The sequence below is a fragment of the Atractosteus spatula genome, chromosome 15 (genome assembly GCF_055471065.1).
Source record: "Atractosteus spatula isolate fAtrSpa1 chromosome 15, fAtrSpa1.hap1, whole genome shotgun sequence".
Lineage (NCBI taxonomy): Eukaryota > Metazoa > Chordata > Actinopteri > Semionotiformes > Lepisosteidae > Atractosteus > Atractosteus spatula.
The window spans coordinates 23,046,677-23,172,480 of record NC_142720.1 but is presented as its reverse complement, the minus strand read 5'-3'; the positions used below and the strand labels follow the sequence as shown (position 1 = coordinate 23,172,480).

At 38.3% G+C, this 125,804-nt stretch overlaps 2 protein-coding genes across 2 annotated transcripts; both read left to right on the top strand.

Moving 5' to 3' along the window:
- The first annotated feature begins 14,495 nt into the window (after positions 1 to 14,495).
- col21a1 (collagen, type XXI, alpha 1) lies at positions 14,496 to 69,649 on the top strand. The gene is made up of 28 exons (XM_088934349.1): positions 14,496 to 14,603; positions 14,984 to 15,544; positions 22,348 to 22,513; positions 22,662 to 22,887; positions 27,351 to 27,524; positions 32,115 to 32,192; positions 33,724 to 33,813; positions 36,665 to 36,727; positions 43,275 to 43,328; positions 43,951 to 44,004; positions 45,048 to 45,101; positions 46,403 to 46,456; positions 46,661 to 46,714; positions 46,798 to 46,851; positions 47,621 to 47,674; positions 59,529 to 59,573; positions 60,215 to 60,268; positions 60,730 to 60,783; positions 61,157 to 61,210; positions 61,324 to 61,395; positions 64,165 to 64,200; positions 66,089 to 66,133; positions 66,799 to 66,831; positions 67,183 to 67,329; positions 67,811 to 67,865; positions 68,611 to 68,802; positions 68,907 to 68,984; positions 69,389 to 69,649. Exons 1-28 carry the CDS (start codon positions 14,504 to 14,506, stop codon positions 69,574 to 69,576), a joined length of 2,889 nt encoding a protein of 962 aa, XP_088790475.1. The 5' UTR covers positions 14,496 to 14,503; the 3' UTR covers positions 69,577 to 69,649.
- Positions 69,650 to 82,208: 12,559 nt separating this feature from the next.
- bmp5 (bone morphogenetic protein 5) lies at positions 82,209 to 104,990 on the top strand. The gene is made up of 7 exons (XM_088934173.1): positions 82,209 to 83,492; positions 91,115 to 91,307; positions 95,678 to 95,826; positions 98,906 to 99,100; positions 101,276 to 101,352; positions 101,851 to 101,961; positions 102,689 to 104,990. Exons 1-7 carry the CDS (start codon positions 83,003 to 83,005, stop codon positions 102,836 to 102,838), a joined length of 1,365 nt encoding a protein of 454 aa, XP_088790299.1. The 5' UTR covers positions 82,209 to 83,002; the 3' UTR covers positions 102,839 to 104,990.
- The last annotated feature ends 20,814 nt before the right edge of the window (positions 104,991 to 125,804 follow it).

Below are 125,804 nucleotides of genomic sequence, written 5' to 3'. Positions count from 1 at the left end.
TGATATACACACAAAAATGTTGGTGATGTTTTCTACATTTATAATTAGGATCCTTGCCAGACCAAATACTGCCTCTTTGATTGCCTTTCATTTTGGTGTTCAATTTCAGAATGCATACAGTAGAGTATTTATTCAACCTAATGGTGAGTTCTAAAGTTTGAGTTTTTATGTAGAAAATATACCGTACTTCTTTATATATCAACTGGAAAATATGGATTGTAAATAGGTTCAAGGTTGAGGACTGAGAACATATAGTCCTCTGATTTGAGAGCTCTTTTTTTGACATTCAGACCTGATATACTCCACAAAGTGCAAAGAAGCAATTCTATTTGGATTCTGCAATTGCTTTTTAATAATTCTGTTTATAGTATGGGAAACTCACTAGAGCTACTAGACATACTGCCCTAATAATACACAGTGTTCTGCTTTTTAAGGATAGTAGGCAAAGGTAATCTTAAAAGCTTTGAATGAAGAGTTGAAAGAGCAGGGTTTAAACAGTCCACATGAGGATTGGGTGGCTGGATACTCCAGCCCTTGATTAAACAATTCAGCACTTCCGTACTCCTTGAAGGATTAGACAACGTGGAGTGAGTCAGGTGAATACCCCCAATGAACAGTGATTAGTAAAGATCTGAGCAATGAAACGGGACTTCCTTGAGAGGAGAACAACAGATTAAGGCCAGCAGCCATATCACCCTGCAACTCACAGCCTGGCCAGTACCTGGATGGGAGACCTCCAGGGGGGCGAGTAGGGGGGGCTCATCCTGGGGTCTGTGTGGGTCCTAATGCCCCAGTATAGTGACGGGGACACTGTACTGTAAAAAGGCGTCATCCTTTGGATAAGACATAAAACCAAGGTCCTGACACTCTTTGGTTATTAAAAATCCCAGGGCGTTTCTTAAAAAGAGTAGAAGTGTTACCTTGGTGTCCTGGCCAAATTTCCCATCGGCCTTTACCAATCATGGCCTCCTAATAATCCCCCTCTCTGAACTGGCTCTGCTCTCCTCCCCACTGAGAGCTGGTGTGTGGGGAGAGGACTGGCACACTATGGCTGCCATCGCATCATCCAGGATGATCCATGGTGGAGGGGAGGTCCCAGAAAGTGTAAAGTGCTTTCAGTGGAGTGTCCATAAAAGCACCATATGAGTGTAAGGAATTATTATTGAGGACGAGGCTCCTGGAAGGGGGTCTGAGAAAAAGAATGACAGACCAATAAAAACATGAAAAAGATAAGGTGATGTTGGGGAAGAAACTCTCATTTTGAATGCAGGCCTGCAGGTATCAAGCAGAAAATCAGATCAGGCACAAATTGCAGAGAACCATCTGTTTTTCAGAGTGAGAGAACAATCAGATTACTTTACTGATGGCACAGCTGTAACAGGGAGAGAGAGAGTACAGTGCCGTCAGCAGGAACAGGTGAAACCATATGCCAGTGGGCAACGGAAAAAAACACATTTGAAAAATTACTTCTGAACAGGAAGAAAGACAAAGGTTTGTTCAATAAGATGTTTCCTTATGCACTATCATATAGAAGTACAGCTTTTTAAAACAAAACGGGAACTTGGCTCCAGTGATTCTGAAAAATATTATAGTATTTTGTATTTTAATAAAACTGGTATAATAATATTCTGGTAAGTAGCTGGAGTCATGGGCTACTTACTCAAAATTATGCTTCACTATGTACAGTATTATTAAAAACATTTTCTTCAAGCACCAGTGCAGTGTTTTGACCAGCTGAGAGCGCACTTGTGGCAAAACTGATGCCACTGAGCAGGCTGTAGCTCCTATATGAACTTCAGCTAGATGATGATGTTAATTTTGCACTGACTCTTCCGGGGACTGAAGCATGTGAAGAAGTCCGTGTTGCCACGCAGAACCATTGGTTTTTCACATGGTTCAACTTAAGCAATAAGCTGGGACCCAAGGGAGGCTGCAGACGACCACACAGGCTATGAAGTGTCGTGAAAAAGACATTTTCCCATGCTGCTTAATGATCTGCAATCATTTGGTCGGGCTATACCCACGCATAGGTAATTATTAAAATCAAATCCAAATTCTAGAGTAATAAAGAATACCAGCTGTTTGCCCAGCTGACTTATCTTGGTAAGTGTAGTCTCCCCTGAAACAAAAGAATAAAAATTTCCTTTTTGTTCTTTCAGGACTATTATTAGTCACAATGAACCAATGTGTTATTTTTTCTGATTGTGGTGCCATACGCCAAGACAAATGATACTGATACAAACTGTTACTAATGTAGCTGGTATAGAACACAATGCTTGGTACATAAACAGCACATCAATCTTTTGGATAAAGGACGCTGCAGAGTCACCTCTTTATGCAGTAATACAGTATGTACTGTATATCTTTAGTGTGGCTTATACGGTTTCCCAGGTAACTCTACGAAGACTGCTAATTGGGAAACATGAAGAGCTGCATTAATTTAAACATTTACAGGGGCCAAGTGTTTTACCTCATCATTCCCCCAAGCTATGTTTTCAGGCGATAGCAATCACTGGTCCCAGCATGCCGTTCGCTCACGTCTCAGTGCTGCAGGTTACTGACCGTCGCCAGTTGTGTGTATGAGAAGATGTGCAGAAAGGTGCCAAATGGAGACTGAGTGAAGAGTTAGTGAGAAGGCCTAGAGACTAGTGAGTACAGCCAAGTGAAGAGCTACTGAGAAGTAAGAGGACTGTGCAGACGTCCCCACAAGGGGAACACTGTGAAAGAGATGGGATCCCGGAGGGAGCCTGAAAGAAGAAAAATCACTTATAATGTCAAAATTTAAGACATGATGACATGATGGACTTAGGGTGGTGTGTATGCTGGAGGTTGTCACAGTTTTATAAAGCTTCTGGACCTAGTGGGCACTGTTTAAAAATATGTGCCTGCAGGAATGTTGAAGCGATTCATTACAAATTGAAATCAACTGGGTCATTGACTTGTCCCATACCAGAGTCTAATCCTAAACTAAACTGACACCATAAAAACCTTCCTGTACCTAACCTAAATGCAATGCTAATAGACTGTAGTTCAACAAGACACTATTGGTCAAATTCTGATCTGTCAGAAAACTGACTAAAGTAAATTTCAACATGCAAGAATAAAACACCAGTATCAACATAATACATTAAAGTAAAGCTACTTAAGCTACTCTTCCTATTATAATTACTGTAGGTTAGGGACTGGCTACCAGATGAAATATTTTAAACTCAAGGTAAATGTGATTTTTTTAAAACAAAAAGAAATGAATTTCAAATCATGATGCAGCTGTTTTAACATAGATTCAGCTAGGTGTTTGGAGACCTTGAATTTAATTAACACTGTTGCTCCAGTCCTAACAAAACTACTGTGGTAGAACCTTCATTGATGGCCTGCATAACTTCAAGATTTCTGAAGCTTTATTTACAAAGATCACGAGCTGTTATAGTTGTCCTGATTATTTGGCATGAAAAGCAGTGATATTTATGCAGCATGTTTATATAAAACAGATTTACACAAGTGATACCAGAGTCGTTAAATCAAAAGTATAACAGTGCTGTTCAGCAGTTCCCTTTCTCCCCAAACACATCCTCCATCGGTTGTTCCATGGAAAGTCTTGTTATGGATTCAAGCTCTGTCAACCAGCTTCAACAATTTATCACACTGATCTCTTCTGCAAACCTCTAACGAATGAAATTAGCTTTAGTTTCCTAAAATAACTACTGTAATAAACCAGGACTATTTTGACTGAAGTCAATTCCAAAATAAACATAAAGATCCGGCATGTCAGCTCATGACTGAACATTGTGAGCTGTTAACGTATGTGATAATGTGAAGATTGGGAATTCGGTCAACGGAGATGTAGTCTCTGTTGTGGAAGTACGATGTAGTTTGTAAAGTCTGCAAAAGAATCAGCCTGTTTTCATTAAAAACAGCAGGGATTCAATATTTACAAATAGCTTACCAAAAGACTGTTTATGTAATGAAGTAGAATGGAACACCTTCAGGCACTAATGACGTATGTACGCAATTACATTTGGAAATAAAACAATTATTTTGCTTTAAAAACACATTTCCAAAGCTCTGACTGAAATCAGCACTACTGCAGAGAGTGAAGATGGAGAAACTGTGTAACACGAATTGTTAATTCAGGGCATTGTAAAATGGAAATTCTTAACTTGCGTTCAGGAAAGATAATGACAACCAAGCCACATTTGCCCAGCTGTTTTAAATCATAATTACTCGCGAGGTCATTTCTCAGAGCTATTTATATCACAAGAAAACCCCTCTCTTTCACATTTCATGCTCTCATGCTCTCCTCCTCCCAGCTCCACCTGCAGGGTCACCCCAGTCTGCAGGGAAGTCTCTGCCTCCTCACCCCAAGTGCACTCAATGAACATCCTCACATGCTTGGAATTCTTGTGTGTCATTATTCCTTGATGTTACAGATTTCAGTCAGGGATGCTTTGAGACAGAGTATAACATACTTTAAAAAAGAAGAAGATTTTTGTAAGATTTTTGACTGATGTTTTTCCTGTTTACATCAGTAAGGAAATCAGCATGAAAGGCTATATCAGAACATGACAAACGTCTACAATAAAATCCAACCTGACTCATCCTCCAGGCTTTCAAGTTCTACTGATACAGTACATGCAATGGTTATGACTCCCGTCACACAAAGGTTAAGCTTGTTTTGCAAGCAAAAAAGTTTTATAATGAAACAAAATGCAAAAGTCACTTTACTTCTCAATTATAGACATTCCCCAGTCATTTGTGGATAAAGCCTATGAACCACTAATGTAATTTTGTTTTAATTAAACTTTGGACCATACACTAGACAAATAGTATACGTATAAGAAAGATATACTGTAATATAGAATGTTACAATTACAATGGCTTATATTTTCCCCAATCTTATTTTCAATACATTAACCAACCATTCAATATTACTCTGCAAGCCCACAGCCTTTAATCTAAGAATTAGTTTTTTGACTGGAACTCTATTTAGAGATTTGTGGAAAATCCAAATACACTCACCTCTTAGTTTATGAAGGCAATTTATTTCTTGAAAAACTGTTCATAAGGGAAAAATTAAATTCTCATTTCACGTAAAATCTCCTGCCTCATTCCTGAGGTCTACAAAACACACACAATAGTTTTAACTATAGAAACAAAGTAACAAAAAATATTTGTGTTTATGATAATCAGCTTATTTGTGTTAGGGCAGTAGTTAGATACAAATGTGAAAGAATAAAACTCTAGAGAGAACAGCCTCTCAACAGGGTTGTACAAAGAGAAATGGAATGCTCTAGAACATGTTTAATTTGCCAAATGCCATCATGGATCAAGGCAGCTTCATCAGCATTACAACTATTGTCATTCATAGTAGTGTCTCTTCCTGGCTTACTAACACAACTTACAGAACTAGCCTGGTTTTCCTTTCCTATCATCCCAGTACTTATCATACCTAACGTCTAGGACCTGATGAGAGCAAGCTAGAGAGTGGTACTGGTGCATGTTCCTTAAGACACCTCGAGAGAAGGAATGTAGCCTCTACAAGTCTGACTGCTTTCATAAGTAAGAATGCTGGCCAAGTTACAAATGGCTCTTCCAGTCACAAAACTGCTGACAAGAACTGTTCTGTAAGGATGTTGCTGGATGGAATGACACCCCAGAGCAACATTTGATCTTTTATGGTCGAGGATGCCTCTTTGACATTTTTCCTTGAGTGTCAATAACTGTTAAGAACTGGAAAATGCCCTGTCAAAGGCTGCTTTTATTAATCTGAGAACCCTTTTTGAAGTGGCATAGAAAAAGCAATAAAAAAAAAATAAAGATGTACAGTAAGTGGTGTATGAAATGTTTTGCCAGTTTTGAAGGTATACTGTATATGTATCACCAATTATAGACAAATAAGAAAAAAAGTCACATTCTTATTATATGAATATATTCTTCATATTCATATTCTTTCAGCACATCATGGCATGACCTAAGCAAGTAAATTCATTTTACAAGTGAAGAAAGCTGTATCTGAATGTATTGCAGTCTGAACATTGGAACATACAAGATGGAAAGTCACGAACTTGAAATTGAACTTGCAATCTGACAAATAGGATTACTTCATGTGAAAAGGGTATTTATTTTATACTCCAATCTCCTTGTTTCCACTTTTTATTTGGTTTTTGGCATAAAATAATTTTTTTTATCTATGTGAATTCAGGTATTACTCTAGATGTGGAGTTTGGAAAGCCTGGTAATGTTCATTTTTCAAGATACTATTTCTATTAAGCTGTGCTAGTGACTGTAATGCAGCCTTGAGATCAAGAGTTTGTCAAATTCAGGTTCAGTGCCAGACACTCAACAGCAGGTGGTCTTACCATAAGAGCTCATAGAGATGTGTATTACAGAAGCAACTTGACAGGATTCTGGCTGAATACCTCAATACTGCAGGAGGGAAAATTAAAAGGAAATCAAATAAGAAAGCGATTTATTTGTATTTTTAAAGTTCTCACAAAAAAATATAGAATCACTGAAGCCTTTTTTGGAAAGGATCTCTTTTCTGATTTATTTTACAAGTAAGATATGTTAGGTATTGAGTATATTTTGGATGTAAAGGCTAGTTGTTTTATGTCCCTTCCTCAAGTGAAAGAGCTGTTCTAACACTACCAGTGTTATCTTAATGGCTAGATGAGGTGTGTTAGTAGAGTGGAGAATGAGAGAATGAGTGGAGACCCCTGATCTCTGACGATTTGTTGAGGCTGGAATTTTCCAATTCTGACCAGCAGAGCTCATGTGACCAAAACTGTACTTAAAGGGACAGATTGCAACAAAGAAGAGATGTAGCAGGGCCAAGACTAGTCCAATATACAGTAGGTTAGAGAGGTTTAAATTTGGAGAAAATCATCAACACTTAGATTCCTCAACAACAAACCAATTTTGTTGCAGGTGTTGAGCACTAGGCACAAAAGGGACTCAGATTTAAGGTAAGGATTTATGTTTTTCAAATTTTTAATCTTCCTTTTAAATGTGCCTTGTGATTTATGTTGTATGTGGATGTATTTTATTGGGACTGATGACTGGCTCCTTTTACCAGCAGTTTAGGGTGTGGACTTAACGATGGAGGATTTTTACGTTATAAAAATAGTCCTAGTTCCAGATAAAGATCTGTGTCAATTTCTGAGGGTATCAGAGTTCGTCGCTATGAGTGACTGTGTGGAAGGTTGGATTTGGTGTTGTGGACTCTGGAGCTCATTTCATAGTTTGTTCACATGTAATGACAACTCCAAGAATTAAACACATTTGGGAATGTTCACTGAGCGTTAGGTAGGGGAACATTTTTCTTAACTCTCTCGGCTGGGACACCAAACTACAGTACCAATGCAGTTTAAGGAAAAGAAAAATAGCTGAAGGAGGTGGTAGCAAATCGTGTATTTGAAAAGAAAGGAAACTGTTAATTCTTAATTTCTCCACTATTAATGAAATAAAGATGGAACAATTGGCAGCACTTCCAAGCAGTTGGGTAGAAAGTTGAGGCTGTATGGTACAGTTCCTGATAAAATATTCTTGGGCAAGATGGAGATATTGTTGTTGAGGGTCGTTCAAAGGAATACTAGAATAAGGAAGCATTAGGCAAGGAATCAGACCTGCAGGGAGCAAAGCTCATGAACTTCCGAAATTGGAAATGAGAAATAGAGTCAGCATTGCTGTTGAGATAGCCTGGAATGTGATCTGCAGTGACTAGAATTTGATTGGTTAGAGGCAGTCATTTGAGGCGACGGAGGAATCGCATAATGTGGGAGAATGATCTTTAATGATAAGATAGACCCCTGCAAATCAGATGATACTGCTCAGGACAGAATAGTTATGAGATGACAGGTGGAGAATGCTTTTCTGGAATGTCTGAGAGTAGCAACCCCAGTGGGGCTTATGAGCAGAAACTGAAAAGGGAGACAAGGGGGAAGATCAAGAAGCCACATTGACTCCAAGCACGAGTCTTTTCTTACAGATGATTGGAGAGGAACCGAGAGTGAATACACATGTGTAAAAAAAACAAAACAAAGGAAAAGCAATCTGGTAAACGAGGCTCACCGTGGGGGTGGGGGGGGGGGGGGGGGAGGGTTCAGGGATAATTCAGGTATAGGGTCAATATTTGAGGCAGTTAGCTTTGTAGCTTACTAAGCTACCTAGCAATTTTAAGGGTGCTAGGACCCTTTCTACCCTGCAACAGATTCTTTATATCTCCCACAACCACCAGCGCACTCACAGACCCCCCTTACCCTGTTTTTCTCCGAGTCCAGCTGGAGTGGAGGTGGAGCACAAAGACCTTCCTCTATTACCCTCTGTTGAGTCCATGGGGTCCGAGTCCTCAGTCCAACACTTAAAGCTGTGCCCCCTTAAATACTGCCCTCTCAAAATTCTCTGCCAGGGCTCAGGACTCGTTGTCGGAAGGGAAGTTGGGGGTGAAAGTGTCCCTTTGATGCTGTGGCAGTGGGCAGAGCTAACTGCTCGGGGTTCATTGATGTGCTGGTTGTATGCAGATTTCCCCTGAGAGGCCCAGTTAGATGTGTCTTGCAGTCCCACATGTCACCTCTGAACTGTGTGGTAACTAACAAATGTCTTCACAAGGAGGGCCTTTGATCAATGGGAAGCTCAAGAACATGGAAAGACAAATGCACCATGCTTATGGAGACACTGGCAATTCTACGCAAACTTAAAGCCAACATAGTGCTTGACACCTGTTGTCCAAACCACTATTTTTTTCACTCTCATTAGCAAACAACTGCTTGAGATATTCAAGGAATAATGAGTCCCCAAAATGAACAGATAAACCCAGATTGATATGCATGTAGTCAGGAGTTCTTGAGAAAAAGAAAGAGAGAAGGGGTGGAAGGAGTCAGGGGCTGAAACCATGGCAGGTGAAAACACAAGGCATTTGTGGGGGTTCAGGGTGCGGTGGGTAGGATGCCCGATGTTTAGCAAGGGACAGAAAAGAGGAATGAGTGGGAGAGCCCAACTCCATGCCAGGTGGGACACCCACAGGGAAGGAAGGAAAGCCTATGTTGCAAATCTGATTCAATAAGATTAGTTACGAGCTAAGGAATTCCAACCCTTATCTACATGGCACTCATGTCTGTCCCAGCCAAAACCGGTTGGTCTGGTGTCTGATCACAAGACTTCAACTTGAACTGGTGATGTCTGCATCACAAACCTCATTTCCAGTGAATGTCTTTGCTGGTAGGGAGCTCCTAGGTTTTTACGATTTATTTTTGACGCATCCGTATTCAGAAGTACCCGACAAAGATTTAACAGCCTCTTTGAATGCTTCTTTAAATATTTTATTCAGGAAGACCATATTAAAACAATCCTGAGGTGTAATAAAGCCTAGTGAAGTCATGATTAAGTACAGTTAAGCCCAGAGAGGTATGGAAAAGGGGAATATAAAATTTGTATAGCTATGCCAAAGCAAAAATACCACACAAATAAACTGTTATATTTTCATTAAAGTTTTATGTGATTTTCTTCAGAAGCAGCAGAATGAACAAAGGTTAATATAAATTATAATTGCAACTTAATATGATATAAAAGGGAATCCAACCAACAAAAACAAAAAATCTCTGCTGAGTCTGTCATGCCAAAGACAACCTTGGAACAAATGTTCTGCAATACTACTGAGAACAGAACATGCCACCAACACTGTGTTACATTCGGCAGAGAAACAACACTGGTCGGATACTTTGTAATATTGTGCAGGAAAACTGCTTAAGAATGCCAAAACCAAAAAGCTTGTATGAACCGGAAAGAGCTGGTATTTTGGGGAATTGTGTTACAGTCTTCAAAATAAGCACTGCATTGATCACTGCATGATTATTACAACAGGTAGGTTGTGTCCCAATGATAGCAATCAGACCCACACAAGTTGTCTTTTTGAAACTGTTGGCCTTATGAGCAGCACTCATTTTTGTCTAAATGATCATTTATAATGACTAGCATGGTGGCACAGCAGTCAGCATTGCTTCCTTGCAGTGCTGTGACACTGGGTTCAATTCCGAGCCTGGAGCGCTACCTGTGAGGAGCATGCTCCCTTGGGTGTCCTCTGGGTGCCTTCAGGGGAAACCAGCCCTGGTGTGAGTGCTTTTCTGTCTGTTGTCCCGTGATGCATTGGTGATGGACCCCCCAGAATGTGAACTGGAAGAGGCAGCTAGAAAGCAGATATATACTGTATCAAGTTTACTGTTTCATTACCAGTATCCTGCAGGTTTGCATAATTAGACATAATTTATGTTTAATAATCTACTGTTCCAGTATAATTGTTTTTTACTTTTAAGTTATTATACTAATATATGAAAAAAATGCATGAGTGCACTTACAGTAGAAATCAGTGCAACTGAGCATGTCTCAGCCAGAGTGAGTGAAGTGTGTATTTTTATTTAGTATATTCCAGCTATCACCCAGACCCAGCTCTGTAAGTACAACTCATTCATGCAGTCCATGTTCTAATCATGTGTTATCATTGACAAAACAGAAACAATACCATGAGAACATAAACTCATGTAAAGGCTCTGCAAAGTTTAGAGGAAACACGTGGGTCAGAATCTGAAATTTAAATACAATTATGTTGTGTATAATTAGTATACATTGAACATCTGGTCTGATGTTTGCTTCATCATGGTCTCTATCTTATCTTCACTCTGTTTCCCCTGAACACAACTGCTGTTTTGTACTTGAATTCCTAAGCTGCAATGAATGTTATTTTTGTTTAAAAAATTAAACCTTTTTTTATGCTACTAGGCTTAAAGTCTGAGTCTGCTGGTGTTAAACCTCTCCTTATCTGAGTCGTTTCCCCCATGGTAATTGAAAATGGCAGAACGCCAGTAAGAGTTACAGAGAACTAAGATTCAGAAAGAAAGGGCAGGCATTATTCAACGAGGAACATCTGTAGCAGCGCAGTTCTCATACAGCAGTATTTCAGATCACATTTGCACAACAATGTTCACAACAGATCAATGAGAAGTGAAAACCATCCTGCAAGAGGCTCCTGATCCATTTATTCAAATTCTGGTAGGTGTACAGTTTTATGCTCTGCATAAGACAGAACTGTGCTAAGACTAACTATAACTTCCAAGTTTGTGTCAGGTTTAATTGTATTGCATATCTCAATATAATATTTCAGAATATGAGCTTTGGTAAATAAAAGTAAATAAAGAAAAGCAAAATGTATTATAGATTTACAAAGCTCTGTTTATGACTTACCATTTTATGTTATGCAGTTACAGTAAAAAAGATTGTAGAATTGTGAAGAGCTGTAGATTCGTTGTGCATGATACTAATTTGATATGTACTGCAGTTATTTACAATATTTTAAAATGCAGTTATAACATTTTTATATGACTAAAATGAAGTGTATTGCATATATTTGTGTTCCTCCTGCCTCTGTTCATAAGACTCATACTTTAAAAGTGGAAAGGATTTCTCTGGTACATTATTTTATTTTTTTACAAATCATAGAGGAAATGTAAAATGGGAATTCCTGCAGAATCCAAAGCATATTGAAGAAATTAGGAACGGTTTTCAGATCCTTGTTTGTGTGAATGCTGCTTCCATGAAATGAATGGAAATACTGTTGTGTGTCAGTGCACTGGCATTGAGAATGAAGAAGACTTTTCTTTCCTTGTCCATTTTTGATATAGAAATCAAAATGTTTATAAACTTCATAATGTATTTTAAGTCAGCATGAATATTTTCAAATGCCTTCTTGTTTTAAAGCTGAAAGCAATGTTCATATTTTACTGAACTGGGTTGCTGAAAATTATCTTCTGCTGCAATTCTGAAATAATTAACTGTGAAGTGATTTGCCAGTATATGTTCAGCTGGATGCTGTAGTCTTGTGTCTTTTGTTCCAGTTCTCTGAATACACATTGCATTCCCCCTTTTCAAGAAAAGTATATGCGCTGCTATATCATCCATTTGTGGTTTTGATTATTTAAATACAATTCAATGGGGGACTGATATAATGTTTTGGCCTTCTTTCTGGTGCCTCAGGAACTTGGCTGTAATTAATTTTCCCATCATCTTGGCAAACTAATTGAACATGCCTAAACAGCAGTTGTTGATTTAAGGATGGAATAACTTCTTTTTCAGTGCACAAGAAAATTTAAAGCAGCAATATCAAATGTACTGGGCTTTGCCTTGGGACGGCTGACACAGTCTGAAGTGAAGCAAAGTGTCAGATATCTCCCCCTTAGAAGCCCAGGTCCCCAATTTGGTGCACTAACGAAAAAGCCAGAACCTCCAACAAAATCTGCAACATGCTCAAGGCTTCGTTTCTGCACCAGATAGATATTGGACAGTCCTCTTGTTGCAGTGGCTGAATTTAATTTCTTGTGCAGAGATTCAAGAAAAGCTACAGCATGCTCATTACCAATTCAAATACCACTCTCAGTTATGGATTGTATTCATCCCAATATTGACATTGACTTCCCTGAAGTCGAGGGCAAGGATGTAACCTTTTGGAAAATCAAGAATTAAAGTGAATCGACAATACTAACAGAGTACCTGGTGTCTACTCAATAAATTTGAAATCTTCAAGGCTGTGCATAGAGCCTATCTGCTGTAACCTTTGTCACAGAAGCAACTTATTGACTCAATACTTTTAATTACATGAAAGTAGTTGGAAAACCCCTCTGATCACAACATTCCAAAATTGAAAATTGACACTGCAATGATAAATAACTGTCATTAATCAAGGCTTCTAATGCCTAATAGTAGTATATTAGCTGAATTTCAGGAATTTTGCTTTCATGTTCAAGGTAGGACTGAAGTGATAGATTATGTTGAATTTTAAGACCTATGGGTCTTCTGGAAAATGTGCAAAGCAGTGCATACCACTCACAGGAAAAGAATTCTTATTCTCTTCATCTTGACATACAGAGACCTATAAAGAGGCTGCAGTGACCTCATAACTTCAGAGGTCAATGTGTAGGTCTCAGTGAGGGCGCATGCCATATGGAAAGAAAGAGACATGATGTGAAATGCCCTTTTGCTATGAAGGCTTGATTTGCAACCTAGCTGTCTTTGAACACAGCTACACGCTTTAACTGGCTATACTTAAGAGGTAATGGGATTGTGTACCGCTTTAATGCAAACAATACCAAATACTGAGTCTGAATCTGCTATTATAGGCTTTGAGGGTAATGCTACAGCACTGTCATATGTGCATGTGTTTGATAGAGTTCCAGCTTGACATTTCACTGTCTGCCTGTGCAAATGGATTCCATGTGGAATCAAGTAGGGCAGGAATATCCAGCTAGGGAAGACTGAAGGAGAGCCACAGTGGGTGCCTTTGCAGATGTGGTGTTTTCCAGTTACCTCCCAGCCTCAGTCCAAGAAACTGTTAGAGCAGAGCCAGCTTTGTAACGGCAGTCAAGCATCGCATAACTCTTCACATACAGTACAACCTGAGGTCACAGTGTGGAAAAACACAATCACCGCATGGCAAAGGCACCAGACTACAAGGAGAACTGAATTTACATCTTTGCACAAACGTACCCTTGGCCATTGTGGAAACTTCACTTAATGCTAGTGCAGAATCTACTCATCCCAGCAGAGAAGCTGAAAGGAGTAACACAATTCTTTCTTGCACAGACTTTAGTTAAACTTTGTGTTTCCCTTTTCTTTTTCATTGTTATTAAGTTTGCAGTTTCTTGGTTTCACTCTTTAGAAATATATAATATGAATATGTACTGATTTCTAAATCTGCCAAAGATTGAGAAAGTATACAAATGTTAATGATGGAAAAAATGTCTGGAAATGATTAAAGGCAGTTTCATGATAGCAGACACTCACCAGACAATAGGCAAAGTGATTATGTCTGCATGGATCCTTCTCCAATTAAAACAACAAGAAAATATTGAAACACATTCTTTTTTTAAAGTATGCATTAAAGCATTATTTTTCAATTTAAAATGATTCAATGCAGTTTTTTCAGCATGCTTTAAATGAAAAAAAAGGCAGAAAGTCAGAAATCAGACATTTAAAACCTAATAAGACATTAAGTCACAACAACTGATTATTTGTGAAATAAATGAATGTCTACTGTGACATTGGTTTAATGTTCAGAGTCATGTTGATGTAATTACAATGAAAAATGCTGCACAAATTCATCTGCACTGCTCTTTGCATGTCATAGTGTGTCTTGGAACTCAGTCCTATTATTAAATTTCCTGCTTATATGAAATCTTATTAATCTAAAATTAATCTAAAATTAGATGGTGATAGCAAAGATGTTATACATGAATATACTGTAACTTGCCCTCACATATTTCATTTCAGATTGCAACATGTGCACATTGTTGTATAATAATGTTACAAACCAAATGACTCAAATGTAAAGATCTGCACTGGTTAAACTATGAGCAAGTGGGCTTTGTCTTGGGATGGATTTATTTTGCAATGTTTGAATTTTTTGTGTTTTATTTTTTTGTTTTTCTTCAGGTAAAGGAGTGCAGAACTGTTGAACATGTGCAGTATGGCTCACAAAACAAAGCTCTTGAAATTCATCTTACAGTCATTGCCAGTTATGCTACTTCACAGCTTTTGCACAGCACAAGATGAAGATCGGAGATATAGTAAGAAGTTTATTTATTAAGATTATGTGCTTCTACAGCATACTTGGCATGTTTTGGGCTGTACAGTCAAAAAGATGCATGTGGCTTATTGATTTGTTTTGTACACTGAGCTTTACATCATTTTTAAACAAAAATGTTCTTTAAATCTTCATTTCAGTGATATACAGTACTGTACATTTGTTAGGTGAGTGAAGAACCTGTAGCTCAGTCCATAAAGTTGCCTTTTTCTGACCTTAAGAAAAGCAAAATATTTGGTGTGGATACTTACATAGTGTTACATTAAACTGTAACAAGCATTGAAATGAAAAAAAAATATGTTGAGTAAAGTCCATTTTCATTGTACGCAGTATGACTCCACTTTGTTTTCTTCTTGCTTTCAGGTTGCAGAACAGCTCCTAGTGATCTAGTGTTTATTTTAGATGGCTCCTGGAGTGTGGAAGACAAAAACTTTGCCATAGTCAAAAAATGGCTTGTGAACATCACGACCAACTTCAACATCGGCCAGAGGTTCACCCAGGTGGGGGTAATCCAGTACAGTGACGACCCTGTATTGCAGATTCCTCTGGGAACATATTTGTCAAGCACAGAACTAATTGAGGCCATGGAGTCAATAGAGTACATGGGAGGAAACACCAGGACAGGAATCGCCATCAAGTTTGCCGTTGATAATTTGTTTGCTCACTCTGAACGAGGGCCCAACGGCGTAGCAAAGATAGCTGTGGTCCTCACTGATGGAAAATCCCAGGATGAAGTGAAACTGGCGGCAGAGGAAGCAAGGAAAAAGGGAATCATCTTGTTTGCCATTGGTGTCGGATCCGAAACGGAGGAAGAGGAGCTAAGGGCTATTGCCAACAAGCCTTCTTCCACTTATGTGTTTTATGTTGAAGACTACATAGCAATTACTAAAATCCGTGAAGTGATAAGACAGAAGCTCTGTGAAGGTACTTCAGCTTTAAATATACATACAAATTCCATGCTTTCTTTCCATACTCATTTTCTGGAAAATTCTAGGAGTTTCTTTGGAAACCATCATCTTTATACGCCTATACACAGCTTTATCATAATGAGTGCCAGATGCTGACAATTGCAGTGTGGAGTAGGGTTAGGGCTCTGGGCTGCAGATCGCAGGTGAGAAGCTTTGCCCAGGTTGCTCCAGTTAATGGGGCTCCAGGTTGCCATTGCAAATGAAAATGTATTCTCAGTTGATTTATCTGATTCAATAATACTCTTTTATATTGTGCCTTTCAAGATATCATACAAGGTGCTTTAAAATAAAACAAAGCAAAAGCATACTCATTTTCAAATGCATGAATACACAATAATTTAATACACTGCGTTAAACCAAATTAACAGCTTCTTCATAATTGTAAAGTTTAAGAGAATTTTAAAATGTTGACTGACTTGCAAGATCTAACTTGGGCTGGGAAGTGATACCACCGGTTTGGAGAAACAGGACAGAAAGCAATCTCCTTAGTTTGGGGATCTGAAGAAAGACCACAGTCCCAAAAGGTGAAACAATGTTCAGGAGCATAGCAAGTTAACAGTTTACTGATACAGTCAGGAGCCAAACCTTTCAAGGCCTTAAAAGTAAGCAGCAGTGATTTATTTTGAATTTGATTCAGGCTTCGAGCTAGGAGTAGGTGCTATTTATGTTTTTGGATTCCCTATTGGTCCCAGGCTGGACACGTATAATCCCTGTGTTCACTAATTTTATTTGCAGTTGAGTTTGTGGCCACTTAATTGGACCCTCAGCAAACTAACAATGTGATAAGCCTGACCTTTTACACTGTTCTCAAACTATGGAATATTTTAGTAAAATCAGCAATGCCATTAAACTAAATATTCACAACTCAAAAAACACATGAACCATTAAAATGTTTGCCTCAATTAAGGATCCTATTAAGTAATTGAGATCTCAAATGAATGACAACTGGAGTCACAGAGTCCAGCACTGGAATGACCTGATCTATCTGCTTAGTGAGGATGGCTTTTGTAGTTCTTGCACCATGGCATTCAGGTGTTTGGCATTACCACGTTAATTCCTTACGGTTGCCATCACTGCTATCTTGTGATGCAGTAAAATGTCAAATATCCGTCTGGCTGAAGATCAGGTAGAGGTAGTTACATAAAATGATGAGTTATGGCTATTTTCACCAGCGTAAGTAAATGACACACTATTCACTGATTTAAATATAAATTTTATATTTGATAAAATATCTAAAATCCATGGGCAGCATGGTGGTGCAGTAGTTAGTACTGCTGTATTGCAGGGCTCGGGCCCAGGGTTGAATTATTGTTATCCGTGTTCTCCCCACGTTCACTTGGGTTTCCTCTGGAGGTCTGTTTTTCCCCCACAGTCCAAAGCTCTGGGAAAACTGGGCCACATGTGAGTGAGTGCGTCTGTGTGTGTCCTGCAGTGGACTGGTGTCCTGACCAGAATGTACCCTGCCTTGTGCCCACTGCTTGCCGGGAAAGGCTCTGGCTCCCCCACAACCCTGAATTAGGTGAAGCAGTTAGAAAATGGATGGATGGATATACAGTTCTTATATATTTAAATACTAAATATATAGGACTGTCTTTTAAATTTCAAATGTCTCGCATAGAAGTACTTGAGTCTCCTCTGATCTTTTCCTTTCCTGCTAGGTTAGTCCATGATTTCATTGGTCCACAGCAGAATTTTTTTTCTCACCACTGTAGTCACATTTGGAAATGTTTTTTTGGAGTGAGGAGGAAAGATACTAGATAGGGTGAGAAGCAAGAATCCCCATATTATAATTCTGCAGTTTCTGATTCACTTTCTGTTGCTAGATTAATAAAATCATCAGACTATTGTCACCTCATCATCTGTACCTGCTCGTTCTGTGATGTTAAGACATACAGACAGTATTTGTTTCAACTCATATCCTTCTGAGTTCCTGTTAAAGAACTCAGAATCTATTTAAAATAGATATGCATTTTTTGAGTACAAAATATGTTTCAAAATTCTGCACTACAAAGCTTGTACACACCATAACGATGTCTCCTTAGCAAGATTTCAAAGAACCTAACAATTCCTCACAAAGTTTTAAAAAATTTACAGTGAACAAAACAGCATGTTTTAATTAGTTTTCCTATCATGGGCATCATTTATAATTCCTGCAGTCATTTCTGTGTTTAGTGGAATAACATTCAAAAAACAATATTATTCCAAAACAGCAATAAAATGATCAACTCTGGTAAAACATAATTGGTTAATTTAACCACAACCCTAACAATCAGTCAAGTGACATCCATGCTTCACATGGGTGAAGATGAGTTTGTACATACATTGTATTGGTCTTGGTATTCTTTTAATATGATAAGATTCAGTATGGACACATAAATCAAAGCAACGAGCACAATGCTAAACAGCACTAGAGAACAATAAAGGGAATATCTCCTACAGCATTTTCCCGATGGTTAGAATAGTCCTAAAATTCTAGGGATTCAGAAAAAAGATGTTTGTGTAACTAGTCTGAAATGATACAGATATTTAACCACGGCCATCTTGCCCATTTAACAGTAAATGAAAATTAGGTCCACCACCTGTCGTAAACTCTAAAAGTTGTCCACAGTTAGACACTATAGAGAAATGAGATGATGCAATGCAAAGGAATAAGAATTTATTCATTTTTTGGAACGTCAATCTGAAGAAGAAAAAGTTTCTGGGGCAAAGGTCATTTTATGTCTGGTTTTTACAATGGGAGGGATGTTCTTAGAGACTGACTGCATAGTTGCAACAAGTCCAGTTTTCTGCGCCAGGCTTTTTTACTACAGATTCTTTACTTCAGAATGAAGGCCAAAACCAAATGAGCTGATGGCTCTTTTCCATTATTTTAACTCCAACTGATCCTAACAACTGACCATATAATATACACCACCTTGAAACTTCACAGCTATTTCTATGAGAAACATATTTTAACAATTCATGAAAAGGGCATGATCTTTTGTGCAAAGTGTTCGGTACTAGTGTGATTTTGTAATTTCACAAGTGTTGATTTCAATCGATCTCTCTCTACAACAGTAATTTTGCCAGATGGGTTCAACATTCACCTTTCCAGCCTCAAACATTCATCTAAGTTAATTATTTTTTGCTCTCCTTCAGCCTCTCTCTCCATTACCCCCTTTTCACAAAGCTGTCTGTAGGCTGGATCTGAACTTTTCCAGGAAACGCTCTCCCTCCATCCTCCGTGTCCCCCTTCTTGTCTGCTCTAGTTACTACTTCATCTCCTTCCCCCACCTACTCCCACTGATGTCTCCCTCTACCACTGCATCCTCTGCACTCCCACCTTCCACCTATTGACCGATTCTCTAAACTTCAAGCCGACTCCTCCACTCTCTTCTATGCCCTTATCCCACATCTGTGCTTGTAGCTCCTCTACTTGTCAGCTCCACTCTACCAGAACTAAGGTGCGCGTAGTTAGGGGGAAAAAAATGGAAGAAATCCAAATCACTCCCTTCTTTCATCCTCCTCTTCACCACTTGCCTCTGTCAACTGTTACATTTATGAATTTATTGTTCCTTTTATTTAATCTGTCATTCAGGCTTCTACCAACAAATCCTGTTAGCTCTTCTCCGCCTTGTCCGTCTTCCTCATCCCTCATCCTCCCCCTTCCTCTATTTTGACAGCTTTGCATCCTTTTTTCTTCCATTTTTTCTGACATCTGAAAGTTCTTCAACACTTCGTATCCTCCCTCACCCACATTCTCCCACCCCTGCAACTCATTTTTGTTTTCCCTCCTTCACCTTCTGCTCTGACATCTCCTTCTTGCCTCAGGGCCACAGGTTTATGACTAGTATTCAGAATCCTCCTACAAGCTGCTGCCTATCGCCTACTTCTTCTTAAAAACACCCTTGATCCATTAATGCTGCAGAACTATCATCCTGCCTCTCTTCTTCACTTCACCTCTAAAATCCTGGAGCAGCCAGAGCTTTACCAGCTTCTTGCGTTCCTCTTTCAGCACTCACTCATCGACCCTATTCCAGTCTGGTCCTCAAACCGAGACTCCCTGCTCTCTGTTACCAATTCTCTTCACTCCTCCCTCTCCTTAGACCTGTTCCTTTGTGATCTCATTGCTGCCCTTGACACAGTGGATGAATGTGTTATGTGAACATCCTCAACACCTTAGTGACCTCAAGATTTTTAGTACTGCTCTCACCTAGTTTTAACAGATTTGGTTGTTTGGTGGGACTTATTCTCTGCTTCTTCCTTTCTCTCCACTGGCGTCCCTCAGGGCTCTGGCCTGGGCTCTCTACTGTTCTATCTATATAGCTTTTCCCTGGGACTTCTTACTTCTTCCCACAGCTTTGTATATCACTATTATGCTGATGAATCTCAAGTCTTCCCTTCTCTTCCCACATCTCAGCCCGTGTTACAACTTTTTCCTCTTAGATGCGGTTTCACTGTCTGAGCCCCTTTTCGTCCCTTGCCTTACTTTTCTGTCTGTACGCCTCTCTGCTTCTACTCTCTTTGACTCCACCACCCTCTCCCCTTCTTCCTTTGCCAAGAGCCTCAGCAAATCTCCTCACCCCACCTCTCACATTCCCAGCATTTCTCTGGCACACTCTGGATGCTTCCTTCAGAGCAAAGCTGGCAGAATCCAACCCTACCTTACCGATTGTTCCACCAAACTGCTAGTATCAAGTCCTGGTAGTATCCTGCCAAAAGTATTGTAACTCTCTCTTGGCTGGCTTCACTGCTATACTTATATACCTGCCACAATACTTTTGCAGGATACTACCAGGGCTTGATACTAGCAGTTTGGTGGAACAATCGGTAAGGTAGGGTTGGATTCTGCCAGCTTTGCTCTGAAGGAAGCATCCAGAGTGTGCCAGAGAAATGCTGGGAATGTGAGAGGTGGGGTGAGGAGATTTGCTGAAGCTCTTGGCAAAGGAAGAAGGGGAGAGGGTGGTGGAGTCAAAGAGAGTAGAAGCAGAGAGGCATACAGACAGGAAAAACTGTCAGTGAGCCTGTAGTGTCGTCTCCAACCTATCATTCCTCACGGTGCCGACACAACCAGGAGCGTTTGTTACAATGCTAAAACAAGACCATGTTGAAATGACCGATGCTGCGTTTGTGGGAGCTTGGGCAAGGGGCAGGGAGAGGCTCACTCACTAGCTGGATTTGTCTCATGATACTGGTATCTTGTGTGGCTAATCTGAAAGTTGAGCTATACAGCTTCCAGCTTGGTTTTCTCCCAGTCTGCGCCTCTTTGATTCCAGACTGAGGGGTCTCTGTGTGGAGTTCACATGTTCTCCCTACGTCTACCAGGGTTTTCTTTAGGTGCTCTGGTTTCCTCCCTCAAAGACATACTAGCTTGGATAACTGGCACCTCTAAACTGTTCTTGTGTGTTTGTGTGCCCTGCAAAGGACTGGGTCTCATCCATGTGTTGCGTCCTAAGCATCTGGGAAAGCTTCCAGATTGCCACATCTCCTACTAGGAATTAGCGGCTCTGTGATAATGGGTGCACGAATGGAAAAAAGATGTTCAATCACAGCAATGGTAATTTATTATACTGCCAAAGTGGCACCAGTACAAAGTTTAATACAACCAACTGCAACCAATCAAGCCAACTTACAAAAATTTCTTTAGACATGCTTTGGTTATAGCTTCTGAGAATGTAAAAGACTTGCAAAAGAATTCATCCCCTGCTAAACTTATCACATTTGGATGAATTACAAGTAATGTGTACAATTTCGTTTTCAAAATGATTTTCTGAACACTTTTATATGTGAAGGAGGTTGAATGTCAGCAAAAGCTGCAAAGAAAATATATGGAGTGTAATTTACTGATTGCGTAAGTATTCAGCCCCCTAAGTCAGTATTTGGTGGAAGCACCTTTGGCAGCAATTACTGTCAGTATTTCTGGATACGTCTTCACAGGGGGGTGATGTAATTTTGTTCATTCTTTTTGGCAAAATTACTCGGCCATAAATGTTCTATTGGATTCAAGTCAGGACTGATTGGGCCAGTCAAGGACGTTCACTCTCTTGTCAGTGTAGCTTGGACTTTTTGCTTCAGGCTATTGTCCTACTGCAAACTGAATTTCTGAGCCACTTCCAGACTGCTTGGTGACTCAAAGAGGTCTTTCTCCAGGATTCCTTTGTACTTTGTGTCAGCTACTGTACCCTCAATCCTGGGAAGTTTATTAGTCCCTGCTAAGGAGAAGGATCCCCAGGACATGATGCTGCTACCAGCATGCTTGGTACAGTGCACATAAAAAGTATTCAACCCCCAAGGACTTTGACACATTTTATTGCGTTACAATATGAAGCTACTGTATAAATACTGTGGATATAGTCTGGATTTTTCTACATTGACCGGCACAAAACATGGTATAAAGTCAAAGTGAAAACAAAATTCTACATGTTCTTCTAAATTAATAAATCATCTAACGTTTTTTAAAGATTAAATTTATGTGCTTACCATCAATCATTTTTAGATGTATCAGTTTTGTATAGATTCAATATAGTCTTTTTTGAAAAATGTAAACAATATTTTCGCAGGGAATAGTAAACATATACAGTATAAGCAAATGTTATAAATGTCTGAAATAAAGAAATAGAAAATTAGTCTGATTCAACAGATCAAGTAGAAGACGTTTACTAGGAGATATTTTTCATTGTTTTTTTAATATAAGCGTCTGAAAATAATTTATTCAAAGTGCTTCCGTTTTGTTCCTGGGGTGACTACGTTTCACATTTCTCTCTCTCTTTCACGCTTTAGAAACGGTTTGTCCAACGAGAATCCCAGTAGCAGCCCGTGATGAAAAGGGCTTTGATATACTGATTGGCTTAGACTTCGCCAAGAAAGCTAAAAGAACCAAAGGATCTTATTCTGGTAGCAGAGCCTATCTGGTGACATCACGACTTGACTTAACTGAAAGCACAAGGTACCGCCTGTCCAAAATCTGTTTCTGATTATCTTGTTCTTCTATGATTCATTAACATGGGTCTTTTTTTTTTTAAATGTGGCTCATGTTAAGGATCACATGTGTTTTACTGGGGATTCCACCAACTAAGCCCTTTTTTGAATTTCAGAGCCATATTTCCTGATGGCCTACCTCCTTCTTATGTCTTTGTTGCCACACTGAAATATAAAGGATCCGTGACGAAGGAGACATGGGATCTCTGGAGGATACAAGCTCTGGACGGGACACCGCAGATGGCAGTCACATTAAATGGCAAAGACAAGACAGTAATGTTCACCACCACCAGCATGGGAAACGACACACAAACCGTGACGTTTTCAACACCAGAAACAGAGGTACTGAACTGAATTTCACATTGCTGATGCGAAATCATGGTAAAGTCATTCTATAACTCTTTGTCATCTGGTGCTGTGAACCAAAATTTAATTGTCTCAATTTTATCCCCTGAAAAGCTTAAAATATGCTGGCTAGACAATCTGTCCTCGTTTATTTAACCCTGGATGAATTTCAAGCTCATAGGAATCTTTTTTTCATTAGAATCTAGAATTTCCAGGAATAGGAACACTAGAAAGAGGCAAGGACCAACAATCTGTGCACTAATTGAATTGAAATGTAGAGTTTTACTTTTTTTAGCAAAAGCAATCAAATATATGAGTTGTCAATCCAGCTTTGAATGAAAATAGGATAAATATAAAACACTGCAGTTACTATAGTGAATAGCTACAACTAATTTTCTTGAAACAAGCTACAAAATGTTTTTCTCTCCAGGAAGATTATTTTTGGTTAAACACAGATCACCTGTGAATATGAGGGTGACAAGGGACACATTCAAATTACTGCTGTCAGGACGGTCTGTTTAGAATTGCAGCCAGCAGCAGTTTAAATACACTAATACAGTGTTTTTAATGTACAGTAAATAAATAACTAGATTATAAAATAACTTTACAGTTTATACAACAAAAGCACTTTATGTTATTCTAATTGCTGAAGACCATATTTGTAGTTTCTGCTTTCAAATATTGTTTCCACTGAATGTTAAATGTTTTTTTCTTCACAACTGCTTATGTGTATGACAAACCTTTGAAACTCCTATAATGTAAAACTATTAATTTTGTAAATGTACATTTAGATACAACCTATCCAGAAATACTCCATATCTAAATTCTAGCACTTACATTAAGAACTGCTAATGAGTGTGTTAGAATCTGGAAGAAAAAACATTTGGACATAAAGTAAGTGCTCCAACACCAAAAGTACTATATTCCCTCCTTTCAATGAAGCTCCATTTTGCTGAATTACAAATAATGTTGATACGTGTTTCTTAAATTGAATATTTTAACCAAAACTTGAATGCTCAAACTGAACATTTTAAGGGTGAAGTTAAATGTTAGCAAAAAATGACAAAGAAAAACAAAAAACTGAAATATGCTGATTACATACGTACGTATTCACCCTCTCTAAGCACTTAAGTTGCTTGATCTATTTTCCCCTTTTACCCATAAACCATAATCCTGGACAGCAGAGATAGTTTTGACTAGATAAGTGTTGAGTTTGCCCCAGACATAATGTAACACTTTGCATTTAAACCAAAACTTTGCATACTTGTCTCATCTGACCACAAAACCTTTTGCAACATGTTTTCACTATAACTAAAATGCATGGTTGCAAACTCCATGCAGGATTGGAGTTGGGTTTGCCACTTATGCCTGCATCCTAGAGTGACAGGGATACCTCTCTAGCTCTTTCAAAGATGCCACTGTTTTTACAGCGGGTGCTACTGTGAAGCCAACTGCAACTTTGACAGAAACAGAGAGGTCAACAGCTGAGACCCGTTTTCTGCTGGTCCAGCTCCTCAGTTTGGAGGGACAGCCTGATGTAGGCAGTGTCTGAGTGATTGGATACACCTTCCACTTCGTAATGACTCCTCGGCCATTCATGGTTTTTCAACTTTGTCTTTAGTTTACATTTTATGGTTAGATTTTTGCTAGAAATTCACTACCTCTTTGAGGGACTTTATAGAGACAGGTGCATTCATTCTAAAGCCATGTGTACTATTTTATTGCCCACAGTAACCATTCAAATAATTTTGTGAAAGTAATTTTGTGCACCTGCACTAATTGACAGGAGGTTTGCCATAGCAAAGGGGGTGAATACTTATGCAATCAGAAAATTGTGGTTTTGATGGTCCTGGGTTCAATTCTGCACCTGGGGTGTGATCTGCAAGTTTATATGTTCGCCCTGTGTTCACGTGGGAATCCTCCAGGTGCTCCAGTTTCCTCCCGCAGTCTAAAGAAATACTGGCAGGTTAATTTGCTCCTGGGAAAACTGGCCCCTATACTGCCTTACTGGGATAGGCTCTGACTCCCCCACCACTGGTTAAAAAATGGATGGGTGGATTTCCTTTCGCAGTTCCTGCTAAAATGTAATTTCTTTCACCCATAAAAGCAATCGGTTTAAACATTCAAGTTTTGATTTAATATTCACTGTGCCTCTAGCTAAAACTGTATCTATTTAGCAGCATTAGAACCACGAAAAGTAAAAGGTACAGTATTACACAAAATGTTTAAAATGTCAAAAGTAGACAATAGCCAATTTAACAATGCCTATGCCATTATTTTTATAAACTTATTATTTTGAGGACCAGGAAATACTTTATTCCAAACTGAAAAGGGAGCATATAAAATTGCACTTTTATATATAAAACGTCTGAATTTATATTTTTCAGATAGGATCTTGTAAAGTAAACTTTTACCTGGTGAAAACATTAGATTTGTAAGATGCTTCCTGAAAGATAAAAAAACAGAACCCCCACACAAGCTCTTAAAATCATACATTTTAAAACACTGCATTAATATCTTAGTTATATTAAGACCGTACTTCCAAAACTCACACAATTAGAGAAGCAACTTCTTTTCAGAAACCTTTTGCTATCTATTCTTAATGTCCCTGTTTCCAAATGCAGATTAACAGAAAAGATTGAAAGGATAGGCATGGCTCAGTAATTAACTCTGTTTCGTGTCCAGAAAAAATATTACTCTGAACTTCTGTAGTATATATCTGCTACTCTCTCTATAATGTGAAAAAAGAATGGTAAAAAATCAGGCACAAGTGGATGATACCTTATTGGAAAATGACATTGGATCAAATTATTTTTCCTTTGTTTGCTCACTTTCTGGATGGAAATTTCCATGGTGATGAAATCGGGGCCCCAGCACATTAAGCATATTGATTGTGCACTCAGATCTCTGTTTACTCAGTAGAGAGATTATCTGGCAAGAAGAGCAGCAGTGAAAGATGCACAGCAAACTGTCTGAGACCTCCTACAGGAGCTCTTTTTCTTCATCTACTGACCCCTGCCTGAGCATCAGCATCTGTTAGCCTGGCTTTGCAATGACTTCCTGCCACTCCCCAGCCAGCAAAAGCCCTGGATTTTTAGCATTCTAACCACCATATGGGTTGGAAATCATTTCTAGATGTGCTCCTCTTTAATTTTTTACCCCAGCATCGGATTATGAAGACCTATTCAATTTCTCATAAATTCATAGAAATTTACAACACGGGTGGCTCTCTACTGAAAATACTGAATCAACGGGTTAACAATCTCTGGCTTGGCACTCTTTGGTGACAACAAATACTGTGTTTTTTTCATTGTTCTGTGTAGTAAAAAAGAGGCTGCCTCTCTTCATCAGCATTAACGAATCTAAAATTTTAAAATCTTGACACTCACAAAGCTTAGCTTTACACATCACGTATTAAGGGGAAAATTTCCTGGAACAATAGGCCAACCTGAAAAAGAGTGGGACACAGGAGACACACCTGCAGCCCTGCTATTCTATTGTAATAAAATGCAGTGCAGCCATCCAAACAGTGGCTGTCCAGGATAAGATTCCATTTCAAAAAGTGTTGCCAAGTGTTAGGCAACAACACAGAATGCACAGCCACAGAGGGCCTGGTTGCTGACTGTCTCAATGTACATTTCTCACCTGCAGCCTCTGAAGTTTTAGGAGGGAAACAACACATCAAGATAAACAACTGAACAAAAGTTTCCAAGTTATAAATCCCCTAAATGACTGCCTTAGAATATCTCAAATGTAAAAATAAAATCAAAAAGATAAAGCAGTGACTGACTGCTTAAAAAATTAAATAAGGAAAGAAAGTGATACAAAAAATATTAAAAGTTAGCAACAACAAGACAGCCAGTTGCTAGAGCCTGTCAGTACAAGGATACATCTTCAGAGTGCGAAAGAGTTAGCTTATCAATATAGATAAGAATAAAACACAAATCACAGAGAAATAAAGTGAAGTCCTTTCTAGCGGGTACATTTCTATAACCACAGTAAAAGATGTGTAAAAAGTTTCAGTTCCAACAGGGAGAAAAAGATGTGTGTAATTCCATAGAACAAGCAAAGACAAGGAATGTTTTTAGAAAGGAGACACTGCGTTCAAGAGTTTATAAGATACAATAACTGAAGTGTTGGAATTACACAGGCACATTCTAGGCATGGCATAAATGATAATGGCGATTGAGGTGTTTTAGGAATACTTCGTCAGTTCTGTATTTATCTTATCTCAACAATTGACCACTTTGTTATTCTGCATCTCTCTTTTGGGGATATATTAATAATACACATACGTATATTTGGATACACATTTACAAAAATTAAATCCAGAATTAAAGCTATGATGTATTATGTTCATGTTGATCAGCTCAGGTTTTAAGGCTGGAGATCATAAATTGTTTTTCCCATTTATTATTTCATTTCACTAATTCTTATTTCACTCTTTTTCATTGAAACAGAAACTCTTTGATGAACACTGGCACCAGATTCGCCTTCTGGTATCAGAGCAAAGCGTCACTTTGTATGTTGATGGCCAGCAGACCGAGTCGTTGGAACTGGGTCCTGCCCCTGGTATCTTTGTTAATGGAAAGACGCAAGTTGGAAAGTATTTCAGGAAAGAAGAAACCATACCTGTAAGTTTTTCACAAATCCCATGAGGATTGATTTTTCTGGGAATTTAAAGGACAGAAATACTTAAAATTGGAGACTTCATTTATTAAACTAAAAAGACCCTTCTAATGGTTTCCTCGTAAAACAGGTCAGAGACAAATCACAACAAAGGTTCACAAACACTGAAAAGTCAGACATTGATTCAGACATTGATAAGTGAAGATGTTGTTAGAAAGGAGGCCGTCTCCTATGAATCATACTGACAGTATGGAGCACCAGATCCCAGTGTTTTGCGCCCACACTCCTTATTGCAGGTTTTGATGAGAAAGCCATTCTGTCCTCTTGCTTTATTCGCAATGGTCTGTCTCTGCGATTGTGCTCCTCATCTTGCCGATTCACTGTTCCAATCACATCCAGGGGAAGGAAATATCCTGCCAGCTTTGATTCTAGAGCAGATCTCCTTATTCAACATCTTGAACGCTCAAAATAAGAAATATATTGGTGAAATTATTTTGGTCTGGCCTGTCACAAAATAATTAATTGTATTTTGGTGTTAAAGAAAGATTAAAGCAAGGGACTGAAACAGCTGAAATGGTTAACAGCTGTTTTCTTACTGGGTTTGTTCATGCTTCGACAATTGGAAGTAACTCATCCTTCAGTGCTGGCAAATGACAAAGATTGTGTTAGCAAGAAATACATGTAAGTAAGAGAACTTCTATCATGGCATTGTTCCGGTAGATTCAAGTTAAGTTCAAATGTCCACATGTATAGTCTGGAGTAATAGTTAACCATTTTAAAAATTCATAATTGAAAAAATAAGACAAAAGTAAAATAGATATGGAAGCAGGGGTAGTCAAATTGTAAAACTGTCCTGTTTGAAGTTTGGTGAGAAAATAACTGATAACTTAACTCAGGTTGAAAGAGGAAAATGCCGTTTTGAACAAATTCAGTACAGCAAAGGCTTAAGTGCTCCAGGGGTTGAAGACACAAATAAAACACCAGGATCAGACAGTCCCTCGGTCTGTCATTTCTGTCAAAGAAATGAAGGATGTTACCCATATCCCATCAGCGCAGATCTTTCAGGAGTCACTGCAAATAGTAACAGTCCAATGAAGGCAAGCAATGGAGTTCCAGATATTCATGATGTACTGTACCATGAATTCTGAAGATTAAAGAAACATGTTGCTGCTGACGCAGTAGAAAATGTCTAAACTTATTTGGTGGTACATCACATGCAGCATTACAATGACCCAAAAACATGGGTAATGCAATCAAGGAGTTTGTCAGGAGATAAATAGGGAAAATTTTAGATTGGCCAAGCATTTTTATCCAAACTGAGAATACATTGTATGCTCATTTTACATGCTGAAAACTGAATCCAAACACCCCAAAATAATTTAGTAATAATAACTCAGTAAGGGTGCAGTAAGGTCTTGTCAAATCACCTCAAATGGTTAGTCAAAGAATTGAGTGAGCTCAATGGGATGCAGACTTCATACAGTTATTTCCTCACAAGTGATATGAAACCTAATGCTGACTTTAAAAAAAACCCCACAAATCTCACAGAAGAAATTATAAGGGAATCTGATGCATTCAAAAGTTCTACAACTCAACCCAAAGGGTTATTTTCTGCCCAGCAGCAAAACTAAAACTTGAGGGCATTACTGTATATATTAGACCAAAGCAGCAGGCAGTTGTTTATTACACAGGATTGTGGATGTCTGAAACAAGATGCCAACCCATGTTACTGTCACTGATTCAGAGGCAACCTCGAAGAAGCGGATGAATACAGTAAAATGGCTGAATCAGTTAGCTGCAAGCAACCATGATGCGTTGAGTGGTCACCTCTCAGTTTCAGACTGACTTTCATAACCGAATGAAAAGAGGTGGCAAATCAGGGATGCAATTTTCAGAGACCTTTTTCTAATTTACCAGGGAAATTTTAAGAAGTTTTCCAGCTCGAGTATATTTTAAAACATAATGTCGCCACTATTTTTCTAAGTAAATTCACCACGCTCAGCCCATCTGTCCTTCAAACGAGCACTTCCCTGATAACAGAGCTCTTCCGATTGCCCCTCTGCTTGTCAACAGCAGACCTGAGGTAATCAGTCTCTAGAAATGCTGCGCAGACTTCAAATGTTGGAGTCTACTGCCACACAGCTGTGCATTGCAATACATTTCTTCAAAACATTGAAGACCATGTTTCAGAAATCCATAATCTAGGAATAACCATAGGAAGAACAGAACAGCATTAGTCATACATAATAGGTGATATTGCTGAAATTAGACGTTAATTCTAATTATACTGTATATGTACAGCTTAAAATAATTAAAAGACTGAAGAACGTGAGCTGTGAAACAATTTTAAATGCTGCTCACACATGAAGTGCAAATATGTAGATTTCCCCCAAGTATGCAAAAGCCTGTAACAGCATTTGATTTCCTCCTACTACAACTCAGATCCCTAAAAAAAGAATGGCTGTCATTTGAAAATTGTATCCACATAGCCATATATTATTACATATTGTTTTATTCTTATGACTCAAATCATAAAGATTTATTTGGCATTAATGTTTGAAAAAACAATACAAATATCGGACACATTTCCAAGTGAAGGAGTTATTTACTCTGGGGAGCTCCATCAGAATGAAATAATTTTAGAATAGTTCACATGAGGACTGAGATAGAATAAATCACTGAGTCATGATGGTATGTTTCCCCGTTAGACTTAAGGAAATGACAAATATTACTGATAGACCCTTAACCAGGTTAGTTCCACTTTCACTCTGGAAGGGAGTTTTACTCACAGATTGGAAAACTGCAAATACTGTATAAAGCTAATTCATAAAAAGGGGAGCAAAACTTAAAAAGGAGACTATAGAGTGATTTGTCTTACTTCTGTTACTGGTAATATTATAGAAATATTAATTAGGGCTAAACTAGAAGGATGGTGTTTTAGGAGACAGCCATATATATTTAGGAAAAAATACTTATTTTTAAAAGGTTTTGGATCTTGATTAATAAACTTTTTTAAATTAATTTTTAATTGTTTAATAAACCTGATAAAATTCTTTGAGCATGCAACGGGGACAATATGACATTATATAGTTTAGCTTCATGATAAATTCTGTCACAGTAGGTTCATTCTGAACTACAGCACAAACAAAAAAAGGTAATGGACTGATTTCAGTTGTTCTGTTAGAGGATTCTTACAAATTCTTAAGAGCTGTTGCTATTTGGAATAGGGACTTTAATGTTACAAAGGAAGAAAAATCCTGGGGGCAACATTTAGGACAATATGCCAAAAGCCCTGGCCACGCAGGCATTCTCAGAGCATGCTTGACTGCTCATACAGAATGCATGGAGCTACTCTCTTGTCCCATGTGTATGCTTCGTCCAGGGGACAGGTGGGCACCTGATGCACGTGTGGAACACATGAGTGCCCAGATGTGAAATTTACTGGGCTAACATGCTTCTTCTTCTTCGTTCACTATTCCAAACAAGGATATCCCTTGCTCTCCCTGAGCACTTTTGCATATTGATCATTTGGGTCTTGCCCACTCACAGAGACAGCAGAGGACCTGGCTGGTTGGCTATTTTGGGTGTCTCTGCATTCCCCTCTGGCATCATCAGATCCTGGCCTGTCTTGCTCTTGACATGAAGCTCCGATCCATGGTGCCAGAGGAGTAGGGGAAGGCTGGATTGCTGCAGCTGATACAGTTCAGCCCTTTTTCCACAGTGTTTCCCTCATACGTGTCTAATTTTGCTTAGGGGTCCTTTGGGTGGAAACTTGGAAGGATTAAAATGATGGCAGGGGAAGAGTGGGGTGGGGTAGGGTGGTGGTGTTGTGCTGTACTGTGTTGTATCTATTTTGGTCTATTTTTAGAAAATCCTAATATAATAAAAAGCAGTTAATAAGAACTTCATAAACAGGACTTTCAATACCTGTAGACAGTTTTTACAAATGTTATATGTTTTCTACATATTATGCCTTTATATCAGACATTTAGAAATCAAGGTTGCAAAAGGGATTTTGCTTTAATCCCTAGCATTACTCCTGGCATTGATGGTAACCAAAAACATTTCCATAACAGAACTGGTATCACAGGAAAAAGCACAAACATATACAAGGTGACACCATGGACTTCTCGATTCCAAACCATTTAGAACAAAACATTAATCAAGAGGACTTTTCATCTTTAGAGCCATCAAAGAAAGCCACTACAAAACGTATGCTGATTATAATGACCTATAAAGAGTTTTAAAACTGGAAAATGTAGTAGAAAGAAATGATGGAAAATATAAAAGGAAAGACGCGGATGATATAAAGTATTATTTAAATGCATGTCTAATCACAATTCCATAAAACATTTAAAGATTGTTCTGTGGTACCCTGTTCTGAAACATCTGTAGAACAGAAATATCTAAGGGAAAGAACAAAGTTTATAGCAAAACTTGCATGAAACCCCTTCTTGATCTTGGGAGAACAGGAAGCCAAAGTCTTATAAGAGACTTGTAGGCTGAGTGTAGAGGGATACAGAAAATTGCAGTGCAGCTGAAGAATTAAGCTTGCCATTTTCATTGTTAACTAATCAGTAATATGTAATTCACAGTTTGAGATACAGAAACTCAGAATCTACTGTGACCCTGAGCACAACAATCGTGAAACATCCTGTGAAATACCTGGAACTGTAAGTATGAAAATATATTTTACACCAGTACACACACCTGATTCAATCATATTTTAAAATGCACATTGTTACTAAGCATGTTATTTTTTATAACAAACAGCAGAGGTAACCATGTTCCAGTACCATGTCTGTATATTTGTAAGATGTAAGACCATTGCCATTAAACTGAACTCCAGGCATTGCTCTTATAAGTGTAACCACTTTTTAACAAGAGAGATCATACGAGATATCAGAGGGACAGAATGTGTGGGGTATAGCAGAGTAGTTTTTGACATCTGCTGAAGTTCCATGTTCTTTCTTTAGAAAAGTCTCTAGTTTCCACATGGGTAACCTATTTATCACTATGTTGTATCCTTTCCTGGCTAGTAGCCTTTATTTTTAGACCATAGTTCCAGATTTTGCTTCAAGTGTTGGAAATGTGTTTTGTTTGGTTTACATCCCTGGGGCCCAGATGGGTAGTTCCTTCCACACGAAGGCGATGGGAGTGGGTGGGAAGGGGGAGGAAATGGCTTGAACCCCAGAGCAGGAAATGAACTGAGTAACAGAGTGAGATGTATCTGCAGATACTTGTTTTAATGTTAAAAGCACAATCAGGTCCTCCTGCCTATTTCTGGGGAGGCGATTTTCTCAGTGACAGTCATAACTCCCATCTCCCTCACCAGCATAATATTTTAAACCTCTTTATTTTAATTTCACTATTTATTAATTGGTTTGACTCTGCTAACTAACTGCCTGGCCCTGTGTTATTTTCCGGTGATCTCTCTCCTGATCTTTTTTCCCTGCAGTCCATGATTATTATTGTAAAGGCTTTTCCACAATGATGCTTACAGCTTTATGACAGCCTGTCAAAATGTTTGCATCCTGTGCTCTATAGTCATTCCTTTGTATCTTTTCTGGGATTTTGAGACCAGTGACATGCTTGGCTGGTTTCCTTCCACTACAGATGTGAAACAAAGCCAGAATGAGTTTATACAGTACTTTCAGGATTCGCACTCTGTCTAGGAATGGTTTAAAGTCTTATCCCACCAAGTCAAAACAAACGATCAGCGTGCAAAACACACAAATCCTTTAATTGCTCGTAGCCCAGTTTCTGTCGATTTAATTCCCTGGGTGGTAAGGTCTGTAAAATGCTGGGGTGTGACATGATTTCACTTTTTTTTATAGGATGGAGAGGTACGTATTTTGGCAGGTGGTAATACTATTATTGAAAAAAAAATGTTTTGAAAATTCATGGACAGTTTCCCAGCTCATGAGGTAAGTTTATCCTTTATTTTACATGTATTTCATCAGCTCAGTCACATGTTTGACTGTGCAGTTAAACAATCAGGCCTGCTGTAATCCAGTAGGGTCCTATTTAACTCACTTGCTCAATTGCATACTTGGAGTCAATTAAAAGAAAAAAAAACTAATAAATACTAGTGGTCTCCTGGCTCTGGCAAACAGACTTTGCTGCCACTTACATGATCTTGGAGGAAGATTAATAGATCAGACTGAGTTTAACTCCTAAGTGACTCTTGTATCTCTGTTGCAGTGTGCAATCAATCCTGGAGATATTGATATTGAGTCAACTCCAGCTCCTTGCATATGCCCTCCCGGACAACCTGGGCCGCCTGGCTTGAAGGTCAGTTAACCAAGATGATAACAGCAAATAGGAGGAAGAGTAATAAAATCATGTGTAAACATTGTGTGATGCTCTCTAACCAAGTGCAAAGCACTGTCCTCATCACAATTAAAACTGAGCTGTACCAGCCAGGAAGTGGCAAAGCCAACTACAGCTAAAAAGGTTGAATACTAAAATAGATTTTCATGCAAATTCTCATTTACAAATGATTTTAGATTAATTTTTAACTGTGTTAAAGGCTACATTTGGTGTAGTTTTAAAGCAAGAACTATATATTACTTCAGTATTTAAACTTTCATGTCAGTTTCATTATGCAGAACCAATAACTACACAGCAGTCAGTAATTGCATCTTAACAGGGCTCTTTTATAGGCAGAACACCTGGAGTTGCATGAAAGCATTCGAATAGGAAGTATGGAGTAGCTGAAAGTCCAATAAGATATTTAAAGTACATGGAATACATGACATGGATCACCCATAGGATCACCCATACAGTAGATCATGGGATCAAGTCCCTCAGCGTTGAACCCTGAGTGAGGTACTTTGCCCCAGTTGCTCTGGTCCAGTCAGCTGTACAGGTGGAGCCTGCATTGCTCTCTGGTTCATTTAACAACACAGAAACCAGAGGAGCACTGGCCCATCATGACACTGCAGCTCCTGCATGGACTTTGGTGACCTATGCAAGTGCATTGGATTAATGGCCATGCCTTGAAAGTGTTTATCAAATTTTTAATGTTTCATTTTGTGCCGCCTGTGAGAAGTCTTGTCACAGTACCAGTTTTGGCTCCTGCTCCAAGATCCCTTTCCATTTCCCTTCCTATTAGCAAGACAACAGGGCAAAACACGTGACGCGACACCAGAGGCACCGCAACATCTGCGGAGTGTGGAGAGGCAATGGTCTTCCACTGGAGATGCACTGTAACTTGCAGACCAAAATACACTAGTACACTGGTGAAGAAGAGGAAAAGAAAACGGAATGAATCTTGTTCACAGCAACTGAAGAAATTTAGATTGCAAAGGAAATGAGCTAGAGATCCAGCTTTTAAATGCATGTTCAGTCCCTCCTTTCCATTAATTGAATTTTCATTAAATAATGTATTTAAATGATATTTGCATCCTTGCTATTTACTCTTCAGAAACAATTGTAGTGCTGGGCAGCATCAATCCTCCTGTACAAAAGGGTCTTCCCAGACTCCTGAATACCACCTGGCATGCCCACTGTGCCCACTGTGTTGGCAACGGGTCTGACCTTACGGCAGGGTGAAATGAATTTTTAAACTGTTCAGTAGTATTAACCGTGGAGTTCTTTTTGATTGCAGACAACAGAAATGAAACTAGAATTTAAAGATCCACCCTTTTGGAAAATAGGTTACCAAGTCTGATTCCTGTTACAACTTGGCTACATCCAGTGTCTATTTCTGTCTCTTGGACCTGTCCCCCTCTGGAGTGGACATCACAGCTGGACACTTTTCCAGATATGCTTCTAAGAATCCAAGCAAGCAGAGTGCCTCAAAACTCACAAGATGGTCCCTCTGCCTCCCACATTTAATGTTAAAAAGTAGACATGCGAAGCTTTAAAACTCCCATTAAATAAAAATGATATCATAGGTTCTTAGGAAAAAGACTAATTTTCCTCATTTCATTCTGCTTTTTGAATCCAACTGCATATTTTTAATGTCAAGTCAATGCAGTGACAAAAATGGTTGTTCTGTAACTGTCTATTGCTGTTCATAATTTTATCAACACATCAAAAACAAAGTATGGCTGCTTCCCAGATGTCATTTTTGGTCGGATATATTTCTGGAAAACTTTAGAATGTTTTATATTAAGTGCAGACTTTTAACTTTCTTAGCACGGACTGAAGAAAAGCCTTTATTTAACTCTTCAAAATGATGCCTAGGATCATTTTTAACAATTAAAAATACATTTCTCCTTTAAAATGGCTTCCATGTCAGTTTTTTTTGTAAATTGGATATACAGTAGCACTATTGTACAGAAGAGGATTTTGTGGGGGAGACCTTGTGCAAAGACACTTAGCTGTGATTGAAACGGATGTCTGTATTCCCATCCAGAAACACCACCTCATCCTCACATTAAATGCTTACTATTAGATTATTAATGCATGTACAGTATGTGTCTTGTCAGGGTAAACCTTCTTTAAAAGGCTGACAAGAGTTCTGTGGAAAGAATATCTGTAATAACTGGTGTGCTTAGGTCAATAAAAATAGAAATAATAAATAATCTATGATCTATAATTTCCACTAAAGAAGTGCCCATGTACTGAATGTTTTCAAAACAATAATGTTTAATTCAGAATATGAAGATGTACTACTGTATGTAGCAAAACAAGTTATAATAAACCATAGAACATGCAAATGTCCTTAAGAAGCAGGCAGTAGCAAGTTACAGTATGTGTCTGAAACATGATGCATGCAGAGATCTGTCTAAGGACTACCTAATTTGGCCTCTTAAAAACCTTTTTCTCTCTTGATTTTTAAGAACTGGCAACGTGGACAACAAGACAGATTTTTCCCAATAACAATGCTTGTTATAAGTTAATATTTTTGTCATATTATTCTTTTAAAATGCTTCAGTAATTAAATCAAATATGAAAACCTGAAAATCCCAAAAAGAACCAGAGTTACAGGTTGTTAGCACTTTTACATAACAGTGCAGTTTGAATGCACTGGAATATTCTCATATTTTAGCGAGAATAATGTAACCTGTTTTATATTGCCCTCTTCCAGCTGGGCTTGCAGCCATATTTCTATGGAAAAGTTCATCTTAATCAGCTCAGCCTGTGAGGTTGTAAAGGTTAAGATTTGTCAACAAGTAACTTGTTTTTTAACCAGGGAGAACAAGGAAGAGCTGGAGAAGCAGGGCAGCCTGGTCAGCCTGGAGCTGATGGTAAGCCTGTGAGTACTACACACTTTCATATCCCAACATTGTATCATGAATGTATGGCACAGAAACGAGATCATATGCTTTTTCAACGTGCATCAAATTTCAAGCAAATGCAAGCAAAATACAAAAAACCCTTCCCGAAAAGCATAAGGAGGACCTGGAAGGGCATCCTGTCATCAGAGTAGTCTCACTGGTTACATTTAGTTCAACCGCAGTGAGACTAGACAGAATAGACAGTTTTGCATAATTTCCTGTTTTTAATAGAACAATATGTGAGTATATATGACATGAATTATTTTTAGCTCTATATTTTCCTCTGAAGCTGATAAGTCAGGGGAGGAAAGGGTTCTGAAAGGGCTCAAGGCAGCAAGTTAACCTCGTACTGCAGTGTATGCCTTCCTCATTCCCCCCCAAACCTGAAGAGCTGCTGGGAGGGACGGGAAAGGGGGAAAATCACCCTGACACTTTCATTCAAGTCAACACGGATGGTGTAATGTTCACCTGGGACGTCCCAAATCGCGATGTGTCCCTGAAGGCTGCCAACTGAGCAAAACCTTTATCTAAACTGACTTGGAGGGAGGAGGAGACTTCACCCTCGCTGAGGGACGGAGGAGAGCGGATCTGGGGGAAAGTAACCCAGTGACCCCACATTTAAATTTGATGACTGGTACCGTCTTCCCAACTTTGGTAAGAATGCGTCAGTGGGAAGATTAGTTTACAGGTTGAAAAAGTAAGTGATATAAAAGGAACAGCTCACTTTCTACAAACAAGAGTATGGTCCAGACTATGGTCAGGATTCGTTTTCTTACCAACATGCATTTATATGGCTGTATGAATAATGTATTAATATATTTAATTGATAACAGATTTATAAATGGGATTAGCATCCCATAATCTAAAGTGTACCAGAACTAATAAGTAATATAATGTGAGCACCACCATCTTTTTTTCTCAAAATATCTATTAACAAAGCTCAATAAACTGGCTTCTTCATTTCTATGGCTAAGTGGGTTTCATAATGAATGCCTTCTTTTAATCCAAATCAAGGCAAATCAATATGAAAGAGCTCTTTTGCACAAAGTTACACAAAGACAGGATGATGACATTGGAACAGCAGGATTCCCATCCTGCAATGGGGGTGAACAGACTCCATGTGCTCTTCTCTTTGTAAATCAGCAGATCAAAAAATGAAGTTCAAATTGAAGAATAGCATGTAATTCCAGCACACCGATATGCTTCAGAAAAAGCAATTAAACTGCGGTGGAATTTTACCAGAAATCTTTCTGTACCATACCAAGAAGATTTTGAAAAGTTAAAGTACCTAAGACTGAAATGCAAACAGTTTTATCCTGCAAATACAGCATTTTGCAATGAACAATGGAACCAATCTTGTATTAGTTAAAACGGGGCCTTAATGTCTAAAACTGAATGCGACAGTATTCAGTAATTCAGTCATCAAGCAATCTTTATAGAGCTTTGAGAATAGATGGAAATTGGCAAAAAACTGCCTTTACAAAGTTCTAAATATGACGGAAATGAAAACACCTCCTGCTGTCAGACACTAGTTCATGAAGATGTCCCAGAAGGACCTATTAGGTTAGTGGCAAGGCAGGCATACTAAACTATTTCTGTGATGCATGCTATACAGTATATGAGGAGATCTGTGCCACATTTTAGAGTATGCAATGAAAAATCCAGTGTAATCCTTGTTATAAAGAGCTCAAGTTTCTCAGAACTATTTACATACCATCGACATCTCGTGCTAAACAGCTTGAGAGTATGCTTCTTAAAGATAGTGTAATACTTAAATAATCTGAGCTCAGTTAAATATAATACAATGCTCCTAACAATGAAATAGAACCCCTGGCTTGGTGTAGGGTTATTAAAGCTAAAGTCATTTGATTTGCACTTGAATAATTCAATTTATAATTGCTAATACAGTATATACTGAATTATATTTAGTATATACTAAAATAATTATTAATGGGATGTGAAAAAGATGCAGATGTTTCTTATTCCACAAAGATAAAACAAAACTATAGAGAAGGAAATTTTGACTCTTTAAGCCTAGAATTCATGCCATAAAATTCACATTATATTGAAATGTCTTACATTTGGTAGGGGGCGGATGGTCATTGTTTCCATTAAAGCTGCTATACATCTGTCCTTGGGGATCATAACTGGATGAATCATGAAGGAAAAATAAATCATTTCTGTGGACATTTGCAGGCTTTCAATTTGGCTTTCTTTATATAGTACTTTTCTGGAGAATGAGTCACATTTTACAGTGATAGGCTGTGGAACACAAATGTGGAAAAGGACTTTTTGTAAATATTCACAAAGGAGCACTGAAATACTGTAAATACATCAATGGAAAAACACCTGGTTCTCGTGCACTAAAAGTGCTAACTGCTTTAGCTGCTGTACAGTATGTTGCACTATAGAATATGCAATGCAGCTGGGAAGAGTTCTTCTCTGAAAACAGTAGCATTTATTGAACATTCAATAATGTAGTTACATTGTAAATTGTAGTTGCATTATGATATTTATATTACTGTGAAGTGCTTTAAACACTAATATTTTGGTTACTGTTAAAGAATTGATATTCTTATCATCTGCCTCCCTCAAAACTCTTCTGTTTTTCTTCACTGTATTTAATTCATTATAACTGTGAGCTTCAGAACACATAACTCAGGCCATCCTGTCCATTAGGTTTCTAGGAGGTTCTCAACTTTACAAACTCAAGGAGTAACTTTGTAAAGATCTGCAGAGAAACTGTACCTATATCATGTTCCTTTGCTGTATTTGTTGCACTCTAAAACCTTCATAAAGCAAAGTGTTTTGTGATGTACTTCTGTATTGACCTGATGCTCACATTTGAACTTTCTGTCTTAGGTTTTGTTTCCCACGTTTCCATTTTAGGACTCGAGAATCCTATTGTGAGTCATGTATGTGGGCTTTTAGCTCCAAATGTTTCAAGCAGTTTGTTATAATCTTTAAGGTCAAGTGTTTCTAAAGGAGTCTTTGTATGTGCACAAGCTGTGAGGCATTATGCATCGGTAGACAGTAACAGGAACAATGCATCTTATGGTACTAAACAGAAGGATTTTCTTTTTAAAAAAAGGTTATCAAGTATACTTTTGCATTAAAATAAGCAGGGGGAGTACAATGGACAGCTAAATATAGTTAAATGTTGAAATTTGACTCTTAAAATATACTGTAAGTCACACTCAAGAGCAAGGAAGTAATATTCATACTGTTTCTCATTTGTCTGAAATTCTAAACACCTCAACCTTTTCATACTGGACTATCATCTCAAAAATAAAAAATAAGATTTCTGTGCACCTTCACTTCATCATAGACATTTAAAGGACTCTAACAACACTGGTCATTATGAACAGAATACTCCTAAGTATGCCTAAATAAAGTGAGAACTGTAAGTGAACTTTTGTTGATGACAAAGCAAAAAGGAAAAAACATGAAATAAATCATATCTTTTGGACTGTATTCCTAATCATAAAAAGGTTCTTATTTGGTCTGTTGTCATAATCTAGTTTTCCAGCTTTTAAAGAACAGCCTCAGTTTCCAAAAAGATACAGTGTAATAATAACGCTGAGTAGACGATTCTATTAATAGTAGGCATAAGAAACTGGTTTGATTTATAATTAAGTCCTTCTTGTTTTCCATTCAACATCTCATCCTAATGTATTTGATGGAACAGCAATGTTTCAGAACAGGCTGAGTACAGTAGCTTCTTCCAAACACTCACAGCCCTTTGAGTGAAGATGCAGCACATATTTCCAGACAGGTCAACTAGCAGTGTACACTACAAACATCGTGCACCGGACACTGAGAGGCACTTTATAAGCAAGCTGAACAAATTAAAAGGGAGTTAATGTAATTAAACAATGTTTATTCCTTACTGAAGAACATTATTTAAACATTGCTCAGCTATGTTTATGAAATTTACTGTTTTATAAAAAATGAACAAGAATCACGGCACATACAGAAATCATCACATTATATATATTATTACAGTATAAATATTAAACCTATTGTTTTGGAAATGTTCCCATACTAACGTGCATTAAAAGAAGTACCACTAAATGACAATGTCACTATGTCAGTTTTAATTTTAGTGCAAAAGGCCTCAACAATACAGTTAATAAATTCACATCAAAGATAACTTTTGTGTGCGATTTACGCTTCTAATTTGGGAAGCATACTTCCATACGTCCAGAACAGAATATTTTACAACAGAAAGTACTTCAGAAGCATGCAAGATTTATTTTAAAAGTTACAACAGTGTTGTTTTACACACAAAGTATATGTGTAAAACAGCATAGCCTGTGGAAAATGTGGAATTATCTGCTAGTGTTGCTTTCTGTTTCTATTTTCATTCTTTTGCAGCCAGAAATCAATCAACAATGATTACATGGTTATTAAAGTTTCTCTGTTCTATTTCTTCATGCATAACTGTGATAAAGAGTCTGAGCTCTCTGCTATAGTGTTCTGCATAGAGTCTGAATCATTGGACTTGGCCTAACAAGGTCATTGGTCAGGTTATTGATTACTTTGGTGTAGCCTCCCCAGAGACGCTTAAGAGATTCAGTTCTTCTCACCTGTCCACAAAGCAGAAACCTTACCAATACCAGTTTTATTTTACGTCTTAACAGGGGAGCAGTAGGGTAACAATCTAATACAGTTTCCTAGCCTGTTTCAAAACACGAGAAGAGTCCAGAATGAAAAGTCGTTTTTCAGCTCCGCGCCAGTGCTGCCACAGTCCTGTAAACCGCAGAGGACCTAGCGCAGCACTGGGCTGATCCTGAGAGGATCCAAGTGGACTGGAACCAACAGAATGGTTTGGGAATTTCTTCCCAACATTAACCACTGTCTGCATGAAGTAAAAAAAAAAGGAGTACTCCTTAATCAGTTTTGATTCTCCTTTGATATTTTTGCTTCCTCTTCACTGCTGGAGTCAATTTACTTTTTTTTTCCAATGTGGCACTCGAAACATTTTGCAAAGAATCATCTCACAATAGGCCACAGCAATAATGACGCACAAAAAAAGTAAGCCAACCTAGCAACATTTAAAATTTAAATGTACATTCTATATAAACACCCTTCAGTTTACAAGGTTATATTCAAAATCTAAGCTGATGATAAACAACAACAACAGCTTCAATTCTGTTTGCAGGACAAATTTGACAGTTCTGGGATTGTTTTGGTTGATCTTCTTTGAATCTGCAGTGTTCTTATTGCAGTGTGGTTACCTAAACTAAAGACAGTGTAACCACAGAAGCAATATGCAGAAATTGAATTACTGATCTGGATCTGATCAAAAAGTGGCTTTTGTAATATTATTTTTTTAAATAAATTATTTTCCCAAATATATTCTGTATTTTCTCATATGTTGCATTATGACAGATCCCACACAAGCACTGATGAAAAACCCAACTTCCCCATGATCAGAGCTGCAGTAAAAAACACATTTGGAAGAACAGCCAAGATTAAAAAAAACCATCATATCTGGAAGTGTGCTGGCAAAATACAGCTGATGAAACATTACTGTATAACCCTAATAAAAACAAACAGACAGTCTGTGTTCTGAATTTTGCACATGTAATAATAAATCAGTAAAGTAACTTATCATATGGTAACAAAGCATGATGAGTGCATGATAATCCCTGATAGATGTGAAAACCACACATGATAAAAGGAAGGAGATGGAGTTAAACCACAGTGTTTCCTTGAATTACAAAGACACTGTACCGTGGCACCTAACGTGCAGGTCAGAGAAGGAGAAGAATTCAGTAGTAAAACACTATTGGTAAACAAAAAAACATTTTTACTTGTGTAACCCCTCTGTTCTTCCATTCTTCCATATTTCAATACATAAACGTTATATACTATACAGTATGAGGGTGTAGTTGAGGATTTCACTGATTCACAGAAACGATACTGTATACACTCTGTGATACAAACTCCATTATGCTTCATTTGATTTGTTATTTTTTTGGCAATATCCTTTTGGAAGCAGCATTTTAACCATTGCCTCTTCATCACTATGCTTTCCTTTTTGCTTTCATCGCCACAGTCTACAGAATTCTTTTTATTTCATGTCTTAACACTTCCTAAAGTGAGCTCTGCCCTCTTACTCTTGCTTAGGAGTCTTCACAATTCTGCCATTATGAAAGATTCTCATATCAGTATGTATCTTTTCACATACTTGTTTTTTTATTTGGCTATCCGATGTTGTGGAAATTGTTTGATTTGATATTTCCGATTTTTTTTTATTTTGGTTATTTTACACCAGTTCTTAAACAATTAAGGCATAAATTGGTATGAAGTTTACTAAGAAAGAATAAAGTGCATTTTAAATGTAAGAAAAAAACATCAACCTTTAAATCACGGAAATCATTTAAATCTACTGTATATGTAAACAAAATACAACCCTTTGGTACTTTATATAGCGTAAGAAATTATACCAAGTGAAGAGTGGATTTTAACAGAATTTTAAATCTTATTTAAAGTTTTATTTTTATTTTTATTTTGCAGGGGGTACCAGGACTGTCAGGGAACCCAGGGCTTCAGGGTACAGCAGGCATTCAGGTATTAAAAGCACATCCAGTGTCCTTGTGCGACAAAGTACTAAAACACACAATTAAGCATTAGACTGCCAGCAGCCATATCACCCTGCAGCTCACCGCGGGCAGCCACTGGAGCTCAGCAGGTGTGAGCCTGGCCAGTACCTGGATGGGAGATCTCCTGGGAAAAACTAAAGCTGCTGCTGGAAGAGGTGTTAGTGGGGCCAGCAGGGGGCGCTCACCCTGCAGTCTGTGTGGGTCCTAATGCCCCAGTATAGTGACAGGGACACTGTACTGTAAAAAGGCACCGTCCTTCGGCTGAAACCGAAGTCCTGACTCACTGTGGTCATTAAAAATCCCAGGGCATTTCTTGAAAAGAGTAGGGGTGTTACCCTGGTGTCCTGGCCAAAGTTCCCCCTGGCCTTTACCAATCATGGCCTCCTAATAATCCCCATCTCTGAACTGGCTCCATCACTCTGCTCTCCTCCCCACTGAGAGCTGGTGTGTGAGCAGACTGGCACATCATCCAGGTGGGGCTGCACACTGGTGGGGGTGGAGGGGATCCCCATTACCTGTAAAGCGCTTTGAGTGGAGTGTCCAGAAAAGAGCTATAGAAGTGTAAGCAATTATTTTTTTTTGTCTTCTAGGGTCCACGTGGGGCCCAGGGATACAAAGGAGAACCAGGAAAGCCTGGCGATCTGGTAGGAAGTGTGAAAAGTAAACTAATTTGAGGTGCAGTAATCGAATTACTGGTGACAAATTTATTACACCAACACATGTTTACAGTTTTTTTTTTTTAAACCATGACCAAGCGAGCCACTGACATTCTTGGAGTAACTCTCTATTCCACATTGGTTTTAGGATTTATAGGTTACTCAACATAAATCTCTTCACTCCTTTTTTGGTAGTAACTTTTTTACCCGTTATTGAAGAGGAAAAATGGAATTTGTTGTTACATGTTTGCAAATTGACTTGACTAACCACTAACCTTTGCTAATAATGCTCTTGCTATAATTTTCCCCACACCATTGCACTTAAAAGATTGTATATGTTGTGAAAGATCTTAGAAAGATATTTGTTAACAGTAAAAGTTGAGTCTCTAATGAATGGAACACATGCAAGAAATACCCCAAGGCTCTATTCAATATATATTACTGTCTATGTATCCATCCATACATCCCTTTTTCTAACCATTAGCACTACCCAGAGTCATGCCTATCCCGGCAAGCAATGGGCAAAATGCAGGAGACATCCTAGATTGGATTCCAGTCCAGCACAGGGCACGCACACACAGACACTCACACCAGGGCCAGGTTTCCCAGAAGACAATTAACTTACCAGCATGTCTTCGGACTGCGGGAGGAAACTGAAGCTCCCGTAGAAAACCCACACGAACAAGGAGAGAACATGCAAACTCCACACAGACAGCACCCCAGAGTCCAGAACTAAACCCAGAGCTCCAGCACTGCTCATCGCTGCGTCACTGCACTGCCTTTTCTATAAATCCGTTAATCATAATTAACTATCATATGCTCAGCTGAACCTAGACTTTACATTTAACACCAACACTCGCCAACTGTCCCTTACTGTTCCTCATGTATACAAGAGCTTTTAGAATTAACTAGTAGAAGTTGTGTTGGTTGGCGTTTTCTGGGACAGACAAAAGTTGTTAATCCTTATTATGATTAATAAGAATGTTGGATTTCAATTGCCAGACAAAATGATATATATTTCCTAATTATAGGGTCAAAGAGGGATGCCAGGAGTACCAGGGCTGTCAGGTCTGCCAGGAGAAAAGGTAAAAACTCCTTGATCGTTTTTCCAAATCAGGTACGGTACTCGAAGAATCAATTTTTTGGAATAAATGAAATACATTCACTATGTTAGGATGCTTAATTGGCTTAATTTCCTTATTTTCTATATTATAGCAACTTTTCTGTCTAGTACTCATTTCATATTAGAAATGATGAATACATCACTGTTTAATGGTAACTTAATGACAGTTAAGTGCAGCTTGTAACAGACAACAAGAGGCATATAAATTTGTAAGTGATTTATAAACCATGAGGAACAGACATTCTGGGAAGAAAGCCTACAGCATCCATCTGTTAAAAGTGTAAAGCATGTTATATATCTTCAAAGCAGGAGCGTTGTTTGTTGCTTTAACTTTCTCCGGTTGTTAATTTTCAAATGTGGTACACACACACTAGTATAAGAAGATTTTTTGATATGTCATGCATTTTCTCAGAAACTAGCTCTTGACCACACAGGAATGCCATAGGAGATAAAAAAGATCATTTTCAGATGCTGTAAATTCACATAAAACTCCACTATGCGGTGCATTGTCTCAATGTGCACCTTTAAAGAATCAACAAAAGATGCTGTTGTGGGAGGGAGGTGATGGACATTACATCATAAAGTGATGTCATAGAAAGGCATACAGTGTTCCACAGTTGTGTCAAAGCAAAACTGGGCCAAACTGTCTTTTTCATGCATTATGAATGAGTTTCGTCACTTAAAAAATTCAGAAAGAGCACTGCTGTCCCTTGAAGCACTAAATCTCCTTAGCCAGCAAAACAAGAAGACTAATTTCTTCACTGTAAAACCACTGTTTCTTCATTGAGAAACACAAAAAGGCACCCTAATTAAAAAAATTCAAATATAAATAAACATGCTTTCAACTTTGATTTTCTTTTTAAATATGCGAAAAGTACAGTTTCATTATAAATATACATAAAATATTGCACATTTCCCACCTAATTTAAGGTCAATCATCTCAATTAGTGTGAGTTGAGTACTAAAACCATTCAAGACTAAAACAAAACTCTGCCAGGACTTCCTATTCATATGAGACAATGTATTATGGTTGATCAGGTCAGGCAAACACTACAGAAAGTATTGACTGGTCAGTAGCAAAATGCAAGGCTACACCTGACAGTGGGTTTCTATAAGGTGACTGTGCCAGAGATTTTAATATTACCATTAGAGCTTCCGATAGTTGTTCTCCTTAGGCACTTTTTTTATGGGATATGTGAACTTCATTTCTCAAAGTCTGTTATTTCAACATCTGTTCGATTTCTGCTTCCATCTCTTTTTCAGGGTGCTCAGGGCCAGAAAGGAGAAGCTGGACTGCCTGGCATCAATGGGCAAACTGTATGTACATAAACCTGAGGGGAACTTTATTTTCAAATGTCTCCCTAGGTTAGCAGCTGAAGAAGCAGATCTTTTGTCTTGTAAAGCTGCAATAATAACCTATACTCAACATAATACCTATAAATGATGCGTGTTCGTTTCTTTAATGTATTGAATTTTATTTTTTGCTTTATTATTTTCCTTAAACTTGTTCTAATGTTTCAGGGAGAAAAAGGAAACAAAGGATCGGCAGGGCCTGCTGGTCTCCCAGGACTTCCTGTACGTATGACACCATGCATTAAGGTTGATCGAGTTCCGCACACCTACAGCCTTTAGTGACGTGTCCACTATTCTCTACTCAGGGACAGCCCGGCCGAAATGGACTAGACGGAGCACCAGGAAGTCCAGGTCAAAAGGTATGCATGGATGTGATCTTCTCTGCATGTAACAGGAAAGCAGCACCATAAGCAATTATAATATGCATTACCACTATCTTGTACAGTAAGTGGGTCTTATACTGTAACTACAAATAATGTGGTATTCGCTAAGATGAATGCATCTTATTAAGACACATACTGTACCACGAGTGTCCAGATATTACTAGAGTACTAGGGGGCTCCAGAGTAAAGCCACTCATTCAGAATGCAGGTTGTGCACAATGATCCAGATGTTTGTTGCTGGTTTGAGCTTGGGACTTGTCGTTAGTAAATTGTGACCAGGATTTTTCTAGAAATAGTCCCACCAGAACTGGGTGGGATCACCAGTGAGAATTTTACAATGAGAGGCAGATTTTACTTGTGTTACAGAGTTTGTTCTTAATCTCACAGTACAAGTAGGTTCTTAAACTGAATCTGTTCTGCCTTGCAATTTTTATGGTAATTAACAGCAAATCTGTACTATGCAGGAGTGAGCCAGAGTGGATATTAGGAAATTAAAATTCACAGAATTTCTTCTCATCAAAACAGAGGTCTGCTCCACATTATGCACAATTGTTTCCTCTTTGTCCTTTCTCAATTTTGCAAATGTATTCCATTTTAAAATGCACCAAGGCAGAAACTATATCAAGTTTTCTTTATTATTATTAACAAGGTGTTGAATAAGTACAATATACTATATGTATTGTATATCAGGGCCAGACTATGCTCTTCTTCCAATCACTCCATTGTCCGATTTCTGACTTTTCAGGGTGAAATTGGAAAACCTGGAATCCCTGGTGCAGACGGGCTTCGTGGGCATCCAGTGAGTTTTTTTTATTTGCAATCTGAAGGATTAAGTGTTCAAAGAATTACAAAATACATTAAATTCATTATGTTAAGCTTCATTATCAACCAGTATTAAAATGTCCTAGGAAAAGGAAAAGAACAAGTAAAAATGTAATTTGGTTTTTCAAACCACAGGAACACAGGGGCATATTTGGCCTTGGGGCTTCAAGGGCAATTATTGCAGAAACGGGAACTCAATAAACTTATTTTTCTTTTAAAAAAACTTTTTATAACTTGGACGAAAGAATGAAAAAAAATTCTGGAAGACCAAACTGCAAGAAAGATAAATTCCCATTTACTTGTTTAGTAAGCACATTTTTGGATCTCTTTGCTTTATTCATTGAACGCCAAAGCTAAAACAGAAAATTGCATAAATAATGCGGTGCTCGTGTGAGGGGCCAGAGTCCTGGGCCTGATGAACAGCGCAAAGAGTATCATTGTTTGTCGTCCATACAACCACAGCAGCGCTGCTGAGGGTGAATATTAATAGCCGTTTTCACTATTCATTCTCACTTGGATATGAAAGTAAACCAATGGAACTGTAATCTGATGACTAATTCATGGATTTGGCAATTGGATTACAACATCATGTCTTCATTATAGTCCTGGTAACAATCACATAGTTGACTCTAGGAGCCGTTATCAATTTACCCAACCTTCACCCAGAAACTGAAGTTTGACAATATCATTGATTTAAAGCTAGAAGGAAAACAAAGCATTCAGGCCTAGCATGGTTTGTGAAAGATGAAAACAAGATTCTTATTCTGTTTTTTTTCTTTGTTTAGTTTTAATGTTCTTTAGTCAAACAAAGGCAGATCCAAAGCAAATCAGTGTTTTCTGAGTTCCCACAACTTAATTCATCTCAGATGCTTTAAAAGAAACATTGCTCTATTTATTCTTTTTCTTGCCCACAGAAGTCGTTTTTTTTTCTTAGTCGTATAGAAACAAAACTTACAGACACCCAGTGGAATGTCAGGAACCAGATCACACACTTATGAGTTAGTCTTGGCATAAAAAAATCCAACACATTGAAGTCAAAATGATCAATCTGTCACCTGGGGTAGAAGACATACTGTACCGCACAGCTGATGAACAAAAAACACTCATTTTCAACATTTAGCTCCCACTTTAAATAAAGCAGATGTATTGAATGATTAACATTACACTGAAGGTGAAGTCTGAGATGATATATATTGTAGGTGAAGTTTTAATAAGCTGATTCTTCAAATGTAAATAAACTCCATGTCATACCAACAATTCGGATTACCCTGTATGCAGTACAGCACATGTCAAAGCACCAAACAATCGTCAAAACCTATCTTTGAAAAATACCACATCCGCCAGCTTTAGCTGAAGCTTTGATAAATGCAGTGCTTCTCAAATAAGCATAAACATTGTTCAGTCTGCTTCACCAAAATCACAATATTCACTACTCCGGTTATGTATACAGGTGTGAATGAGAACTTTATCGAAGTATGATGGAAAACCACTGTCTCTTCCAGTTACCAAAAAAAGTATGACCTGATAAAGCAATTCATGGCACTGTACTTGCACACTGAATAGCTTCTGGTTTCTCTGAACACTGTTCCCCTGTCCCTGGAAATAATGCAGATATTTGGTAGCAATATGCACAGTTTGACTTCATACAATATCTGTGGCTCCTTTATTCATTTTAAACCCTGGGATACAAATATCTTTGCAACCTCGAACAGCCAAGTGTCTCTTCTTCAAAAGGTGTAACATACATTTATAACCTCTTTGTAAATGTATTTATTAAAGATGTCAGATACACATACCCTGTACATGTATGCACTTGTATACCATATATACCTTTATATATAATATTTATGCATGTACTTGTACCTCATATGTGTATCTTATATGTAAGCTTTTAACAATAGGAAACTAAACCCATGAAGAAGGGAAATGTGTTGCCCAATTTACTTATATTTTAGGGAAGTGTGTATGTGAAAAACTTTATATTATTTAGAAGAATATAAGAGTACATTTAGAGAAGTAGCTGTTAGAAGTAGTGGTTAGGGCTCAGACAAGGTCATTTCTAACAAAATGTCCTGCTATGTTTGCACATACAGTATATGCATGACGCCTTCGGATACATAAAGGGCTAAATAACAAATACTCTAAGCTAATTTATCATACAGCACACATAACTTTCACAATGGCACAATTTTAACAAAAGGAAGACATGTCCCTGCCATCATATTTAATTTAAGGCATATAAAGAGGCAGCTTTTCCTTCTGGGATGCTCCTACAGGTAGATTAATGAAACTCAGGAGAGCAAAGAAAGAGGAATATTGCTTTCATTCCCAGCCTCGCTGTACATGTGCAATAGTTTCTCAATTTTTAAATGTTACTGTATGTACAATATAAATAAGAGTGACTTCTCGGTTTAGCTAAGAGTTTTGCATTGCTCAAGGTTTTGAACAGCCTATTTAGATATTTTGAAGAACTCTTCCTAAATAACATTCCAGGGAACCTGGGGTCTGGATCCTCAGATAAATTATTAACTAGTGTTCAAGACTGGGCCAATTGGCCTGTTCCTTTCTGTGACCCTTCCTATTCACCTTTTTGCACTGCCTCTTTTATCACATGTGCTTAGTTGAGAATGGACTTCAGGTTCAGCTGGATGGAGATTTGATTGTGGGAGCTCACTGGTGGGTGAGCTCATTAAAATCTCTGTGGAAAATGCTCGTTGTGCTTCCTTTCAAAGCTGTGTTACTGTAAGTATTAATCAGTAGTTGATGGCATTTCTTCCATATTTGAAGAGGCGATACTTTGACTCGAAGCACTCTGCATGAGCTGTTTATTTCAATGAGTCTGAAGCAGGAGATACGCATTTCTTTAAAATGCTGCAGATTTTAGCTATCAGATATGGGTAGATAACTGTGTTTCATCATTCACACAAAATGTACTGACCCTCCACAGTACAAATATTTTATTTGTACTTTTCTCATCTATTTATTTTGCAAGATACTGCTGTTTTATTTTACTTATATCTTCTGTAACAAAAGAACCGATATAGCAAAAACTTGCCATTACAAAAATTGAGATATCAGCCGTCCATCTCTGATCATGATCTTTCTAGAAAGAGAAGCTTTAAAACAGATCCAGGTTTTTGCAGATTTAGAAACTGAATTAAGAATTATTTTGCAAGGTCTTTCCATGGTTTCTTTATAATCCCCTCAGGACAAAAAATGTGAAATTGCCAAACATCTGCACCAGTTTATCATCAAAAATGACCAGAAAGCTAAAACGTCTTGAGAATGTTCATATTAACTTAATATGCTTAACTAATTACAAATATATAGTTTTCAACTGTTCATTTAGATCTGATGGATTTTTCATATGGTTCCATTTTTTCAGGAGTTCAAAAACAAAATAAAAAAATTGATGCATTTCCCATTAGTCCACTTCCATAAAGGCTGCAGAACAATAATGCTCTATTCAGCAGTACGATTTCCAATAGCCTCCAGACCAATGGCAGTCAGACCATATTAAAACACATTAACACACTCTAAAGTGTAAAGAGGAAAGTGTGCCATTGTGACTGTTCTGCGTTATTCCCTTTAATAGCTTTGTAATCAGAATACCAAATTCATGTACCACCTAGGAAAAAAGTTTCTGCAGTGTATACTTTACTTTTTATGTCTGCTAAGTTAAATATTTTCTGATACAACTTAAATGAATGACCTATGATCTGTTGTGCAGTTTGCAATATTTAAGGCGTTTAATGAAATTCAGTAGTTCATTCAAACTCTGACGTGACGAGACACAGGAATTGCTGTATAGGGACAGAGTGTTGATTTGTTTTATGTCCCCTGGCTGAGAAGACAGCCTGACAGGAACCTTGTGAACAACAACCCCCAGCAAGAGATCACAGGAACCCCATAGCATGAGTGCAGAGTCTGTCAACGGCCTGACTCTTTGGCCCGGTGGTTGAGCCGAAGGGTCCAGCTACACAAGGGCTCGGAAGAACGGGGATGCAGGGCTGGGTGGTAGAGCTTGGAGTCCGCATGGTGCCGCGGTCGATGGAGGAAGTAACCAACAGCTATGGGGCTGTGCTCGGGTGTCGTTAACCTGATGTGGAAGTGGTGTAGGAACCAGCAGCAAGAAGCCTCTTGCCGTAGCGCGTCAGTGACTGAACGGAGTGACAGAGAAAGGGAATGATGCTAAGAAATCAGCTGCCAGGCCCCATGGTGGAATCGCGTCGAATCAAGCTTGAACGCACGTGCCCTGGCTTGTCTGGTCCGACCGGTACAAGTGAACGAGTGAAGATCGATTCCTACTTGAATCTCCAAACTAGCAGCCAAATCGACTGTCCTCGAGGGCAACTGGGTAAGATCGGAGTTACTGTACGCTTGTGGAGGCCTCCACCTGGGCTGCAGGTGGCTGCCCGGGGGAGGAGAGGCACCGACTGGACGCCAGCTGTGGGCAGACTGCAGAGAGGGAAGCGGTCATGACTGCTACTGGGGCAGTGCGGCCTTGAATGGGGAGCCATCATGCAGTGCAGACTAATGCTCTCTCACCCATGGGGAAAACACACCTGTTGGTCAAATGCATGGGGGGGTTGTAAGCCTGGTAATGTAGCAGGGCAGAAAGGGGAGAGAAGGAGGATGATCATCGTGAGCTAAGAGGTGGCACACAACTGTCTGGGCACATCCAGGGTGCTGTGCATTCACGTATATACAGTGTAATCGCGAAGGAAGGTGAAAAACAGCCGCGTCTGATGAGCAGGTCTCAGGCAACGGGGAGGCTTGTCTATTTCCTTTCAACGCTACACTTTTCGTTACCAAAAACATATTTGTAATCGTTTCACAAACTATTGCAAATACAACTGATCTCCAATATCCCCGAAACACGACCGTTAGGTTTGTTTTCACTGCAGTGAAACTATTTTGTGATGAACAATCAACAGTACTTTAGACAGAAGCGGCGCACCGGTTGAATAATACAGTATATTTTACCAGCAAAACCAAAACACAACATCACATACTACACTGTATATCAGAAAAAGCCAACCTGGGCTTTTCAGTAAACAGATACATCAGAATAAAGCAAATGAACCTCCATCTTCATTTGAATTCATCTCGCGTTTCAGTTTAAGGAAGTAGGAAAAAATATCTATAATGTACCGCTTTTCCAGCAAAATAAAAGCAAAAATTCGCTCAAATACATACATTTTACCTTACCTTGAGAAAGTGCATCCATTTGACTATGCAAATTCACGAAGTTCATAAAAACAAAACATCCTGCAGCAAAGATGGCTGTCGAATCCCCATTTGTTTTCACTGCGTCTCATAAATTCAAATCGACCGGCTCTAGACAACAGGCTCATCCGACAGGTTAAAGTAGCAGTCATTCAGCGTCTTCTGACCATTCAGAGACATAAACTGTCCTCTCTTTCCAGTGCATTCGTAGTTTTTTTTTTAATTTTACTAAACCTGATTGTTATGAGTAACGTATAAGCCAGGTATTCTGTATAATGCCACAAAAATGCAAAAAAAAAAGTTTTTGGAACTTTGAGAAAACCAGTTCATGTCCATTCTTCGTAAAAAATCATGCGGATTTTTTAGACTTGTTCAATCACTTCTAAACGTTTTTTTTAAAAAAAACAGACATTTTAGAGAAGACCTAGAAAAAGAAATTCACATCCTAAGTGTCCCACAACTTGAGATACAGACTTTTGAAGGAAGACATAGAGAAAAGGTATTTCTTTCTGGAGTGTGTACTGAGAAATACATAAAGAAAAGGTTCAGACAGGATGTCCAAGGGGTACATCTTTAATTCAAGACCTCTACCAGGTCTGTACTATGTGTAGTTTCAAAGATAATTAATGATATTAAAAAGTACACCCATTGCAGGAGGGCATTGACCTTGACTACTATTTTGGGGGGAGGGGATAGATAATTAAGGGAAATGGAACTAATAATGAGACAATAATTAAATAATAGACTAATTAGTCGCCAGCTGTGAAGATCTGCCCAAGCATGTTGTAGCAGTGCTGGCTAGTGCTGTCCTGCGTGTGTGTGCTGGACCAGTCACCAGCGCCCCCGTGGGCATGACGTACTGTACAGTTCACGATATCCTCTGCTGGGGCTTGCTGGGCTGTGGCGAGCTGACAGCGAGAGCCTCATCGCTCGCCCAGTTGGTGCTACCTCTCCTATAAGCCTGACGCTTGCAGAAAGGCCAATTCCTGTTCCTGAGGAAAGTGTGAACACTCTTTCACCCCTGCTAGCATAAGTGTTAAACTATTGCCAGTTGCATACTGCAAACTAGGAGAGCATAAAAATCTATCTAGTTCTGACTTCTGACATTTAGAATATACATATGCACCTGTAACGTAGACATGCAGGGTAGAATGTCAATTTACACATTATTCTTTGTTCTGTGGAATTCTACCACGGAAGTAGAATTATAATTCTTAGTCCGTCTGCTGGAGGACTTTTCATTCTTCATTTAATAACACAGGCCTCACTGCTTCAGAAGCCCTCCAGAAAACAGAGACTGATGGGACAGCTGGAGGTATCATAACTCGGTATTTGAAAACGTCAGCTGCTGCCAAGAATATCACTGTAACACAGACAGAGATTTTATTTTAGTTTTTAGCAAGAATAACACTTGTAAGGGGGAGGGGATGCCTTTTACATTCTTCCTTTCATGGTCTCAGGGAGTTGTGCCTTTTTGATCTGCTTTTTATTTATTTTCTTACTGGCATTTTCCCCAACAAACCTGAGCAGTTTGTCCATTTCTTTCCCAAAAAGGAGAAGACAGAAACTACCAATAATTCCATAGACATTTTCACATGTGTTTTCTGACAAAAAAAATCAATTTTCACAGATGGCCACTATATATACTGTAGCAGAAGAATGGAATAGTTCCAAGCTCTTGATGTTCACTGATTACATACTGTATCTTTGTCTTCCCTTTTTAAATCTGAGTCTAACTTTAATTTTGTACAATAATCTGTATTTTTCATACAGGAAACTGCCAAGTGTTTTTATTATATATTTCTTACCAACTAAAAAAAAGAAACAAACTTGTCAAGTACTTTATAATAGGGGTTTCTTCCCACTCTCAAATATATTTAGTCCCAGTATAACTTGTCAGGCCTAAAAAGTTCTATTAAAACTCTGCTGCCTCCAAAACACTAAAATGATCATTTTAATAACTAATTAGATTATTATTAATTAGATAAAAATTCCACATTCTTAGAAATAATTTTACTGACAAATTCTGTATGAAAGCTTATTAAATAGGTTGTTTAATTAACAGGAATTTGTTGTTACTTTGAGATAATGTTGTTGTAGACTAGGGATAGAAACGGTAGTTTCTGGTGTTAAGTTAAGTCTGCAGTTATCTAATACTAGTGGCAGGGCAGACAAGATTTGTCTTTTATATTTTAACTTTATAAGCCATTGCTGTAACAATCAAAAAGGAGTTAAAACAGCTCAGACTAATGAGGAAAAATCATACAGCCTATGTTAATTAAGAACTATTTCATTTTTTGTGAATGTGCCTATTATTCTTCTGAAATACTTCAGAGACAACAGATTCCCAATCAAGAATGTGTTGTCTGATATAATATTGTTCCTGCACTGTATCTGCTTTAGGTTGTGACTTGGCCCATACGCTTACTGCTCTACAGTATGTCTGAAGACAAGAGCATTATTTTTTCAGTGTCTTCACAATCTCTATAAAGCACATATTCTTTTTACGTTTTGATCTTGATCAGTGGAGAGATTATAAAAACTGACTTTTTAAATACATGGATATGTTCTGCATATTAAAAAAGCTGAATTGAGAAGGCAAGAGGATGTTAGTTTGCCAAAAAGATTCAATTAAAAAAATTGCAAGGAGATACAGTATAATTAATTAAGAAATTAAAATAACTATCCTCTTGCAGTTCCAAACTGTAGAAAGATCATTGTGGTGGAGTAACTGTTTTGGTAAAGCAGGTTTAGGAAGAGCAAATCATTGTAGTTCTTGAGAGTTATAATCTTTGCAGGAGAACAGATGTTGCACTATCATAAATTTCCAGAAATCATCTTTCTAGATAGGTTGTATCATTAAGTGTAGTAGTTGACTTTTTTGTCTTTCCTTTCTAATTTTTTATAAATGTGACATGGCTTTAGACATTCATAAATCCAACACCTGGTGCTTATTAAGCTTTTTCCCTTTTCTTAAAGCAATTTTCCAGACAATCTGGCAACAGTTCATAAATTTGTTCGTGGAAGACATCCTAAAGCATTTTAAACACCTCCCAATGTTTCTCATTAACATTGACTCATCTAATTTTTTATTCATAGCACTCTGTGGGCTCCAATACAGCATGCTTCTCCTCCCTGTCCTCCTCCTCAGTATTAGAAAAAAGTGTTGTTTCAGAGTTTTGGACACTGCACTTTATTTCCAGATAAGTGTAAGCCCTCTGGAAACACTTATCACTCTGAACAATTATCACTAAAAAATTCCTCAGTGTAGAAATCAGACAGTCACTCACTTGAAAGAAAAACTGACTTTAGTTTAAAGTGGTGGTACGTTTTTATCTCATCTTGTGCCTGCTTCTGTTGTTTCTACAATCTGCTATTAAAGAGTTATATAGCCCAGCTTTGACATATTTTACAGTGGTTTAGATCCTGATTCAAGCTGATTTTGCAACAGCTTTGTTATGCCTCCAATTTCCCCCGGCCAAGGCTTGTACAACGCAGTGTCTTTGAGCACTTCTCACATATTGAACAAAGAGTCCTACAGTTTTGGTAATACAGCAGTTCAGAAATAAGTTTGACTTTCACAGCCAGCAGTGAAATTTTACATGGAGGTGGGTGGGGATCTAAAAGGGTCATCTAGTTTATTCACTTACTGATTAGAGCACTGATTCTTTAGGATTACAGAACAAGAGGAAATTGGTGACAGTGTCTTGCAAAGGACATTCTGTTAATTCTTCAAACACTTAAAGATATTAAGTTATGTTTGAAATCATTGCTTACGTTGTACATGAAATTAGAAAAGCACACTGCTAACTTTTTTATCACAATCTTTAGTACCTTTGTCACATTTGTGGGTTTTAAAGTTATTCTCATTGTTTTGCAACCAAACAGAATTTGGTGATTATATTCATTCATCATGTACACATCAGATTTAAGAACAAAATGCAATGTTGTTTCCTTCAATGATACTGCAAAAATAGTGTTTTTTCTATTTAGACATTTTTGTGCAATCTGAATTATCATGATGCCATGGAAATAACTCTTTCATTTGTGCATTCAGACCCTATAATATCCAGCGACAATGAAGTTAATTTGGAAAAGCTTGCTTAAACATTCAGAGCATTTGCGATAGTTCAATATACATATTTCATATATATATATTTCAACATATTTAGAGGAAATGAATAAGTGTAGAAATTTACAAAGATATATAGTTATGTCTTACAGTTATGCTATAGAGTTAATGCATTCAGTAAATCTTTTCAAATGTTTCTAACATAGTTTTATTCATAAAAATACCTTGTACACCTGCATTTCCCAATCCATAAATATACACACATAGTAAAAGTAAGTTTTTAGAAGGTACAGTCCACGGTTTTCTATTACTCTATGTCACATTGGTGCATACATTAAATCGAGGCTTTAAGATATGAATGTTATTGAGGTTCAGCCAACATGCTCAAAACCCAACCCTGGCTGTGCAGCTTTTCATGAATCAGGTTAACCTTACAGAGGATTTCCTAAATAAATTACTTCACTTCTTACAAAGCCAGTGTACTATTAATTCTTCCATAGCGTTTTTGCTCTCATTTCCACTTGGTGGAAACTGGCATGGATTCCAAACTGTGATGATATCCAGAAGTTCAGGCTTCCCTTTGAGAATTCAGAGCTGCGCATGAGATAGCAGCTTCAGTCTAACTGAGGCATCAGAGTGCAAGGCGTCTGGAGAGGGCATTCGGCTTTGAAGATCCATAAAACAAAAACTGATTGGTTGAGCTGATGAACAAAATCAAGATTTATGAGGTGCAACCAGTCACAGAGAATGTGTGTTTGCCTTCTGCATAACTAAGTAAAATAAGTACTTTGTCATGTACAGTACACTGTGCCTGGAGGGGGGAAGCACTGAGCCTGGGGTCCCCAGGGGTTTGTTTTCTCCTGCTGAGAGTTTTTGTTTTGCTCTCCTCTGTGCCCAGTGGTTGACTGTTATTATACTGTTCACTGCTCCAGGCAAAGCGTTGCACCGAGTTAAATGATTGATATGACAAAGGGCAAATCCCATTCTGTAGTGAAAGATTAATACAGCAATGCAACGATAAAATGCTCACATTTATTTTAGTGGAGTCACATTTTAAAAATGAAAAAAAAACACACAAAAATGTCCAAACTTTGGTTTCTGTTACAGCTTGCAAACATTTGGATGAGATGTATGCTGAGGCTCTCTCTCTCCCCCCCACCCCCTGCCCTTATTCCTTTGAAACAAGCTGTTAAACTTGTGAATTTCCTGGCAGCCACAGATTCCTTCAGATCCAACCACAACAGTTCAGTGGGACATATATTTGAGTTATTATTCCTGCTGCTTCTTCAGTGTTTCACCTTGAGGCCTAGTTGCTGGGTTTAGAAACAGGAAGGCTAGGAGCTCACCACATAGTGATAAACCATGGTGGAAACGTCTTGTGAAAAACAACCCAAAACAAAACCATCTAATGAAAAAAATACCAGCTTTTCACCAGCTTTCACGTATTCACCCATACAGTTAGGTTTTTATTTACTATCGTGCCTTTCGCAACACTTCACAGATTTCTATAGCAACAGTTGACCGTTGAACAGAGAGGAAAGGTGTCAGGACATGTATGCATGGTGTGGGATTTCAGCACTGGGATCGGACTGAAGAAAAAAGATTAAAAACTGTGTTACCTTTTAAAAATTGACAGCCCTATTACAATATACTATACTGTAGGGAGTTTAATACGGATTATAAGGAAATCGGAGACTAAAGAAATAGGTCTTGAGGCCTTGATTAAAAGGCTAAGACTGTTTGGGCATGAGAGATGAATTGTGGAATGAGCTTGTAAAACACATCTCTGAAGTCATTCCACAATCAGGTGCCCTGTAACTAAAGGCTGTGCTGTGTAACTAAACAGCTGTTTTAGAGATTCTTGGGATTGCTAGCTAACTGCTGTCCTTGGAAGAGAACACTCTGCTTGGTGTGTGTGTTGTTAGTACTTTTCTTAACAGGGGACCTAGACCTTTAATTGATTTCTAGGTCAGAAATATAACTTTAATATCCATCCTATAATAAACTAGGAGCCAATGTAAAGATGCTAAAAATTGAGTTACTTGCTTGTGCTTTTTTGTTTTTGTTATGAGCACAGAGGCATTTTGCCAACTGGATATTTTGGTGCAGTTGGGTATACCAGACAATAGCCCTGTGCTAATCCTGTGTGCCACAATATTTCCCATTTACTGTAAGTCTGTGTGAACTCTATAGGTTTACATTAAAATATCACCAGGAATGTAAGGAAACTGAACTGTTTCACCTTCAGTGTCCTTGGAGGTTCAATTGAAATACCTGCTTGGCATAACATAATATTTAGCAAGAGTTGTGTAATTGTCTGTAACACATTAGACTGTTTATTGTTACACAATATAATAATGCAAATTTAAATGAATCCAGATGGCCAAATAGTTATTTAGAAAAAAAATAATTCTGCAATGAAACAAAAGTTAACCTTTGCATATCATCTGTACGTACACAAAGAATTGTATACATTATGTCTTCATGTCTTTTGATAATGCAGTAACTAGTATATTTTATATTTTTTCAGGGTCACCCTGGTTTGCCAGGAAATGATGGTATAAGAGGACCTAAGGTTTGTGTATTTTTAAAATGTTTTTAGTTAAAATTGCACTAATTTAAATTTGGTATAATGTCTATCACTGTTCCATTTAACTTTTGATTCAAGTTCAGTTATTTTATTACATTTTTGTTATTTTTTTAATTTGGTTGAGTGTACCACAGAATTTTCTATTTTGTGGTCATATAATATTAAGCCTACCAGTAAGCACAGGGAGAAGTAAATATTAAGGTTGTAAGTAAAATGGTGAATAGTATAATTTGGGCCAGAAAATATTGCAATTCTAGATTACATCATAATTACTGTATTCCAACCTCATAGTGTTCGCTTTGGGATACTTGTGTGCACAATCCACAACACAGCAGGTCCAGGAGACCCGTGTTTGTCATGAACTCTAAAAAAAGATAAGTGTTATTAGTCTTTAACAGAGAAAAGTAAGAGGGGACCCGACTCAAGGAATTCAAAGGCCTCAAAGGTATTGTCATAATCAACCCAATGCACCTCTGCTGAATCCACAGTGAAACACAAAGCAGACGACAGAAGTGGAAACTATTGTACATGGACGTGAACTAGTCCCTGGGTGGTCATCTGGCCTGCAAAGGATGACTCTTAAGTCAATAATTAATTCCTTACATTCTTCTTCACCCTAAATGCAGGGTGATGATGGAATACAAGGTGAAAAGGGAGCAAAGGGGTCTGCTGGATTGCCTGTGAGTTTACTGTTTTTTTCTAAAAACAAGCTCGTGACTTTCATTAATAGAAGACACGCAGCAGTGTATTTTGACCAATCACACACTTAAGGACTGCCAACTCAGTCTGTTTCTCAGATCAGTCCCTTGAATTTACATTCTGCTCTTCATCCTGAAGGCTCCGAAAGTGCTTTACAGATAAGACAGCGAGGTACAGCTCCTACATGTGTGACACGCAGCAGCCATTCTGCACTAGCAACCCCACTCCACAGCAAATGTGATAGAGAACTGAGAAATTACTTCGCTACTTAAATCATGCAGGAATCTTAGGGAGGCTAGACCAGCTCAGATAAAATCCACTTTATCTAAATGGTATTTACAGTAGCATTTGTAAAGATGAAAAAGGAAATTCTATGGCTAGTTTACTTCAGTATTTTGGTCTGAGAGAAATATTCATGTGTCACCTGACTCAATCTTTAAAGGGAGAGATGGGGTTATCTGGTGCACCCGGCTCACCAGGATTACCAGGATTAAAGGTAAACATGATTTTTTTAAACAAATAAGCAACAAACTCACCTGGCAGCCGGCAGCTGGGCCTGTGCTTGAGGTGGATGTGGGAAAATAACAGTGCCTTCTGGGGTTTTCCTCTGCTACTAATTTTCCACAAAATATTTTTCTATTTTTTTTTGGATATGGTTTTCATTCCCATTAAAAGGGAAAATGAAAAATCTGAAATTAATCAACAAGAAGGCACATAGTGGGTTTATATCATTTTAATCTCAGTCAGTGTTGATGGATTTCAGAAGATGAAGTTTGGTATCGCCATAAATTCATCTCGATTGCTTCTGAACAAAGTTGTGTTACTGTTCTTTGCTGATACCTTAGAATTTGTCTACTTACAATTTTCAGGGCAGTAAGGGTGAAAGGGGGCAGCTGGGACAGCCAGGACCTCCTGGGACACAGGTACAATATGTTGTATGATTTACTGTTGGAACTTCGGACGGTATTGTAAACAGTGAGTTATATCCAGTAGAGGTTGGGATACATGATTGAACAACTACTGTATATTCTTTCAGGGAAACTCAGGTGAACCAGGAATGGCTGGCCAACCGGGGCATTCAGGAATGCCAGGGATGAAAGGAAGCAAGGTATGCATGTTCCACACTTGTGGTTTGAATACTTTGTCTATTATCATGTTGTTGTACATGTTATTGGGTTACCTTGGAGCCTGCACTGTAGAATTATGAAAATAGCACACAGGACAATGAATGGCACGTCATCCTTTGTGAGATGTTTAATTAAGTTGAAAAGTCCTGTACAGGAAGTGTGTTAACAAACTAGTGTAGTGAGCAGTGTGAGAGCTTTAACAGATTATAGATCACTTTATACACAACAGTAATGAAATCGCAGTGGGTTTTCTGCTGTCTCACTTCCTAAATCTCTTCTTGCTCTCTCCCTCCACAATTCTGTAGTTTCAAAAACTAGAAGAAGTTCACTGGAAAGGCAAACTCAAAGTACGACTGAAATTTCCGTTAACCGATACAACTCACTTTAATGATTCATCTCATATTATTTTGAAACCAAACCTAAAATATGAAGAACTGCCTTCTTCCAACACAAACAAGCTTAACCGGGCATCAATTCAAACTGAAACATTTTTAAATCTCCATATTTGCACATTGTTTTAAAGACAAAAAGTTTCAAAGAAAATGTACAGAGTCATCCAGCATTGTTTCTGGCCCAAAACAGGGAAGAACAGCAGCAATTACATTTACCATTACAGCCAATTAAATAATTACTACAGTCTGCTTCTGAAGCTGTATGAAAATTGTAGAGTACTTTTTACTTTCAGGAATGGTGTAGAATACTGCTCAATGAACAGATTAGACTTGTTCATTTAGCTCTTTAATATTTATCTTTTCATTAGTTTAAACACAAGCACAAACTGTTCTTACACGTAATGTGCTCTCCTTCTCAGGTGTAGATGTAAATGAGGATGCATTTGTGTTACTTTAAGAGGTTCTAAGACTTTGCTGTAGAACACATGTGAATGGTGTCATGGAGGCAATACAACAGTACTATACAGTACTATATTTAGTATATATACTAAACAATATACTGTATGACTGAATTCAGTTCTTAGCTAGTTAAAGATCTCAAACAAACAAAGATCAGTTCATTTTTCCATCCAAATCTCGTTTGTACATTTAATGAGGAAGGGGAAAAACTAACAGCAATTACATTCTTAAATAAAATTGTAGAGCCAGAAAGCCATTTAGGGTTGGCTAGCTGTTTGTCCAAGTATACCACAGTAAACTTCTACAATAAATAATAGAAAATAGAATAATAGGCAAATTTACATGCTTAAATCTTTTGCATACAAGAAATGCATTAATGAAATAATGAAAAAGTTTCCAAATTAACCCTTATTAACAGAGCTGTGTTCGGAAAAAAAAATACAGTGATTATTCAAGATACTGTATATAAGAATGTCACCATCGCAGGCCATGTTTTTTTAGATATAACTGTATAATAATATACTAAATACCATAGGAGGGCATTCGAACTTGAATGCAGTTGAGGAAATGGGCACAAAAATAACAACTGCATGACCTTTAAAGTCACAGTACAATGTGTAATGGACAATAAGGTCTGCATATATACAGCACTGAATCTATTCCTACAGTGATTCACAATTTAGCATGTTGGCCCTGATTCATACCACTGCCTTAAGTACACCTGCACATGCCCAATCTACACAGCTCAGACAGCTGCCAAACCTGCTACACCAAAGAACTGCTTTCTTGTTGCCGGGAATTTAAATTATATTGAGAAACCTGTTACACTTTTATTTTACACGTTGAGCAGCTTATAGGAATCAATCTTACTGATTAGTGTCACAGGACCGGTGTAACATGCAGTACAATCCCAGATTCGACTAGTGGTCTGTGCCACACCTCCAAGAGCCATACAAGAGCCAGACCTGCTGTACACTGGCTCAATCTTATGCTGCGGAGAGTTTGCACTCTACTGAGAATCCTGGCAGTGGTGCTACTGTGACATCTTACACCAGGTTTAATTGAAATTCGACTACCATTGAACACCATATTAAAAGTAGTCGCATTTCTTTGAAATTTGAATTTAAAAAAGGCAACATGTATCCACTATCACTAAATCTTTGCCACTTTTTCATACAGTCTTGTTGATTTTTGAATAATCAATCAATTATGTTGATTATAGGGAGAGTTATGTGTGTGTGTCATGGTATGATCTAAAAACACCTCATTCCATGGAAATATCATTTGAATTATTTCCTTGCATTTTTTCTCCTTGTCACTCATATATCCATCTACTGTATCTACAGTATACTGATTTTAAAGATTCATCGGATATGCACACAAACCAAGACATGATATAGAGCAGATAAAAACTGGCTTGGATCTAAAATAAATATAGTAAGACAGGCTGCTGCTTTAGAAATCGATGTGGTCATGAGTCCACTCTTTTGGGCCTTGTCTAAATTACATAATCCATGGAACACTAGTTAACAAATCAGTACTGTAAATCACGGTATGATATAATAGGAAAACTGGATGTGACAACATCCTTAAACAAATTAACATGTTAAAGGGCTTGTAATTTTCCCCAAACTCTTTTTTTTTCTCTTAAAGCCCTGCAATTTTTTCAGTATTGTAGCCCAGATGTTGTAAAAAAAAAAAACAAGTAAAGTATTCGTACTGATCTTAGCATTTCAGATATTTTCTATTTAAATGTGTGCAGAGGTAATTTACGTCTAGGGGTCTGTATCAGACTTTTAAAATCATTAATATTAATGAATTGTATATGTTTATCCTTACAAATACAGTAGCCGTTAATTATGATACTAATTGCCAATTCATACTACATTTTACTTACAGGGATCCAAAGGAAATGAAGGAGAAAGTGGAAGACAGGTATTTTGTGCATACATATTGTTCATAAATATGTGAACCATTTCTATAATGTTGCATAGCAACATTCCACAATCATCCTAATGCTAAGGTAATGTTCTAGGAGGTACCCAATAAATGTTTCCAAATCATTAATGAATCAAAATGAAGCAGCCTCTGAGAGCACAGACAATAGCAGTGTTAGAATAACTGCGGGCCAGTCCACTTCTTGTGGGCCAGTCCCCAGTACAGCCTACATCCGGAGTCATTTGCTGTTGCAGCCCCCTCTGCTGCAATTAAGTGTATTTACACCAACACCTTCCACATGATCTGATGAATTGAGAAGAGCTGGTACTCATTTGTCATGTTTCCAATGCCTCTCAGTATATTTTAAACATTTTACCACATATTTAGAGTCCATACAAGTCTTATGGTGAAATCTTCAGAAAATTACAGAGGTAACAAAAGAAACATATTGTGCCTCTAACTTTGAAAAGGAAAACACTTTAACCTTTGGCATAGCATCAACGGAAAAAGACATTAAAAACTCTTTTTTAGAATATTTTCCACCACACTTGGTAGCTAGGATTCTTTGACATACTGTGTACCCTGCAGATCAAATGTTTACGCAATCAGTAAGACAAGATTTCTGCATAGCACCAGTGCTAGAAAAGACATACTGTAAGCTTGTAACATAGAATAGATAGACTTTACAGAGGGTCGCAGAGACTTTATTTTTTAGTGTTTTAAAGTGATACTGACAATTATCTGTGTGAAATTCTATTAATTCTGGCATGGCAAATAAGTAAGCATAAGCAAATAAGTAAGCAAGGTTTGGTTTCATTCCTGTTTGATAGTATATGGATGATGAACAGCATGAAAGTTATAATAAATGGTGAATTAATTGCTCCTTATTTTGAAGCATTACAGAGATATAACTGTATAAATCTATTTTTTTAACAAGGAGATGTGTTTTTTTAAAACACTGCTATTGATTTTAATTCTGTTTTTTGCTGAAAAAAAGAATATTTAATTTTCAGGACATTTTGCTACATTTGAATGTGTATTTCTCTTCTGTACACTTTTGTTATGAACCTGAACATCATGGATTTGCACTGTATGGCAAACTCCCAGCCTAAAGAAACAAAATTTGTTTACTTAAAAAATGATTTAGGAACAGCTGTGCTGATGGATTTTAGCATAATGTGTTAAGACAATTTTTAAACACAAGGAATTGTTTAAGAGAATATGACTGTGGATTGCTATTTTCCATTCACTAGAAACTGATCTGCAACTAATCGAATACAAGGTTTACTGCGTCCTTGCAGAAGTGTTTTTTCTTTATTTCCTGGAATTATGCTGAGCAAACACTGACTTCAAACCAGAGAATAATTCAGATAATTTGCGTCTTTGGAAACGGTAGCAAGTGTGGGTACGCCACACGTCTTTGCCCAGAGACCACCGAGTATAAGTTACATCTTTAATGCTAACACCAAGGCCAATCTAATTCATTGCACAACCGCTGTTCATGTAGCCCTAATACAATTATTGTAATTGTTCTGGTTGTGATTGTGTAACTCTCTCGGTGCATTCTTATTTTTTAGTTAAGAACGCACTGAGAAACAAAAAAAGTAATGCATCCTCTGTACCATGGGTATTTTGAAGTGCTTTCTCATGCTTTGTCTTGTGTTTATTACACTATTATCTGAAAATAAAAAAACTATGAACAAATACTTCCCACAGATGGAGCACATATTCACTTAGCATTCCCTGCCTTCACGTTCGGCCAGGGCTTGCTGATTTCTGTCCCAGCCATCATGGCTGCCACACTGCAGAAGTGGGGTGTCTCAGGAATTGTATGTGTGTGCTACCCACAGAACTGCTCTGGGTTTAAAGCGCTTTTATTCTTCAGGGCTCAAAGGGAGAAAAGGGAGACCCAGGAAGAGCAGGGACCCAGGTAAGCACATTCTGAAACCTTTTCTGAACCCGGGAGTGGGCAGTTTCATGATGGCCGGTCCACTGCTCCCGCGAAGCGTAGTTCAGAACCCTGTGCAGACGGTATAATACGGAACTAGTGGAGAAGGACATCAGGGAGGAGATGACGAGGATCAGGGTGGGATGACAGGGGGACGTGACAGCGGTGAATTGGTGCTTGGGGGGCGTGGCCATGGCAGACAAGTCCAAGGAGTCCAGGGGGGAAATCCGGGGCGCAGTCCAAAGTCCAAAACGGGGTGATCCATCCAAGATGAGACAAAATATGGTTAAAATCCAGAACAGGGACAGGGAAAAAACCAGGGTAGCGAGGCCAGGTGCTCCGAGACTCAGACGGTCAGGACGCCGGGGTGAAGCCGATTCCGATCGTGACAGGCTGCTGTTACAGTCAACCAAAGGTCATGAATGGGCTGGGACCTGTGTTACAGTAGGTTGAACACTTCACGTCTATGAATATACTCTATTCCCCTGATGACACAAGTAGAAACCTGACGATAACCTTCAAGTATTTTTTTTATTTTCATTAAGATGTAATGTACACTTTACAATAATTCATTGTATTTATTTTTATCATTGACTATTAACATTATGTCTTTTTCCTTTTTTGGGGGATTATTACGTTACTTGCAGGGGTCATCTGGTGTACCTGGATTGAAAGGGGAGGTATGTGTTTTATTTTTTCAATAAGCCGCCCTATAGTGGCAATTTCACGCGTTTATGATTTATGTTCAGGATCTAGTATTTCCAATCCTCAAGAAGGAATTAATTACGGAACTAAAAAAGTACAAGAGGCTGTAAAACGGTTTTGAGCTAAAAGACAGACTTCTATTGCATCTACGCAGCTACCCAGCACACAGAGAACAAAAGAGGCTACTGATGTCTAGTGTTTTTTATTAGTAGTGTAGTAATACAGTATAATTGTTGTAATGATAGAGTTCCTGCTGTTTAAAATATCCTGTATTTCCAGCACGTGGGTAACCCATCGTTTAACAGACGGGTTTTGTTTCGATGCAGAAAGGGGCACCTGGAGAACCTGGCCTGAGAGGTCAAGCTGGTCACCGGGGGGAGCCCGGCCAGCCCGGCCAGCCCGGTTCTGCTGGGCCGAGAGGACCGAATGGAGCTGCGGGAGCATCAGGGCCACCCGGGCCTGCAGGGCGACCTGTACGCACTGGACTTCCCATTGAACAGTCTGATTAAAACAGGGACACACGTACTGTACACGCATAGGTGCATCGCCACAGACAGCACAAAGCTTCGGGTCCTCCCTGTCGGCTTCTTTTACAGACAAGCATTGAAATTCTCCAGGGCAACTTCCATAACACGTCTGAGATGTTCACCACCTGTAGGGGAAGGGGCGTTTACGGGCACTTTACATGGGGAGCTCCCTCCGTCAACATATTTTAAAGTGTTCTTAGTTTTGCCCTTAAATATAACTTAATTTAAATATTACATATGGTGCATAAACTCATCCACTATACAATGAAGTAATTTGTAGTTATTTCAGCATAACTCCTCTTCCTTAGAATATTCAGCAACTGAGGATTTTGCGGTGCTTGAATGTGCTGTACTTACACAATACTACAGTATAAACAGTATCTGTTTGTTTCTTCAGTCCTGTCTCAGCTGTACTTTATTCTAATAGGGGAGAGAGCTTTCAGAAGAATTTATCCGCCAAATTTGTAGAGATGTCTTAAGAAGTAAGTAACAAAACAATTTCCTTTTTATCTTTTGTGTGACCTTGGACTTCTTTGTGGTTTTAATGTTGTAAATGTGTCACAGAAAACACATTTCATTTGAGGGAAAAAATAAAATTTAAAGCATAGGGCATGAGGCAGGGTGGGAAGAACTGAGACAGCTTTGAGTCTCAGGGATGTTCTTTCATGCAATTATTCTTATTCTTACTATTATTATTATTCCTGTCAGCAATTCACAGTATTAGAATTTAAAAGCTTTTAATATCATACCCACAAATCAAATGGTCTTGGTCTGCAAAGTCTACATGGTGTTTCCCAGCTCTTGAGGAACATGATCCATCCTTGGCCAGAACATTTATAGTTACTGAGTCTATAACATCCAGCATTGTTAAAGAGGTATCATGCTCTTAAATGAGCTCCTCACTGAAAATCACTGAAATTTGTATTTCACTTGAAGGTTGCAAGTTACAATGTGTAAATAAATGTAAACATAAATTCTGTTCTGATATGCCTTGACTTCATGTTACTAGGGCACAAAATGTATTACTTTGGAAAGGGTGTGTGGACTTTCTATAGGCACAGTAATAATATACATATATTATTATATAATATTATAATATATAATGTTTATAATGAGATTAATATATCTTCAAATTAAATTGAAAGCCTTAAAGTTTATGAACAGAAAACCCCGGCGAGCGAGAACTGACAATAAGCAAGACGTCCTCTCTCGTGTGCTCGCTTGCAGCGGAGATCCCCTCTCTTCTCCACAGCGGCCGGATGCGCGGCTGTGACCAGTGCCAGACCAGAGAGGGCTCTCCGGGCCTCCCAGGTCCTGCGGGGTCGCAGGGCCCCAGGGGTCTCCCTGGGCTTCCGGGAACGGACGGATCACAGGGCCGTCCGGGAGCACCTGGGCTTCCCGGCACTCCTGGCGCTAAAGGTCTCAAGCTCCGCATCGCAAACCCGAGGGGCAGGCCTTAAGGCTCTTGTATGTTTGCAGCTCGATGAATATTAACTGGTTTTCCTGGCTATCTGTGTTCGCAGGAGAGCGCGGCGATAAGGGCGAAAAGGGAAACTCAGGACGGGGGGAGCCAGGGCCTGAGGGGCCCCCTGGACCAGCCGGTAAGACACTTGTGGTCAGACTGTCCGCCGCTCCGCCGCGCTCTAGACAAACTGGGGATGGAGAGTTCGTTCCCACTCACGTGCTGGAAGGGAACTGTGAAAAGAGCAAAATATTCAGCTGTTTCAATTTCATTAATATTTGGGAATTAATTTTTATTGTGCACGGTTTCTTCTTTACAAAGTCAGTGAAGATAAAACTGGTGGGGAAAAGGCTGAATTCATGTGACACATTAAATGTGTGAGGCATCGCGGCTTTAAGCAAATGCACTGTTCCCATAATATAATACCACAATAAAAATCTCATAATCTAATAAAAAATGGAACAGAAACATTAAAGAAATAGCCTAATATGTGCAGAGATGTCAAGGTCACTGTAGTAACCCCAGTGTTCACTCCACTTCCAGGTCTGATGGGTCCTCCTGGGATAGGAAAGCCAGGCTATCCTGGGAAACCTGGCCTTCCTGGACATCCTGGAGATCGGGGACACCATGGGAGCCCGGGGGCCCCTGGACAGCCAGGATCCTGCGACCCCTCTTTGTGTTATGGTGTGATGGTGGGAAGAGATCCTTTCAGGAAAGGACCAAATTATTGAAAAATCTGATGAAACTTCAGCCAGCAAGTCTGGACATGGTGCTTAACTAATGAAAATAAATCTTTCATATCTCAGGAAGATCATGTTTTAACACTCTTCCCTATAACTGGGACAAGAGTACCTCTTTTCAGACACTTGTACAGTATTTAAAGAGAGGCACGGGCATACATGAAAAATACCTAATGTGCATTTCACGCGGCAACATAGAATAAATGATGGATATTTTCATAGCAAGACACAGATACAAACCTATACAACATCCATCGCTATGCTCAATCTCATTCATAACATTCATGCTGTACTTGCAGTGTATAAAAAGCTGCACAAGAGCTCAGACTGACACCTTAAACAATCAGGTGATGTGACTAAGAACTATTACAGTCAATGTCAGTTCCTGAGGCTGCATCAGGCACACAGATAGGTATTTCTTCTCTGTTTAACTCTTCACATGCTTAGGAGATAAAGGCATTCATCATTGCATTGACTGATACAGCAGCTTACCAGTATAAACCTCTTCTGATCGACCACTATTTCTGCTTCTCCCAGTGCTGTTAGACTGTGGCTTTCTGAATTTCTAATAAGTCATTTGCTGAACAGCTCTGTCAAACATGCATTTAGTTTGAGCTAACTTGTTGCATCCGAACATCAGCTTCCCTGCACCTTTTGTTCCGAGCCACACAAATCCACTATACCCAGATAAAGTGAATGGGAAGTATATGTCAGTTTAATACAGCTACAGTATATCTTAGAATCGTTTGGGTGTTTCTTCAGAGTTATGTGAGCCATCATTATATTGTCTGTTTTATTATTGAGCTTTTTTGTAGCATCTCCTAAATCCTTCTACAGTAGCATAGATAGCATAGAAGATAAAATAGGCACCATATTCTTCAGTGGTAGCATCTCAAATCACTTACTACTGGTGACAGATTAAATGAGACAGTGTAAGGATGATTATGCAAAATGCATCAATCACAACACATACTGTAGAAATAGTCCATTACTGTTGGTGTACTCTAGTCTGTGACAATGACATTTTCTTTTGCCTAAGCTTCAACAAGGTCTGAAGTTAATAAGTGCAGGTAAAATATGTGTCTTTTTGACACACAAAACCTAAAAAAACTACACTGTTGTTTGGCAATGAAATGCATGTAGGCAAAACAAAGAACTAAGCACTGGGATTCTAAACTTAACAATTCTGATAGACCATTTTTTAAGTTGCTTTCCTACAGATCTGAAAATAAATTCTTCTTCTCAGCTGGCATTTCTTATATCTCACACACGGTTCTTGGAATCAAATGCATTGAGTATTTCTTGCAATTTCATGTCTAAACTATGACCCCTGTGAGATTGTTATTATCATCATTGTTAATTTTGATGCAAACATCATAACAGTTCTTACACATTCCACTTCAGCCTGAAGAGATGTCTTCCATGTCCTGGTACATCCTGTGACTGTAGGAAACCCATGCCTTTCATAAGCTTAACTCTGTGAATATTAAGCCATAGAACAGTGCCATGGCAGAGTTCATGTCTAGTCAAGTTCAAAAGCTACTTTAATACAGTAAATGGTTGCTGAAGTTTGTATTTATGATTGCCTTTATAGTACTTTTACAATGTAAGCCTATTTATGACTAAAAACTAGGGAGAAAATAGCTGTATTTTTATAGATGCCTGTTAAAACAAGAAAATTGCTTTTAAAACAAGAAAATCTGAATCCTAATTATACTGAAAAGAATACAAATTGGTACTTTTGCAGCCATGTCCTGATTTAACCAAAAATCAGCAAAATATAATTCTTGCTATACGTCATTGCCAGTGCCATGAAAAACAGTACCTTTCATCACTATAACAAATTTTCTTATTTATAGAAAACTAAATCAATTATTATATGCAATGGCACTGTGTCTATGAGTGACTTTTTCTGTTGCAATGTCTAACTTTAATACTATGTTTTTTTTCTATTAAGTTTTTGTATGGGCCTTTGATATCTTTAATAAATACTTTTTTTATGAAGTCTGTGGTTTTATTTAACCATCCCAGGACTGTAGAAAGTCACTTTCACTACAGTGTAGAGCTTCACTGCATTGCAGGACAGCCTTAATCTTCACAGCTAAGTCATATATATATATAATACAGGAACAAATACACTGGGTTACAATGACCTATTGCCTTAGAAAAGAAAATAATATTGGACATTCTGTATTATATCGGGAGAAACATTTCTCCAATACTAAAGTCTGATACAAGGTAACTACTATAACCATGCATTACATACCTGAAATTCTAGCTCAGGCAAAATTGTCATCATGTAAATGTAAGTAACCAAACACTGAACCTTCTTTAATTCCAACTGTAACACTTATGGTTAATGTTAGGCTTAAGGTAAGACAATTGTTAAGGTTAGAAATAGAGTCAAAGTTAAGACTGAGGCTAGGGCTATTGTGAGGTTAAAGCGTAGAACAGAAATAAGGTTAGTTTATGAGGACATCAAATATAAACTATTACCAGCCTACAGTAATGAGCATATGTCATTGAATCACAATAATATGCTTAAAATTATCTCCCTAAAGCTAAATTGCCACACAACTGGCACATCTGAGATGTTGAGAAAATGCAGTTCAATCAGCCATTAAGGCATTATTTTTATTTATTATTTTATCATAATAATATCATATTTAGTGCACATTTAAGCTGACTCTCAGCTCTAATTTAAATTTCATAGACATGGATCTTCTTAATAGATAGATAGATAATACTTTATTAATCCCGTAGGGAAATTGATGTGTTACAGCAGTCCAGCCCAAGACAAGCAAAAACAGACATCAGAATAGTTATAAAACAAAAGACAACAAAATAATTAAAAATAAATAAATAAAAAATAAATAAATACATAGGTGTGTGCAAAATGTGATGATCATAGTCACTGTAAAAACAATAAAATATGTGCAAAATGTGCATAGGTTTATACAGACTGATTGTCCAAAAAGTACAATGGAGCAAACATGCTGTCCATAGACGAGCAAATGAAGGGCTAACAGTCCTAGCCTAGGGCAGCGTTATACGAAAGACCTGCAGAAACGTTCCCTTGAACACCGTAGCTGGAGCAGTCTATTGCTAAATGTGCTCCGCTGCCCAGTAACAGTCCCATGAAGCAGATGAGAGGTGTTGTTCATGATGGCTGTGAGCTTGGTCAGCATTCTCCTCTCAGCCACCACCTCCATGGGGTCAAGGCTCATCTCCAACACAGTGCCAGCCTTCTTGATGAGTTTATTGAGCCTATTTTCATCTTTTGTCATGATGCTGCTGCCCCAGCACACAACAGCGTAGAAGATGGCCGCCGCCACCACTGATTCATAAAAAATGTGTAGCAGTGTTCCACCCACACCAAAGGACCTGAGTCTCCTAAGAAAATAGAGTTGGCTCTGACCTTTCTTGTACAGGGTGTCAGTGTTACGAGACCACTCCAGATTATCATCCAGGTGTACCCCTAAGTACTTGTAGGAATGTACGCCACTATGTCCTCACCCTGGATGGAAACAGGGTTCAGCAGAGACTTATTCCTTCGAAAGTCGAAGATCATTTCTTTGGTCTTGCTGGTGTTAAGCTGGAGATGGTTAAGATGACACCACTCCACAAAGTTGGTAATCAAGCTCCTACTGTATATTCCTCCTCCCTCCCTTCACTAATACACCCCACAATTGCAGAGTCATCCGAAAACTGCAGATGACATGTCTCAGAGTTCTACCTGAAGTCAGAGGTGTAAAAGGTGAACAGGAATGGAGCAGGGACAGTCCCCTGTGGAGCCCCAGTACTGCTAACAATCTGTTCGGACACACAGTTCTGTAGCCGTACATACTGTGGCCTGCAGGTCAGATAGTCTATAATCCAGGACAGCAGGGGAGTGTCCACCTGCGCCGCCCTTAGCTTATCTCTCAGTAAAGGTGGATGGATGGTGTTAAAGGCACTGGAGAAGTCAAAGAACATAACTCTCACAATGCTCCCCGTCTTCTCCAGATGAGAGTTAGCTCTGTGTAGCAGATAGATGACTGCATCCTCCACTCCCAAGTGTGACCGGTAGGCGAACTGCAGGGGGTCCAGTGCTGTACTCACCAGGGTTCTGAGGTGGTCCAGTACAAGCCTTTCCAGAGTTTTCATTAGGTGTGATGTCAGTGCCACTGGTCTGTAGTCATTCAAGACTTTAGGGTGCCCCTTTTTGGGTACTGGCACCAGGCAAGTTGTCTTCCAGAGCATCGGAACCTTTTATAATCTCAGGCTGAGGTTGAAGATGTACTGTAGCACTGAACCCAGTTGGTCCGCACAGATCTTTAGCACCCTGGAGCTGACACCATCAGGACCTGCTGCCTTCCCTGCATGGAGTCTCCTCAACTCCCTTCTGACCTGGTCAGCTGTGATGGATAGGCCGAGGAGGGCAGGGGAAGATGGAGTAGGAGTAGGAGGGATCACATGATGGGGTGATTGCTTTAATGCTTTCTTTCTCCGTATATGTTAGTTTATTAATACATCTAGCAACTTTTGGCCACTACTTTCTTGTCTCTCTTGTCTAGGATTGTTTTTTATTTTGGGATAAATCTGTTCTGTGTTTCAAGCAGAATATGTTTAAACAGATATCATTCTTTCTCTGTTGATTCCATATCTATTCTGTCCCTTTCTGTCAGTATAACACATTCCTCAATAGTCTGTTGCCTGAAAAGGTAAGCCTTTGTTTTGGATGCTATATGCACAATTTTAAAGACATGCCATCCTCTAGTATGTATTCTGACAAACTGAGAAAGGAAGGTATCTTTAGCCACATCTACCGTTTCATTTTCTGCTTCTGATATCCCTATTGGTTTTTTACCAAACTAGGTGAGGAAAATATAACATCCCATAAAAAGCACTTATTCCCTGAAACATACTGTAAGCTCCTGATCTCATTAATAAAGACTACAGTTTAATTGGTTTTATTATTAGTGTTTTTTTTAGCATGGGACATCCCTTTAAACGTGACTTTGCCAATTCTGTTTCCCTGTTAAAAACATTAAGAGGCTTCTCATCTCAGCTGCTGAGCGCTATGCCTTATCTGCCAGATGTTGCTGGTCTCTAATCCTGCATATCTATATTGGTCCAGTGAAAGAGTGAGAGAGCCTACAGTATTTTTTCAACAAAACAGAGATCTATGAAGAGTACAATGATCCCAATTATGATATATAAAATAATTATGATTAATTATGATAAAAAGTTATTCATTCAGAACACATTTGCTACAGTACATTACTCCTAACATTATGCCTTTTTTATCAGTCTTTATGCAAACCTAATCCACAGTTTCTCTGTTGGCTCTGCTCCCTTCATATTCCCTCTGCAGACTGGTCTTGGATACTCTCTCCCTGGATTTTAGTGTAAATAATCTTCAGGCACCTGACCGAACACTCAAGTTGTAGAACAATGACCCTCTCATGCAATAAACTTCAATGGAAATGATTTCTGAGTTCATTTTCAAACTGTCTATGATGCAGTACTAGATTAGAAATGGGTATTAGCATTTCTCAAAACCATCTTCATTACTGTGCTCTGTATAACTAATAACTGTAATTATTTGAGTACAGATGATGCTGTTTGTGGTTGCCCTCTAGTGTTAAATTAAATTTAACACAGGAGAACATTAAAAGATCTCTAACAAAATTCTCTTATTTACTTTGTATATCTATTTTTGAAACAACAAAGAGTCATCTAACATGTGCAATACTGCCAACTCTTAATACTGTACTATGTACCCACAGTTTACCTTTGTGTTGAGATATTTTAGAAATAATAAAAATAGCAAGAAGGTTTGTTCCCTTCATTTACTGTATATAGCGCTTTTCATCCGAAAGGATTCCAACATGCTTTACATACAGGTGGTATATCACTTCATCCATCACCGCAGTGCAGCACTCAGCTGTATGATTCATTATACAGCAGATCAGCTAGAGAGGTGAAAAACTTCGGGGTACTTCAGGTAAGCCACACTGCGCATGCTCAAAGTAAAATTTAGTGTGAACATCAGTGTTAACAGTTCTTCTCTGATGAACATACTATGGAATCTTCCACCCAAAAAATGGTACTGTACCTCCTACAGTGCAGGCACAGTGTACAGATCCAATTCTGGGGCACTGGTAGGGAGATTAAAATCCAAAGGCTAGAACGCCATCTACTGGTCCATCAACACTACTTACAGCAAAAACATGACTTTCCTTAGAAAACCGAGTCTCCCAGTTAAGTTTCCAAAAGTCACCTATTCCAGTAATGATCAGGCCCAGGCTTACTTACAGTACGTTCTGAGATCTGACACGCATGATGGTCCAATATACGCCCCACTTTAAAAAAGCTGCACAACAGAGAGTTATGTGTAGTACTTTTCCAGAAACATCTTGATTTCATCCAGTATAGAAAGCCTGTTTTCTAAGTACACAACATATTTTAATGAGGAGCAGGTGAAAGTTAATTCCACAATAAAAAGTAAGAAGCAACATTTTGTTTTAATTAAACTTTTCTTTCTGGAATGGCAGAGGAGTCCACATTACCATTTTCTGTGGAAATGAGAACTTTTTCCTGTTTTAATTCTGACAATAATTTGCTTCAAAGGGATGTTTTTGGTAAAGTATTTAATTTAAAATGCCTTTTCAACACAGTATTAACAGCCAGCAGCTATTCACCCTGCAACTCACAACTGACCCAATGAAGCTCAGCAGTGTGAGCCTGGACAGTACCTGGATGTAAGAGACCTCCTGGGAAAAAGGTTGCTGCTGGAAGAGGTGTTAATAGGACCAGCAGGGGGTGCTCACCTCCTAATGTGGCTCCTAATGCCCCAGTATAGTGACATTAGGACATCTTACTATGCAGTAAAAAAGGTGCCGTCCTTCAGATGAGACGAAAAACTGACGTCCTGACTCTCTGTGGTCATTAAAAATCCCAGGGTGTTTCTCGAAAAGAGTAGGGGTGTTACCCTGGTGTCCTGGCCAAATTTCCCCCTGGCCTTTACCAATCATGGCCTCTTAATAATCCCTGTCTCTGAACTGGCATCATCACTCTGCTCTCTTTCTGACTGAGAGCTGGTGTGTGGTACATCATCCAGATGGGGCTGCACACTGGTGGTGGAGGAGGGGAGTTCCCATTACCTGTAAAGCGCTTTGAGTGGGGCGCTATAGAAGTGCAAGCAATAATTATTTAGCAAAATCATATGAAAATGCTAAATTATAATTCTTTATTGATCAGCCTTTTTCATCCTTCTAATATCAAACTACTGAAGCTAAGACCACGTCTGGCTGAAGAGCAGCAGCCATTCTGCACCAGCAGCCCCACTAACAGCTGATCAGGTAGAGAAGAGAGACGTGAAAGGGATTTAGCCAGGATACCTGTGTTCATATCTCTACCAATATCACATGGTGCTTTGGGATATTTAATGGCCCTGTCATCGGGTTTGATGTCTGTTTCAATGAAAGACACCTTCTAATCCAAGGTGTGTTTGATCACCACACTGGATTACTGGTCTGGAAATGACTGTTTAGGGAAACAGCGCCACCTGTTGCATCACCAAGACATCCGGGTGCATCAATGGGGTTTTCCTTCAACGTCCCTCATCCCTGCTCAGACCGGACCCAGCCCAGCTTTGCGTCTGAGCACTGGCTAGAGGCTACAGGGTACCTACTGTAAGATGCTGCCCCAAAGCAGTGAAACACCAACAACAGCAAAGCCACCCTTAGTCAATCCGTGAAGAGATGATCAAACTCTTTTGAGCTTTTCGGGTTTTACAGAAATCAGAGGATACTTATGTAATGACTCAACAATAAATTGTGCCCGCAACAGGAAATGCATTCTAGTTATTGTAAGCCAGGGGTCTGTGTGCAGAAATCATGGACTGAGTGTGACACAGACCTACACCCACTATTAAAAGCTGCTTATTCCTGGTAAATTACTGCAACCCGGAACCACTCCTGCAGACACAGGACACATTGCAGGGCTACACCCTGGGCAGGAAACCAGGCAATTTTTATCTTTATCTTAAAATAACTTTATTGTCCATCCAAATGGGTGGAAATTTAACTTTGGTATCACCATAAAAATTATAACAAACAAATGAAACTCAATATAAAATAAATATACATTAAAAACAAACGATAGCCTAGTCATGCAACAATACACATACTGTACACACATCTGTCTCCTCATACTACGTTAGGTCATTCAATATTCCGACAGCTTCATTCCTTCTTGACAACAGGCATTCTAAAACACCTTGAAGCCGACAGTTGGAAATGGAAATGAAGAGGCTGGAGGGGTCATCAAAAACATCAAAGATAATCTGACCTTTCCTTTGAAATGAAGTATAATGCAACTCTTTCAGCTGTTTCTGTGGTCAACCAGTGATTTTACTAGCAGTAATAACAATATTGGCCAAGTTGCCTTACTCTTACAGTCTACCCTCCCACACTGTAATACTAAAAGTAAGGATGCTCTCTACTAACACTCTACAAATCCTCTCTAAATCATTTTGATTGACCCCAAACTCAGCCTGACCAGCCTTCATAAAAATGCAACTGGTTTTCCCTGCAAAGTTTAATTGTTAATCTACATCTGTTCCTAGGCATTAGAAACACTGAACAATCTCCACAGGTTGATTAATAAGGGAAAGAGGTTGAAAACTGAATGTATTTCTATCACAAGTAGCCAGTTCTTTGGTTTTATCAACTATAATATGAAGCATGCATGACTGACCCCACCATTCCAGTTTACTGATCTGCTCAAAGTCATTCTCCAGCCCTTCTCTATCATCTCCAGCAAACTGTCCTTCTAGGACCATATCATCTGCATACTTTTAATAGATTAACTTTTAACAGATCATTTGTATATATAGAAAATAGTAAAGGTGACAAAATAGAGCCCTGGAGAATACCAGTATTTAAAACAATTTCATTTGAAAACGCATTGTTCACAAGAACCCGCTGTGGGCGACCAGTTATAAAGTCCTTAATCCAGTTCATACACCTCCCATTAACATCAAAACCCAACAGCTGTCCCAACAGTGTGTGGGTCTGAATCATATTAAAGGCTGAACTAATATCAGTAATGTGGAGAGTACACACGTAAGCATACACAGATGCCAGCATGCTTTTAGAAGGCGGGAGAAAACCAGAAGAGGCAGAGGAAATCGGGACACACACAGAGAGAGTCCAGAAGTGCACCAGGACCCAAGAGCTGTGACATGTACTGTATGTCACTGCTCGTACAGTATGCCTGTCTCTAAAGCTTAATCTCAAGCCACCGGCCTGAAGGACAGGCATTTCTAAAGATCGTGAGCATCTGTAAGTTAATAATAATTTGAGCATGTAATTTTTTTCAGGTAGGAATCCTAGTGCTTGTGGACTAAAGGGTACTCAGAATTTGGTTCCAAATGACCTTTTAATTATTTACCAAATCACCCGTTTAATTAATCACAGGTAAATTGTTCCAAACCTTGAGAAACATTGATGATTTAATGGCGACCTACTGTATAAAGCCTGATGGACAAAGGCTCTCCGGAACCAGACTCCATACACTGCAGAAAAACAGCAAAGCGAACAGGGCGATCACAACTCCTGTAGTTCCCCTAATTACCCGCTTGATGGCGATGTGGTCCTTCTATCGCTTTGTAATAACTTCCTGCATCCGAGCTGAAATGAAAAGGCAAGAAAGGCGACTTCTTAAACTATCCTGTCTATCCCGTGAGTACATCTTTAAAAGGGAAACTATTGAGACATCGGGAAAAGCGTTTTATCCTACTTGATCACATCTGATGATGATACAAACACCGGTTTGCATTTGCTATGACACACTCCATACAATGTTTGGATACTTTCCTCTTAAAGACGTTGACAACAATAGTTCCTTACATCTCTATATTGCTTTTCGTCCCAAAGGATCCCAAAGCGTTTTACACGTAGGAGTGGGACTGTGCGGGCCACGGCGCTCCAGCAGAGCGGCTGCTGCAGTCTGGACGGCCTCTCCGTGACTTTCAGAGCGGGCATGAGGAAGCCTAGGCCAGAGCCCACTCTGAAGAATCGCCCAGTGGGATCATTAATGACCAATAGTTACTGTAGCAGTAGACCATGGACTTCAAGCCAGTCGTTGCTTCTAGAAGACAAATTGCACCCTGTTGCCAAAAGAGACCAAAATCCTCATACAGTAATTTGATGGTCTCTTCAAGTTGAAACGTGGTTTGAACAGTGTCTCTAAGACACTGGGACATGGGACGACCATAGCTTTGTCTCGAAACGGAACGAGACGCGCACTTTCAGTTGATATCATAACTTCATCATTTTCATGAACACGAATTACACCCTCGTAGAGCTTTTCTCGAATTATTATAATATAATATAGGCAGATACAAATTCTTAAAATACAGTATGCTGGCGGTGAGTCGACACTCGGGGGTGGATAACAATCTATTCCAGTAGATACTTAAAGGGATTGTTAAACGTATGTTTATAACATGTTCAAGTAATTTTACCATCTGCCTGTATACTGTACATAGCAACTCCTTTAGCAAGTCCAAGTCCGCCACGCTTCCCTCACCGCCATCATGGTATTGCCGCCCTCTGTTCCTATTTCATTCTCTCGACTGTCCCGTGAATTTGTTCTCTCCTTCCATCTGTACAGGTCTACCAACCACTGAAGTGTAATTCTCCCCTCCGAACCCGACTGATTGAGACAATCCTGTCGCTGAAGCTTATTGTCTGCGTATTCGTACAGTATGAAACGCCTGCGGTTTTATGAACGAAATGGTATTTATGACAAAGGCAACAAGCTTAAGAATCGTCTTATGATTCTTAAAGGTACGTATGGTATGCATATAGTATGTATGCATCTTAGTTCTTAAAAGTTAAATATTATGAAATAAGTACTTCGTTTAATTTACAAAAAAAAAGATTAATGCAGGCCCACTATTTTAATAGTCAACGATAACGTCGCTGGGCTATATTAACACCTGCATGTCTTAAAGTATGGGCGTGAACACGAGCGGAAGATTTGGTCCGCTCTAAAGCCGGTTCACCTCACATTCCTGTGTTTGCATGCTGAGCCTGAGAAGTAATGCACTCTGCTTCACAAGGAAAGCTACTTCTCTAGCTCTGTAATTAGTAGCTATCTGCAGGGCGTGTCTTTTGAAGTACAAGTCACTTTGAAGCTGAAAATAGGTGTGTGTGCTAATTCTTTTTTGTGGTAGGCGTTTAATTTCACTGAAGTCATTACACAACAATTTTAGGGAAATGCAGCAAAACGCACTATCTGTGCAACCTGTAGGCTTACTGAGTCAGCCCGTGTGTGGACTATTTTAAAAACTTCACCAACGGTACATTTTATACACACTTGTGTAGGCCGGAAACCAAAAACGTACTGTATTTGCAGTTCAAAAGTCTTACGTCTAGGATCAAATTAAAGAAAAAAAAAACAATATTAATGCTGAAAGAGTGATTGTTCACATGTCCGTTTTTTTCCAATACTGTAGATCCCTTGGACTGTGAATTCTGAAGTAAATCTTACGTAAATTTTAAAAACTATGACCTATAATATGCGCAGTCTCTGGATTGAATTAACCTTTCCTTTCGAGAACACATTCATCCAGAGCATCGACAAAGAAAATAAGTTATTTGGATGCATTTCAGATGTGGAACTTTTAATTATGCCTTTCTCTGCGGGAGCCCTTGGGACAGACAGGTGTTGGTATACAGGTTGAAGGACGGAGAGGGCACAATAGATTTAAAGAAAAGCGCCACAAAATTGCTTCATTCACTGAAATTCTTTGTTATTCAAGGGGCACCTACGAGTCAAATAACTTTTGAGTACATCTTACGTTTGAGTCTTATCTTACGGTTTTGATAGTGCTCTTCGATTGGGTTTTTAACAGAAAAACAATTCCGTCAACGAACAATACATTTAGGTGACAGCTTTGCGTTTTTTTTTCATACAAGAAAACTAATGTGCTTCGAAGTTAACAACGAGCTGTGTTACATGATTTGCCTGGCCTTTATTTGCCTTCAGTGTCCATAACGCATGTTCTTCTTGAATGCGATGAGATTCTCATTGGCTCATAAATAAACCAAATCTGTGCTTTTATTTTGCGTTTCACTTGGATCGTCCGCGGTTAGCTCTCCGCAGAAGACGAAAGCTGTAGCTCCGAAAAAGAGAAAACGTGTTTGCAGCTACCTTTTCACGGAATAACGGCTATTATTTCTACAGCAAAGTATGGCTTTTTTTACCAGTTCAAAAACCGCTCTGTCCCTTTTCACTAAATAAAAATGTGTACGTTACGAACTGTGCTGCATAAGGCTATTGATGTGACAATAAGTTAGAAGATGTCCTTCAGTAGCCCACTTCTCTTTCGCCTTCATGTCTTTGTTTCTTGCAAAGACATACATACTGGTGTCAATATTAAAAACTTCAGACACGTCAACGCATAGCCTGTTGATAAAGAATTCATTTTCCCTATTCAATGGCAGTACCATTAAAATGATAAAAGCCAGGCCGCACAAACGCTATATTCTCCTTTAGAATAGGTGTAATTAAATGCTCATGTTGTTCCTCATTGACTGGTTTAAAGTCGTTTCGGATTACAAGCAGCTCTCCTCTTTCACAGCGGGCTGCAGCGCATTTCATCTGCCTGTCACTGAAGCTGTAGCGCTCCGGCCGCTAGAGGTAACTGCAACACTCACGGATCAGGGTGGGATGGACTTTTGGAAACTTTTGGCTTCCACAAATTCCTTTGGAATATACTTTAGTGCTGACGTTAAGCATTGCAATACAAACACACTTATAAATTGCTTATACTTATATATATAGTCATCTGTGCTCCGGGGGAACAGATTGTATCCATATACAGGACGTTTTCTGCGCTTAAGCTTCGAGGGACCTGCTGTACCTGCTGGGTGAGCGCATCGAGAGGCGCAAGGTGTAAGAGCACCGCCTGAAGAATCAGTAAGCGCTTTTTTTTTTTGAGGAGTTCACTTTTTTAAACGTCTCAACGGCGCGTTTCAGTGTGTTTAACGCGTGTGTGTGAAAGATATATCATTTGGGGATTTCTGAACACGAAGGATTCAGCTCGCCAGCGCTTCCAATGACACACGGCGTCGTGCGCGGGCACACTGGTGTGATACAGTAGCACTGAGAAGGAATCCGAATAGGATCCGACCGGAATTAATAAACGGACCCCCGAGAGAATAAAGGACTTTTGGAAAATTAAGTGATAAAATGCAACTCTACAATGATGTAAAATACGTACTGAGGTAAAGGATAAGGACAAGAAAGAAGCTAACTTACGAATTGGGAGACGTCTGCTACAGTGATTCCACTGACATGAAAACCTAAAGAGATCTACTTGCGCGTAGACAACGGGTAGTTTTAACGTGCTAAAACAATGAAACCGTTAACACTTTTCTGCCGAGCCTCACTTGGGCTGTTGTGGATGTGCTGGGGGTTTCTTGATTCCGTACACTGCGGCTTGGGCGACAACCATGCCCACTCGAGTTTTATTTACAGGAGGTTGCGTAACCACGAGCGGAGAGAAATCCAGAGAGAAATCCTTTCGATCCTGGGCTTGCCACACCGTCCCAGGCCGTTCTCCCCGGGCAAGCAAGCTTCCTCCGCGCCTCTGTTCATGCTGGACCTGTACAATGCCATGTCCACGGAGGAAGAGGACGCGGTGCTGGGAAGTACCAGCAAGGGCACCCCCGGCAAGTCGCAGAGCAGTTCCCGCAAGGGGTACTACGGCTCCCCACACGAATACTCCCGTGCGGCGCAGTCGTACCGCGCAGGCCCCCTGACTAGTCAAAGCCCTCCTCTGGCGACCGCACACGACACCAACTTTCTGAATGATGCTGATATGGTTATGAGCTTTGTCAACTTAGGTAGGTATGCGTTCAGAGCCTCTGGATAGTGTGATTTAGCACACAAAAACGCGTTTGTTCCAGGATGCTGAGCAGTGCCTTCACAGGAGCTTCAAAAACAGAGCAGAGTATTCATGGGGGAAAAAAGCTACAGTACACCAGTTTCACTGCCGCGCGTAGCTGCTTGGTTGAATTAGTATATTTCTGTTTTCAGGCTCATGAAATTCTGCGTTGGGAAATGTTCTAACGTGTTCTCGACATAGTTGCGGCGGTGGACGTAGCATGATCTGTCTTCTTATTGTGTCAAAATGGCATATTGACGCTAAAATCATTATAAAGTATATCGCTTTTTAAATTACTGAACCACACTTTTAATTAGCGGTGAAAAGTTTGAACGGATCATTTGTCATTGATTTCGAGTAGGAAGTTCATTGTTTCCGAAGCCGTCTAATGTAAATATTGTCGAGTTTAAATTAATAACTTTTTACCGAGTTTACTGTAAAGAGTGTAATTTGCAAACAACAGAACGTCAGGTTAATTTTTAGTTCCTCTTGACTTTTGTAATAACTAGCAGTGCGTTTCGTTCTCATCTCTTAAAACTTTTTCACTATATCGGAAGCAGGTGTGCAGCTTAGACATTGCTTTCGTGTACATTATAATACATATCATATAAAATCTTAATCTACTTAAAACCTACAGTAGTAGGTAATCAAAACTAATTATTCTTAAGGTAAATAAGCACAACGTGTAACGGTGCGATACAAGTCACTGTACCAACGGGACAACAGCAATGTACAGAATGTAGTTAAGAGAACAATTATACTGTAGGAATGCAAAATCGAGCTACACAACTCTTATCTGAATCAAGTTAATGAGGAACGGGACCCCGAGTGACTATAGGTTACACAAAATAGAAACAAGAAAACTGCTGCCTTTTTATCTGTCAAGTAAAAACAGTTACCAGTAGTATCAGATTCCAATAATTAAGCGAACCTCTATGCGTTGTTAAATAAAACATAAATGTTTTTTCAAGCTTCTTTGAAATTATCATTGCATCTCTAATTTCAGTTTTAGTGAGTGTTGTGGACCGATTTGTTTCTTTATAGTTTTAAGAAGCTGGAAGATTAAATCAAGTTCTTATTTTGCTGCTGTTTATTCCTTGTACAAACAAATGGTCAGATCGTAAGGAAATCCTTTCATTTTCCCCCACTTTGTTTTGTACATGATTATCCACCAGATTAGATCTAACGTTCACAGCCCCTAAATAAAAAGTGAATAATTCAAAATCAAAACAGCTGCTCCTGTCTAATGGACTATACAGTACGTTACTACTGGATTTCAATTGACTGCGATGCGTTTCTAAATGATGCAGTTGGCTTGGTTCAGATTGACAAATTGCAAATATCTTTCAAAGCGTTTAAACATCTGGGAGTTATATAAAGCAATACAATACAATATTTTCTTTTCATAACATATAGACAGGCGTAGTCTTTTACTATTAAAACGAATTATTTCCTCCCGGTCTTCACAGCGGTTTTAAGCAAGAGGAATTCACCGCAACATTCCGCACGACTATAAAATTAACTTCAATTGAAAAAGGAGTTCAGGCCACAGCTAAAAAAAAGATAAAACCCCTTATATTGTAATAGTAATAATAATAAACGTCAACCCAGCAGGAGTAGCTACATTAAAAATTACTGGCTCTTAAACGAATACTATCTGCTACAGCTATATAAACCTAAATATGCTGAATAAAATAAATGAATGTGCAAGGCACCCTTCCCAGTATTGTAGGGTACAAATAGTGTTTAACAGATAAGGTGATAAAATTTGAACTGCAACTACAGCTCATCAGCTACAATACCAACTTTAAGTATGTCACGCTAAACCGTAACTAAGGTTAAAACTTTGTGATTTTGAATAAACACCTAGGAAGAATCTTTCCGCTATTTCTGAATTGCAGAAACGGTCCCGTTTTCTATTCTCGATTCCTTTCTTCCTTTGCAAATCGATTCGTTTCGGGTTTCTCGTTGAAGGCTCTATGTATGCTATCGGTTTAAATTAAAACAGCAAGATGCCAATTTAACTGCTGTGTGAAAAAAAGGCTCCCTGGGGATTTCGAAAACCCCGACTGGATTATTCTCTTCTAATGACTTCCCACACATTTCTCTGGTCTTTCTGTCCTCCCGATCGCTGCCTGCCGACCCGGCTGCAAAGGCAGCGGCTCCGAGTAGCTGCATTTCTACGTTTTATTAAAAATTTCCAGCTGGAGACTGTGGGGCCTTTAAAGTCAAAGTGAAGAAAAGGTCTCCGAATCATTAATTCACTCAAGTACGACGAGAGAGGAAATGAGGGGGGCAAGGAAAGATTTCAGAAGCTAAACATACTGTAGTAATAACAATTACAGTCGTCATTATCATCTTCACGGATCGCAAGAGCGAAGAGAATGTTCGATGAGATATTCCAGCCCCGAAATAAACTAGTATTTGCAGCGTTCGTGAAAAAGAGAATAATTACGATAAAATCATTTGATGCCTTTTTTTAATGAAGGCTTCATGAAGCGATATTAGAGCGAAAGATAATATGAATGATTAGCGTTATATTGCCTCAGTAGCCCTGACCTTTGACATTTTGCAGGCCTGTTCATACTAACTCTTATCAGATGACTGTCTGACCTGCAGATAATTGGTCTTAATTATTTCCTGTTGTTAAAGGGAAAAAAAACTCGAGGAGTTTTGTTTTTCTTAAACTTTTTTCTTTTCAAATTTTCAGGTAGAACATTGCTTTTACTTCAAAGCTTGAACCCACATGTTGTTTTAAACGTTGATATTGCCATAATGAAAGTAAACTAAGTCATTGTCGAAATGTAGCTCCAAATTACACCCTGAATAAAAGGACGACCCAAAACGTCTTTTGAACATGGAGCTTTATGTCCAAATATAAACACAACACAAGAAGTGAAATATACATTTTAATGTGTGAATGAAAGATTTATGAACAGGGTCCTAAATGCTTTGAATCCAATTGGCAGTAATCAGTTGAAAAGCAAACTTTTAGGTTCCATTTATATTCTTATATGTTGGGTAACATTCAAAATGTGAAAGTACACAATCTTATGTAGCAAACTCAAAGAAACTAATGTGTATTGATGTTCCTAGTTATGCGAGATATTTTCCTTACTAAGATTACAACCGATGAACGCCGCAGATAATCTTCTTTACATTCAGTCACAAATGCAGGGATTACCGCAGCACATTACCCTCATACTGTCATGGAGAGAACAGCTAGCAGGGCACACCAGACACATCTCCCGGAACAGCTCTCAAGTGGACATGAACGTGTTTAGGTGCTGTTGAAGATCTCTGTGATATTGCTTCAGTGCACATGTGACTTGTCATCATACACCTTTTCAGATTATCACTGTAAAACCATGAGAACATTACTGAAACAATGGCAGTGCTGGTGCCCTCTCTTTCAACGTGCCTTTGAATGCACATACAGCATTCATACATTATTCTGGCTGTGTGAGCTGGTTATAAGCAGCCCACATGAGCTCCACACTAGTTCACGGGCTCGCACTGTTGTATACAGGTGGTCCTTCCCAAAGCAAAATAACCTACAGTTGACCTGGCTGTAAGTTCTATAGAAACCTTTTGGTTATTTTCATAAGGGTTCCAGAACTGGCTTTCTGCTGCTTCTCAAGAACCACCTGGGAAAATGTGTTGAACCAAGTTTTTTTTTTTTGGTGGTGGTGGTGGGGTCAGTGTTTGTATAGCAGGATGGCCTGGCTAATCTGCACCTGTCCGTTGCCCTGCACACACCTGTTATCCACCACAGTGGTTAATTATGAAAGTCACAAAATAAGCATTTTTTTAGATGAAAGTAAGTTGGCTAAGTAACTTAGCAAAGCCCAGTGCTTTGTTTTTGTGGCTTGTGGTATGTGAAGACATAAGGAAGAGAGAGACAGAACTACGCCTTTGTGAAGTGTAGATAAAGCTGACCAGTGGTACAGCTCGTTGAATAGTTTGAGAATGTTACCTGGTATCTGCACAGTATTTGGCAAATGTTCGGATTACTGTCGTGGATCATTCCGCATGCGCCGATCTCTCCAGACTCCTGGAGTTCCGGGATATGGTTTTGGGAATATTGTGTTATTTGTTGGCAGATCACAGACTCTTTTTCACCAGATTTTATTCCTCACTCTCCTTTTGCATTGTAGAATACTGTAATAGAATATTCATAGTAATGTGTTTCTGGGTAGAATGTAAGGAATTGAATGTCATTCATTGGTAGAAAAAATGGATGAAATCTAAGCTAATTTCATTTAGATAGATTGTAGTAGTATCATTTATTGAATTTATCAGATTTTACACAAATACTACAGTATATATACTATATCATATTCTTATATATAAATACTATATAGTTCAGGTGGGGAGCTGCGCCAGCATGCGTAGGCTGCAAAGGAACAAGTAATAGGATTATTCCCTGCTGAAAAGAGAAGAAAGACAACACAACGTTTCGGCCGTGGAGCCTTCTTCAGGTGCTTCTTCTGGCCCTGTCGTTCTCACACATGAAGACAGCTCTACAGCCGAAACGTTGTGTTTTCTTTCTTCTCTTTTCAGCATGGAATAAACCTATTACTTGTTCCTTTGAATACTATATATATAAATATTATAAATACAAATGTATTTATATATACAGGTACATATTAGGCTATATACTGTATACAGTACCTTAAGTAATTTAAATGTTGCAACAAGAAATGTTCTATGACTTGTTCACTGCACATTTCAGATACAAGTATTGTAACTACATCAACTAAATATATTTACATTTTCAGTGAAAACTTAAATTCATGTTCTGTAACAGGTACAGAGAAATAAGAGGTCCTTAAGGCTGCATTATTATGACTGATGAAAGTAAGATTAAACGTTCCTGTCAGAGTTTCCTATGAAAAATCACCACGAACATTCTCGCTGTTCGTAATTAAGTGCTGAATATGTGTTTGTGCATTGTGACCTCTGAGATTATATTCATTTTCCCAAGTGTTAGTAATTATTTCTGAGTCTGAAAATGAACTGTATGGCACTGTGACAATTAATAATATTAAGACATAATTTCATATCCTGTAAACAGTGTAATAATATTGTGGAAGATGAGAATCACATATACACAATAAGGTACTGTATGTGTGAATATATTGTATATATATAAAACAATTCAGAACTTTCCCACTGATGTCTTTTCCAGACTGATTCCAACTGTGAATATCTTACAGCCATAAAACCACGACAACAAATCGTTGTTTGAAACATTCATGAGACCATCTTCTCCCTAAAACCTTCTCACACTTAGCTGTCACTTCGTTTGTCTTGAAACTGACATAAATCTACAGAAGAAAAAAGTACTTTTTGAAACAGTTTTTGATATGAATAATCAGTTTTATCTTGCAAATCTCTTAGATTTATGGAATCAGTCTTATTCCATGCAGGTATTGAAGACCTTGAACACCTCTGCATAAAATGTATAGGGTAAATAAATTGTGTTAAATTATAGCTGCCAACAAATTTGAAATATCATTTGAAATTGGATGACTATGCCTTATAAAGAAAGTGCATTCCATGTGAAATACTGTAGGTACAGTACATACTAGTACTTTCACAGCCATCAGAGCAGTACAGTTTATACTAGACAACAAAGCAGATATCATACACTAGCTATCTTTATCACAAAAGCCTCTACTCTAATTAACTATATTTTGTGGCTGTTATTATTATAGTTCTGTACAGTATATACAAAAGAAAAAAATGCTCAGACACAAATTGGGTGTCGGTTTCTCCAAAGCAGCATAGCAATGAATTCCTTTTGCCTGTGACCTTTTAGTGTCTTGTAACTGAGGCTTCTACATTAATCGGTTGCTTATCTGTCACCCAACATGTTTGATATTTTCAGTCTCTGCTTCCAATTACTAGTCATTACAGGCTGAAGTGAGTAATGCCAGTAAAAATCCCATACAACCTCTGACCTTCTCGTGTTAAGTAACCACAGGCTTTCACTGTAGATAAACTATCATTTAACTGTGCCCGGAACAAAACATCCCCTGTATAACTGCAGTGCTAGACCACGGACAGAAAAAAACATTTGATAATCTAGTTTCTTTTACTACACTTCTGTAGTTCAGAAACTGTTGTTTATTAAAATGTTGAAGAATTATGGGAAGTATTTGGGTGTTTATCTTACTAAAATCTGTACTGCAAATGTCTTTTTAAAATATTGGACAGTCCTGATATTATCCTCCCCTGAGGCAGGAACGTCCGTGTCATGATGTTTGCTGTTGTAACGTGTGTTACAGTATGTGAGTGTGTTCCGCTGTATCTCTAATGGACTCCACATTGCAAGATCCTTTAAAATTCAAACAATATTGATACATTTTGAATTTCTGTGTTATACAGTTTGCAATGCGAGAAATTATTTGCCACCTGCTTGCTTTCTAGTGTTTGAGTTGAAATTAATTGAAATCCGACCCAGCTGAAAATCGAATGCTGTCGTGGGTACACAAGCCGAGCCTCTGCGGGGTCTGGGAGTGATTGCACGGAGCTGTGTGTAGGGTTACTTTGTAGCTACATGTGGAACACTGTCAGCTTTTAGACTAGCTCAGTTTCATGTGCCATTGATCCAGCACTTCAGAGGAAATCCCTAAAAATACATTAAATTATACAGAAAAGTATGTGCAACCATTTGACAGGACTAAAAAAAACACAGACCATATCCAAGTTCCTGTGTATTTCACCTCCTCGAGTTTATTACGAAGGAAGCATACAACATGTACTGTATGCTGGTTCTTTAACTTGAGTACTACCTGAATTGATCCGTGTGGGTTCCATTAGGTTAACTGGTTTACTGAAAGGCAGAAATAAAAGATTCTTATATATGTGTTTTGCTGTTCTTTGTTATCTCTAAAATGAACTTCAGTAATGTTTTATGTCAATTTGCATATCATGAATGTTTGCCTGTTTTTTTAGCTTATTCTAGCGTTATCTGTTGTGCTTTCTGTGCTGGTAAAATGACCACCAGCCACACAGCTGGCCTCCAAAAGCATTTAAAGAAGATAACGAATGCTTTATTGATCCTGCTGAAATAACTATACTATCTATTTAGCCAAGCAAATGTTTCTAGATCTTTGTTTTAAAAAATGAGGTAATATGCTAAGAAGAGATGAAGAAACCTTGCAGAAGAATTTGATCCTTTTTTGTCAAATTAAAAGGCAGGGGAAAGTGTCTTTAATTGAATGTGGCCTGTTTTTCTTCACTGACAGCCCATTTATCATTGGTAGAGAAGGTTGTGAAAAAACAGTGCTTGGCCTGTCTCTAAACTGCTACCTGTAGTCAGTTGACTGATTTAATGGGATGGATAGTGTTTGTGTTAGTAGTCAAAATGTTTGGGTTTGGTTTGGAATGTTAAAGATTTTGATAAATTGCTTCATTTGTAGAAAACAACTTGTGAAACTTTACTTTAGCATAACAAAATGCCTTAAGTTACTTTCTGCATATGCATAACATTTACACTTCTTTCCTTTATATCTTCAGTTCTAAAGCAATTCCCATATCATTTCCATGTTCTCTTCTGTTGATTCCTTTTAGTGGAAAGAGATAAAGATTTCTCCCACCAGAGGAGACATTACAAGGAATTTCGATTCGATCTGACTCAAATCCCTGATGGCGAAGCAGTAACAGCGGCAGAGTTTCGGATTTATAAGGATCGCAGCCACACTCGGTATGAGAACAACACGCTGAAGGTCAGCATTTACCAAGTCATCAAGGAATACCAAAACAGGTTTGTACAAATAACCAGCATGATTCTTCAAACTGCACTTAATTCAATGCGAGATTAAATTAAAATTGCTCTTTCTCCTGAAGTTATGCCCATTTTATCATTTTTTAAAAATGTAATTTCCCTCATTTATTCCGTTCATCTAAAAAGTTTTTTGTTGTTGCTGCTGCTGCATAACACAGTATTATATTCCCCTTTCTATGACTCAGTCTTTTATCATAAATCACCCTTCCGTATCAGATTTCATAATATTACTAAGCTATTGCAATTGTGGTTGAACAGTACAGTATATTATTTATACATTGCTGTAAGACGAAGTATATAAAAACAGTCCTTGAGGTGATCTTGTTTATAAAGATCTGTCATTGTTCCATTGTTCAGACGATTGCCGTTGATCACTCAATGGGTTCATAAGTCTCAGATTCTCCCTGGAAATGCTCTCATGTTCTTTTCTGGGTACAAGAATTAGGAATCTCAGGTTTCCTTTTATATTTATTGTTTATGAGGTAGCCTGTGTCACAGAATATTCTGGGTATCTCATAACCATAGGGAAGAAAACTTACTCTTTCTGAAAGTTGAATACAGCTTAAAGGAGTGTTGATTTCTGGCTGCACATACAGTGGCAATTGGTCTTTGATGAGACTGGGTTTTGAGATTTTGACACAGTAAAACCCATCCACTGAAGAACATCTTTCTCTGCTTACCCCTTACTCTAAAACAAATAAAATAAAAAGGGACATTTAGATGTGCTGCACAAAAAAAAGATAAAATAAGCCCTAATTTTTCTCTATTATTACTATTATTATTACATTTTTATTTTAAAAAATATATATTTTAAGTAAACATTTTGTATAGTACATTGCAGAATTGAAGATAAATCTTGAATAACCTGGTAAAACAAGGATATTTCTAGATAGCATTCTGCAAGACATTATTTTATTGTGGTGATTTAACATTTTGCTTCCACGTTCCTAAAGTGTGAAGTCTGTGAAATGTTTGATAGTGTATTTACAGCAGTGGATTGATAAACTGTAAAATACCATGTATTAATATTATGCTTTTCTGGCATGTGTAATACCATTATCAAATGAAAATTATAGTTCAAGGCACAGGCTATGTGCCACATTGAGAACAAAACAAAAAGAAATGGAATTCTTTTCTGAACTTTCTGACAAGGGTCTAAACCTCATGACCCTTGTCGTTCTATTGTAGTCCATGGAGCAAATGCCCAGCAACACCAAAACAGGTGTTGGAAATGCTATCAGTCCTCATAACTTGCAAACAAAGGAAATTCCCTCATATAACAAAATGACTGTAATTCCACATTCTTGTATTTAAACAAGAAAGGCATTGTAATAAATCAGAGAGAGGAAAATACACAATGTAGGTTCAAAGAACAACTGTGGAATGCGAACAAATAAATGACTAAAACACAACAATGATCAAAAACAAAGAAGTACTGTAATAGAAAATGAAAAAAGACATTTGAATACACTAAACTGGTGTGCAAAAATCCATTATTTTTAAGCCAAGACTTGATGGTTAAAATAGCAAAATGAAAAAGAAAATTTGTCCATGACAGCAACATTCTTAGCAGTACAATAAAGAGTCTAAATGGTTCCAGTTAAGTGGGTAACAAATCAAAGCTGTTTATGGAAAGAATCCGAAACCTAAGAAAACTCCATGAAAATGCTGCCTTCCACTGGGGCCTCTCGTAGCTGCGAACACAAGGCAGTGCAGAGAATCACTACGATGGAGCAGTTTACCTCCTAGTGGGGGTACTAGTTGGTACATGAATCTGAGAATACTGGTCCCCAGCTTCTCCATAAAGGCTAACAAGTTAGCTCAAGAAAAGCAAGTCACTAAGAAAACTGTTACTTCACAAAGAAAGCAATAACTATTTAAACAGGGCAATTTGTACTAACTCAGGCAGGCACTATCTGTCATTCGGTTTTTCAGAACATGCCTGATTGCGTGCCACCCCAATGCACACCTGAGACGTCCCTCCTGGGCTCTCTCATTCTCATGATGCCTGCGGGAGCCTGAGCTAGGGTGCACATTTACAGCAGGCTGCTCGGGGGTTAAACGCATAGTGCAGCTGCAGTCACCCTTTCTTATATCCGGGTGTCTTGCCCGGCTATTTCCAGCACACGGATCTCAGATCACTGGTCCCCAGCTGCCCCATAAATGCTAATGAGTTAGGTTTGCTCGAGAAAATAAAACCATGAAAGAAACCGATTGTTTCAATAATAAAGCTGTAATCTGCTCTAGCGCAAGAAAACACTTCCAGTTATTAGGCTCTCTAGGGCATGCCACACCAGGGAAACAGTCCTGAGCCGCTGGGCTTTCTCATTCTCTCTCTCTCATACAGGCGATGCCTGTAGGATCGTAAGAAACACTCATTACACCAACAGGTCACTGGAGGGTTAACTGCTCCTAACGCAGCCACAGTGCACCCTTATCTCTCCTCCTTATATCTGTGTCTCTTGCTGGGCTATTTCTGGCCCTGCCACTAACCTCCCTGTAGTTAGGCCCCCAGAAAGCTCTGATACGCTGGCAGCTACCTGACCCACCTGCTTCCCCAGAGCTAAAGCCCCTTGAGCTTGAGTGGGCCCACACATCCAAGGGGCAAGTACTGTATGTACTGTATGAGGCTTCCGGGCCTTCAGAGCTCCTGCCTGATTAACTCTGCTTTCAGGACCTCCCAGCCTGCACCGACCACTGCCCCTTCGAGTCTTCCTCAGCTCAGCCAGAGACCCTAAACGCTTTTCCAGTCATTAGTCATGGCTTTTAACATTGTTTTGATGTTTGTGGTTGTCCATCCTGTTGTTTGGTTCAGTCCAGGACTTGTACGTTAGAACATAAAAATGATTACAGACAAGATGAGGATATTGGGCCCATCTGGCCTGTTTAGTAGTTAGTAACATATTGATCCGAGAGTCTGATTCGGCCATTTCCTTAAGGAATCCAAGGTATCAGCTTTAACTACAGAGCTGGGCAACATGTTCCATACAGCATGGATAGCAATGTATGGTCTGCTCAAGCACTGCATGAAGCCACAGCAAATACAGTTGCACTGAAGCTGATCTGACTGAAGTGCAGTTGTGAAAATGTTCTTTTTAAACAAATAACTTATACCATAAATTAAATGTCTAAAGATTTAATGTGTTGATCAGTATTTTTGCAACATACTGTATGAGACTCTAGATGTCTTACAATTGTATATTTTGCTTTAAGTGTAATGACATTCTCAAATTTTGCATTTAAAGGCTGCTTGCAGACTCTTTATTTATGCAAGTATTTACAGCATTCGTGTTCCCTTTTGTTTATTTGAAAGGTTTTTGCACTTATTCAAAACAAAGAACTTTCGAGTATAAATGCATATTTTAATTCAAACCATTTCTCAAAAGAATAATCATAATTGATCTATAAATAGAATTTGGCTGTGTTAATTTGCAATGTATTTTCTCTGTCTAAATGACGTAATTCAAAACTCAAAATTTAATTGTTCTGTTTTGAAATTGAATTGCTGCTAATCCAACCAGCAAAGCGTTTGTCACTCTTCTGAGTGAGAAAGGTTTATTTAGGAATATAATACTCAAAGGTACAAATCACAGTCCACCAGATCAGTAAAGTCCCTGAGCTGATCAGTGATCACTGTACACATACAAGTCCATTAGAGGCATAAATGTGAAAGCTGAGGCACCAGAAGCATTAGTTAGGCAGTGGTACCTTGTTTATGTAATCAACTCCTAAGTACTGGGTCAGGGCCTCCTGAATTGTAAGATTGTTTCCATGTTCAAATCACTCGGGGAAGCACATGTTTTCTCCCTGTGTGGCCCTTCACTGGTTTTACCACAATTGAAGGGCATTAACAGGAACTACCTGATTGTAAATTTTGTGCATACAGTTGTAGCCTTGAACATGACCAAAAAAAATAGTTATGACGTTCTTAGAGTGTTCACCCTTTATTCAAATTTTCAGGATGCTTTTTTTCCCTCTCCATTATTTTTCCACTGTCTAGGCCAAGGTTAGTTTTTGGCAAGTTCGAATGATCGCTTTTTTGCAATGCCCCATCCTGCACATCTTCCCCAGACTTAACTTGTGAAACACGCTGTGCTCAGGTAGTGGTGTAAACTACTCCGAATCTTTCACCGCTTGCACACAAGCGACTGGTCACATGATTCGTCATCTCAATTCGTGACAAGTTGGGAAGAGGAGTGAGATATTCAAGGCAACAGGATCTCATCTGAGGAAGAAAGATTAGGAAATTGCATTTACAGAAGAAGTCTGTGGTCTGTGAGTATTAGCAAATGCAGAAAGATAAAATGCAGAATAAATCCCTTATTAATCACTGTTGGTCTTGTTTTCAGGGATGCAGACACATTTTTGCTAGATTCAAAAAAGATCAAAGCTTCTGATGGGGGCTGGCTGGTTTTTGATATTACTGCTACAAGCAACCATTGGGTTCTTAACCCTCGACAGAATATGGGCCTCCAACTTTGTGTTGAAACAATAGACGGTAAGGAAAAACAATGTCTGTCTATTTCAAACTGTAGAGTGCAGGTCCTATGAGGTCTAACAGATGGCCGATTTGAGCTGTTTTGAAATTTGCTTTTGCTGTTGTTGCTGGAAGCCTTGGTATCGTATTATGTCCAAGCTTCAGATATTGGTTTCCTTTGGAGTGAATTTAAGAAAAAGAATTTAAGAAAATTCCTCTGCATACCTTTTAATTCTATTGGATCACTGGGATCCCCTGCTACAGAGCCTGTGGTCGTGAAACGCTTGCCACAACTTTAAGCGTAATTCTGGGATTTAAATCTAACCCGAAAGGTCTCTTATTTCCAAAACACAGCAGTCCACAGCAGTATTTTACTTTTAAGCAATCAAGAGAAGAAATAAACCCTGGCAATTAGAACAGATTCTTTATAGGAACTCAGTGAAGGGCTGCAGAGTATTGGCATTGAACAGGCAGCTGTGGTTGTGCATATCCTTTAAACGATTCTCCGCACACTCTCCAAGGGTCTGCTAATGTACGAGACCACTTTGGGTGAGGACATTTTCACAGAAAAGATTGAGCTTTACAGTGCTTGTTAATATTGACCTTTTTTTCTTAATTGTGCTGTTTCATACCTATTTGATATTTTCATACAGTACAGTATGTGCTTCTATGGATTTTGGTGTTTTGTCCTAGTGGGAAACAGAGTGGTGGTAGAGTAGCAATGTTCAACAGGAGTGGATTGTAAGAGAAAAGTCAACCTATGGTACATCTACTGTAGATATAGGATGGCAGCACTAGTCAGCAAATAAAAAGCTTACATTAAGCTCCCCCTTTCACTAAGGCATCTGATGTTCATGTCAGGAGTAGGCCTACAATAGTAATTATTGTTCTTGACATGACACAGGTTGACGTTCGTGGGATAACAAAACACATGTGCATAGATATACATTTTTGATTGTTGTTCTAAGCACATAAATTAAAACATTTATGTAATACTTGGATGTACTGATAAAAGACATGGATATAAAAGGTGTCGAATTGAATTACGCAAATTGTGAAATTAAATATTTCTCTAAGTGTGTCTCCTGTCCCCTTGCTGCCATTATTGAATAACTGCACTGCCTGAAACCTATGTATCACTTTGTTCCTACAAATTCATGTTTGCTTTTCTTGGGAGGAAGTGAAAAGAAATGCTGTACTATGGCTAACTGGCCCTTAAATGTTAAATAAATGTTTTCACACAAAGTCTGAAATATCAGGTTACATTTTTTTTTAAAGTGAAGGAACCTCAGGAGGAATTATTTGAAATAGAGTTAGGTGTAAAATCCAGGTTTTTTGTGTAAGAAAGTGTAAAAGAAATAATCTTTCTTTTAAAATATAATTAAGATAACCTAACATATAACTTCATTTTACAGTGGAATCTCAAGGTCTGGTATGATATGTATAATAGATTTTGTCATATAATTAAACAATTATAGCTGGAGAATTAGTTCAATATGGCCCCTGACTTTACTGTATAAATGTTAACATTCTCCCATGTGATGGAATTGTTCCTTGTCTTTGTGTACATGTTAAACGAATGTAAAGAGAAACACCTGAATAAACACGATGGAGAACTGTAACTGTTTAGAGACGGAAGTGGGTCACTTCAAGCTGTGGCATTTGGCTGGATGTTTCAGCTAGCAAATATTCATGGAGGGTCGTGGCATCTGAATTTAATTAATGTGTTTGCTATACTAAAAAACAGAATGGACATGTCTAAAACCACAAATCAAGACCCCTTAACTTCTCCTTCCTTCTGTATTCTTTCAATATTTTTCTAAATAAACTATTGTTTGTTTAAGACTTCAGGGTAACAGAAAAAAATATGGCAAGAGTTAATGTACAGTATTAATTCCCATTTCCCTTTAGTCTTCAGAGACCTTGTATACTATACACTGTAAAATACATTAAGGTGTAATATTTATCCAATGTTATTAAACATCACATTTCAATTTTAATGTTATAATCAGTCACAATTATTTAAATGTATAATGACATAAGCCTTCAGTCTTAAATCCATTAAATTAATATACCCATTATTGCTTATAATAGTTCACTTTCAAACAGTGCATGCAGAACTTTTGAATGGTTGTATTTGCTTTTTATCAGTCATTCAGCTCTGACTGTAAAATAGGAAAATGCAGCTTGAACTAATGGCACAGTGACTCTGACAAACTCCAGTGTGCTGAATGATTTAACAATTATCTGAAAAACAAGTAGCTGTTTATGCACACAAAATGTTTATTGTTTCAATTAAATGTATTCCACTAAATAAACAGCATATCTCACCAGTAGCATGAATAATATGGAGAAGGGACAGTGTTTTAACACAAAGCTGTCTGAGTAATATTTCCTTTCTTCCTTTTTTTGTGTTTATTTTTTTACCCTTTTGGTGTGTTTGCGTGACGTTTGCATGTTCTCTATGTGTGTTTTCACCAATATTTTTGTTTTATTCTACCCAAAGATATGCTGGTTGGGTTTTCTTGGCTGTTTTGCATTATTCTTTTCTCTCTGGCCCCTTTGCACATTTCTCTTCTGGGATAGGCTGTGGGCTACCTTAATTTTCATCAGGACAAGGGGATGTCAGATAGTGGTGTCTTTGAGTAAGTCTTTCAAATTATAAGGTACACAAGAGTCACTGAAATAAATGAGGTACACACAATTCCTCAGCTTCCTTCTGCTTGTTAGATTGTGACATTTCACATTAATTTTCCAATACCTAAGTATACTCTTTGTACACTACTCTTTGTTTGAAACGGGGATGCCTCTAGTAGCTATTAGAACTTGTGGTATTTTCCGGAACTTTATTCCTCTGAAGGTACAGAAGCCACACAGCTTAATGTGTTCCACTCTATTAGCAACTGCTCTTCTTTACCACATGCTGTCTGAACCACAGTGAATAAAAATATAAACCAATAGACAGAAAAAGCATATCTTTCTCAGCATTTCGATCTACTGATACAAGTGAGCCTAGCAAAATCTTTTCATTCTTTTGTTGTGCAGTGCACTTTCATCAATTAACTCTAAAATGACCTTGTTTATATAACATCTGTTCTAGGGCGAAGCATCAACATAAAATCTGCAGGTATTGTTGGCAGAAATGGCCCCCAGTCCAAACAACCATTTATGGTTGCATTCTTCAAAGCCAGCGAAGTCTTGCTTCGTTCTGTGAGAGCTGCGAATGGGAAAAGAAAAAATAACAGAAACAAATCGGGCAGCCATCACGATTCCTCAAGGGCACCTAAAGTTGTTGGTAAGATGGATATTTTTTTGGTTTCAAAAAGATTAATAATGCAAGAACATTTTTTCAAATGTGTGAACATGCTCAGTCTGAATGGTATTAATAAATTTAACATTACTGCAAAAATCATTTTCTTTCACCACCCTACATAAATAAAGTAAAAACATAATTCACTCTCCCATTTTAACATTTATTTCAGCAAATTAAAGAGCTCTTTTTATTCTAACATTACTAGTTGGTGTGAAGGAAAATCCCTGCTCTGTATAAATACTAAAAAAAAATAAAAAGCAATCAGTGAGTTAGTGCATGTCTGTCAGACTCATTTTTAATGCACTGTCACTGCATTAAAACTAGTTCCCCCATTACATAGTACAGGATGTTATGTCTACTACAACCATGTTTCACTGCCAAACTTCTAAATCAAGGCCCTTGTTTTGAATATGTGCTGCTCTGCTGCTTGTATCTAAATTAGCATGATGTAAGAACAACTCTCCATCATCTGTAGTCTATAAAATCGTTGAGTTTGTTGCCTTTGACCATGGGGCTTTGAAAACATAATTAAAGAGCTATAGCACAACAAGAATGACTTCCTGCCCCTGACAGCAAATGTGTGGGGTTCTTTCAAAATGTTTTTTTAGTATGATGAGGACTCCCAGCTCGGCAGATACGTCTAAGCTGTTATCTGCTCATCCTTGGTAGGAAAGGTGTATGAACCCTTGGAACAAATTTGTTTTCTCACCCTACTTCTAGTATAACCGTGAAACACAGTAATTGTGTATTTTTGTTACTTTAGCCTTCTGACAAAGGGTTGATTAAATACAGCTTAGATCAATAACTTATTCTGTGCTAAAACCAAAAGGCTACACAATTTTTACTCTGTGCAGGTTGAAACAAAACAAGGAGGAATTAATTTAGCAATTTTTACTTTATTAACAATTCTTCATTCTTTATGGACGCAAAGACAAAGAATGTTCAAATGTTAAAATCACAGTGGAAATTATGGTGGAGCCCGTTTTTCCAGTTTTAAAAATTGTATCAGCTCCAGAAGGTTGTAAGAAGTCTGGTTTCATTATGGGTATAACATCAATAACTAGGAAGCGCCCTGGGTTATATTTTTCCCAAAAATGCAGAGACAGGAAGACATACTAGTCAAGCTTCCAATCCCTAACAAACTGACACACACATCTTTACATTAATTGTTGAAAGATTGTGACTTGTGGGACATTCAAGTTCTTGTCTTCTAATCATGCAGCATGATCTGTTGACCATACTTCAGTTCACATGCATGCATATTTTTGAGTTTGACTATATTTGTCTTTTTTAATTAGAGGAACACTTTTTAATTCCTTTATTAACACATGGATTTTGGAGACACACATAGCTACATTGATGTATGTACCACAAAAATGCTGTCCTGCTTCAAAGGCAAATTTCCACTGAATGTTCTGACTGCATTGTAAACCCAAATATTATTTCTTGTTTATGCTTTACAGTGACTCAAGATGAATAATATACTAATATAACCACTTTAGAAATACCTAAATTAAAAAAAGTTACATGTACAGTAAATAAAGAAAGTCATCCCTAAAGTAAAAAAAAAAGTATTGTTAAATGCTCTCAGCAAAAGTGTCAGCAGTCATGACACTTAACATGATGTTAATATATAAAAGGATGTCACCATTCTGAGTGTGAATAAAAAAGCATCATAGCATGTTTCTCGTGCTCATGGACTCGAGTCAGCTGCTCATGGTCAGTGCTGTTTCTACTAAAACACGGTTTACCAGCCAGGCTGGGGCTAATCAAGCTGCCGGTAGATTGAGCCTTACATCCAAAGTACAGGGATCATACGCCTTGTTTACAGTACGCTTTGCATTTTTGCACATAAACCGTAAAGCTGACAAAAACTAGCATTGTTCTGTCACATAATGTCTTTGTTCATACAGAGTGCTATCAACATGCGTGAGGACCATTTCTTTGGTTCATTGTTCTCAATGACAGTCAGATCATTTAGGAATTTTGCTCAATCGTAAATCAGAATGGAACTGTACAAAGGACCACACACACGGTTTTGGTTTTAACACCCTGTTGTAACCTCTCCCGGGGAATATACCTAGCCCAGCGTTTTACTACTTTGCTTTGTTTTGAAGATATGGCTTCAGAAGGTGTTTCTTTTTTTTGCTCACACAGATCAAAACACCAGTGAGCAAAAGCAAGCCTGCAAGAAGCATGAACTTTATGTGAGCTTCCGCGATCTGGGGTGGCAGGTTAGAGACTTTTACCCATTAGAAGACTGAAAGTACGAATGGACCAGTGGCTGACTGCAGATACATTGTGTCATGTTACTTCAGATGTTGTTTCAGATCTTTTCCATAGAATCGATAGGACATTGCATTTCTATTTTGCACAAAATAATTTATTGAAACATGCAAAAGAGACGAGACGACTGTTTTTTTTTCACAGCTAATTTGTTAAAATGTCTTCTGTAAAAAAAAAGCTGGTAATTTACAAAATCTGGTTGAGGTTTCAGGGGTTGTTAATGTGGGGCAAGAGCTAAAATATGACAAGTTTCATTCTCAGTATCAATTAATGTCTTGTTAATGTCTTGTTAATGTCTTGCTGGGCATCAGGTATCTTAAAATGATTTTATCATCATGTGTCTTCGTTAGCCTTTCACTGTACAATGCTGATAAAGATTTATGACATTGTGATATGTCCCTGAATTTACATATGTTGTGTTTCTCTTTATTTAATTGTATTGACAGGACTGGATTATTGCACCTGAAGGTTATGCTGCCTTTTACTGTGATGGAGAATGCTCCTTTCCACTCAATGCACACATGAATGCAACTAACCATGCTATTGTACAGACCTTGGTACGTATCACTTTACGAGTTATTGGTATGTTTTCTATATAACAGTGAATGGTGCAAGGTGAGGTTATGCTATAGCCATTAGCATTTTATCCATTACAGTCTGACCATTTGAAAAAATGTGACTCTGCAGTGCGTGACCAAATGCCACCAAGACTCAGAACACTTGCATTTGGTTGCTCTTATAAGAAACTTTGGGAATTCTGTACTGTAAATGGAATGAGGCAATGGACTGGAGCTTCTTGCTTTCAGTTGAAGAGTTTCAATCTAGATATTCCAGTAGAAGTTGCATTATCTGCAGCAGCAGCCTACAGTAGGTGTTCATTGGGGCCTGTTCTGTTCTTCCTGTCTTCTTTTATGGGTCAGTTCCCTGAACCGGTTCTCTCTCATGTAAGCTCAGCAACCCCATTCAAGAAGCAAATCTTGAAAGGGGACATGAAAGAAAGGTTACAAACGAGGGGCATTTTTCGGCCCATCCTGTTCTTGCTCATTGATCTTATCCAGCCATTTCTTAAAGGATCCCAGTTAATCCTCATTAGCAATGTGGTGGGTTGCCTGTTCCAGAGGCTCGGAGTGCCTATGCCAGCAAAATCTGATTAAGAGTATCTTGAGGCTGGTGAACAGAAAGCTTGTTACATTCTAGAAAACCCGTTAAGAAACAGAGCACACTCTGACTTGGTAATGTTTGTCCTCTAGCAAGACTTTGTGCTTAACTCAGTCTTCTTTGCAGGTTCACCTGATGTTCCCTGATAATGTACCAAAGCCATGCTGTGCACCGACCAAACTAAACGCTATCTCTGTGCTGTACTTTGATGACAGCTCCAATGTCATCTTGAAAAAATATAGAAATATGGTGGTCCGGTCATGTGGATGCCATTAGGCAGAAGTCCTTGTCATGCCTGCCTTAAGATGTGTGGTATTGCTGGAAGACATATCAGTGGTATAGATAGTTAATCTATGGTGTGATGTACAGTATTATGTATATATTAGTTCCATGTACTTATTTATTTTCTCCTTTTTGTCATAGTAATCATTTTTCCATAAGCTTAAAGGGGATTTTTAAAACAGAACATCTTTAAAAAAGTAATATAAAATGTATGTGATTATATGTAACCCTTATGACTTGTTGCTGTTGTTTACAGTAGTTTCATCCAACTCAACAAGTGGTGCTTTCCAAACAGATGGTACTTTTTTACTTTAAGCAATTTTTGAAAGTCTCCACAAGTATCTAGTAGAATATATTAGGGCAGGGCTGAGAACTGAGGAGCCGAAATGTATTGTGTGTTCAGTGTTAAGGCTACAAAGTGTGAAAGATGTATATGCACCTCAATTTCAGAAGAGAAATGTAATGATTATGAGCACGCAATGCTTTTTAAACTTTGGAAGTCTGGCCTACAGTAAGTGCATGTTCTTTCAGTCTTCTTTTTTCTCACACTGGAGGGCAATATTCACCTTAAATCATCTACTCCTGCGAATCTCTTGCTGTGTTTTAGGAATTATGAAAGAACATGTAACAGGAGATATCTTAGCAGCCGTTAAAGCATAATACCATACAGTAGCATAAAAAAGCAAAAGACAAGTCTGTAATAACACCGTTTCTTCTTTCTTAAATGTGAATACTTTTTGGGCATGGATTAAATCACAGCTCTGACTCAGACACACGTCCTGGTGCCCAGACCCAGCAGAGTACTTAATGTAGTTTTCCACTGGTTATGTGACAGATGCTGGTTTCAATTATCGCATGAAGAACATTTGTACAGTGAGTACTTTAAAAAAAATCTGAGCAGTGATTGTGGCAGTTATTGACAAATTACTTTTTTCACCTCCTTGGAACCAAATGAGTTTTCAACATTATGCATTGTTAATACCATGTACTTTCACCATCGAATCCATATGACATAGTGTAGGGTGAGAATTTCTACAGAGACTCTGCAGTTCTCCCAAGAGCATTTAAATGCTACATGACAAGAAACCAGCCTTTTGGTGTAGTAGATTTGTTTGAGTTGTGAAGATAAGTAAGAATTCAGGGTCTGACTCCATAAGCAACTCAGTACTGAAAAAAAATCTTTTGAAGTCAATTAGGGAGGACAAGTCTATAAGTACTGCACCACACATTTCAAAACCTTAGCTGAATACTGGACCAAAGTGTTCAGCATTGAATCCACCATTTAGATTTTTAAAATGCATTGGTCATATTAATTTAAGCTTCTCTTCCTGTGCAAACTTGGCAAAACATTAGCTTCACATAAAAAATATGAAATCAAAACTACGAACGTCTACATCTCATTTGGTCCACTGTACATCTAAGGTGTTTTTTTAAAGCTCTGTTCCATTAGCAGTTTGATTCTAATAATGTTTACATTTTAGTATGTACTTTAAATGTTCTATACCATAAAACTCTCATACTGGTAATGCCTGGTGGTTATTTATGTAGTATCTGAAGCTTAATAGTTTTCAAGAATAAATACGCTTTGCTAAAAAGTCTGAAACTGAAAAAGACTTAATGGATCAAACATTTTACATGTATATTTGAGAACTATTTTCCTGTGTGTTTTGTGAAGAAATACATAGAACTTTAATACAGCAGGGCAGCAACGTTTTCTCCATTACAGCTGTACACTTAAGTGCGTAACTGGATCAATTTATATTTTACTTATGAAAGATATTTAACCACTTCAAATTCATTTGACCATTTATGTGGTTAAAAGTATACAAATGCAAACTTAACACTGTGTTCTTCTCTCATATGTTCCAGAAATAGAGACACTTGTGTTTTCATTCTTTTAGAGTTGAATATCAGACTTCTCATATCAGTAGAGTTGAAAGCTGATAAGTAGGCCTTTAGTTTTAAGGACAGGGTCTCAGACATGAGAGGAGAGAGATGTTTTTAATTTTTAAACCTATGTGTAGTCTGTGTAGGTTAACATTTCACCTTATCATTAAGTTTCTTCTGTTAACATGAGTAAAACATTTTAAAATAAAGATGTACTGTATGAAGTCCTGTTTATATGTCATTAAATGTCTTTTTAAAACATTGTCTCTTCTGTTGTGCTTTGTGCTTTTTTGCCCAAAAGCTCATATTTTTCCTACATTCGTTCTTCATGGTATATGTTTTTTACTACCTTAAATACTCTTAATACAGTTTTGGGGATTCAATCTACAATCTTAATGAACAGATTATGTCTTAAACCTACAATCTTTATTCCTCCACATTTCATATAACAATAGGCCTCTTAATCAAAGCCTTCTTGTTTTCAACAAATTCAACATTTTTACCATCAAAGTCAGCTTTTGGTTTTAGTTTAGTTTTTTTTAAGCTACAAGGATTCCAATAAAAACAGCTTCTGATAAAAGTTCTCAAAGCTTTTTGCCAAGAAAAGCATTCAGAGAAGAGTGGTTGTCACAAAAGAAAGTTACTTTTTTCCAATGGGAAAGCAGAGTGGAGCAGTAGTGGTGTTTCCTTTCAAGACACTTTATGAATGTATCTGATGGTGGAATAGTCAGTTAATTAGACTAGTATTCTCAGCAGGATAGACACCACAGAATCATGTTGAGCTCATTAGATACAGAATAAGTAATAAGTGTAGTAACAGAAAAGATAAGATCACCTCTTAACGGCTTTTAATGTGTTAATTTGCAAATTAATGTGGTAATTTCAAATTGAATATGAAATCACATTTTCTTTTTCAAACACGAGTTAAACAGAATTAAAACTAACGGGAACTAGAAATAATATTGAAAGGGAAATCCTTGTATTGCTAAAAAAAATGCCTTACATCCCACTTCAGACTTTCTGATTTTTCAAACTTCACTTTCTGGACTTGTTAGTGTTTGGAATACTATGGATGCTTTATATAGTCACAGGACAACAGACCAAGACTGGTAAATGTTTGACAAGTATGATATAAACACCTGGGTCCACCCAAGGAGTGAGCACATCTGTCTGCAGCTGTGCAGCAAGTTCAGCAGTGGGATGAGTGATTTCAGTGTGGATAGCACATTGGATTATTTTTAAATCCAAACGTGTGGCTGAAAAGCCATTTACAAAGGGGTTAGGAAAGGTCAAACAGGCTCAATGTGTAGAAACAAAAGAAATGCATGCTTGCAAAATAACATATTAAAAAATAACAAAACCAAATTCATAGCCAATAAATTAATTAAATGTGATTAGTTTATAGGGTGATACAATGGCAATTCCAGATTGGACTACCTGCTGTGTGGAGTTTGCATGTTCTCCCTGAGCCTACTGTATCTGTTTTTTTTGCCAGATGCTCTGCTTTTCTCTCTCCTGCCAAAGACGTACTAGTAGCATAAATAAGTTTATCTAAATTATCAGTGTTTTCTTGTGGGCGTCCTATAATGGACTGTTGTCCGACAGTCCAGGACAGTCTCCAGAGTGCCAAGACTCTTGTGCTAACAGATCCAGGGAACATTAGTGTAAAAATTCTAATCAATCATCAAAAACATACTGCAGAAACTAAACTCATTTGCAGGAAACATTTTCTGCAGTGATGCTTCATTTTCTTCTACACACACTCACAAAACCCCTGCAAACGTCTGTTCTGTACTAGTACTAACGTACTACAGATAATCATTGTAAACACTGGCGCAACTAAAGATTATTATGGAGCTACTGTAAGTAAAGTAGTTCTGACATTGTCACAATTTTTAATAATACAGCTAAAGGGTGCTGATTAATTCATTTTTCTCAATCTGCACCAAGTGCAGTTCATGAGGTGTGGGGTTGGGACAAACTCTTTGTGAAAGACAAAGTAAAACACAGGTCAACAAACACCAGAAGTAATGTACAGTAAGTAATTTGAGTGAGCCCTCTAAAAATTCATTACTGTTTAAGCCACGTCTCAGAAGAACAAACAATAGCAGACAAATTCTTAGAATAAAAACAAAATGGCTTTTAATTTTTTTTTCACATCTGCGGTTCACAAAAAAGTACTCTTTTAACAAGTATAACAAACAACTGTCTTAAGTAAACTAGTATTTTTCTAGGATTGGTTTAGTCTAATTACAGTGTATTGCCCATAAATTTGTTCTTCTTTGATGTCAAATTTGATGTGGCTTCCTGCAATTGCATGTCTTTATGGATATATTGTGTATGGAACCACAATGGAATATGACAGGCAACAGATGTTCTGTGGAAATTGTTAGATCACTGAACATACAGTAATTGAAGACTCAATAATTTTTTCAGTAATATTCTATTCTATTATCTATCTTTTTCTAACTGCTTCTTAGAGTTCAGGGTCACAGGGGAGCCAGAACCTATCCCAGAAAACAATGGGCTCGAGGCAGGTTAGACCCTGAATGGGAGGCCAGTCCATCTCAAGACACACACTCACCACAGTGGCAGTTTTCTCAGAAGCCAATTAACCTACAGTACCAGTCTGTTCTTGGACTTGGACTGTGGGAGGAAACTGAAACACCTGGAAGAAACCCACATGAACATGGTCAGAGCATACAAACTCCACACAGACAGGAACCCAGGTCTGGAATTGTATCCAGGGTCTCTGTGCTTTTCTGTACCAATAACAAGTTTTATCGGAATGATTGATGAATTACAGTATTGCCAAAGTAATGACAATTACCAAGACATTTAAATTATTATTATGTGTAGTAGTATTATTAGAGAGAGAGTCGTGTTCTGTTTCGCAGGCTGGGACAGAAGATCATACGCTGGGCTGTCAGCTCTAATGAGTTTCTTCCCCCATTCCCCAGTAGTACTGAGATGGGAAACGTTTCTGATTCTTGCAGATGTTGGATTTCTGGGATTAGATTTGATATCTTGGCTAATCCCCGTATATTTTTTAAACTGTTTTAAACTGTAGGAGTGGGAGCACAGCTTGTCCTCTCGGGGCAGTCTGGTCTCCTGTGTCGACCAGTGTCATGGTCAGGCTGCAGTAACTGAGCCTGCACTTCATCAGTGTCAAACAAAATCTTGACAAAAAGTGACCTGAATAATTTTTATTTCTTTTTATTTCAAAGTGAGTGTTTATTTCTGTTTTACAAAAAATAGAATCTCTCCTGGATTTCTTGAGCACTACGTTGGGGACAGGTATTTATGAAGGTGACAGTGAATACTGTTCTCACTCTTACTTTACAAGTTAGTGGCTAGCACAGTCTAGAAGGGAGCTCCTGAACTGCCTGAAGGCATCCTGCAATTATGCAGCAGGTGGTAACCCTAATCTCACTAGCAACTTTTAATTTTCATTTTCAAAGATTTAAACAGCCCAGCACAATTCACACTGTGATTTTCTGTTGCTACTTACTGTACTTGTAGTGTAGTCTGAGTTCTTTTATCCTGAAATTTGGTGTGCAGTTCTAAATAATGATTCCAACAAATAATTCAGGTAACGTGTCTTGAGACTGAAAAGGAAGAAAATGCCCTGGTAAAAAGGAATTACATTTTTTATTCATTAATACACCTTTCTATTCTTGTTCTATATACTTTCTGCATCCCATTGTAATCTGAAAGTAAACTGCTTTCAGAACCATTAAAACATTTTAGAAAAAAAAGACACGATTGATGAAATTAAGTTCTTGCACAACAAAGTCATTTGATTCTTCACCATGATGATTTGTAAACAGCTTTGAAAAATCTTCACAATTTGTCTGGCTCTGCGCAATCTGAGAAGAGAGGACAATGTTCTCACAGAACAGACTAAATAGGAAATTAGCAAAAAAATGCAGGGATATCTCAAAATTGTCAAATTACTCAATGTCAGCAAAGCCATTGTCTGCTCAGCACTGTGTCTACTCTTTCCGTACAAAAAGCTTTTTTTCTTCCTTCCTTTTTAATGATATTATGTTTATAATGGGAAGCAAACCTTACTTCAAAGCTTTTATCACCCCATCATAAATCTATGTTTAAATGGCAGAAATCACAATATCCTTCATTGCTCCAATATTATAGGTGGAAAATTCCTTTAGATTTATTCCTAGAATATCTGGAATGGCTCCAGTTTTTAAATGTCTTTTGCTTTCAGATCGGCTGTGTGGAATACTGTAGCTTCTAAAACCTATTTTCCTGTGAAGAGTGTGTCCATCCTGTTTTGGAAGTATATGATACATGGGTTTCCAGAATTGCTTTGAAAATGTGGAGGACAGGCCAACTGTTGACATTAGCCAATCTTTTAAGAGCTAATATCCTGTAGTTTGTGTAGGAAAGCAGTCCCATCTTAGAATTTTATGCTTTACTAGCTAATTGTCTAATTCCAAATATTTGTGTTTGGAATTTTCTGAAAAAGTCTAATTTAAACTGTGTCAGCCTCAGATATGTACACATCTTTCTCGGATAATTGGTCTTTCTGTCACCAAACAGAGAGCTGATAAAGCACTTGTAAGCAGTAGTAAGTAATTGACTACATTTAAAAGGACATTCTTTTTGATTAAAACACAAACTCGGGAGAACTCTGGAAATTATAAGTAGACTCATAATTGTTCCACTCTTTGACAGACGGCCCTATCTTTTGAAGATAAAACCAGTAACATGTCTTCTATCAGGACCATGAGGGTTAAAATAGTTGTCATTCCAGCTGGAACTCAGCTCCAAGAGAGGAGATGTTGTTTAACCCTTCACCTAACATTATAAGAGGAATAATCTCTTTTGCTGTAGAGATAATTTAAAAATATTTCATGTATTAATGAAAAATCTCAATTTAACATTGAAGCTGAGTGTTTAATAAAAGTAATCTTGTCTGGGAAATGTGACAAAATACATCTCAGTCTATGGTAGTCTTTTTGGAGTATTACACTTTTTTTTCTTTTTAATTATTTGCCCCAAAAAAGAAAAGGCACATTATTTCATTCCACTACAGTAAATAGATCAATAGAAAAATCTCAGAGTAACATTCCATATACAGTATGTTTATGTTTACTGTGTATCTAACATTTAAATATCCTTTGGTACGTGGTTGAATAGCAACTGGCAGGGGAATTGACAGCAGATATGAGTGTGGAATGTGCTCTGTTCTACTACAGGCAAGAAACTGCTCAGCAGTGCTCTTATACAGAAGTGAGAAAAAACGTGCAATTTTCTATGGAATTTACTTAAACCATAGGACAGTGAAAAGACTTGGAAATGTAGGTAACCAAGAGGATTAGGTTAAAGATTAATATTTATTTACATAACTGTGTTGACCTTCACCGAACACAGGATATGTACTCAGTTATACTTTTTTCTTTTTTTTAACTGTGTGGTTTTTCCTGCATGTAGGAACATTGAGTGACTGTATTTCACTTAATTAAAAGCAGTGGCCAGCCTACCCAGATGTTATGTGGGCTTGATCTAAAAAGAGTGTTGACATTAGATGAATTGAGGAGGCCACCTGCTAACTTTACTCTTGGCTCAGTAGATGATTTGCATTCCTGTGGCCTGTTACTCTGCATGCTTACTCCTAGCACTTCACAATCCCATGTACTGTTTAATATCATGGATTCCTTCCAATCATGCAAACTATCTTCCTTTCTATAACGCTACTTAAACGAACAGACCCCTATTTAAAGGCATTCTCTGTAAGTGCATAGACCTCTTAACGTAAGCCTTTGACCACATGAGAAAGAAGAAAAACAGAAAAACAGTGACCATACTGAGCATAGATTTACACACTACCCCTGTCCCTGGGGAGCTCAGTTGAAAAGCTGCCTTCAGTGATTAAACCCTGCCCTTTTATGAAGGCTGTTAAAGTTCCGGAGACGTTGTAAAATTCCTGATGTGCTACAGTAAACGCTGATAAACAGACCTGCAATGATCAAATTTAAGTGTGAGTTTTCTGGAATGCATTAGGAAATAGTAGCTGGAGTGTTTACTACTATTAGCAGTTTACTTTAAATAGGTGGGGAGCTGTGTCAGACCGTGAGCTGCAAAGGAACAAATAGAGGTTAATTCCACACTAAAAAAAAAAGAAAAGCAAAACATTTCGGCTGTGGAGCCTCTTCAGAAGTGAGCTCTAAATAACTTTCTGGAATTCCAGCAAAAACTTAACATACTGTACCTAAAGGAAAACTTTAACTGCAATTTGTAGATCAAAGTAAATTTCCAGTAATTTTATTTCTTGCAGAGTGAATAGCATGATCTCAGTCAAACGGTTCTCCATTGTTTTCCGTTGTTTTCTGTGTGCTGTACAAAGTCAATTTTTGAAACTGTGAAAAACCTGGAGGGAGATATGGCAGGAGGCAGGGGTTGGAGTCAGGTCTTGAGTGGATTCTGTGGACAATGATCACGCCCTCTCCTGGTCACAGTGAGGTGTTGAATAACACTGGCAGAGGAGTGGGCTGCTCCACTCAACACTCAGCACAGTGAGTGCAGGAGGTTTGGTGCTGAAGCTCTACTATGTGTGACTACACAGTTGGAACACCACGTTGTCCACAAAGACAGAAAAGAAATTAAATTATTGCAACAGGCTGGTCACTTCAAGAATCATGGAGAAACCCTCAGTTCAGCAGCTCACCTGTACCTGATCTGTAATGGATAGAAAGCTTTTGCATTCAGTTCGATTCACCCTACACCTGATCAAGAGTGTCATATTTATCACAAATAAGAAACAAATTTGAAGTATTTTTTTTATGCATGTAAGATAAAGTTATATACTGTAACTTAAAAGAGATGTTAAAACAGAAGTACTTTTCACAAATCTTTCTTTTTACTCCTCAATCCAAAAACAAAATAAATCTTTTGCACATGATTTTATTTGTATTAAGATAGCTGAATTACCTTTGACAACTTAAACACAAGTGAAAGGCTTTAACACCAGGAATTCAGGTTTCTTTTTTATCGCCACTTTATTTGCACATTACATTTTTCAAAGCTGGAAATCTGTCCATCTTTTATTGAATCTATGTTCTTTATATTTTTATCGTATAAAAAAGTGAGCCACAAAAATTAATAACAAGTAAAACTTTTTCATTTTTAGCGTCAGTAATAATAATTGATATATTTCAAAGACTGCAAAACAAGCTTAATGAATAGGCGACTAGACCTCCATAGAGAAATTGGATTATTTCTTCGAAAAAACACCCTCCACTGAAGATTCAAATCTGCAATTTCCAGTTATGATTCTCTTCCTAAATCTTACATTTTGCTTTTCACAGTTTATTTTCAGAGTGTCAGCTTGCAGTCCATCCACAAGGCCAGTGAAATGGTATCTAATAAAAATGTTTTTAAGTTTACTTTATTCATTTTTCCACACACGGTTCTCTGTATTGGTCCCTTTCTGGGTGGGCTGATGGCTTCCATTTTAGTTCAATCAAAATTTCTGGAAAAAGGCAGACCATCTGGGCCATATTTTCACTCATTTTTCAGCAACTCAAGGTTACAGAAAGACTCACACATGTGGAACAGTTCTTATTAGTAAACTAAACAGAAATGAAATTCTACTCATCTACTTATCTACCAGAATTGCCAGTGCCAGGGTTTTTAAATGAGAAGAAAAGTTCTGCCCTTTCACTGACCACAGTAACAATTTAACAAAATTGTGAATCAAGTAAAGCAAATGACCCTCCCTACACATACAAACTATTCATTCGAATTTTAAATGAATGTATATCCCAGTGATAAAAATGTATTTTCATTTCCAAAGTATTTATTTAATTACAGTGGTTTGAGAGGGGAAGATGGGATTTGGGTGCCATGAAATACAAATTTAAAAATGTCCCCAAAGCATGACTGTACAAAAAAAGATAGAATTCCAAAAAAAGAATATTTAACCAGAACATTATTATAGTGTTTGAATAAGCCTATTTGTTTAAAAATGGTACATAACATAATAATATAATAACATACCCACTCATCTGGCATTACTGCCTCTATTCTTTTATAGCTTTATGCTTCACTGGTAGCAGTTGTGTTTATTACTGAACCTGCAATAGGATCTTTCTTCCTTACAATGTATACACATTTAAAATACTCAAAAGGATTTCAGTAAAGCCCTTCTTTGACCCAATAATTATCCATCATTTTCAAAATTATACAGTAATAGCAATTACCTTTATTTTCCTAATTATATCATATGGTTTATAGAGGGGAAGAGCTAGGCTTGGGAATTAGTCTGCAAGCTCTCTACTTTTCATGCTTTGTACCTCTGGAGGTCTAGGTTGAAATTCGACTTGGGTCCCCACTGAAATGAATTTATTCTTCTCAGCCTAGAGAACGTCAGTTCACAATACAAAGTCAGTCATTAGTATCAACTCAATTTACCATGCTTGGAGGAGGGTTGATGAGCCCAAAGATTGATGGGCATGGAGATTGAAATTTTCAATCATGTCCCATGTGGGTGGTCTCACTGGCATGGCCTGAGAAACTTTCGCAGTTCAGTGAAGGATTCACAGTGCTCCTGCCAGTTCTGCAACTGTATTGAAGATAGAAAATCAGATTCATTTTTTGAGGCCATCTGTCCAGCACCTTTTCAGAGCTAAAGCTAAAGTATTTTTAAAAACCAAAACTTTAAACTAATGAGCTTTTGTTCCCACGGAAACCGGATGAAATAGATAACATGCTTACAAGAGTCTCAAGACATATTTATGGTTGAGTCCTGTAGTGGAATAAATGGTAGTTGTGAAGTCTGTCTTGGTTAAAAAGCTATTAACATTCTCTCAAAACACTAGAGACAATATTTTAAGTCTAATAACTTGTAGATTACAGGCTTTTGAATGAAGAGTTTGAAAGTATTAATAACCAGAAAGCGAAGTCTTGACTCTGCCTTAGGTGAAAATCTCTCACAAAAACAGGTGCAGGTGGAAAATGAGGAACCTGGTTCCGTGGTATGCGTTAATCCTTCAATAGCTTGATTGCTTATTTCTTACTGGTGTTGTTTGGCTTTCTGAAGATAATCACACTTGCAGCTGTGGAAAAATGTGACCCTGCCGTTCCACTTAAATTTAAATCCAAACAAAGCAAACCTCTTTTGAAACCAAATGCATTAATCTACATGCTTTTTTGTAAGGCGATCAAGACTGACAGGTTCTGTTATTATATCACTTACTCTTCACGGTCCTTGTCTTTCATTTCTGCCTTGAGCTTGTAATCAAATACTAAGACACCGGCTTGGTTAAGAAAAAAGACAGAGACATAGCAATTGTAGGTATAGAGCTCCGACCTGTATTTAATATGAAACTCGTTAAAAAACACCCCTTACTGATTGAAACACTGTGCTATACATACTGTATATATTGTTATACTGAATGGTGTTTAAATGGCGATGAAGAGAAATCTTAAACTAAGGTATTTTCAGCTATATTTACAGTTGACTACTGTTCTTTTCGAGAAGCCACCGTTTAAAAAAACAGAACATAACCAGTTTGTCATTTCTTCTGGTCAGGTCTGTATTTAAACTGAAGTCTCAGCTCTCAGATGGGCAAACTGACCAGTGCTGCAGATTTGTGCTTGTCTAAGGTGTTACTGCAATGCTCAAAGGCACTGCTAGCAGCAACACAGGGACTCGCCAGTTTTCAAAAAAGATTTCCTTTAAAAGGCTGTACATTTCAATTTGTCTTCAGCGGTTGCTGTCTCAACCAGAGAAGCCAGTGCAGAGCAAATGTGGCTAAAAAAAGTTTTGGATAGGAGAAAAAAATTCTATTTGTGTACAGTATCCACAAAATATACAGCATTTAAAATTGGCCTTCACTCAAGGAAAGGATGTTATAAAAATGAATTTCATTCCAGTCTACACATTGTTTATTCATTTTGGTCAGCACAGGGAGTACCACATAAACCTCCACAACTGTTGAATTCATATGTGCATAACATTTTGAATCACAGCATATTTGTCAGAGGCAGTATGTGATTTAAAGTAAAAAATAGTAAACAGAGCTGCAAGCAGAAATCATTGATGACCAAGCTGACATATCCTGTTTTTGTTATGAAAACAGTTTGAATTTGATCTTTCAGAAAGATGAAAGGTCATTTTGTGCTACTGCACATGTGGTTTCCTATAAGCATTGCATAATATCTACAGTATGACCCTGTCTACAGCTGGCTGTTTGACAGGGCAGTGGAATCCTGGACCTGCAGGTTTGCAGGCTTTTATTCCAACTCAAATCTTAATAAGCTACAGTAATCATCTGACTTAACTGGACCAGTTTAACAGCATCTCCCTGCTCCTCAGGTGCTGCTGTTTTAATGCAGACCTAGGAGAGTAACTATGGCCCTATCTGCATGCATAACAGGGGTATAAGAATTTTTCATTGGACCAGAAAGACAGTTCAAAGGTCATACATGTCTGCCAAATCATGTGATCGATCAGCTTTATTCAATAGTGGACTGAATGGTGGGCATTCAGCTGCAAGTTCTTGAGGACATGGAGCAGTGCAGACCTATTTTTGAGTGTTCCATTCCATTTGGTCTAAGATCTCCAGTAAATAGTTAAGGGTTTCAATGTTTGGTTGTCCTCACTTGCACTGGAGGAGTCCTTTTGGTCATCTCACACTACATTTCATTACAACATATACAAATTTGTATACAGTATATTTGTAAATAATATATTGAAGTATATCAGGACGAAAGACAATTTGATGGTTCACAGTGGCAATGATTTTTAATGTAGCAACATGCTTAGACCAATCATCAGATGGAAGCTATTCTAGTCTACATATAAAATATTTTGCTCCAATCACTTTAAATGCTTTTCAACCAATCCAAAATGGCAGCCCAACTACAGTATGTAATTCTCAAAGAAATATGACATAAAATAGCCTTACACGCATCAGAAGTTTAGTCTAGTGTCTAGTGTTAGTGATCAAGAGTTTTTAGGATTCCTTTAGGATTTTACAGTATATCACACATTATATAAACGGCCCAACAACTGTTGTGTACTCTTTACAGTAATACAAGATCCATAGACCTGTGTGAACCTGCTAAATTTAATGAGTTTTCATCCTGAAGGTGTGGATGTCATAGAGATATAAAAATTACAGTGAAAGACAAACACCCACACAATCACAATAAGGTTATAGAAGTTTTGTCTCAATATTGTAGTAAAACAAATTTGAGGTAGATTCCAATATCAAAAGTAAGACCAAATGAAAGCAGGTCAGTTCAGGCACCACGTCCGATACGTTTTCACCCCTAACATGAAAAGGCACCCCTATCGAATTTTTCATTACAAAATTAAACATGAAACCTGCCAGACCTTCCAGGTACAGTGTGGGTACAAAGTGACTTAAATGGAAAACGGCATCGGTGTGTTCTTTTTGTTAAAACTGTGGAAAACAAAGAAACTATACTACTCTCTGTTCTAAACTCTTATCTGTGGTGACTCCATTACAGATATCTATTAGGTGAAACAAACAATCAACAGAGGTACCGCCATCTCTATACTGTCTGCTGTCTGTGAAAATGATTGCCACATCCTTTTAATCACTCAAGAGATCTGAATGCCCTTCAGACACCTGTAAATAAATAAAGTACACCTCCATGCAGAGTTTAATTACTGTACTTATTTTGAGTACCTACAGTAGTTCTCATTTTCCATTCGGGGGCGTCACTGTATACAGCCCCCGATGTAACACTTCCTACATCAGAAGTCAATATCTTGGCTTGTTTCAAGAAAGAGATGTATAAGATCCTCAGGTCAATTACCTTCTAGAAACCAGTTAGAAAGGGTGAATGGTCTGCTTTAATTTTTGCTGTCTTGCAACGCTGAAGCCCTGGGTTCAATTCTGGACCCGGGGTGCTGTCTGTGTGGAGTTTGTATGTTCTCCCTCTGTTCGTGTGGGTTTCCTCTGAGTGCTCTTGTCTATTTGCACACTTCAGAAACATATTCATAGGGTAATTGGCTTCTGAAAAAAACGGCCCTGGTTAGCATACAGAACATGTCTGTGTGTCCGTGTGTTCTGTCCAGGGTGTACCCTGCCTGTTGCCTGCCAGGACTGGCTCCAGCTCCCCTGCCACCCTGAATTGCATAAAGTGGTAACAGAACAGATGGAAGGATGTTCTTATGAGACTCAGCTGTTCATCATCTTCTACTCAGACCAGTGTCTAGTGATCATCACACCACTCGTTGGTCACAAACACTGTGCTGAAGTCTTGCCCTACCTGCAGAAGCCTCCAGACCTGAAACAGTGTGGTGTCTCTTAGTTCATTTGACTTTCTCTGTGGGATTAACCACTATGGTTTTCTTTGCTGCTTGCATGCTGAGGCGGCTTCCCACTTTAAAGCCTTCATACGTCAGAGACGCACGTTTTAACATTGTTCCACGTCTGCGTGCTTGCTCCGCTGAATTCCCCGAAGTGCATCGTCTGATGAGTGTGACCCATTGTCACGGGTGTCTGACCTGCAGTGCTTTCACAGGCCCTCTCATTTTCTGTTATTAATGATGTAATTTGCACTTTGAAAGCACATATCTTTCTCTGCAACATGTAAACTCTTGTTGCTGACAGGCACAGCAATGTAGCGTGCCAAACATGATGGAGCTTTTTATTTTGGATGTAAACCTACTCAAAGATTTACAGCTGAATTCTGCTACAAAACAGGGTTAGACTACAGAGATGATAGACTGGGGGTTTTGTTTTTTTTAGTATTCGTAAATAACAAGAAACAATGCAAATGTTTTGGTCATCACTCAAAGCTCACTTTTTGTTCGCTGAAGCAAAGCCTGAAGTCATGAAGCATATTCTGTCAAGATGTGAATGTTTTTCCATACAAAAGACATTTTTCTGGCTCAGGTTAATGCATTTTCAACACTTTAACAATGTCTAAAATAAGCACATACTATTGCCCCTCTTGCCAGGGAATAGTATGCGCTTTTACGTTAAAAGGAAAAGTAATACCCTGATAAATTTGATTACTTGCAATATGCCTGAGGTACACAGATTGAATCATGAAAGTATAACTGTAACAAAACAACATTCATATGGTTTGTCTTTAAAACAAGAGCTGTGCCTGTAATGTTTAATATCCAGAGATTCTTTCTATCTACAGGTAAAATGCATTCAAATGTAAACGTTAGAAACATAAATTAAATTCAGGCTTGCTCCTGACAGTTAAATTTGTTTTGTAAACAGGGAATATAAGATATGCTTTGTATTAATAGCTGAACTCACTTCAGTTGTTTTTGTCTTTTTATTTCTGTTTGAAATGCAGCTGCACATTTTTTCTACCGTATTAATATATGAAATTGTAAATGTCTGGATTTATAATCTGTTCGCAGGAAAAAACAGCTGGGAGATTTCTCTCCAGAACAACAATCTGCAGATTACATTTTGGCAATATTAAAACATCTGCATGAGTATATGTGCAAAATATGCTAATACCTATCACTCTATAGCACACAGTGCCAGCAAGCTGTCCTTTAATTAGATTGCTCTCTTTGGAAGGATTGAAAGCATTTTGTCACACAGAACAAGTAACTATTTAATTCAATAGACATATTATTTTATACATCAATGCCACAAAAGAAAATGGGGCCACTATACTCTCTCGGCTTTTGAATGTCACTTGACAGTATTTACATGCCTGCTTTTATACTCAGCTCAACCATTTTAGCAACATTGAAAGGAGAATGTTTGGCTTAAAATGCATGTACAAGCCTTTCTGCCTAAATGGTCCATTGTGGGGAGCAGCATTAACGCTGAAAAGTGAATCAGGTTTAACATCTTCACCAGCCCTTAGACTGCACTTGACAATCATACAAGAATGATAGTGCTTTTTAACAGGTCAATTAATTTTGTAACTAGATACCATAGGTACTCAAAGAGGTAGCTGCTGCAAAATAATCTTTAAGGCATATGTTATCTCTCAAGAGAGCAAAAGCTGTGGAAAGCTGGCTCAGTCCTGGCTATCTTCCTAGAGGAACCATATAAAGTAACCTACTGTTTTTACAAAGGATTTTGCATTTGTAAAGCTAATATTTCCTCTGGGTTGCTTTTTAGGTATTTTAATTTTAGTGAAGGACAGAAGACGGAAACGGGAAAGATAAAAGATCTTCTTTGCACTTTTCAATTCATGGCTTAATTTGAATTATTTTTTATGTTGTTTGATTGTTTCACATCACTGCCTGGGGAGATGAAGAAAACAAATCTTTTAAAGCATTGTCTCAGGATACAGGACTTCTCCTTATTAACCCCATCATTTAAGAGTGTTTTACTTTTTTGGCCTGTTGGAATCTGCTGGATATGTTCTCTAAATATGATTTTAGTAACAAGGCCATAAAACCTTATACACATATACACATACTATATACTATATTGTATATATTGATGCTAAGGCATTTTAAATATGATGTCTCAATTATTTTTTCAGACATCATTAAATCAGTTTTAGACATGTTTTAGACAAAAAATCTGAAATGGAATGTTTAAATGAGGAAAATGAGAAGTGGAGCCCATTTGTGTGGGAATGAGGCAGGAAGCAGGAGAGCGAGGTGACGGGGTGCAGCGGACAGGACAAAGGGAAAAGACTGTGGGTCTGGGGAGGTTACAGCCGGGAATCCAAGAGCTGAATTCCAGGGAGAGTGTGGAAGGTGGAAATCTGTCAATCTAAATGGGAATATTTAGAAGTAATGTCACCGATCACTGAGTGCTGGGGGGGGGGGGGGGGTGTACCGTACATACCGTGTTTAAGCAACATTTTGGCTTCCAAAGTCTTTCGGGCGCAGCAGGCTTTGAATCCCTGCGAAAGATGCAGAGAGGTACAGCGAGTGTAATCGTGTCTGGGAGGTGGATAATGGGGGAAAAGCTCAGCTTGGAGAGATCTTTCATCCACACTGCTCTAGATGGACGTAAATCACTCCATTAACCACTCAGGATTAAAAACGTCTCTGTATTACAAATTAGCACTTTTAGCAGATTTGTCTGCTTTACAGAACCATACATCCCAACTTCCTTTTCATTCAAATGGAACATTGTTTTCAGACCCAGCAGTCGTCTAATATCACTGAACACCTGATCTGACTTGGAGTTACTGTAACTGTCCAAAGCTACCGGCAAGCAGGACAATTTGGTGATATTTATTCTAATTTGAATTAGTAAAACAGTTCTTGCAGGGAGGCTGGTGTAGCGCCGGTCATACAAGGAAAAGGCAGATTCCAGCTTAGATAGTAGATAAAAGTAACCAAAGCATGTGGGGAAGCTGGAAAGTGAACTGAAGACAAGAGCCAGTATGTTGACTTGTTCATCATTTACCTGGCTTGACTTCGCCTGCAAAGCAGCAGCGTAAGTAATCACCCCTCCCAACATATACAGTACATAAACTCGGACATTTTGAAAATAAATAAATCTAAGGTAAAGATTTGGTTTCTGCTTTTGTCTGGATGCCTGTACTCTCAAGTTGTAATTCATTACATCCGTAATGGGAGCAATCTTGAAACTGATGCTGGGTTTTTGAATCTAGGGGGAGCCTTAATATTTATTGTGGAACCACACCATAAACTATGTGAAAACCGACCTAGGCAGTCAAAAATAACACGCACGCATAGAATTCCAGGATGAGGAAATAAAATTGTCTGACTTTATGAAAAATAAAAAATTATTTAAGATGGAAGGTTTTGTGATGTAAAAGGGTTTTGTTGAAAACGATACCGCTGGGACTATTCTGCCGTTCATAAACTCAGAACCTGACAGGAACCACTGGCTATATGAAATGATTCATAAAGTCATTCTGTGGAGCACGTATCCCACTCTTTATGTTTCGACAGGAGGACATGCACTCACTTTTCCAGAGAGGTGGTGGAAGGGGAAGGATGTGCAGAGTGCTGCGGTGTGGTGCTGGAGAATACAAACCCCTTGAGGAGGACGACCTCTCAAGGAACACAGACGGGATTGAGGGAATGTAGGTGGCTGTGGGGAGAAAAGCACTGCAAAGTAGAGGTTTAAACAAAACACTGTTGTCGTACCCTTCTGCCTACTTCCCCATAAAAGTCACGTTTCTTGTTTACGCACACATTTCTTTTTGCACATTTGGAGATTGCCCCCGCCGGCGCCAGGCCTTGCCCTGCTACTCTTCATGGCTTCTCCCTGCTCGGAGGAAACCAGACACTTCCACCCTCCTCTGTAAACCATGAGACGAGAACGGATTTCAGAGTGAAACCAAAACCTCAAAGCGCTACTCTCCTGCTGCTCTCCCAGTGATCTCTGTTGCCACACTAACCTCCATCTATCCCTCTGCAGCCATGGAATCCTCCTGCTACCCTCCCGGCAGCCGAACCCCCTTTCAGCCCTGCATCTCTTCTCCAGGTGCGCGTTTTCCTGGCAAGCCTCTCTCATCCAGCCTCACTTCGCTCGGAAACATCCCCCTAGCCTGAATCGCCCTGCAGCCCTCCCTCCTCCCCATCCTGTTGACACAGCGTCTCTACTGGGAGGTGCAGTTAGACGAGTCTCCTCATCGATCTTACTCTCCACTTCATTACTTCCCTGCTCTCGGCGTCGTAAGCCTACTCCTGAGCTTCCACCGTGCTTCGAAATCACAGACTGTGTTATACAGGACCAAAGCAGCAGGACAAAACTCTTAACTCGCAACAGCCGTCATCACTAAGGTGTTCAAATTTATGCTAATAGACCCTAAACTTCAGGCACTTTGTAGGAGGATAAGTATCATTTCACAGTCCATCGTGACTTCTGCACTGCCCACAGTCTTTTCAACACTTAAAGAAGCCCTCTGCTGGAACTTCCTTCATTTTCAAGTTCCCCTCCATCCTTCATTTCACCCATTTCTCTCATTGAAATCCTTCCACCTTGATTCAGGTTGTTCCAGACATCGGAGATATAGATTTTGGATATTCTTTTCAGCACAGAGAAAACTTCCCCATTTTTCCCAGGCAATTTCCCTCTTCGGTTTTAAGCTTGTGCACCTCCTTGCCACAAGACAGCCTTGACTACATTAAGACGATTCTTAAAACTGGGTCCTACACACTCTCCCTAGGGAGCATAGTGCTAGCTCTGCTGGCTTCAGCTTTGCAGTCATTCCTTTGACTACTGCAGCTTTCTTCACTTCACATCAAGGGATTCCAGTCACCCTATCGAATCCCTTTAGAGCTGCTCCTCTGAACTTTAAACACTCTGACAGTGCTCCACTCCACAATTAATAATCTGCTGCAATGCTACCGGGTTTTCATTTTTTTCCCTAATTCACCCAGGCAAACGCGATGCTCTGGCGCAGAGTGTCCTGATCTTTCTCTCTCTCTGTTCAATTTGGAAATGCTACTGTAGCAGCCTTCATGTCCCTCTTTTGTGTTCGATCTGCAAATCTTACTCTCATTCATGTTCTGTCTTTACATTTTGTATTTTTAAAATCCTGCATTCCTGCTATGAGGTCTGTCTTTTTTCTTCTGGGGGCTCTGACAGGCCTGTCCTCACAGGTGGGTTGTAGTTTTCCTCAGCTACAGTAGATGAGGTACCCCATGTGCTCACTATTCGAATTGCTCATCAATTAGTACTTTGGACCAAGCCACTTAACAGACATATGAAGAACTATTACAGAGATATTTTCCTCACAACTGATTCCAAGACTTATTAACAACATTGCTATTTTTGTTTAACCAGGAGTGATGTTTAGAACTGTGCAGCAAAATTACCATCATTTAAAAACATTTAGAATTGAACAACTTTTCCCACAAAGCCCTTCTACTTCGACGACGTCAAATGATGGGAAAGAAACAGCATTTCTTTTATTAGAAGTGAAAGTACTGTACTTCTTAATGTTTTACTGTATTTAGGCTGCCTCAGTGTTGGACAGTGTCTTCCATGCATCTGTTTCATGACTCTGAAGGCAAAAAATTCAAAATACCTTTACCACAACAGGTTATCCTCACAGGGTAGGGCAGAAGTTTAGGAAGAAATACAACACATAAAGCTTTAGTTTATACTCTTAATGACATGTTCAAAGTAGTATTACAATAGCATGCATATCACATGATTCCCTTGACATTTGAACACAAAATGTGCAAAAGTAGGCTTACTGCCGTTAGCCTTTCTCTCTTTGGGTGTAATACCAAGCAGATGGACAGCACTCAGTGTTAATATTCCAAATCTGTAGCTGTAAATACAGCTGTCGCATGTGTTTGCTTGTCTAATATGAAGTGGTTAGGTCAGGTGACACACTAATGTAAAATATAACAAAAAAAACAAGATATTCTATCAGTGTTTGGTTTACCAGATGTGTTTGAAAGCTTTATGGAAATACAAGTTTTTGCAGTGCACAGCATGACACAATTATATTGCCCAAAATATTTAGACTGAAAACTATACATCCTTTTGGGTTCAAAAACCTACATGATGAATTAAAGGTTAAACTAGTTTGTTTATGGTATTTCACTTGAGATAACAGATTTGAAATATTTGTTATCAACTTCTTTCTTACAGCTTGCTACTGAACTTCAAGAGTATCAACTGTATGAAATTCTTGGGAAAGGTTTCTTTATACTTTGGTGATTAATTGTTCAGAAAATTAGTTTAAAAACAACAGAAGATTCCAGTTTGCAACACAATGCAATTTACTCGAACCTGTTAAGAGATTCTAGAAACCATTAGAAATATAACAGGCCCAATCATAGTACTGGAATTTTAATACTGCAGTTTTATTTCTTACAGTAATATTCTGCAGCATAACAAATATGTCTTTTTCTTGTTGCTAGAAAATGGAACGTAAAATAAAATGTATCCCCTTTGAAGGTTCTTCCCAAGCAAATATGTATATCTTTACTGTTTTTCCTTCAAAACTACTTTTACATGAGTAGCACTACAGATTAGAATTTAAACAAACAAACTATAAACTCACCTGCATTGAGTTCTATCAGATAAACAGAACAGTCCTGAAGGGCGCTGCATGTTCCTTTAACATAAACCCTAAACAGCTGTTATTTATCAAGATAGATCCCTTTTGTATTTACAGAATCTGCCCAGCTGGGGACACATCTTTTCCTCCCAGCTGACATGTAAAAACAGCATTTTTTTTTATTTAATTGAATAGAACAATTTATTAGACTGCTCATAATTCAGCAAGAATCCCTTAGGTGACTTTTGGTTTTCAGTTCCACAAAGAAGCGCCAGTTAAAAGGTGACTAGAGTACCATAAATCAAGTAAAAGTGTTGAGAGCAGAATAAATAGCGGATGATTAGGTGGCTTTACAATGCTGTATGTGGGTGCTGAATTTCCTAAACTTGAACCAAAAAAGCTAATAGGAAATATCTATTAACAAAGCCTTCATACAAAATAATCTGACCTCCATTAATTTACATGCAACTTATCTTTATTAGGGGAAAGTTTATTAATACTGTTAATACCGATATATACAAGAGTCAAATTTTTCTAGTAAGATAAAATGTTTCAAGATCATTTATTACTCTTTTTTTTTACGCAGTAGCACCTAACTAAGGAGGAGAAGAGATATAATTAGAATCGTGAGTTTCAATGGGATGACTCGCGGGGCTGGGGAGAAAGTCAACCTGACCATACGGATGGGACTGTTGGAACCCCCCACCCCTGTCGTGAGGAATGAGCCAGGGAGCTGCTTCAAGGACGAAGATGGGGAGGAGGAAGGGGGGCTGAAACACAACGCAGGCAAGAACAAATAATAATAATAATAATAATAATAATAATAATAATAATAATAATAATAATAATTGCTTACACTTATATAGCGCTTTTCTGAACACTCCACTCAAAGTGCTTTACAGGTAATGGGGATCCCCTCCACCACCACCAATGTGCAGCTCCACCTGGATGATGCGACGGCAGCCATAGTGCGCCAGAACCCTCACTATTAGTGGGGAGGAGAGCCAGTTCATAGAGGGGGATTATTAGGAGGCCATGATGGCCACAAAGCAAGAAGTTTCATAGTAACAGCTTACATGCTGAAGGTAGGCAGGAAAGGGTTTTAGGTTTAGGGCCTGAGAACAAGCAGATTTACGGCCTTAATTGAAGATGAGATCTGATGGGTCTGAATCTGCGTCTTGATCTGAAAACAAGGAAGCCTATAAAATAAAACCCACCTCAGTTATGACACTGCATATTCCTAAACAATAAAGAAATATATTTTCTATGTATTTAAGATTTAAATTCTGAATCAAAAACATCAATTGCCCTTGTCTTTCTTGTAGGTAAGGGGAGTGAAATACAAAGTCAATGGTCTAAATCCACAAATTCTGACTATACGAGATGAACTGGAGATAATTTCAGCGCTGGAGAGAATAGTGTGATAGAATAGGTATATGCCATGGATACCATTAGAGTATTTGTAAACTACCAGCTTGTTTTTAACATACTCTTTGCATTTTCTGCAATAGGGTGCTTTCTCCTATTTTTGTCATGCTCTTCTTTGCAAAAGATAAAGAACATTGGTCAGTCATGCATGATCTGTTCCACAGCTCTGTCTCTGACTCCAGGTCCTTCTTGAATGTGGGTGGTCTGATTCTCTGCCTCTTATGCTGTTGGCTACTTTTACAACTGAAATAGTTTGCACTTCTGTGACCTTAGGCATATAAGCAGTCCGGGGGTCTGTAAAACAGTCCTGCAATCTGACTGGTGCTTTCCTTAATCTTGCATTTTAAGGGAAAAAATCTCCATTTAGCAAACTGCCATTATATTGCTAATGTCAAGCATATACCTCCAATCTCTTGTAATCACCTCCCCTCACTGCTTCACATCATACATTTTCTATTCCCTTTGATTTTACTGTCACAACATCCTCTCTTAAAACCCTGCAGTCAGCTAATGGAATCCATACACTAGCATGGTTCCTGTTGTTAGTTAAAAGCAGTTCTTGTTTTGTCAGATATTCAGATCTCTTTCAATGGCATTTAATGAATTACTAAATGCAGCTAAAGCTTTGTTTATAACAAGGAAGGTTTCACTAAAGGGGGTGACAACTGAAGTGAGTTAGCCAGAGCTTTCAGTCTTCTGAAGA

Excerpts from the sequence above, each read along its gene's own strand:
- col21a1 (XM_088934349.1), top strand. The coding sequence starts at position 14,504 with ATGGCTCACAAAACAAAGCTCTTGAAATTCATCTTACAGTCATTGCCA. Across the intron at positions 46,852-47,620 it reads CAGGAAGTCCAGGTCAAAAG|GGTGAAATTGGAAAACCTGG; the intron begins GTATGCATGGAT and ends CTGACTTTTCAG. Across the intron at positions 66,134-66,798 it reads CAGGAAGAGCAGGGACCCAG|GGGTCATCTGGTGTACCTGG; the intron begins GTAAGCACATTC and ends CGTTACTTGCAG.
- bmp5 (XM_088934173.1), top strand. The coding sequence starts at position 83,003 with ATGAAACCGTTAACACTTTTCTGCCGAGCCTCACTTGGGCTGTTGTGG. Across the intron at positions 91,308-95,677 it reads ATCAAGGAATACCAAAACAG|GGATGCAGACACATTTTTGC; the intron begins GTTTGTACAAAT and ends TCTTGTTTTCAG. Across the intron at positions 101,962-102,688 it reads ATGCTATTGTACAGACCTTG|GTTCACCTGATGTTCCCTGA; the intron begins GTACGTATCACT and ends TCTTCTTTGCAG.